At 40.0% G+C, this 144,179-nt stretch overlaps 3 protein-coding genes across 4 annotated transcripts; all 3 read left to right on the top strand.

Annotated features, from left to right (window-relative positions):
* Positions 1–79,481: 79,481 nt before the first annotated feature.
* Positions 79,482–143,301, top strand: LOC128869678 (uncharacterized). 2 transcript variants are annotated; one of them, XM_054112280.1, is made up of 3 exons: positions 79,482–79,602; positions 79,673–79,979; positions 132,583–143,301. In XM_054112280.1, the coding sequence occupies exon 3, from the start codon at positions 134,882–134,884 to the stop codon at positions 136,082–136,084; it is 1,203 nt and encodes a 400-aa protein (XP_053968255.1). In that variant the 5' UTR covers positions 79,482–79,602; positions 79,673–79,979; positions 132,583–134,881; the 3' UTR covers positions 136,085–143,301. The 2 variants fall into 2 exon arrangements, with proteins under 2 accessions (XP_053968255.1, XP_053968256.1); XM_054112281.1 differs by having other exon boundaries at positions 79,482–79,979.
* LOC128869747 (uncharacterized protein K02A2.6-like) lies at positions 104,170–106,155 on the top strand. Its single transcript, XM_054112350.1, has one exon. The coding sequence runs from the start codon at positions 104,170–104,172 to the stop codon at positions 106,153–106,155; it is 1,986 nt and encodes a 661-aa protein (XP_053968325.1).
* On the top strand, positions 116,739–118,724 carry LOC128869746 (uncharacterized protein K02A2.6-like). The gene has a single exon (XM_054112349.1). It carries the CDS (start codon positions 116,739–116,741, stop codon positions 118,722–118,724), a length of 1,986 nt encoding a protein of 661 aa, XP_053968324.1.
* Positions 143,302–144,179: the final 878 nt, after the last annotated feature.

Raw genomic sequence — 144,179 nt, 5'->3', positions numbered from 1 at the left:
AGTGTGTCTTTGATTCCAGCGCTTTTATTGCTGCTTGACTGTCCGAGTAAATGAAGACTTCATTTGTGGATAATACTCTCGTTTTTATTTCTTTAAGCCCCTCTTTTATGGCAGTGACTTCCGCCTGAAACACACTGCAATGATCAGGTAAGCGGAATGATTGGCATACTCCGAGTTTGTCGGAGTAGACCCCTCCCCCTACTTTGTTATCCAGTTTTGAGCCATCTGTGTAGATGTTTACTTCATTTATCTTAACAATGAGCCCGTTATCCCATTCCTCTTTGGAAGGAAATACTGTGACGAAGGATTTATACAAATTGATGTCCTTGGTCCTACAGAAATCCGTTGTGTGGGGAATGCAGGGGAATTGTGCTAAAATTGAGGAGTGTCCTCTTTGGTTCGTTCTGAGTAGGCCGATTTCTCTTAGCCTGAGAGTTGCTTTGGCAGCTGTTTGCTTACCGTACTGCTCTATTGGTAAAATGTTAAGCATGATATTTAGTGCATCTGTGGGTGTGGTTCTGAGGGCCCCGCAGATGCAAAGACTGGCCATTCTTTGTACGTGTGCCATGGTTCTTTTAATGTACAATTTATCTAAAGCTGGCCACCATACTAATATGCCGTATGTTAGGATAGGTCTGACAATTGCCGTGTAAAGCCAGTATACGATAGATTGGGAGAGACCCCAACTTAGTCCTATCAGCTGTTTACAAGAGTATAGTGCTATTGTCGCCCTTTTTACTCTATCTTCGACATTTGCCTTCCATGTTAGCTTTCGGTCTAGTATTAGACCTAAGTAGCGGGCCTCATCACTAAATGACAGTGCCGTTCCTCCTAGAGTCGGAGGAGTTATATTCGGTATTTTGTGTTTCCTGGTAAATAGGATTAGTTCAGTTTTATTGGGGTTGACGCTTAGCCCATTTGCTTTTGACCAGTTTTCAACCATATTTAGTAAATCCTATGAGTGTATTGGGGAATTTCCCCCTTACTACCATTGCAACATCGTCCGCATATGTTACACTAAGGGTAACGTCAACCGATACTGCTCTGCACTCAATTTGGGGTACTATTGACAAATCTTTCTTTGTTAAAGAATATACTCTAGCAGCCTTCCTAGGCATTGAAAGTGCGTTTAATAATATTTCTCCAGAGAAAATATTTTCGGCTCTTTGTAAGTTTGGAGCTGATGTGTTAATCAGACTTTTATTAGTTACTCTACTAATATTTTCGAAATTAGGTGCTTCTTACGACGATCGTATAGTTTTCAGAGGAACTCCTAAAGGAGGTGTTCTGTCACGTCTTCTGTGAAACCTAGCCGTCAACGATCTGCTATAGATGCTCAATGGCCGGGGAGGTTTAATAATTGCCTACGCAGATGACATAGTTGTTACCACATGTGGCAAGTATCCCTCAACTCCAAGAGATCTTAATGAGCTCTTAATATGCTGTTTAGATGGGCCCTAAATAGCGGTTTGGGTGTGAACCCTCAGAAAACAGAATTAGTGCTGTTCTCGAGGAGATATAAAATTCCTTAGTTTGTGAAGCTATAATTAAATGGTCAGCGGAGCTCAGAAAGGGGGCTCCAAAGATGTTAAGCTGAAGGCTACCGAACGGATCACAGGTTGCGGATAGTGAACGGCCTTCAGATATGGGGGTTAGCTGCGAATAATCAATAAGCAGTCCCGGACAGCCAGCGGGTGCCCATTACGCCGAGAAGCATCGTCAAGGCGAGTGGAGTGCCGTTTTTGAATAAGGTTAGATTAGGTTAAATGGATGCCTTAGGATACTCACCAAATTCGAGAGCAGGGGCTTTGTTAGCCTTAAGAGTTCCCTCGAGTGTCCCCGATCTACCCGTGGCCAGAAGGATATCGCGACCTTGCATGTTTGCGCACTAGCCCAGCGCTCGCTGAGTTGACTTGAGGCCCATCTTTCCAGGAGCAGACCACAGGTTCTTAAGGGAAGCCCAACCCTCTCCTTTCGATACGAAACCGTCCCCAAAGCTCCCTTTCGAGCCAGACCATCCGCCCAGGAGTTTCTCTCTATGCCGCTGTGACAGGGAACCCAATTGAACCTGATGTCGAAGTATTCGGATGCAATCGAGAGAGAAGCCAGACATTCCCCGAACAATCTCGAACGCACAAACAACGAACCTAAGGCCCTAATTGCCGCTCGGCTATCGGAGTAAATATTTACTTCCTTAACGGTAACACCCGAAGTAACCAACCAATCCACTGCTTCCTTAATTACGGATAATTCCGCTTGGAAAACACTACAGTGGTCCGGAGGCCTGAATTTAAGTTTGATGGGAAGCTCCTTACAGAATACTCCCCCACCAACCCTTCCGTCGAACTTCGAGCTATCCGTGAACATTTTTGCCATACCTTGCCGCCAAATGTTGCACCCCGCCTACTCATTCCTTGAGGGAATATGAGTAGAAAAAGGTCCGCTCGGACCTAGCGTGGGTACGGAGCGCCCCACTGATTCCAATAAGGGCAGACCTTTGTACCCTCTCCAGCTTCTTAACTGATACCATCCTTTCTAGCGAGTTGCACCAGACAGGGACTCCGTATAGCAAGATTGATTTTATTAGCATGTTATAAAGCCAAAAAGTGACTGTATGCGAGAGGCCCCATCTTTTGCCGATAGCGCCCCTGCAACCATACAAGGCGACTGTTGCCTTCCTAATTATCTCCTCAATGTTTGGCTTCCACGTAAGACCTCTGACAAGGATGAGTCCAAGATACTTCATCTTGTCAGAGAGCACCAATGGAGCGCCCGCTATTGAGGGGAGAGACGCTCTAGATATTTTGTATTTCCTCGTAAATAAGACGAGGATTTATCGACAGGTCGCAATTTACGGTCCAATTCATAACTAGATTTAGATAACCCTGCATCAGTTCCATCAGAGTATCTAGAACCTCTGACAATAAGTTAAGTACGGTAATCCAGAGTAGTGGCGAGAGAACACCCCCTTGTGGAGCTCCTCTGTTCACTTCTCGGCGGAGAGAGGTGTCGCCCCATTCTGCCACGACCGTTCTACCGCTAAGCATTTTGTGGATAGCCTTATAAGTCCGGTTCCGACTCCTAGTTTACCCAGAGACCTGGTGATTGCCTCCGGGAGGACATTATTAAAAGCCAAAGTGAGGTCAAGCACTTCCTCCCTAACCGCCGTAATGAAAGTTGGGTCTATTACAAATAACCAAGTCTTCGCTTAAAATAAAATCAAAAAGTGACTCACCTCTTGAATTAATATCAGAGCTTCACCAAAAAGTGTGATGGGAATTTGCATTGGTTCCGATAATGACGTCAATCTTTCTACGCCTCCCCTCAGCTAAGCCCTCCCTTAGCAGCATCGGAGGTGGCTCCACCTCGCCATCGTGCGCCATATAGGCTGAGATCAGCCAGAGTCTCTCGGCAGTGCTTAAAGTGACAATGTCCTTGTTGAAACACAGAAATCCTTACTGGGATAACGCAACAGAGAAATTAACACTGGGACTATGCAACACATTAGCGGTGCAGACACCGAACCATAGCAGTGCACTGAGTTCATTATACTTAGCGGTAGGTCAGTTTCGTCGTTCGATTAGTTGTCATGCTAATCATGAGCCAATACAAAAGTGCGTGCATAAAAAATGTAATTTCGGCACGACAAACATCAAGCCACCACTCGTAGTAGCTGCAGCGAAAATCACACCACCATACATCACCGTTTTGTTTTTCGTCTTCGTCACCCACCATTCTTCGTCATCGCCTACCTACTGCTATTAGTGCTAAGACACAATTCATTCCTCGATTGACCGCTCAACGCACCTGATTGTTATAATTAATTGTAAAGATCAAATTTTATAAATTAAATTTAATAAAAATAAATTGTAATAAAGTTTCAATTATTCAGAGCTAGATAAACGCTTCTAGCTCCAACATAAAATTGGTCCTTCGAGCCGGATTTAATTTCATAAATTATAATCATCGTATATTTTTCGTTTCAAGTCACGGCAAAATGATAGAAAGCGATCATGACAATGTAGAGGTGCAAAGTCCTCTGCAACGCGAAGAAAATTCTAAAATAGTTCGCGTAAAAATGAAACAACGACAATCGTTAATCACTCTGGTAAATTTGTTTAAAACTAATACAAACCATCTGGACGAACTTTCGCTCAAAGATGTAGAGGCAAGGCTAGCCCTGTTAGAGCGTCACTACAACGCCGTGGATGAAATGCAGTCAGAAATAGGATTTTTAGACGAAACTCAATTTGAAGGTGACTTTCGCTCCATGGTGGATGATACTTACTGTGAAGTCAAGGCGGCATATGCAGAGAGGCTCGCCTTATTGCGGACGGGGGCCGAAGAACTGCCGTTAGGCAGTACAGTTGCCCAGCAGTCAGTGCCATCATCGCGGACGCACTTTAATTTGCCAAAATTCCAGCTGCTATCCTTCGACGGATCACATCGAGAATGGCTCGATTTTCGTAGTATGTTTTCCGTGATGGTGGACAAAAACCCAGCACTGTCAGATGTCGAAAAGTTCCAATACTTGCGCTCGAGTCTAAAAGGAGGTGCTGCGAGCCTGGTTCAATCGTTAGAAGTTACTAGCTTGAATTACAAAAGGGCAATGGAACTACTTCAAGCTCGCTACGAATACAAAAGATACATTTACCAGTCTCATTTGCACCATATTTTCGAGATTCAGCGCATCGCCACCCCGAGCATTAAAGCTCTTCGCGACTTCGTTGACGTCATTAATGCAAATATACGAGCATTACATCAATGGCAGCACCAGAACAAATTGGAAACAGCCTCTTGCTTCATCTAGTTGTGTCAAAGCTCGACCAAGAGACACAGCTGAAGTGGGAAGAGGAGATAGCAGCAAGGTGGGACAGGGAATCATCATCAACGGCAATCCAGCTACCAACATGGGATGACTTCTCAACTCATCGATATCATTGACGCCAACGCAGAGTCCACCAAGACGTCGTATCAGAAACATGCCAACTGATCACCATCGTCATCTTCAATGCCAAAGCATCCACCACAATCAAAACAGCGATCATTCATCGCCACCAAACAGCAAAACTGCTCCTTGTGCGATCAACCAGTTTTTCTCAACGCCTTCAAATGTTCGCCATTTATGAAACTATCACCTTTCCAGCGCTATGACGTCGTAAAAAAGAAGAATCTGTGCTTAAATTGCTTGTCCAAAAACCACACATCCAAGCAGTGCCCATCGACGCATAGATGTCAAGTATGTTGGGTGAGTCATCACACGCTGTTGCACACAAATTCTACAGGTGCGGCCAATGAGCCATCATCGACATCGTCATCGACACCACCATCAACTCACATGCGTTCAACGTCGGCCCCAACAGCACTTCAGGTATGTAACGGTAGCCAAGAAGTATTACTGGCTACAGCCATTGTTCAGCTTCGTAGTTCTTCGGGTGCGTTAGTACTCGCACGTGCACTTCTCGATTCCACCTCACAACTGCACTTCATTACCGAACGCATGGCTCAACTGCTTCGTTTGAAACGGGAAAAGGTTCCGTTAGAAATCAGTGGAATAGGTTTGTGCGGAGCTAGGTCTCAATTCTTATACAAGGTAGAGATGCGCTCTCAACATACAGCTTATTCGTCAACAATAGATGCGGTTATCATGAACACAATAACCCCGTCCCAACCACGCACACCGTTGAACACATCAGCATGGAATATCCCAAATAATATCACCTTGGCCGACAAAACATTCAACACACCATGCCCAGTGGATTTGCTGATAGGAGCAAGCATTTTTTACGATTTACTGTTGGTTGAACTGATCAGCCTAGGCGAGAATAAGCCAGTTCTTCAAAAAACTAAAGTTGGGTGGGTGGTAGCCGGAGCCGTTACAAACCACCCACTGTTATCGTCAGCTACGTTGGTTTCATCATACACTACATCTACCGCGACTGACTGCATGTTATCGAATTCACGGTCATCACTACTTGCAGCCAATGCAGCTAATATGTCGGCACCAATACACACTCGTGTTGGTGAAAGAAGTAAGTCTGCCTCGACTAGAACTCAGCGCTGCAGTGCTTCTGGCAGAGTTATTTGCGTTCGTGTGTAAGAAAATCCACCACAACCCTGGGAATATTCACTGCTGGACCGAATCAATGATTACGTTGGCCTGGATAAAGGGAGATCCATCAAGATGGACAACTTTTGTCAGCAATCGAGTAACCAAAATACAATTGCTCACTCAGCACTATCACTGGCACCACGTCCCCAGCGAATTAAATCCTGCTGACATACTCTCACGCGGAACAAAAGCTGACAAACTCATCGAAAACAGCCTTTGGTTTCATGGCCCGCATTTTCTTACCCAATACGCTCAACACTGGCCACTACTATCATGCAATGCCATCAACGATAATAACATACCAGTGCAGCGCCGACACAATACCGTTTTGCTAACTAATCCAACAACAGATATCATCAGCGAACATAAATTTGTCACGAGTTACAATAAACTTCTTCGAATAATGTGTTATGTGCGACGCTTTGCAGAATTCGTACTAACCAAAATAGCATCACCGCATCGAAAATAAACGATGCTCTTCTCATCATTTGTCGCATCGTCCAAAGTAACAAATTCTTCGATGAATTATCCAAGCTTCAAACAGACCGCCTCGTTCATCGGAAGTCGCCGTTATCGCAACTATCACCATTCCTATGCAATGGAATCATCAGAGTTGGAGGTCGCCTAAAAAATTCTTCACTCCCCTCCAATGAAACACTATCGAATGGAAGTTCATCCCTCCAAGATCACCACATTTCGGTGGCCTGTGGGAGAGTGCGGTGAAGCAAGCCAAGCATTATCTTCGTAGAGCCGTGGATGTCCACATTCTTACATTCGACGAGCTTCACACAATCTGTTGCCAAACTGAAGCAATGATTAATAGCAAACCCCTGATGCCCATGTCGAGCTCACCAGATGATCTTCGCCCTTTAACACCTGCACATCTCATTATCGGTCGATCACTATCGTCTATTCCTGAACAATCGCTAACATCAGTAAACACTGGAACACTAAAAAGGTACCAACTAATACAATGGATCCAGCAACAATTTTAGGCGCGATGGAGTAAGGACTATCTCCAAGAATTACAGTGCCGAAAAAGATGGAAGTCTCCAATGCCAAATATTCAAAAGGGCGACCTAGTATTGCTACAGGAAGACAACACTCCACCATTTAAATGGCCTATGGGCCGCATCTTAGATACCATCGAAGGCTCTGACGGCAAGGTCAGAGTAGTCATCAAAGAAACCGCAGAAAGCCCTCACAAGCGAGCCATAACACGGGTAGCTAAATTGCCAATATCTCAAGGCAATTAGGAAGGACTGTGAAGCATCGCTGCCCAGGGGGGGTGGATGTTGAAACACAGAAATCCTTACTGGGATAACGCAACAGAGATATTACCACTGGGACTATGCAACACATTAGCGGTGCAGACACAGAACCATAGCAGTGCACTGAGTTCATTATACTTAGCGGTAGATCAGTTTCGTCGTTCGATTAGATGTCATGCTAATCATGAGCCAATACAAAAGTGCGTGCATAAAAAATGTAATTTCGGCACGACAAACATCACGCCACCACTCGTAGTAGCTGCAGCGAAAATCACACCACCATACATTACCGTTTTGTTTTTCGTCTTCGTCACCCACCATTCTTCGTCATCGCCTACCTACTGCTTTTAGTGCTAAGACACAATTCATTCCTCGATTGACCGCTCAACGCACCTGATTGTTATAATTAATTGTAAAGATCAAATTTTATAAATTAAATTTAATAAAAATAAATTGTAATAAAGTTTCAAATATTCAGAGCTAGAAAAACGCTTCTAGCTCTTACAGTCCTTATTGCGGAAATTAGGCAAAATGAATGCTTTTAGTTCTTTTCTGATGAGTATACAGGATCTTGGTTTACCTGCACCACTGTGAACTATCAGCAAATAATTTTTCGTCCTAATTCCAGAGATACCGCTACTGCTCAGCCACGACTCCTGGATCAGGACTACGTCAACTCCACCTTGCTCACGGTGGATTAATAAGTCAGCAGATGCCTGCCTTAGAGTGCTGGAGATTTATCTGAAGAATCTTCATCTTCGATAATCTTCTCCAACATCCTGAGGTCAGCGTCCTCACAATCCGAAGGCAGAAGCCCCTCCTCCTCCGCCCTGTCGAACAGTTGCCCGATACTGAAGACAAGTCGCAAGTCGCGCCTTAAATAAAAAATAGTTTAAAAAAAACTAAAAAACACGCTTTTATTGCTAATCGAACATTATAGGTCTCTTTGTCATTAAAATTTATTTTCTACTTTTTAGTTCGATTAGCAATAAAAGCGTGCTTTTTAGTTTTTTTAAACTATTTTTTATTTTCTACTTTTTAGTTCGATTAGCAATAAAAGCGTGTTTTTTAGTGTTTTTAAACTATTTTTTACTATGAATTAAAATTATTGTTATCATTGCAGTCAGTGAATTAATGATTCGATATATTCGTGTTATATTTAATTCCTTTCTTATCGACCGTGAGTCTAAAGCTATGCAGTTATCGGCCGTGATAAAGAAGTAATCGGGATGAAGAACTTATTTCGTGGAGGGAGCCTGAGAAACGGCTACCCCACTCCTGAAACGGAGAGGTAACAACAAAATATACTGACATAATCAACATGTTACATACTTTTTTCCATATACATAGATCATTGATTGAAGGTCGAGCCTTGCTTTTCTGAATGAAAATTATTGTTCTCATTTAGTCAGTGATTTATAGTCCGATTTAATTGTGTTATATAATATTTAATTCCATCTTTAACGACTATATGTCCAAAGATGGGCCAGCATTGGCCTTGACACAGAATAGATACTCTCAGCACTGAAAAAGGAGACCGTGGATTATACTGACACAATCAAAACGAGATGTAAAGTTCCAGTTTGGTTATTTTAGTTCATTTTTGTTTTGAATTGTACTTTAATCGATAAAATTTTATAAATGAAATTATAATCATGATAAATTCCTTCTTAACTTGCCAAAATTTTGTTCCGTAAAATAATTTCAAAATTTATGTTTTGATTATTTTATGGTAATTAACAAAATTACATCTTATATGAAAATTATTTCATCTTATATGAACATTGAATAGAGTAAATTTGTTTGTATGAGACTTGTAGTATCTACGCATGTGTAGAGACTATACAAAGTGAGAATGCAACTACCCTGAAAACGTTTTAGCCTTCTATTCGTACTGCAGTGCCGCGTGCCCGAGCAAGTTCGAATTCGAAAGAGTAAGCCGTAGACTCCCGAAATCAGTTAGAGTAACTCGGAGAGTGCAGTGCGCATGCCTCTCCGCGCGTTGGCTATGTCTTTCTTACTCTTCTACAGAAGATCTAAAAACGAAAATATTAATCCTGGCAATCCTAATAAGGATAATGGAAAACTTTTATCAAAGTATTGCATTGTCATCGGTCCTTGGTAGGTGTGCAAAATTCCAAGTAGATCAGATTTTTAGAAGCCAGTGAAAATTCAGCTCAAAGATTCCGTTACATTCATTCATACATACATACAACCCGAGCTAATAAAAGCGTGTTAAAAAAACGAATTAGCGTCTTTATTTGTCAACGGTATACAATACAATCCTTTAATGAGTTCTTACAACTATGCCATCTTATGCCTACGTCATCGAAATTACACTTATTGGCAATAGTTGATTCACTTGTACAATAATTGGTGAATCAACGGAATATTTCTTATTACTAATATTACATTTCTACATTTGCATAAGTGTCGTTGCACTTCTTACATTGCAAGTTAATTGGCATATCACTTTTGAAATGAAGTGAGGCAATGACACTTATTTGGTTGGGTGTCGTGTTACGACGACCAGTCAACTTCAATATTTGAAGTGGAATGGCCGAGTGACATAACTCACCCTTCCCTTGATTGAAAACACTCCTGGGTTTTTGCATTTATATTAAGTTCAATGGCTTTATGCTCATTTGTAAAAATGAATACAAATTATAAATAAAACGAATGTGGTTACTACAATGAATGAAATGGTTAGAAAAATATTAATTTGATATGATTTTTTGTGGAAGGTCAGTTCTTCAATTTTTTGAGCATTTTGAATTTGGTTAATAATAAATTCTGTGTGATTGATATTGGATTCAAGGTAACGTACCACATATTTTTGTGTAAATGATTTTTTTAAATTTAGTAAGTTTCATTCTTAATATGAATTTCACATTCATTGAGTAAAATAAGCTGAATTCCAATTAAATTTAATGTTCTTTAATTAGATGTACTTTTTATTTCGATTCCTTTTGAGTTTACAACAATTAGTAAGCTTTAGAAAAAGTGCGGAAAGACAAACTTGAATCCTAAAGAAATTTCTGCAGTAACGTCGAAGAAATGAGGGAAACAGCGAGAATTTGTAAGGTCCTTCATCTAGACCGCTTAGTAAGGCTGGATTCCATTCGAAAACCTGATAGTTCATACACCATTTCCAAATCGGAAACGTTTAATGCTCTACTCGAAACCCATTTTCCGGGTAGTAGAACTCTCTCTGAAGTAGAGAGTGGCATGAACAATACCGGTAGCAACGATGGAACCTCTAGGTACAGCTGGTATATTGCTAGTCGGATAGTGACAAAGGAATCGATAAGGTTTTCCTTGTCTTCCTTTGAAAACTTTAAGTCTCCTGGACCTGGCGGAATATATCCAGCAATGCTTAAAACAGGAGGAGACAGGCTGATTGAGGCCTTGAAAAGGATCTTCACAGCCTGTTTTGCATTTGGTTATATACCAATAGCAACGCGTTAAAGTAGTATTTATTCCGAACCTAGGAAAAGAAGACTATTCCCCAGCAAAAAGTTTTAGACCAATCAGTTTGACATCGTTCATGTTGAAAAGTCTAGAAGAGTGGTGGAGAAACATATTCGAGTGTGGGTATTGCCTAGAAGTCCACTTAGTAGAAATCAACACGCTTACCAGAGTGAATTAGCCTTACACGATCTTGTTAGCAAGATTGAAGATTCGTGGACATTGAGGGGGCTTTTGATAATGCCACTTTCGGCTCAATATGTTCTTCTGCCGAACGACGCGGAGTTAATCCAACCATTGTAAAATGGATATATTCCATGCTCTCTGAGAGGCTGTTAACCGCTGGTGGGAGCAGTGACGAACTAATCACCGTCTGGGCCAAGCAAGGATGTCCCCAAGGGGGTGTTCTTTCTCCGCGGTTGTGGTGCTTCGTCGTAGACTCTCTACTAGCGGAGATGCAGGAACTCGGTTTTCATGTCCAAGCATGTCTGTGCGTTAACATGCGCAAAGGAGGCTTTGCACAAAAGTGCAGAGGATTCTTGACAAAATCGATGTCTGGTGCATGAGACAAGGTCTTTCCGTTAATCCGAACAAAACAACCATAGCCTTGTTTACGAGAAAACGGAGATATGATGGACTTAGTCTTCCAACACTAAAAGGTGTGACACTTGGTCTTTCCGATGAAGTTAAATATGTAGGAGTAATCTTGGATAAGAAGCTGACTTGGGAGACACGCGTTTCACTGAAGGTGAATAGCGCATTGAAGATTTTTCAGCAATGCCGTAGAGCCTTTGGTAAAACCTGGGGTCTGTTACCTGCTGTGGTCCTATGGATATACACAGCACTTATCAGACCAATCATCATTTACGCTTCTGTGGTCTGGTGGCGACGGAGCATGGTTAAGTGCACAATCCGGGAACTATACAGGCTACAAGGGATTGTATGTTTACGTATCACGGGTGCCATGAGTACAACCTCTGGTGATGCCCTAAGTGCTATGCTTGATCTGCTCACCCTGGATCTTAAGATACAACAGGAAGCAATAAACGCAATATGTAGACTCCATAAATATGGTTTCCATTGTTCCATTGTTTTTGGCACCTAAAGACGACCTGATACCCACAGTTTCATTTGGAAGGAAATTTGATGTCAACTGTTTTCCAAACAGAAGTTTTTGCCATCCTGAAAGTAGCCGAATGGATAATCGATCGGAGATGGAGCGGGAAACAGATTGGAGTTTTCAGTGACAGTCAGGCTGCACTGAAGGCCCTGGAAAACGCGAAGCAAACCTCAAAGATTGTTCAAGAATGTAAGAAGAAACTTAATTCTCTCGCAAGACAAAACAGGCTTGTACTTATATGGATACCGGGACACTCCGGTGTTCAAGGAAACGATATTGCTGACGAATTGACCAACCGTGGATCTCCGGTGCCCCCACACGGCCAGAGCCAATAATCGGAATCAGTTCCGCCGCAATCATAAATTGGATCAGTGATTATGTAGGCAAGAGCCTATGGTCCGGTCTAGAACGCTGCAGAACTGCAAAGTATTTTGTGAAAAGTCCGAACAGAAAACTGTCAAACTTTCTATTAAATCTTAGAAGGAAAGACGTACGGTTGATGGTCGGTATCATTACACACAACCCATGGGGTCAGCATATGACCACCATTGGAATCATTGAGGACCCAATGCGCCTGTCATGCTTGGAGGAATCGGATAGCACTGATCACTTTCTCTGTGAGTGTCCTGCCCTTGCTAGAGCACGGCTATGAGTTTTGTGTTCCGACGTCATGAGATTGAGTAATATTCGTTCTCTAAAACTGGAGGATATTTACAGATTTGTCAAAGAATCTGAAAAATTCTCACAGGACTAACTATTTCTATCTCTGTCACTATTCTTTCCTATCTCCTTCTCTGATACTTTTCTCCTTACCTCCTTGACTATCTACCCCCTTTTCAGAGCTTTAAATACAATGGGCTCTTTAGCCTGAGTGTTTTAGGAGCCACCAAATCTCCTGGTGCTCCCTTGCTCGACCTTTTCAAATTTCAATTTCAAATTTCCAGCTTTTTTCGATTTCCATAATTTCTTCTTTAGTATTTTTTGTTTTGTTACAATTTTTCTTTATTACACATGAATTTGAGGCTTTGAGGTTTTTCTGATATACATTTTTTGAAAATGTGTATCTTGTATTATTAATTTCTAGAAGATGTTCGCTTTAGAATTGCAATTTTTCTGAATTTTTGTTTGCACATGGCGTTATAAATATATATTTTGCTATAGTTATATTTGTCGGAATTTTCAGTGAAAATATTAACTATTTGCGGAGGCTGCTGCTCCTAGTTCAATATTCTCTAATTTAAATATGTCGATATTGAAAACGTTTATTTCTTCAGGGGTTAGACTGTTGCTGGACATTAAATTTAGCCTAGCTGATGCTAAGTTGTTTTGAATGTGTTCTATACTATTACTCAGTGTTTTAATTCTCTTTAAAATATCAAGATGTAAAAGTTGTAAAAGTATGTCTCGATTATCGTGCTGTACTGAATTTAATTTAAAAGAAATTTGTCTTCTATCTGATTCTATAGCTTTCTGAATATTTTGGAAAGTTTTGTTAAAGTTATCGTTAATTTTAATAATCTCATTTATAGTGTCTGTGACAATATTGTTGTTCGTATCAATAACTTTGAGATGCTCTTCTATGGTGACAGGTAATAGTGTCAATGGAAATAGTGTCAATCGACATTTTTTCGCTTTCTAAATGGAAATAGTGTCAATTGACACTATTGCGCTTTCGAAATGGAAATGACACAAAAATTTGGAAATAAAGTAATTAAAACTATTGCCAAACTGAAATGGAAATAGGGTCAAAAGTGCTAAAAACATGCCCATTCGCAGAAATATGTGCAGATTTGTTTTGTTGGACAATTATGACAACCGTTTGTCAATGATGATGTCGGAAACATTTAGTAAACTATAGTATTTTACTATCGATCAGTCGATTAGTGCATTTAATAAAGTGTGGTACTTAAGTCGTTAAGCATGCATTAATAATATAATAATAACTAGCAAACCCGGCCCGCTTTGCTGGGCATACTAAAATAGAATAGATATGGTTTGGAACACAAAAGATATGGTTTTCAAATTATTTATTTCTTTATTCTTTATTCAAGCGCTTTGGCATAAACAATATTTTTTATTTTTCTATTTGTTTTTGAGTAAATATATAATGTTGTTGGCTTCCCAACACGTGAACAGCCAACGTATAGTTGACCATTGGTGAATACTGGTTCTTCTAAATTCATCCCGCATATTTCTAAAGTTAGCCCTTGTGATTTATTGATAGTTATTGCAAATGCTAAACGAATGGGCAGTTGCAAACGCTTGAATTCAAATGGCAATTCAGGTGGAATCATTGGAATTGTTGGTATTAGAACGTCTTCATTCTTGAATCTGCCAATTAAAATAGTTGCTTGGATAACATTATCAATCGTTTGACTACTTCATTTTGTTCTTGACGTTCTTCTGATGCCGCGTTATTCCGGGCATTTCTCAATATGATTACGTCATGGTCTTGGCATTTGTACTGTAAGAAACATGATTGTAATTATGGTATTCTGAGATTTTAAAACATGTTTTTTTTTAAATTTTGTGGATTATATTTTCGATGCATATGTGTTTAAAAGCCCAAGTCCACATGGTCAGGAATATTTTATTTTGTTGTGATTTTCTTAAATCATCTGTTTTCTTCTGAAAATTGTTGAAAATTTGCATGATAAGACTATTAAGGGGTTATATACCTTGTGTTTTTCAAAAAAATCAAAATAAATTTTATTTCTTTATCGTAAAGTACAATCCCTTGAGAACATTTTCCAAAAATTTCATAGAGATCTGAGCAATAGACCGAAAGTTACAGCGTTTTAAATTGTGCGTCGTCACGTCCTGAGCGTACGGCCTCATGCGGCGCTTGAAACTTTAAACGCGATTATCTCAAAAACGTGTTTTTCCAAAAATGCTTTTGCGGTGGACGCGATTGCAAAAAAAGTATTCAACCGATTTTTATAATTTTTTTTTTAAATTGTTCGTAATTGATGTCGCCTCTTAGTGAACGATCAACTTTTTATGTATAAATTTTTATTTTGCAGATATGAATTTTTTAATGCCAATTTTAGGACTGTAGAAGTGGAGTTTTTTAAAAACATGTTCCTATTTTCACAAAAATCAAAATATTTAATATATTGATCGTTCACTAAGAAGATATAACCCTATACTAATGAAATCTTTTCGATTTTTTGATTTCAGTTGACTTGGTGGACTTGAATCGCGTCCAAAGAAACTTCCAAACAAAGGGTCTTGGGGGAAAACGCCATAACTCCGCCATTTTTAAATATTTTTACACAAACAAAGCCTTTTTTTTTCTTTAAACATTGTAATATCCAATAATAAAAACTTTTATACAATAAAATTATTGCTACATATCTTTAAAAAAAACCCAACTTTCACTAATTTCACCGGACCACAAGGTATATAACCCCTTAATTTTTTCATCAAAGTTACGCATTTTTCGTGCTCTTCTTTTGCATCCTTTAACAATTTCTTTTGTTTTTTCATTTTTTTTACCATTTTTTTCACTCATGGTGTATCGTAGCTTATCGCATATGAACCGAAAAAATAAATCCACAAAACATAGTTTCATTTGAACATTCGGATTTCACATTAAATTCTCAAATTTCGTAAGAAATTATTCACCTCTCCAAAATAATTCACAAAAAATGTTTACACTTTGCACTTACGTCTTCTCCTTATGGCGTCCAAATCAGAAAGAAATATTGACACATTGTAACTCACACTGTCAATTTGACAGTTCAGTTCCGCCCCAAGCGTTAAAAAAGTAAACGACATTATGGCTGGTTCAAAAGAACGCTGTACGCGTTGCCGGTGTTCCGAATTACAACCAAACTTTACGAAACCCATTTTCAATACTTACTTAACAATGTGTGTAAGTTTGGTTTAATTCGGTGCAAAGACACGGTGCATGTCCACGTTTTGGCATATATTTCGAGACCCTAATCATCAATAGGTATGAAAGTTACCCCGTATTAAAGCACTTATCAACAGCTTTCATTTGATACCCATATTGTACATACACAAACAAAGGTTACCCCGGGTCCACGTTTTGACCTATATCTCGAGACCCCAGTCACGGAGCGGCATGAAAAATACTTTGTACTAAAGCATTCACCAACAGCTTCCATTTGATATCCATATTGTACAAACAAATCCTAGGGTTACCCGGGTCCACGTTTTGACCTATATCTCGAGACCCTGGTATCCGATTCTTAAAATTTCGACACACTCCTTCTCCACATGTGTCTCTTCAATGTGGCAAAGTTTGGTTAAAATCGGTTGAGCCATTCTCCGTAAAGTTCATCACAACGCGAAAAACGGCAAAATTTTTATATATATAGATGCTTTTAAATTATTCATTTATTGAGGGTCTTAGAAAAGGTTCTAAATTATTATAAATTAATGAAATGTATTTATTTCGAAAAAAGAATGTGCTTGCGTCGTATATAAGGTATGAATGCTACGAGAAAGATTGCTGGAAATGGTTATTGTCAAGTGTTAAGTGCTAATGATCAACATAACCATGCCGCACCGGTCGATTTTATTAAAAAACTCAAAATTATGAGTTCAGTAAAAAGTCGATGTGAAAAAAATATTACAAAACGAGCTAGAATAAGGGAAATATTTGATGAGGAGTGTAGAAATGATCCAGATCTGGCAGGACATGTGTCGTTTGCGAAAATAAGCCGAACTCTGTTAAATAGAAGGAAGAATGGATTTCCGTCATATCCGAAAACCCCCGGCGAATTGAAAGAGTTGTTTTTAAACGAGGAAATTAAGAACGAATATGGAATTTCGAAGGTGGAAAAAAAAACCTTTCTATAGGGAAACAATTATAGAAAAGTATTTCTCTTACTCCGTATTTATGTCACCAACAATATTTGAAATTATTGGAAACGTCCAAGGAGAATGACACTATTTGGACATTAAAATCGGTGCCAAAATGCGGATATAATCAATTATTGATTATTTCTTATAGAAATCGGGATCACGCAAGTGGTTTGGTTAGTTTTTCACTTGTATAACGCCAATTATATGCTTTTTATTTTAATTTCAGGTATTCCCATTCGCGTACGTATTGTTAACAAACAAATCCCGTGAGGGATATGAGCATTGCTTTCAGTTCATCGATAAGAACCTTTTTGAGTTCTAAGCCACTTCTTTCCAAACGGATGTCGAACAAGCTTTACGAAAAGCCTTGAATAGTATATTTCCTAAAGCGAGTTTGTCTAGATGCTGGTTCCATTATATGCAGGTATTAAGGCGGAACGCTTTGAAAATACCCAATTTTGGGAAAACCAATTGGGAAAAAAGTTCACTTGATATGAAGAAATGGTATCGCAATTTCCATATCCTTCCCTTGATCAAGCCTATTCTTATTGAAGAAATGTTTATAATCCTAAAGGCCGAGATACAAGACCGTGACTATGCTTTAAAAATACGCCAACCTCTTACAACCTTTATTGAATATTTCAAAAAACAGTGGATGACAAAGGTATAACATTCGAATTCATATGTTCAATTGCTATAATAAAATGATCTTTGTATTTTATTAATTTTTCTCAGGTTACGCCGGCTGCTTTTACCGTTTACAACCATCGTCTAAGAACAACTAGTGCATTAGAGGGCTTTAATTCGAACTTGAATTCAAGGCTAACAAAAAATGGACGTTTTTACAAATTTCTGAACACAATCATCAATGAAGATTTTTCCATGTCTATTCTTTTGAGAAACGTCTCTAGGGGTGTAGTAGATGGGTTGTCATCCTCTAGAAAGCAACAACAGTTAAAAAGTAATACAATTGAATCGTTGGTTAGAATGCTAGATGAAAAAGAAATTACTCTGGTTGAGTTCTTCAATCAAATGGAAAATAGAAACAACAGATTCTTAAACGAATCTGACGAAAATCTAACTGCGGATGGAGTGCCATTTTAAATTGCATTCTTTGTACGGAAAACCCGCGCGATACGGTATTATTTCCTTGCAGCCATTTTAAACTTTGTTTTGACTGCTATTCAAAAACCAAGAAAAATGCCGTTGATGCAAAATGTCCCATTCTCTGCCCTTACTGCAGACAAGTTGTTGCAAACACTGCAAAAATCTTTCAATAACTGATATAGCAATGTAAGACATTTCATGTATGTATGTAAAATATGTATAAAAATTTGAATACATTTTTTTTTGTTCAATAAATTTGAACCTTTTATGTAATATATGTATGCAATATATGTGTAAAAAGTTGAATACATTTTTTATTCCAAATTTCCATAAATCTTAAAATTTAAAAGAATAACTATTTAAATTTATATTATAACATAAACTGAAAGCGAAATAATGTCAATTGACACTATTACCTGTCACCCTCTTCTATATTTTGTCTATCATGGTCGTCCATAGTCCTATCAGAAAATGTTAATGGAATGAGAAGGTGCATATGTTAAATGAGCTTTTTTCGAGCACTAATTTGTAGATTCATAGCAGATAATGTTAATGGAATGAGAAGGTGCAAATGTTACTGTTAACTTTTTTTTAGTAAAATTGAGATTTGAAAGATTTGTAGTAAGGGATTTTAGAACATCGACTTTATAGACACCACACAGAGTTTTGCCCACACAAAAATTGAAAACACCACACATCTTTCACCTCAACACACAAACCATTTCTCACCTCGACATTAACCCAATTAAATTTTTACTATTTTCGTATCTTTGAAATGTAAGCGAATACGTAAAATTTATTACATAATTGTTTTTTCAATTCGTTAAAAAAAAACTAGTTAAAAAAAACATTTATAAAAAAAGCTTTCGCCGGGAATTGATATCGAGTCTAACATGTGGCGAGGAAAAATAGGCGGTGCGTTTATTTCTTCGACTGCTTATTTTTTTACTTTTGAAATGATAAGCGGATACATAAAATGTATTACAAAGTTTTTTACGATTACATTAAAAAAAAAAAATTTAATAACGAAAAAAAAAAATTTTGCGCCGAGAATTGATGGCGAGTCACGTGGGGAGGATAAATACGCAGTGCGTTTATTTCTGCGCCTGCGTTGCGAACAAAAGATTTGTGATGTCTACGTAGATATGTATGCGCGCGACGCGAATAAGTTTTAATAAATTCTGAAAGTAATTCATGAAGCTTTTCATTACATACATACATAAATGAACGTATACTCTATATGTACATAAATTATGGTATATGACAATATACATAATATGTATGTACATGTCAATAGGAGGTATCTGCATTCATTATTTTATATTGTATGTAAATTTATAGTTTATGTATTCGACAGCATTTACATACATATGTATGTATGTACATTTGTATATGGAAAACAATAATGCACCAGCGTAAGAACATCATTTTCCTTTCATACATATGTATGTACATATGCATGTATGCCCAAATAACCTTGACTTATGTATGTACACATGTCACAGCACATCACATTCTTACAAGAAATCAAATGCACATACGCACTAGTGAACGAGTTTCTTTCTAACAAGTGCAAAAACAATTCTGCTCTATGTATGTATAAATATACCCACTTTATGTCCTATCATATATACATACATATGTATATACCTACTTGCCTTCTAAACTTCCTACAAAATAATTGTATTCATATGTCACTACATCCATGTATGTACATACGTTCATACATTCATGCATAGATATATGCGCGAGCACAGCGCTCCCTTCTTGCTTCCGTGTACTTTTGTCTTTCACCAGTCGATATTCCTAATATTGTACTTACAAAAACACAATACTTTGATTGACGCAAAAGCAACAGCAAGCGCAACGCGTTGGGTGCTTTGCCCCCACACATTCTAAAATGTTCTAGAACACAACAAAAACACATACCTTACATGCGCATGTCGCCCAAAGCTAAAATCTAAGCCAAGGTGGATTTAATAAGGTGACAGCATTCACCCAGCTGAATTTTTCGCCGTAGGTATGGCTTACGTCAAAATGATATGCTTTGTTTGTATGTATTGGTATGTTTACATTCGTATGTTTACATTTACTTGCTGATTTTGACATGATGCTTGCACCAAACGCAACAACAAATACATGTAGGGTTTTACTTATATGTGTTTGCTGTCACCTGTAATAAATTCGCCTTGATCTAAGCCTAGCGACTACAAAAACAAAATACATTCGTAGACAGTAGCAGCGGCCATGATTCTATCAGCGACGGCGCTGAAAAATTTAGAACAAAAACAAAAAATTCATTCATAAGTTCGAGCTCATATTTCAATTTCATTCATAAAACGAGCCGCCCATATGCCAATTTTCGCGACCATTCGAAAATAGTCAATATTGGAATATTTCGCGTGGAATTATTTGCCAATATTTGATAAATCTTGAATTTTTGTCATGTCGAGTGGCCGCGGCTCCGTATGTATGTATGCACCCTTATATGTATGTATGTCTTCTAACTGTTAGACAGTCGCGAGTTAATGCGACTTAGATTCCTTGAACAATTCCAGCGAATCACACATTTCGGCCCGCAAAGCCGCATATGTGTACCCTATGATCAAAAAGTACCGGGAAAGTTTAAATAAAACAACACAGAGTTAAATTTCAGGCAAATTTATATTATCTCCCTCAAAATATGACCCGTCTGAAGCAACACACATGTGCCAATGTTTAACCCTGTCCTCCAAACAGCCCCGGTAGGCCGGCATGGCCTTCAGCTCCTTCGTCGTATTCTCTTTGATCTCTTTGATCGGTGCGATGGCGCGTTATCATCACGCAAAATCCAAGAATTGTTTGCTCACATTTCCGGCCGTTTGCAACATACAGCATCTCTCAAAGGCTTCAAAACGGATAAATAATATTCTTTATTGACTGTCTGGCCCGATGGAAGGTACTCGTGGTGGACTATGCCTTGGCAATCGAAGAAAACAGTCAACATCACCTTTTCGGTTCTTTTTGCTCATAGGGTATACATATCCCATCTTTTCACTGACGGACAAGAAGGCGGTCGCGGTTGTTGTTTTTTATATGCATACATTTTGCGTTCGATGAAGGTTTGTATACATTTATATATATATATACATATGCGTGTATGCGCGTTTGGCTTTCTGGATGGATATTAAAATATTTTTTCATCAATATGTGTATGTAAGTAGTTCAGATTTGACTGAAGAGATTAAATATATGAATGCATATGGATGTTTTACATATAAAACAGTTGAAAAGCAGTATGAATAATTTTATATAGACAATACATTTTTAAATAACGGATATTAGAAAAACCTGAATACACTATTTTAAATCAATTGTAATTAAACCGAATACAAAAAATTAAATAAAACTATCGAACAAATAAAAGTGTGTACAGGACTTGAACCTGAGTGAAATCCGGAACGATGTAGCACGCCTATGACATGTCTTTCATACTTGCGCTAATCTATAACACTAGTTTACAATTTTTCACTTTCAAAAATGGTCCTCGACCAAAAGGCGTTTTTTAAACTAATTTCAGGTCGCTGAAACCAAAAATTAATTTTATTTTAAACCTTTAAAAAACCTGTTTTTTGGGCAATAGTGCAGATATTACCTGCAACCTCGAAAACAGTGAGCGCCATTTCTTTGAAGTGCATAGATTTCGAAAAGCACACATATAACCTACATGGCAATATATAATTCGTGTCAATGGAAGTCGTAGTTTTCGCAAAACAGCTGTTGAAAGTAAAAAAAAAGGCATTTTTGTCGTTTTTTACTAAATTATTAAAGTTTATTAACTTTTTTCTGGAATAAAAATTATTTTTATATCGGCATAAGATAAGTTTTCTGAAAGACAGTTTTCTTACCTACATTTGAAGCCTAAGTTTGTCTGAATCGACAAAAAATTGTAGAAGTTATAACATATTATGTGAATGAAGACAATTTCAGCGTCTGTCATACCTATATCCTTTTGATGTATACAATACGATTTCGAACAAAAGTAAATCATGCCAGCCTGCGTATTGAGTCACGCAAAATAACTGTTCTTAGGCTCACTATAATTAAAAACAATATTTGTTTCATACAAATAGATATATATATTTATATATATATATATGTCGCAGAATTGGCTTATTTGCCTATTGTAGCAATTCCAGTTTAATAAGAGGTATGACCTTGTAGGTATGACCATTGTACGTCTGTATATACATATTTTTCGGTGGCGCACATATTTCTGCAAGTATATATAAATTTGTGCACGACTACAGAGGAAAAGAGACGGACTCTGTTGTCGAGTAAGGTCTGGTCGTAAGGCGCGGAATACATAAGTGAAAGAAAGAGAGCAATAGAATAATGTCCGTCAGGCGGTCGGGCAGTTGAGATCTCCCCTTGCACTACAGCAGAACTTACTTTGTTTTTCTGTGTTTATACCTGTGTTATAAGAAAATACACTGAAATGTGCAAGCACGCACCAGATAAATTCTGTTTTATTTGTGGTTTATATATCTTCAAAGAAAGTGCTCGAAAAAAGCTGACCACGCATATATTAGCAGCTTACGAGCAATATTTTGGTTTACGAGCAAAAAATATGGAGAAAACGTGGACTCCAAACTCTGTCTGCTCTACATGTTCTGCACGTTTAAACCAATTTACCAAAGGCTCACGGTCATACTTATCTTGTGGTAAGCCATTTGAGTGGAGTAATCCTATTGATCATGTGAGTGATTGCTATTTTTGCCTGACTAAACTTCGAGGAGGAAAATATAGCAAAGCTACGTATCCCGAAGTGTCATCAGTGACAAAAACCGCACCACATTCTACCCAATATCCAAAACGTGAACCACCAACACCAAAAGCAAAGTCCCTCAGTTCTCAAGGAATAACAGCTTCGATTTCGAGTGTCGGCAGTTTTCCAAGCACATCGAGTCAGAAGGCAGAGCGAATTAATCAGAGAGCATTAAACGATTTATGTCGTGATCTCAACTTATCGAAAGAAAAATCAGAACTCCTAGCTTCACGTCTACAGGAACGCGGTTATTTGATATCAGGTACTAACGTAACGTGTTACCGAAACCGCAATAAAAATTTCGAACAGTATTTCTCAAAAACAGAAAATTTTTGCTACAGCAATAATGTTAATAAGTTGTTTGCAGCACTTGGAGAAACTCGTGATCCAAATGAGTGGCGTCTATTCATTGATGGTAGCAAGTATAGTGTTAAGGCTCTCTTACTGCACAAAGGCAACAAGAAACCATCGATCCCCGTTGCTCATTCTACGAATGTCAAAGAAACTTATGAGACAATGAAAGAGCTACTTCAATTAATTGACTACAGTTCGTATAACTGGAAAATATGCTGTGACTTGAAAGTTGTCGCTCTACTGACTGGTCTGCAGGGTGGCTATACCAAATACAGTTGTTTTTTGTGTCTTTGGGATAGCAGAGCGGATGACAAACATTTCACTCAACAAGTTTGGCCGAAGCGTATGGAGCATGTCGTGGGAAAAAACAACGTTACCAAAAAAGCACTTGTTGAGAAAAAAAAAGTTATTTTCCGCCCTTTGCATATAAAACTTGGGCTAATGAAGAATTTTGTGAAAGCTTTGACAAAAAAACCGGAAAACGCAGCCCTTAAATACTTGAAAACCAAGTTCCCAAGATTATCAACAGTGAAAATCAAAGCGGGTATATTCGTTGATCCACAGATAAAGAATTTGTTTACGGACACAGAATTTCTACAATGCCTTGACAGTTCCGAAGCTAAAGCTTGGAAAGCTTTCCAAAAAGTTGTTCATGGATTCTTGGGAAACAACAAGAGCAACAACGACCGTCAATTGATTCATACAATGATGAAATACTTAAAAACTGTTGGTTAGTATTGTAAAACGTACATACTCCAATATATATTGTATTTATCATATATGTATGTAAATTGATTGGAAAATTATTGGAAAATTTACAATTAACTTTGTTTTTGTTGACAGGTGCTCGCATGTCGTTAAAAATACAAATACTTCACAGTCATTTGGATTTTTTTTCTCCGAATTTGGGGGCTGAAAGTGATGAACAAGGCGAGCGATTTCATCAAGATATTGCTACGATTGAAAAGCGTTATGAGGGCTTTTGGGATCAAGGAATGATGAGCGACTACTGCTGGATGCAACTTCGCGAAGATTACGTGCAACATAAAAGAAGAAGTTCGAGAGTAAAAACGTATTTTCGACCTCAAACATAGCCAAGTCAAAAGCTGCAAAATCACACGTGTTGACTTTATGGGTCATAACTTCTACAATTTTTCGTCGATTCAGACAAACTTAGACTTCAAATGTAGGTGAGAAAATTGTCTTTCAGAAAACCTATTTTATGTCGATATAAAAAAATTGTTTGTTCCAGAAAAAAGTTAATAAACTTTGATAATTTAGCAAAAAACGTCAAAATGCCTTTTTTTTAGCTTTCAACAGCTGTTTTGCGAAAACTACGACTTCCATTGACACGAATTATATATTGCCATGTAGGTTATATGTGTGCTTTTCGAAATTTATGCACTTCAAAGAAATGGCGCTCACTGTTTTCGAGATTGCAGGTAATAACTGCACTATTGCCCAAAAAGCAGGTTTTTTGGGAATATCTCGGAAACCGTTCTTTGAAAAAAAAAAATAAAATTCATTTTCGGTTTCAGCGACCTCAAATTAGTTTAAAAAACGCCTTTTGGTCGAGGACCATTTTTGGTGTAAACTAGTGTAATTGTTAATTTGCTTTCCTAAATCGGTCATTTATTCGATTCGCTGTTTTATATGCATACATTTTGCGTCCGTTGAAAATTTGTATGCATATGTATGTATTCGTGTATGCGCGTTTGGCTTTCTGGACGGATATTAGAATGATATTTTCTCATCAATATCGCTTAGATTTGATTAAATAGCTTAATACGTATATGCATATTTATATGTACATATTTCCTTTTTGATTGATTTATATAAAAATCAGATCATCTCCAGTATGAACTATTTAATACCAATAAGAAATTTCTAAATATCAAATACAAAAAAACCTAAACCACTATTTTAAAGCAATTATAATTAAAACAAACTGAAAAATTTTACCAAACTTTCCTGGTTTGAATTGTAAAAAAGAAATCGTACAAGGAAAAACGTATGACTATTCACGACTTGAACCTGGATTAAATACGCGCCTCAAACACCATTCAAAGAATACCGCCGATTTTAGCAACTGCGCCATGAATTGATTGCTTACGCATCTTGCCCAATCGCAGATTCATTCGCTTTGCAGTGAGCATGAAGTAAGTCGAATCCCTTACTACTGTGGTGAAAAATCATATAAAATCCCTTACTAGTGTGGTAAGCACAGAAAAAATCTGAATTTCTCTACTAGCGTGGTAAATATCTGCAATCCCCCACTAGTGTGGTAAGTTGAATTTGAAAATCCCTTACCATGAATCTACAAATTAATACTCGGAAAAAGCGCATTTAACATTTGCACCTTCTATTTTTAGTTATAGCAACAGCATTCATAGGTTACGTTTTACCATGAGGACAAATATCATTCTGAGGAGCTACAGTTATTACAAATCTATTATCTGCAATTCCTTACCTAGGAATTGACTTAGTTCAATGAGTTTGAGGAGGATTCGCAGAAGATAACGCCACTCTTACCCGATTTTTTGCATTTCATTTTATTTTACCATTTATTGTACTAGCAACAACACTAATTCATTTATTATTTTTACATCAAACAGGATCTAATAATCCAATTGGATTAAACTCTAATATTGATAAAATTCCATTTCACCCATATTTTACATACAAGAACATTGTAGGATTTATCGTTATAGTTATAGCAGTTCTATTATTAACTTTAATTAACCCTTATTTATTAGGAGACCCCGATAATTTCATCCCTGCTAATCCTTTAGTAACACCAGTTCATATTCAACCTGAATGATACCTTCTATTTGCATATGCAATTTTACGTTCTATTCCTAACAAATTAGGAGGAGTTATTGCATTAGTTCTATTAATTGCAATCCTAGCAATTTTACTATTCTATCATTTAAGAAACTTTCGAGTAATCCAATTTTACCCTGTAAATAAAATTCTATTTTGAATTATAGTAGTTACTGTAATTCTATTAACATGAATCGGAGCACGGCCTGTAGAAGATCCTTATGTACTAATCGGACAATTTACAGTAGTTTACTTTTTATATTACATTATTAACCCACTAATTAATAAATGATGACATAATTTAATTAATTAGTTAATGAGCTTGAACAAGCATATGTTTTGAAAACATAATATAGGAACAAAAATTTCCTATTAACTTTACTCAAATCAATTAACAATATATAATATATCAATAATAACTTAACTCCAATAAAAAATAATTAATAATTTAAAGAAAAAGGTAAAAAACACGTGCAAGCTAATTACATTAATTCATCATAACGAAATCGAGGTAAAGTTCCACGAACTCAAATGAAAACAAATGAAATAAAAACCAATTTTAAATAAAATACTAAATTAAACAAATCACAACCAAAAAAAATTACACAAAATAATATACTTATAAATAAAATTCTAGCATATTCAGCTATAAAAATCAAAGCAAATCCACCACTTCTATATTCAATATTAAACCCAGAAACTAACTAAGATTCACCTTCAGCAAAATCAAAAGGCGTTCGATTAGTTTCAGCTAAACAAATACAAAATCAAACAAGTCTAACTGGAAATATACGAGATACTGACAGGAGCAGTATTTCTTTTTCAGTAAAGAGGTCAGAGATACAAAAAGTCACGGACTTATTGACCCGCACTCGTAATAACGACAAATCAAATATAACTTTGAAAATAAAAATAAAATCTAAAATATTATACCTTCCAATTAAAAAAACAAAGGATAATAAAACTAAAGTTATTCTAACTTCATAAGAAATAGTCTGAGCAACAGACTAATCCTCCTAATAAAGCATAATTAGAATTAGATGATCAGCCAGCAACTATAACAGCATAAACTCCTAATCTAGTACAACACAAAAAAAATAAAATACCTAAATTAAAAGAAAATAATTTCACAAATAACGGAATACATAGTCAAACAATTAAAGAAATAAATAAGGAAAAAATGGGAGAAAAATAATAAGAAATATAATTTGATAAAAGAGGATAAGTTTGTTCCTTAGTAAATAACTTAATTGCATCACAAAACGGCTGAGGAATTCCTATTAAGGAAGTCCTAATAATGTTGGACCCTTACGAATCTGAATATAACCTAATACAGGGTTATTCAATAGGTGCGCTTCAACTTTTTTCCGATAGGGAGGGCGAACGACGCAATATTTTTTATTTTTCGCTTGTCATTTGTAAACTTCATTAGTATACATTTCATCATGGAACGCTACACACTTGAGCAACGATTGTAAATCGTGCAAATTTTTTATGAAAATAATCGTTCTGTTGCTGCTACTTTAAGAGCATTACGGCCATTTTACGGTCCATTTAACAAGCCGTCCCGTTTTGGGGTTATGTGAAGTCATTGGTCTACAGTAACAAGCCGGCGACGATTTGTGAGCTCAGAGCCAATTTTGAACGCGAAATTGCTGGAATTTCGGCCGTTTTATGCAAAAGAGTGGTCGAAAATTGGGTTCAACGATTGGACTTCGTAAAACGTGCACGCGGTGGTCATGCAAAAGAAATCCAATTTCATACTTAAATGTATATGTTCAAACCCGATAATAAAAAAAAAATTAGTTAAAAAAGTCAAACCGTTTGTGTTTTATTCAAAAAAGTTCAAAAGTTGAAGCGCTCTTACTGAAAGACCCTATAGAATGTTTAAAGGTTTCACTATACGATTTTTTGTTATTTTACTTATGGACAATCTTCTTGTTCGTCTGTATTAATTAAAATCTCACTATTTAATGATTCTTCGTGTTCTATTTTATGTTTTTTCTGCATTTTTACATATGTTGCAAGACAGTGTTGAAGATCTATTTTAAATTCAGTAGATCGTTCTGCATTAGAAACCCAATTCGTAAAAGTGTTTCCAATTGTTTGCCCAGTTTAACTATTTTATTAAGGTTTTCTATACATAAAATTTCGTGCAAGATCTTCTATTCCAAACGATGTGCGAACAGGACGCAGACGTGGCGGTAATATGAGAACAATACAACAAGCCAGACGCTGGAACGTGGGTTCCGGATGCAACAAGGAAGGCAGCCATATGGGTCCTAGGAGATAAGACTATCCAAGAGGGGCAACTTGCAGTCAAAACCAGCTACACTAGTGCAAAAAATTCTGGTGTACATATGTATATATAGCTGTTATATACCGCCGAGCGTACCTCAAGCAGCATTTGAAAAGATTCTTGACGAACTGGTCAGAGAAGCCTTGACAACAACGCCAAACTTAATAGCTCGAGACTTCAATGCATGGGCCTTAGAATGGGGAAGTAAGTATACAAACCAACGAGGGAAAGCACTGCTCAAAGCTTTCTCCTTACTTGACGTTGTGTTATTAAATACTGGAAGAAAGAACACTTTCGAGAAGAATGGTCGTGGTTCCGTTATTGACATAGCTTTTATAAGCAGATCTCTAGCTTTAAGGACAAAATGGCAGATTTGCGACATTTATGCCCACAGCGACCACTTGGCCATAATGATCGAAATAATGAATCCGAAATAAAGTAAAGGAAAGAACAAGCCTGCTAAAAAAGCCCAAACAAAAGGGTGGAACATCGAAACCATGGAAGAGGAGATTTTTAAGCTTATGCTAAACGCTCATCCAACAAACATAAACGACGCGAATGAGCAAGCTCAATGACTGGTAACTCGCCTGACCAAAGCCTGTGATGCTGCAATGATCAGGAAAAATCACACTTACGTACGGAAACCGACATACTGGTGGAACAGCGATATAGCTGAACTCAGAGGCGCTTGTCACAAAGCTAGACGTCAATACCAAAGAAGCAGAGGAACAAGTGAAAGAGAAAGGCTGCGGGAAATTTTCAAAATAAAACGCAAGGGCCTCAAAAATGCGATTAAAAAAAGCAAGGCTTCCTGCTTCAACGAACTGTGTGCCAAGGCTGAGGAAAATCCGTGGAGAGGAACGTATAAGTTGGTGATATCTAAGATTAGTGGTTCCAAAGAAAAAACGCCGACTTGTCCTGTTATCTTAAAAAAGGTTGTGGAATCGTTTTCCCAAGACAAGAAGATGAGCAAGAATACCGACTACCAGCAGACGCATCATTTATTACAGATATACCTACTGTCACGGAAACAGAGGTAAAACAGCCTTGGGCCGTTTTGGAAACGCTAAAGCTCCAGGACTAGATGGAATAGCTAACTGAGCTCTTAAACTCGCACTGAAAGAAGGTGCAAAACTCTTCACGGAGACGTATCAGAAGTGTTTTCGAGATGGTGTCTTCCCAAAAATTTGGAAACAGCAACGACTTGTCCTTTTGTCGAAACCTAATAAGACGCCGGGTCAACCAAGCTTGTATCGACCCCTCTGTATGATTGATACGATGGGCGAAATTTTAGAACGGCTTATTACTGATCGTTTAGAGCAGCACCTTATTGAAAAAGAAGGCTTGTCCGACAACCAATATGGTTTCCGCAGGGGCCGCTCGACAGTTGATGCAATAAAAAAGCTTACATCAATAGCGGAAAATGCCATTGAAGGAACAAGATGAATGCATGGTACCAAGGAGTATTGCGCCGTCATAACATCGGTCGTAAAAAATGCTTTAATGCTGGTCCCACATTATGCAAGCTTTAGGGAACCTAGACACGCCACCATATCTATTGCGTTTGATAGAAAGCTACCTGTCAGATAGAATACTACTCTATGTCACAGACGAGGGAGTTAAGCAATATAGAGTAACTGGGGGAGTACCGCAAGGCTCTGTGCTGGGCCCTCTTTTGTGGAATGTGCTCTACGATGGAATCCTCCGCATCCAATTAATCGGATACGCGGATGATATTGCGTTGGCAATAGTGGCAAAAGAGCTTCATCAAATCAAGACTATATGTAGTGCGACAGTTCACAAACTAAAAAACTGGCTTACATCGTCAAACCTACAGCTTGCGGGCCGAAAAACTGAAGCAGTTTTGATCACAAGTAGAAAAAAAATTGAGAACATCACACTAAGCATAGACGGGCATAACACCAACACCCAACCATACCTGAAATACTTGGGAGTCATGACGCACGCTTAAACTTAAAAGTGCACATTGAAAAAGCTTGACTCTAATAGCGTTCAGTCGAAACAGAGATTTTGTACTCTTGCCGTATGTTTCGTATTTTAACGCTTGTCCACATACAGGTGCAGCATACATTATAATGGATTGGGTAACTTTTGCCAGTAGTAGCCTTCTGTTCTGGATTGGCCCGCCTATGTTAGCCATTATTCGAGATAGCGCCGTGCTTACCCGTGCTGCTTTCTCACAAGCTTTTTCAATGTGCACTTTTAAGTTTAAGCGTGTGTCATGACTCCCAAGTATTTCAGGTATGGTTGGGTGTTGGTGTTATGCCCGTCTATGCTTAGTGTGATGTTCTCAATTTTTTTTCTACTTGTGATCAAAACGGGTAATTTCTGGCATAATGCCCCCTGATATAATGGCTCTGGAAAGTAAGAGAATATATGACAAAACCCGAAACCTTGGCAGGTCGTTAATAGCTGAGGAGCGCAAAGAAATCAGATACGAGAGTATATCTAAATGGCAAAGACGCTGGGATATAACAACCAAAGGGAGATGGACACACCGACTCATTAGTGATGTGCAGGCATGGGTCGATAGAAAACACGGTAATGTCGACTTTTATATGACGCAGTTCCTGACAGGACATGGTTGTTTTAGAGAATACCTCCATAATTATGGCCATGATGATGGAGTTATATGCTCACTTTGGGCCAAGGCTTATGAAAATGCGGAGTTAGATGTAGTAACTTTTCCTGTAGTAGTAGATTTAGTAACTTACGGTTGTGCTGTAGGACCACTTTCTAGATAAATTTATTTGGATGCAGGTAAACTGACGGTACCAGACATAGAAACTTACCTTTCTATGGTATGGACAGAGACATGGTGGGTGGGGGAGTACTGTTATGACAGGTGTGGCTCTCTCATCAGATGACCTAAACAGTGGGTGGTAACAAGCAGATGCCACTTTCGACGTATTGCATCAGGACAATAACGGACGTTGAGCTTAGTGCTCAAACCGCCTCCCGACGAGTACTTAACGGTTGTACCGGGAGGATAGGTACTATGACGGTAGGAGGCTTAGTTCGGGTTAAAGTCCAACACTGACGGGGTTAGGCTTTCGATGGTTACTCCTCGTAAAAAAAACAAAACCCACCACGAACTAAGAGGGAAGCTCCACATGGGTATTGGCTGGCCAATCATCCGGAGAACGGCGGAGGCCAGTCAATCACCATGCGGAGATTACCGTACCGACGACGATCCCACTGTTAGTCTCTAACCTGGTATCCTATCATCTCCTCTCCTGTACCCCCCTAATCCAGGGTGTTACGCGTCACCGTGCCCAATGGATGGTTTGCAGCCACGGGTACCCGGCTGTATTTTAACGGCACCCTTCTGAAACTGGGTCACCTCAGGAGGTAGAATGACCTTGCCATGGTAGAGGGGACTACCATGGGCGACGCTTCCCCTTTCCCCCCTAAAAACTCCTAGTCCACCACGCTCGCCATGTCGAGCAGTGCGGACGATTATGAAAAATTAATATCAATAAAAAAAACCTAGCTTCGGACAACCAAGCCAACCCGAAATCAAGACCAAATCCCTCAGGAAGGTCAGGTCTTTCAATAAGGAAGACCATTAACGTAAGCGGAGTGAAGCCTGTGGAAAAGCCAGGGCCTAATACCCGCTCCGTCCCTTCAGGGACGGCCTCTACGGCAGCGAAACCTCTTACTGGCAACAATACCTACCCTGTCATAAGGCAAGTTGAGGATGACATACCATCTACGTCTGGTGCCAGCAGTGGACCCCCCCTCGCAACAAAATCCTTGGGAAGCAAGAGCTGCCCTATCAGAAGACAAGCAGACCTTGCTGTCCCTGTCACTCCAGGTGGCACGGGAACTCCGAAAGGAGAAACATCCCCGCCAATGTCGGCAGCATCGGACCACTTGGCTAAGCCAATGGCTTCTGATGTCTGCCCTTCTGGCACTATCACTGCCCCGGGTAGTACCCACCCCCGGAAGCATATAAGTGCGTCTGAAAGGTGCTGTCGGGCCAGGCGATCGGCCTTCAGAATCCTGGAGAGACTGAAGGACACTAGAGAAGAGGATCTGACATAGGAAAAGTCAGACTCCAAGGCGTGGGCTGAAGCCTTCATTACCGAACACCGGCAAGCGCAAGCGATCGAGGGAAGGGACATCGGCTGAAGCCAAACGAACTAAGGTGTCCGCCACTCAGACGATAAATGTCACGGCAAATAGGTGCTTCGCGGATATAGCGAAAGAAAGCTACATACGGGCGGTGAGTGATCGTAGTTCCCAGGATGGTGCCATCTGTCATGGAAACTGGGACCTGATAAACAGGAGTCTTTGGAAGGTGTACAGGGACATCCTGAAAGAAAATCCAGGACCCAATTGCTCGGATGCGGGATGGTTTCAATCCCGCGTCAAACTAATAAGGTGCGCTGACCAACGTTCCGTGGACCTATACACCCTAGCGATTAATCGCAAAGGGGACCCTTGAAGACATTCCTAAGCGGCCAAGATCTAGAGCCTGGATACCAGACTTCCAATCTAACCCAGAGGAAGTCCTGGACCTGATAAAGCTAGGCAACCTCGAACTACCTACCAGCAAGTGGAAGGTAGCAAAGATTGGCGAAGTGGACGGCAAGAGGAGACTGGCCGTGATAATCCTCAATGAGGAATCTTTGGACCCACTTGCCAACAGGAAATGGAAGATCAACTACGGCTTCCAAACGCTGACTTTCCATGTCTACAGAAAGGATGTAGCTAGCAAGAGCACCTCCGCAGAAAATATAACTTCATCAACGGAACTGAACGAGGTTGTCACAAACAACGAGGAGGTGGTTTCCAACTCCAGCATGGTAGGCGAACTCTTCGAAAGGGTTACCTTAGAGGACAAGGAGGGGGAATAGTCTGACCTCTCTGCTATGGAGGATGAGGAGTCTCTCCCCCCTGCATCCGATGAAGAGAACGGAGACCAAACCGTGGTTGGTTGCCCTTCAATAACGAACAAAAGCGATGGTGAGGATTGTACAAATCAATCTTCACCACAGTAAGGCGGCCTCAGCCGCACTCATCCTCCGCCTCGCAGAAAGAGAAGAGGATATCGTGCTCATCCAAGAACTATGGGTCGTAAAAGATCAGGTTCGCGGTTTGAGCAGCAGAGAATACAAATTGGTGTATGTCACTGAGAAAGGTAAACCCGGGTCGTGCATACTAGCAAAGAAATATATTAATGTATATTTACTAATACAATTTAGCGATGCGGATAACGTCATCACAGCGGTGGAGTCCTGCGGAAGGACGATATGGCTTGCCTCCTCGTATATGGCACACGACGCGGAGCAACCTCCTCCATCACAACTCATAAGAGACGCAGTTCATGAAGCATCGAGGTGTAGCGCCCCATTCATACTGGGAGCAGATGCTAATGCACATCATCATGTCTGGGGCAGTTCAGACACAAACGCACGTGGTGAGTACATCTTTGAATTCATTATGTGTAACAATCTTTATATTAGTAACATAGGTGATACCCCTACTTTTGTAACAACAACGAGAAGTGAAGTTCTAGACATCACGTATGTCAATGAACGAGGGTCTTAAATTTTAAAGGACTGGAGAGTGTCTACAGACAACTACTTCTCAGATCATAGGTACGTAATGTACACCATTTCATTGCCAACTAAAAAGTTCAGCCGGGTTACTAACCGCAGACGCACAAACTGGGAGATGTTTGAAACCACATTATCTAGCAATCTCCCAACAGCGACATACCATATTAACTCCGAGCCACAGCTCGATTCAGTGGTTGAGGAGCTGACTTCAGCATTTCAACAAGCTGCGAAAGCAGCATGTCCTCAGAGAACAAGAAGAGGGAAACCGAAACCTCCATGGTGGTCCACTGATATGGCAAACCTCAGAAGGGAATGCAGAACTATGTATAACGAAGCGAGGAGAACCAACTCGTGGGAAAGATACAAAGAATGCCAGCGTAGATTTAAGTATGCCATAAGGGCAGCAAAAACGGTATCTTGGAGAGACTTCTGTCAGAAGACAGAAAGTGTTTTGGAGACCAGTAGACTCCGGAAATTAGTATCAACAAGTCGCAGTAACCCTAGGTACCTCATAAAAGGGAATGGCAATTGGACAACCAGCAGTGAAGAAACACTAGAATTACTAATGCAGACGCACTTTCCAGGTTGTCTCTGCAACGAAGACAGTAGAACCCACCCTATAGTTCACTAAGAGAATCCCCCAATAGTTTTTATAACGGAGGATAACATAAAATTTGCCATTGGCAGCTTCAAACCTTACAAATCACCGGGACCTGATGGAATCATTCCCGCTGATTTGCAACACACAAAAGATATGATTGCACCTACACTCGCCTTAATTTTTAAGGCAGCGATACGTCTTAAATATATCCCCAAGAAATGGGCAGAAGTAAAAGTGGTATTCATTCCCAAAGGAGGGAAAACCACACATACGAGATCGAAGGATTTCACGCCAATTAGCCTATCTTCCTTTTTGTTAAAATCTTTAGAGCGGTTGCTAGATGTGCATATCAAAGGAAGGATTAGCAACAAACTATCACCTTCCCAACATGCATACAACAAAGGCAAATCAGTGGAAATAGCGCCCCATGAGCTAGTTCACATAGTCGAGAAATCACTTCACTACAAAGAATATACCCTCGCTGCCTTTCTAGACATCGAGGGTGCCTTCAATAGTATATAATATATCCGGAAGCAATTACCACTTCGCTAACAGAAATAGGAGTAAGCAATGCAATAGTCTCATTTATAGAACGAATGCTAACTGGGCGAACGATAAGGCCAAATTTGGGTGACACATTTACTAAAAAATTTCCGATCACTGCTACACCCCAAGGTAGGGTAATATCTCCACTTCTGTGGAACCTAACTGTCAATAATCTTCTACAAGAACTTGAAAAAATTGGAGGTAAAATAATATCATATGCCGATGATATTATAATAGCAATCTCGGGGAAACACCTTCCAACATTATGTGACCTCCAACAAAGATATCTCAACAGATTATCAGTTTGGGGTAAAAGTCGAGGACTAGAAGTAAATCCGGAAAAAACGGAAGTAGGAAGCACAAAACACCTGCTCTTCAACAAATATTCCTAGGAAAGGAACTACTTAGAGTAATAGAAAGGGCAAAATATCTAGGACTTATACTAGATAGGAAGCTAAATTGGGGGCTCACAGTCGCAGACAGATCTCGTAAAGCTATGACCGCAACTTATTCCTGCGGAAGGCTTATTGGGAAGAAATGGGGACTGGAGCCCAGAGTGATACATTGGCTCTACACAGCAGTGGTTAGGCCAATTCTCTACTATGGCATTGTAATATGATGGGATGCCCTTCAGAAGGGTGTGAACATCAAGAAACTTGACAAGGTGCAAAGACTAGCATCTGTTCTGACAACCGGCGCCATGCCAACCACACCATCGAAAGCATTATATGCGACATTAAACCTCCTTCCGGTAGATCTGCAGGCAATATATAACGCACGCAGTGTGGCAATAAGGCATTCTAAACAAGTGGTCAAACACGGATTGTGGTCACGGTAAAATCCTGGCTGGTACTTTGTGGCTTTCCGGACTGGTGGACTATGCACTCCCGCCTATACTTGCCATTATATCGTTTACGACCCTCCTTCCCTCAAGGGAAGAGTGGGAACGGGACGATGTGAGACAGGGCGAGTCCATTCATATATACACAGATGGCTCAAAGTTCGAGGGCAGGGTGGACGGAGGTGTATATTCTGAACATCTGGGGTTCTCCTTCAGTTTTCGGCTCCCCGACTACTGTAGTATCTTTCAAGCCGAACTGATGGCAATAATAAAAGCCGCAACATTGATACAGTGTGATGCGATATCCGGAAATGATATCTACATTTTCACTGATAGCCAAGTGGCGATAAAATCCTTCACAAAACAGTCGAGAACTCCAAGGTAGCCATAAAATGCCGCACATCTCTTAACGAGATGGCTGAGTCATTTCACCTAAAGGTAACATGGGTTCCTGGCCATCGCGACATTGAGGGTAACTGTAGAGCCGATGAACTAGCAAGACTCGGCACTAAACTGTCTGATGAGCACATAGATAATGACATAGGGATTCCCTTATAAACATGTAAGCTACTCATCCTCGCCCTGTCTCACATCGTCCCGTTCCCACTCTTCCCTTGAGGGAAGGAGGGTCGTAAACGATATAATGGCAAGTATAGGCGGGAGTGCATAGTCCACCAGTCCGGAAAGCCACAAAGTACCAGCCAGGATTTTACCGTGACCACAATCCGTGTTTGACCACTTGTTTAGAATGCCTTATTGCCACACTGCGTGCGTTATATATTGCCTGCAGATCTACCGGAAGGAGGTTTAATATCGCATATAATGCTTTCGATGGTGTGGTTGGCATGGCGCCGGTTGTCAGAACAGATGCTAGTCTTTGCACCTTGTCAAGTTTCTTGATGTTCACACCCTTCTGAAGGGCATCCCATCATATTACAATGCCATAGTAGAGAATTGGCCTAACCACTGCTGTGTAGAGCCAATGTATCACTCTGGGCTCCAGTCCCCATTTCTTCCCAATAAGCCTTCCGCAGGAATAAGTTGCGGTCATAGCTTTACGAGATCTGTCTGCGACTGTGAGCCCCCAATTTAGCTTCCTATCTAGTATAAGTCCTAGATATTTTGCCCTTTCTATTACTCTAAGTAGTTCCTTTCCTAGGAATATTTGTTGAAGAGCAGGTGTTTTGTGCTTCCTACTTCCGTTTTTTCCGGATTTACTTCTAGTCCTCGACTTTTACCCCAAACTGATAATCTGTTGAGATATCTTTGTTGGAGGTCACATAATGTTGGAAGGTGTTTCCCCGAGATTGCTATTATAATATCATCGGCATATGATATTATTTTACCTCCAATTTTTTCAAGTTCTTGTAGAAGATTATTGACAGTTAGGTTCCACAGAAGTGGAGATATTACCCTACCTTGGGGTGTAGCAGTGATCGGAAATTTTTTAGTAAATGTGTCACCCAAATTTGGCCTTATCGTTCGCCCAGTTAGCATTCGTTCTATAAATGAGACTATTGCATTGCTTACTCCTATTTCTGTTAGCGAAGTGGTAATTGCTTCCGGATATATTATATACTATTGAAGGCACCCTCGATGTCTAGAAAGGCAGCGAGGGTATATTCTTTGTAGTGAAGTGATTTCTCGACTATGTGAACTAGCTCATGGGGCGCTATTTCCACTGATTTGCCTTTGTTGTATGCATGTTGGGAAGGTGATAGTTTGTTGCTAATCCTTCCTTTGATATGCACATCTAGCAACCGCTCTAAAGATTTTAACAAAAAGGAAGATAGGCTAATTGGCGTGAAATCCTTCGATCTCGTATGTGTGGTTTTCCCTCCTTTGGGAATGAATACCACTTTTACTTCTGCCCATTTCTTGGGGATATATTTAAGACGTATCGCTGCCTTAAAAATTAAGGCGAGTGTAGGTGCAATCATATCTTTTGTGTGTTGCAAATCAGCGGGAATGATTCCATCAGGTCCCGGTGATTTGTAAGGTTTGAAGCTGCCAATGGCAAATTTTATGTTATCCTCCGTTATAAAAACTATTGGGGGATTCTCTTAGTGAACTATAGGGTGGGTTCTACTGTCTTCGTTGCAGAGACAACCTGGAAAGTGCGTCTGCATTAGTAATTCTAGTGTTTCTTCACTGCTGGTTGTCCAATTGCCATTCCCTTTTATGAGGTACCTAGGGTTACTGCGACTTGTTGATACTAATTTCCGGAGTCTACTGGTCTCCAAAACACTTTCTGTCTTCTGACAGAAGTCTCTCCAAGATACCGTTTTTGCTGCCCTTATGGCATACTTAAATCTACGCTGGCATTCTTTGTATCTTTCCCACGAGTTGGTACTCCTCGCTTCGTTATACATAGTTCTGCATTCCCTTCTGAGGTTTGCCATATCAGTGGACCACCATGGAGGTTTCGGTTTCCCTCTTCTTGTTCTCTGAGGACATGCTGCTTTCGCAGCTTGTTGAAATGCTGAAGTCAGCTCCTCAACCACTGAATCGAGCTGTGGCTCGGAGTTAATATGGTATGTCGCTGTTGGGAGATTGCTAGATAATGTGGTTTCAAACATCTCCCAGTTTGTGCGTCTGCGGTTAGTAACCCGGCTGAACTTTTTAGTTGGCAATGAAATGGTGTACATTACGTACCTATGATCTGAGAAGTAGTTGTCTGTAGACACTCTCCAGTCCTTTAAAATTTAAGACCCTCGTTCATTGACATACGTGATGTCTAGAACTTCACTTCTCGTTGTTGTTACAAAAGTAGGGGTATCACCTATGTTACTAATATAAAGATTGTTACACATAATGAATTCAAAGATGTACTCACCACGTGCGTTTGTGTCTGAACTGCCCCAGACATGATGATGTGCATTAGCATCTGCTCCCAGTATGAATGGGGCGCTACACCTCGATGCTTCATGAACTGCGTCTCTTATGAGTTGTGATGGAGGAGGTTGCTCCGCGTCGTGTGCCATATACGAGGAGGCAAGCCATATCGTCCTTCCGCAGGACTCCACCGCTGTGATGACGTTATCCGCATCGCTAAATTGTATTAGTAAATATTCATTAATATATTTCTTTGCTAGTATGCACGACCCGGGTTTACCTTTCTCAGTGACATACACCAATTTGTATTCTCTGCTGCTCAAACCGCGAACCTGATCTTTTACGACCCATAGTTCTTGGATGAGCACGATATCCTCTTCTCTTTCTGCGAGGCGGAGGATGAGTGCGGCTGAGGCCGCCTTACTGTGGTGAAGATTGATTTGTACAATCCTCACCATCGCTTTTGTTCGTTATTGAAGGGCAACCAACCACGGTTTGGTCTCCGTTCTCTTCATCGGATGCAGGGGGGAGAGACTCCTCATCCTCCATAGCAGAGAGGTCAGACTATTCCCCCTCCTTGTCCTCTAAGGTAACCCTTTCGAAGAGTTCGCCTACCATGCTGGAGTTGGAAACCACCTCCTCGTTGTTTGTGACAACCTCGTTCAGTTCCGTTGATGAAGTTATATTTTCTGCGGAGGTGCTCTTGCTAGCTACATCCTTTCTGTAGACATGGAAAGTCAGCGTTTGGAAGCCGTAGTTGATCTTCCATTTCCTGTTGGCAAGTGGGTCCAAAGATTCCTCATTGAGGATTATCACGGCCAGTCTCCTCTTGCCGTCCACTTCGCCAATCTTTGCTACCTTCCACTTGCTGGTAGGTAGTTCGAGGTTGCCTAGCTTTATCAGGTCCAGGACTTCCTCTGGGTTAGATTGGAAGTCTGGTATCCAGGCTCTAGATCTTGGCCGGTTAGGAATGTCTTCAAGGGTCCCCTTTGCGATTAATCGCTAGGGTGTATAGGTCCACGGAACGTTGGTCAGCGCACCTTATTAGTTTGACGCGGGATTGAAACCATCCCGCATCCGAGCAATTGGGTCCTGGATTTTCTTTCAGGATGTCCCTGTACACCTTCCAAAGACTCCTGTTTATCAGGTCCCAGTTTCCATGACAGATGGCACCATCCTGGGAACTACGATCACTCACCGCCCGTATGTAGCTTTCTTTCGCTATATCCGCGAAGCACCTATTTGCCGTGACATTTATCGTCTGAGTGGCGGACACCTTAGTTCGTTTGGCTTCAGCCGATGTCCCTTCCCTCGATCGCTTGCGCTTGCCGGTGTTCGGTAATGAAGGCTTCAGCCCACGCCTTGGAGTCTGACTTTTCCTATGTCAGATCCTCTTCTCTAGTGTCCTTCAGTCTCTCCAGGATTCTGAAGGCCGATCGCCTGGCCCGACAGCACCTTTCAGACGCACTTATATGCTTCCGGGGGTGGGTACTACCCGGGGCAGTGATAGTGCCAGAAGGGCAGACATCAGAAGCCATTGGCTTAGCCAAGTGGTCCGATGCTGCCGACATTGGCGGGGATGTTTCTCCTTTCGGAGTTCCCGTGCCACCTGGAGTGACAGGGACAGCAAGGTCTGCTTGTCTTCTGATAGGGCAGCTCTTGCTTCCCAAGGATTTTGTTGCGAGGGGGGGTCCACTGCTGGCACCAGACGTAGATGGTATGTCATCCTCAACTTGCCTTATGACAGGGTAGGTATTGTTGCCAGTAAGAGGTTTCGCTGCCGTAGAGGCCGTCCCTGAAGGGACGGAGCGGGTATTAGGCCCTGGCTTTTCCACAGGCTTCACTCCGCTTACGTTAATGGTCTTCCTTATTGAAAGACCTGACCTTCCTGAGGGATTTGGTCTTGATTTCGGGTTGGCTTGGTTGTCCGAAGCTAGGTTTTTTTTATTGATATTAATTTTTCATAATCGTCCGCACTGCTCGACATGGCGAGCGTGGTGGACTAGGAGTTTTTAGGGGGGAAAGGGGAAGCGTCGCCCATGGTAGTCCCCTCTACCATGGCAAGGTCATTCTACCTCCTGAGGTGACCCAGTTTCAGAAGGGTGCCGTTAAAATACAGCCGGGTACCCGTGGCTGCAAACCATCCATTGGGCACGGTGACGCGTAACACCCTGGATTAGGGGGGTACAGGAGAGGAGATGATAGGATACCAGGTTAGAGACTAACAGTGGGATCGTCGTCGGTACGGTAATCTCCGCATGGTGATTGACTGGCCTCCGCCGTTCTCCGGATGATTGGCCAGCCAATACCCATGTGGAGCTTCCCTCTTAGTTCGTGGTGGGTTTTGTTTTTTTTACGAGGAGTAACCATCGAAAGCCTAACCCCGTCAGTGTTGGACTTTAACCCGAACTAAGCCTCCTACCGTCATAGTACCTATCCTCCCGGTACAACCGTTAAGTACTCGTCGGGAGGCGGTTTGAGCACTAAGCTCAACGTCCGTTATTGTCCTGATGCAATACGTCGAAAGTGGCATCTGCTTGTTACCACCCACTGTTTAGGTCATCTGATGAGAGAGCCACACCTGTCATAACAGTACTCCCCCACCCACCATGTCTCTGTCCATACCATAGAAAGGTAAGTTTCTATGTCTGGTACCGTCAGTTTACCTGCATCCAAATAAATTTATCTAGAAAGTGGTCCTACAGCACAACCGTAAGTTACTAAATCTACTACTACAGGAAAAGTTACTACATCTAACTCCGCATTTTCATAAGCCTTGGCCCAAAGTGAGCATATAACTCCATCATCATGGCCATAATTATGGAGGTATTCTCTAAAACAACCATGTCCTGTCAGGAACTGCGTCATATAAAAGTCGACATTACCGTGTTTTCTATCGACCCATGCCTGCACATCACTAATGAGTCGGTGTGTCCATCTCCCTTTGGTTGTTATATCCCAGCGTCTTTGCCATTTAGATATACTCTCGTATCTGATTTCTTTGCGCTCCTCAGCTATTAACGACCTGCCAAGGTTTCGGGTTTTGTCATATATTCTCTTACTTTCCAGAGCCATTATATCAGGGGGCATTATGCCAGAAATTACCCGTTTTGATCACAAGTAGAAAAAAAATTGAGAACATCACACTAAGCATAGACGGGCATAACACCAACACCCAACCATACCTGAAATACTTGGGAGTCATGACACACGCTTAAACTTAAAAGTGCACATTGAAAAATTGTAGGATTTAGCGTTAAAATATGGGTGAAATGGAATTTTATCAATATTAGAGTTTAATCCAATTGGATTATTAGATCCTGTTTGATGTAAAAATAATAAATGAATTAGTGTTGTTGCTAGTACAATAAATGGTAAAATAAAATGAAATGCAAAAAATCGGGTAAGAGTGGCGTTATCTTCTGCGAATCCTCCTCAAACTCATTGAACTAAGTCAATTCCTAGGTAAGGAATTGCAGATAATAGATTTGTAATAACTGTAGCTCCTCAGAATGATATTTGTCCTCATGGTAAAACGTAACCTATGAATGCTGTTGCTATAACTAAAAATAGAAGGTGCAAATGTTAAATGCGCTTTTTCCGAGTATTAATTTGTAGATTCATGGTAAGGGATTTTCAAATTCAACTTACCACACTAGTGGGGGATTGCAGATATTTACCACGCTAGTAGAGAAATTCAGATTTTTTCTGTGCTTACCACACTAGTAAGGGATTTTATATGATTTTTCACCACAGTAGTAAGGGATTCGACTTACTTCATGCTCACTGCAAAGCGAATGAATCTGCGATTGGGCAAGATGCGTAAGCAATCAATTCATGGCGCAGTTGCTAAAATCGGCGGTATTCTTTGAATGGTGTTTGAGGCGCGTATTTAATCCAGGTTCAAGTCGTGAATAGTCATACGTTTTTCCTTGTACGATTTCTTTTTTACAATTCAAACCAGGAAAGTTTGGTTAAATTTTTCAGTTTGTTTTAATTATAATTGCTTTAAAATAGTGGTTTAGGTTTTTTTGTATTTGATATTTAGAAATTTCTTATTGGTATTAAATAGTTCATACTGGAGATGATCTGATTTTTATATAAATCAATCAAAAAGGAAATATGTACATATAAATATGCATATACGTATTAAGCTATTTAATCAAATCTAAGCGATATTGATGAGAAAATATCATTCTAATATCCGTCCAGAAAGCCAAACGCGCATACACGAATACATACATATGCATACAAATTTTCAACGGACGCAAAATGTATGCATATAAAACAGCGAATCGAATAAATGACCGATTTAGGAAAGCAAATTAACAATTACACTAGTTTACACCAAAAATGGTCCTCGACCAAAAGGCGTTTTTTAAACTAATTTGAGGTCGCTGAAACCGAAAATGAATTTTATTTTATTTTTTTCAAAGAACGGTTTCCGAGATATTCCCAAAAAACCTGCTTTTTGGGCAATAGTGCAGTTATTACCTGCAATCTCGAAAACAGTGAGCGCCATTTCTTTGAAGTGCATAAATTTCGAAAAGCACACATATAACCTACATGGCAATATATAATTCGTGTCAATGGAAGTCGTAGTTTTCGCAAAACAGTTGTTGAAAGCTAAAAAAAAGGCATTTTGACGTTTTTTACTAAATTATCAAAGTTTATTAACTTTTTTCTGGAACAAACAACATAAGATAGGTTTTCTGAAAGACAATTTTCTCACCTACATTTGAAGTCTAAGTTTGTCTGAATCGACGAAAAATTGTAGAAGTTATGACCCATAAAGTCAACACGTGTGATTTTGCAGCTTTTGACTTGGCTATGTTTGAGGTCGAAAATACGTTTTTACTCTCGAACTTCTTCTTTTATGTTGCACGTAATCTTCGCGAAGTTGCATCCAGCAGTAGTCGCTCATCATTCCTTGATCCCAAAAGCCCTCATAACGCTTTTCAATCGTAGCAATATCTTGATGAAATCGCTCGCCTTGTTCATCACTTTCAGCCCCCAAATTCGGAGAAAAAAAATCCAAATGACTGTGAAGTATTTGTATTTTTAACGACATGCGAGCACCTGTCAACAAAAACAAAGTTAATTGTAAATTTTCCAATAATTTTCCAATCAATTTACATACATATATGATAAATACAATATATATTGGAGTATGTACGTTTTACAATACTAACCAACAGTTTTTAAGTATTTCATCATTGTATGAATCAATTGACGGTCGTTGTTGCTCTTGTTGTTTCCCAAGAATCCATGAACAACTTTTTGGAAAGCTTTCCAAGCTTTAGCTTCGGAACTGTCAAGGCATTGTAGAAATTCTGTGTCCGTAAACAAATTCTTTATCTGTGGATCAACGAATATACCCGCTTTGATTTTCACTGTTGATAATCTTGGGAACTTGGTTTTCAAGTATTTAAGGGCTGCGTTTTCCGGTTTTTTTGTCAAAGCTTTCACAAAATTCTTCATTAGCCCAAGTTTTATATGCAAAGGGCGGAAAATAACTTTTTTTTTCTCAACAAGTGCTTTTTTGGTAACGTTGTTTTTTCCCACGACATGCTCCATACGCTTCGGCCAAACTTGTTGAGTGAAATGTTTGTCATCCGCTCTGCTATCCCAAAGACACAAAAAACAACTGTATTTGGTATAGCCACCCTGCAGACCAGTCAGTAGAGCGACAACTTTCAAGTCACAGCATATTTTCCAGTTATACGAACTGTAGTCAATTAATTGAAGTAGCTCTTTCATTGTCTCATAAGTTTCTTTGACATTCGTAGAATGAGCAACGGGGATCGATGGTTTCTTGTTGCCTTTGTGCAGTAAGAGAGCCTTAACACTATACTTGCTACCATCAATGAATAGACGCCACTCATTTGGATCACGAGTTTCTCCAAGTGCTGCAAACAACTTATTAACATTATTGCTGTAGCAAAAATTTTCTGTTTTTGAGAAATACTGTTCGAAATTTTTATTGCGGTTTCGGTAACACGTTACGTTAGTACCTGATATCAAATAACCGCGTTCCTGTAGACGTGAAGCTAGGAGTTCTGATTTTTCTTTCGATAAGTTGAGATCACGACATAAATCGTTTAATGCTCTCTGATTAATTCGCTCTGCCTTCTGACTCGATGTGCTTGGAAAACTGCCGACACTCGAAATCGAAGCTGTTATTCCTTGAGAACTGAGGGACTTTGCTTTTGGTGTTGGTGGTTCACGTTTTGGATATTGGGTAGAATGTGGTGCGGTTTTTGTCACTGATGACACTTCGGGATACGTAGCTTTGCTATATTTTCCTCCTCGAAGTTTAGTCAGGCAAAAATAGCAATCACTCACATGATCAATAGGATTACTCCACTCAAATGGCTTACCACAAGATAAGTATGACCGTGAGCCTTTGGTAAATTGGTTTAAACGTGCAGAACATGTAGAGCAGACAGAGTTTGGAGTCCACGTTTTCTCCATATTTTTTGCTCGTAAACCAAAATATTGCTCGTAAGCTGCTAATATATGCGTGGTCAGCTTTTTTCGAGCACTTTCTTTGAAGATATATAAACCACAAATAAAACAGAATTTATCTGGTGCGTGCTTGCACATTTCAGTGTATTTTCTTATAACACAGGTATAAACACAGAAAAACAAAGTAAGTTCTGCTGTAGTGCAAGGGGAGATCTCAACTGCCCGACCGCCTGACGGACATTATTCTATTGCTCTCTTTCTTTCACTTATGTATTCCGCGCCTTACGACCAGACCTTACTCGACAACAGAGTCCGTCTCTTTTCCTCTGTAGTCGTGCACAAATTTATATATACTTGCAGAAATATGTGCGCCACCGAAAAATATGTATATACAGACGTACAATGGTCATACCTACAAGGTCATACCTCTTATTAAACTGGAATTGCTACAATAGGCAAATAAGCCAATTCTGCGACATATATATATATATAAATATATATATCTATTTGTATGAAACAAATATTGTTTTTAATTATAGTGAGCCTAAGAACAGTTATTTTGCGTGACTCAATACGCAGGCTGGCATGATTTACTTTTGTTCGAAATCGTATTGTATACATCAAAAGGATATAGGTATGACAGACGCTGAAATTGTCTTCATTCACATAATATGTTATAACTTCTACAATTTTTTGTCGATTCAGACAAACTTAGGCTTCAAATGTAGGTAAGAAAACTGTCTTTCAGAAAACTTATCTTATGCCGATATAAAAATAATTTTTATTCCAGAAAAAAGTTAATAAACTTTAATAATTTAGTAAAAAACGACAAAAATGCCTTTTTTTTTACTTTCAACAGCTGTTTTGCGAAAACTACGACTTCCATTGACACGAATTATATATTGCCATGTAGGTTATATGTGTGCTTTTCGAAATCTATGCACTTCAAAGAAATGGCGCTCACTGTTTTCGAGATTGCAGGTAATATCTGCACTATTGCCCAAAAAACAGGTTTTTTAAAGGTTTAAAATAAAATTCATTTTTGGTTTCAGCGACCTCAAATTAGTTTAAAAAACGCCTTTTGGTCGAGGACCATTTTTGAAAGTGAAAAATTGTAAACTAGTGTTATAGATTAGCGCAAGTATGAAAGACATGTCATAGGCGTGCTACATCGTTCCGGATTTCACTCAGGTTCGAGTCCTGTACACACTTTTATTTGTTCGATAGTTTTATTTAATTTTTTGTATTCGGTTTAATTACAATTGATTTAAAATAGTGTATTCAGGTTTTTCTAATATCCGTTATTTAAAAATGTATTGTCTATATAAAATTATTCATACTGCTTTTCAACTGTTTTATATGTAAAACATCCATATGCATTCATATATTTAATCTCTTCAGTCAAATCTGAACTACTTACATACACATATTGATGAAAAAATATTTTAATATCCATCCAGAAAGCCAAACGCGCATACACGCATATGTATATATATATATAAATGTATACAAACCTTCATCGAACGCAAAATGTATGCATATAAAAAACAACAACCGCGACCGCCTTCTTGTCCATCAGTGAAAAGATGGGATATGTATACCCTATGAGCAAAAAGAACCGAAAAGGTGATGTTGACTGTTTTCTTCGATTGCCAAGGCATAGTCCACCACGAGTACCTTCCATCGGGCCAGACAGTCAATAAAGAATATTATTTATCCGTTTTGAAGCCTTTGAGAGATGCTGTATGTTGCAAACGGCCGGAAATGTGAGCAAACAATTCTTGGCTTTTGCGTGATGATAACGCGCCATCGCACCGATCAAAGAGATCAAAGAGAATACGACGAAGGAGCTGAAGGCCATGCCGGCCTACCGGGGCTGTTTGGAGGACAGAGTTAAACGTTGGCACATGTGTGTTGCTTCAGACGGGTCATATTTTGAGGGAGATAATATAAATTTGCCTGAAATTTAACTCTGTGTTGTTTTATTTAAACTTTCCCGGTACTTTTTGATCATAGGGTACACATATGCGGCTTTGCGGGCCGAAATGTGTGATTCGCTGGAATTGTTCAAGGAATCTAAGTCGCATTAACTCGCGACTGTCTAACAGTTAGAAGACATACATACATATAAGGGTGCATACATACATGCGGAGCCGCGGCCACTCGAAATGACAAAAATTCAAGATTTATCAAATATTGGCAAATAATTCCACGCGAAATATTCCAATATTGACTATTTTCGAATGGTCGCAAAAATTGGCATATGGGCGGCTCGTTTTATGAATGAAATTGAAATATGAGCTCGAACTTATGAATGAATTTTTTGTTTTTGTTCTAAATTTTTCAGCGCCGCTGCGACTGTCTACGAATGTATTTTGTTTTTGTAGTCGCTAGGCTTAGATTTTAGCTTTGGGCGACATGCGCATGTGAGGTATGTGTTTTTGTTGTGTTCTAGAACATTTTAGAATGTGTGGGGGCAAAGCACCCAACGCGTTGCGCTTGCTGTTGCTTTTGCGTCAATCAAAGTATTGTGTTTTTGTAAGTACAATATTAGGAATATCGACTGGTGAAAGACAAAAGTACACGGAAGCAAGAAGAGAGCGCTGTGCTCGCGCATATATCTATGCATGAATGTATGAACGTATGTAGGGGAGAATGGGGAGTTGTGAGACATAGGGAGTTGTGAGACATTGTTACCGTTCGGCATTATTCATTTGTTTACATTCGATTTTAAGTGTCAACAAGTGTTCTCGATGCGATCTCACTTTTCAGCTAGCATTGGTCATATTTACACGCATTCGACGCGTCTCTCCAGTTACTGTGTTTTGGAATTTCTCGGTAAGTTTTTTTCATCATTTGTTTTGCGATACATTCGATCAGTTGTTGAAGCAAATTGCAAATGTTAATATATACAAGTTATTAATTGTCCTATTAGCTTTGAATTTACACATTCACTTGGGCATGAACGTTCGATGTGTTTATGACTACGCGGCCATTTATAAAAAAAAAACGATTTGGGGAGTTGTAAGACAACAAATGTGGGGAGTTGTGAGACACCGTTTTTTTCGACGTTTTAACGCATCTTTCATAAGTACCTCGCAATATTCATGCATTGTTTGTACATATATCATGAAATTTTTGGTTAAATTTGAGTTTTTATTGTTTTTCCGCTTTTAAAGTTAAGCAGAAAAAACTCCATTCATTGCAATGTATGCGATCGAGCTGTGCACCTAAAGTGTGCCAATTTACGAACTGGTTATTACACATGTTCTCACTGCGAATCATCAGATTGATGGCATTGCATTTTTTATACACTTTTTTATAACAATTGTCTTTTCTTTTTTATTTTTCATCTTAATAAAGAACTAACAACTAAAATAAGTCATTTTTATTGATTTAAACCATGGTGTCTCACAACTCCCCACATTTTTGTATTTTGTATTATATTTTATATTATTATATACAATTTTAATTTTAAGGAAAATTGTAGTTTGGTTAAATAGGTCATACCAATAGCTTCCAGTATTCATTGACTAAAGATTCCATCGTTGACATATGCAGAATATTAAGATTTTGAGTAATACGGGTCCAAAAACAAAACCCGTCTCACAACTCCCCATTCTCCCTTACATACATGGATGTAGTAACATATGAATACAATTATTTTGTAGGAAGTTTAGAAGGCAAGTAGGTATATACATATGTATGTATATATGCTAGGACATAAAGTGGATATATATACATACATACATAGAGCAGAATTGTTTTTGCACTTGTTAGGAAGAAACTCGTTCACTAGTGCGTATGTATTTGTATTTGATTTCTTGTAAGAATGTGATGTGCTGTGACATGTGTACATACATAAGTCAAGGTTATTTGGGCATACATGCATATGTACATACATATGTATGAAAGGAAAATGATGTTCTTACGCTGGTGCATTATTGTTTTCCATATACAAATGTACATACATACATATGTATGTAAATGCTGTCGAATACATAAACTATAAATTTACATACAATATAAAATAATGAATGCAGATACCTCCTATTGACATGTACATACATATTATGTATATTGCCATATACCTTCATATATGTACATATAGAGTATACGTTCATTTATGTATGTATGTAATGAAAAACTTCATGAATTATTGTACTTTCAGAATTTATTAAAACTTATTCGCATCGCGCGCATACATATCTACGAAGACATCACAAATCTTTTGCTCACAACGCAGGCGCAGAAATAAACGCACTGCGTATTTATCCTCCCCACGTGACTCACCATCAATTCTCAGCGCAAAATTTTTTTTTTTTCGTTTTTAAAATTTTTTTTTTTTAAAGTAATCGTAACAAAATTTGTAATAAATTTTATGTATCCGCTTATCATTTCAAAAGTAACAAAATGGTAAAAAAATAAGCAGTCGAAGAAATAAACGCACCGCGTATTTTTCCTCGCCACATTTTAGACTCGATATCAATTCCCGGCGCAAACTTTTTTTTATACATTTTTTTTTTTATTAGTTTTTTTTTTAACGAATTGAAAAAACATTCGTATCCAAAAAGCCCTACTAAAAGATCACTCAAACGGCATTAGTACCCTGAAAAAGCCAGACGGAAGCTACACAAGGAATCCAGAGGAAACCAGTTAACTTCTGCTGGACACTCACTTCCCTGGATCACTTGTGCTAGACGAGATCTCTGCACCGGCAAAAACTACTACATCGGCGATATCAACATTCAGCCCATACAAATCTCCTGGTCCTGATGGGATATTCCCCTGTCTTTTACAGCAGGGTGCACACCATATTATCCCTAATTTGACCAGACTATACAAAGCAAGCTTACTGCTAGGATATTTGCCTACAAAATGGGCTGAGGTTAAGGTCGTATTTATTCCAAAGGTAGGGAAAAAACCCGAACAATTGCCTAAATCATACAGACCAATTAGTCTCAGCTCATTTTTCCTCAAAACAATGGAAAAGATAGTTGAGCAGTATATTAGGGAATACAATCTAGCTAAATTCCCACTGCTTCGACTTCAATTTGCCTATCAACAGGGAAAATCCACTGAGACTGCAATACACAGCCTGGTAACAGTTATTGAAAAGGCTATTGAGTCCAAACAGATAGCTCTATGTGCATTTATTGACATATCAGGAGCTTTTGATAACACCTCCTATGAGGCAATCTATAATGCCCTATATCTAAAGGAGGTACCTGAACCCATCACTAGATGGATAATATTCATGCTGAAATCTAGGACGATCAGCACCGAACTAGGAGGAACAATCAAATCTATTAAAGCCACAAGAGGTTGCCCTCAAGGTGGCGTACTTTCTCCTCTTTTGTGGACTGTAGTCATAGATGAACTTCTCCACAAACTGAATAACCTAGGATTTCAGACTCAGGGTTACGCTGATGACCTAGTAGTTTATGTATTAGGCAGGCATGAGGAAACCATTTCGGATCGCACGCAGCAAGCCCTTACAATAATAAACAAATGGTGCATGGAAAAAGGGCTCTCCATCAACCCATCCAAAACAACACTTGTACCGTTTACTAGGAGAAGGAACATAAATCTCAAATGTCCGACCCTTAATGGAACAACACTTGAACTCTCAACAGAAGCGAACTATCTTGACGTTAGTCTTGACAAAACGCTTACGTGGAATTCCCATATTGAGAGAGTTACTTCAAAAGCCACAAGGGCATTCTTTGCCTGTACAAGGCTTTTTGGTAAGACATGGGGACTAAGCCCTAGATTGACTTTCTGGACATTCACCACAGTTGTAAAACCCATAGTCACTTATGCATCCTTAGCATGGTGGCCCAAGGTCAAGCAAAGAAAGGCGGCAAACGAATTAAGCAAACTGCATCGCCTGGTATGTGTTGGTATTACAGGGGCTATGAAAACATGTCCCACGGATGCATTGGGTGTGCTCCTGAACATACCACCGCTTCCAATTCTAATTGAAAGGGAAGCTCGCTCGAGTGCCTTAAGACTAAAAGGTATATCTGAACTTAAAAGTGGGGATATGAAAGGACATTTAAAGATCTTAGAAGACTTCCTACATAGTCCCATTCTTCATAGGGATGATATACTATCACCCAAACCAATACTCTTCAGGAACTTCCAAGTCATAATCAATGAACGAACAGACTGGAGAACTTACTCTATCACTTTAAAACCTGGCTCCCAGCTATGGTTTACTGATGGGTCCAAATTGGAAAATGGTAGAACAGGGGCAGGAATCAATGGGCCCAAATTCAAAAAATCGATTCCGATGGGATCCTACCCAACAATATTCCAGGCAGAAATACATGCCATTGAAATATGTGTGAGAGAATGCCTTAGAAGGAAAATGAGAGGTACTCACATCTACATACTTTCAGATAGCCAAGCGGCTCTAAAAGCCCTTCTATCAACAACTATCACCTCTAAATTGGTAAATGATTGCCTAAACCTCCTAAACACGTTAGGAAACCTCAACACAGTAACACTATGTTGGATTCCGGGACATGAAGGACATGAGGGAAATGAAATGGCTGACGACCTTGCAAAACAAGGAGCAAATATGCAACTTACTGGTCCTGAGCCTTTCTGTGGAATGACAAAAGGCCACATTAATGAATTCCTTAGGAAATGGGAGGAAAGAAAACTTGCCGCACACTGGCTAAACTGTGCCGGTCAGCGTCAAGCCAAACTATTCCTAAGTCCCAACAAAGGAATATCTGACAAACTCCTCTCACTAAACAAAGTAGATCTGCGTCTTTTAACCGGATACCTTACAGGTCACTGCAGCCTGAGGTACCATCTAAATAATATTGGTCTATCCGAGACCAATGTCTGCCGCTTTTGCGAAATGGACATAGAAAGCTCAGAACATGTGCTTTGTGAATGTCCTGCGTTGGGCAGACAAAGACTTCACCACCTTGGTGGTATCGTAGTATCTCCATGCAATCTTTGGAACAACAAACCCAAAACTGTGCTAAAATTTCTAAAAAGCCTAAAACTCTAGGGTTACAAAATAGGCCTTTCACAATAGATCAGCTCTGGTCGCAGTGCGTAATGGCCTTCTAATAATAATAATAGTTTTAACACTTGCAGTTTTTGTTGCTCTAATCGTTGTTGGTGAATTAGATTTTCAGCGGCTCATTGTTGAACATTATTTGTTGTTGACATATTCGCTGTGCTATTTCTTGCTGTTCTTCTAGCAACTGTTTCTGCTTTTGTTTCAGTATAGCAATATTTTTCTATCAACTCTTCGGAAAGGTTTTGCCTTCAGCGCTGGCCCAAAAAAAACCGGAGTTAAAAAATATTTTTCAGTAAATTCTTCAGAATTTAACTTATTATTTTGTTTAACTTTAGTTCAATTTTTCGATAACAATCCTTAAGGATTTGTCTTCGGAATTGATTCCCTTTTGCGTCTTTATTTGTAAACGGTATACAAGTAATATTACATTTCTACATTTGAGTAATTGTCGTTGCACTTCTTACATTGCAAGCTAGTTGGCATATCACTTTTGAAATGAAGTGGTGCAATGACACTTATTTGGTTGGGTGTCGTGTTACGACGACCAGTCAACTTCAATTTTTGGAGTGGAATGGCCGAGTGACGTAACCCACGCGTCGTCAGCTCTGCCCCCATCCGACTGGACAGTTTCCACATCCATCTCCACGGGAGCTTCCTCTACTGTGGGTCTATCCCCTCCCAGTGATGATCCTTTTAGTTTCAGCGAGATGCCCGAGGGACTCTGCATTTCGCAGAATCAGCGCTTGCCGAATATGTCCTTCGGACTTCTCCACCTTGACTATCTTCCACTTGTGCATGGGAAGTTTGGGGTTGCTATAACGGAGGATTTCCTCCATATCCTCTGGAGCAGAAGGCTCAGAGGGGAGCCCGCTTAGCGACTTCGCTTAAAGATTTCGGTAGCCAACCCCAGTCCTCGGTTTCTTCGGCCGGAGAATCTCCTCCTCGTGAGAGTGTTACCGCTTCACTGCCGATTCTACTGACGGGGCTACCGCACCCTCCCTTTCCGCCCGGCCTTTCTCTGCCCACTGAGTACAATCCTGGCCCACTCAAGCGTCCGGAAATACTTCTCAGGTACCTGTGAAACATTTTGGCCGCCGTAGCGTTCCAGGATTTTAGTGGCTATGCGTTGGTCAGAGAAGGCTTTCCTACTCTGTCCTGGCTGCCGTTTAGGCCTAACAAAGGACCTCTGAAGGGAAGCCTCCAAAACCCCGGGAAAGCTTGGGGAAACCCCCTTGCTGGTACTGACCATCCCTTCCTGTCCTACCTCACTACGGGTCGCAAGCGATTCCGGAAGCGACCTACATAAAGGAGGTTCCCGCTCACATCCCATGGGATGGTGCTCGAAGTCGACTCCGACCTCCCCTCAGAGCCCCTCCCAGATAAAGCCTTGAGCGTCGACTCCGACACCCTTCCGCCCCTACTTGTTTTGCTCCTCGCGCTACCCCTCGGTTGGGTTTTGAGAAGGCGATTCCGCCCCTCTTTTTATAAGTGAGGAGACTTTGGGGTTCAGTTCCGAACCACCATAGCCGCCTGAAGTTTTAGAGTTTTTCTTTTGGTTTTTGTTGTTGTTTTTATTATTATTCATGATTTTTGAGTTTCACCTCAACGTACTCAGGTGGCAGAATGCCGCAACCACCAGCTCAGGAATCAAAGTTCAGGTCCAGATAATGTAAGCGTAGCCAAAAAGAATGCGGAACCGTCACCGTTCAATTTTAAGGCCATTAAAGCCGCAGATCATTTGGCGTTACCCAGCGGGCACCCCGCGGAGACGATTTGCCCTACACCCCCTTCGAATAAGCACCTCCCAAACCCTTTCTCTTTCCAGCAGCGCCAACATTAGTCCTCTAGTTGGTGCAGCCGGCAGCGAGCGTGTTCAAAGAAGCCTGCTTATCATACCGGCCTAGCGCCTCCCTGGCAATCCCAGTACTATGATCGGGTGAGTTAGCCTCATCAGCTTTCCACCTTAAAAAACCTACGAATAATGAAATTTCAATAAATAATAACCTCAGATTCAATGCAACCACAACTTTGCCGATATTAAGCACACGAAAAAGGACCCGATGAGGACAATGGAAGGTTCGCACACTTTGTGAAACATCTAGGTTAGCTCAGGTGGAAAAGCGAAATGAGGTAGAAAGCAAGCGGCGAACTCACTACCATGAACAACAACACTGTTCTATATAGCGGTAACACAAAAATACTTCTGCAGTAAAGTGCACCGTTACATAGCAGTGATTCAATTCTATGCTCCAACTGTAAGCGCCGAAGACGCAGTGAAAGTGAAAGATGCTTTCTACGACACTCAGTCAGCTACTCTGAGCCAGGTATACAAAAGCGCTATAGTTATCCCTAATCCAACTCAAATCTGAAGCAGATGTTGGGTACACACGGCTTCGGTACTCGTAAAAACAATGGTGACAGACTAACCGACCTCTGCCAATCCTTCTGACTGGTTATTCGGAGTTCCATATTTCTGCATAAAAACATCCACAAGTATACGAGGACATCTCCAAGCGGCAAGGCCAGAAACAAAATCGACCACAACTGCGAGAGAAGCAAATGGAGTAGCTCCCTGATAGATGTGCGGAACACGCGTGGAGCGGATAATATAGCAGCCATGAGCTAATCGTAGTAGACTTAAGAATTAAATTAACTGCATGGTGAAGAGTAGAATACAAACAACAGTACACCTAACTCGGCAATATTCAGCCTCACCCCCAGCATAAAAGAAATTAAAGCTGCAATTCATAAACTCAAACGAAGCAAAGCAGCAGATGATGACGGGATCCCGGCTAAACTTTTTCTCACCGATACAGACGTTTGCGGGTCGACTCTTTATCCGTACATCGCTGCAGCCTGGTAAATCGAAAACTTCCCGACGTCTTGGACGAAAGGCATTGTGATCAAGCTGCCAAAAAATTACGACATTCGGTAAAGTGGCAATTGGGGAGGTATCACGCTGCTCACCACTATTTATAAAATAATCGCAACTATTATTTTGGACAGACTTTAACCAGTCAAAATGTCATTACCTGATGCACAAGCAGGCTTCCGTCCCCCGTGCGTAGATCAAGCGAATACTTTCAGGATAATTACACAGGCCGACAGCATCTCAGACCCAGAAACCAGACTATAAATTTCCGAAGGTTTATGATGCGCTGAATCCAAATCTGGCCTCAGAATTTCTCTATCAGCTCTGGTTTTCGAGATATCCTAACCTAAAAGTGCAAAAAACACCGTTTTTGCCCATATTTGAGGTTATGTAGCCTTTCAGATGTTTTCTTTCACCAAATTTAAAGGATGGCATCTTTAAATACAAGCCTTCTTTTTTCAAATGGCGTTGAGTTTGCTCAAATATCATTTTTTTTTCGCAGAGATATCGCATTTTGAAATTTTCATGTTTCTAAATTTTCCTACACCTGATAATCGATTAAAATAACATAGACATGATATAGTCGATTACTAATTTTCTTGAATTGAGTCTTATTTTTCTTAAAATTTTGTCTCACACCATAAGTGTGCTGACTCACCAAACCCCTACACTATCTAACCCACGGGTACCGAGTCACATGTATATGTTGATGATGCCACAGTAGCAGTGGCAACGATCTAACTGAGTTGCTTTAGAGACCAAGTGCCACTTCTTGCTACCTTCCTATATACGTACCTAGTTAGTAGATTATCATTCTACCTGCACAACTAAACGCAGTATCACCAATCAAGAACGCAATGAAACAGGAGGTAGCTGACTATCGCCAGATGTGTATAAATGTGAAATAAATTTTGAGACTGAATAACATAATAACAACACGTTTCGTGTTGTTTAAGTATTAAAATAAAAATATACTAAAGGGTTTTCCAATAAGAGGTATTATTTTGATATTCAAAGAAAAATGCTATTTTTTAATATAAATGATCGGATGTTTATTTCATTATAAAGAGGAAGGTATGCCGTTGATAGTGGAAAATAACATCAGGCAAATGACCACCACGACCACGCTTACAAGGCAATATCCTTTTCATGAAATTTTTCATTACCGAATTGCAAAGTGGCTGCCCTATGTCCTGGATAGCCTCACGAATTCCATCTTTGAAGTCTTGAACCGACCCTGGGCTGTTGGCGTAAACCTCTGTTTCACGTGATCCCAAAGAGAAAAGTCACAAGGTGTTAAATCACAAGATCTCGGTGGCCATTTGTGATCACTTCTACGAGAAATAACACGTCCTGGAAACATTTCCCGTAAAATATCATTGGTTTCGTTGTTTGTGTGGCACGTAGCGCCGTCTTATTGAAAACAAAACGTTGCCAAGATCAATACCAATATCATCTCTCGATAGCGCAATCCTTTCACCAATAACACTTGTTATTGGAAAACCCTTAATTAAATCAACAAGAAAATTTATTATTATTCTATCTTTCCATAGATGTGTTGCCAACATTTGGCTTAGATATGTTTGCTCCATCTCCATTTGGTTCGTTGCGCTTGTATTAAAAACAATCGAATCTTGTGGTACCTTTGTGTTGGACGCATTTGTGATTGCTCCCGCATTTGGGGCTTCATTACCGGGACGACCAGGATTTATATTCGGCTGGGGAACGTCACTTCAGTATTATTCAAAACGTTTGAAATACAATTTCTATGCTGTTACAATAAAAACGCAAAGCTACGACGGCATTGTACTCCTGCGGATGGCTAATTGGAAAGAAATGGTACAACCAAAATGATGCATTGGTTAGGACAATTATATAACATTAAAAGAGTTGACGAAGTCCAAGATCCATCGGTTGTAAGTTCATCGGTTGTAAGAACAGATGCAAGTGTTCTTACAACCGATGCGATGCCAACCACACCATCGAAAACATTATATGTGACATTAAACTTCCTTCCGGTAGATCTGCAGGCAAGATATATTGCGCGCTTTGCGCAACTAACTAAGTAGTCAAACACGGATTACGGGCACGGTAAAATCCTGGCTGGCATTTTGGAGCTTTCCGGACAGCAGACTAAAGGTAACATAGGTTCCTGGCATAATCGACAATGACGATAACTGCAGAATCTTAGTTCATCGGCCCTAGACTATCATATTGACCCATAAGTACATAGGCAATGGCATAGGCATACCCTTACAAACCAGTGATGATAAATGTAGGGAAAATTCCCTACATGTAGGGATTCTTGTCGAAAAATGTGGGTGTAGGGAAAAGAAGGACAGATTTTTTTAAATTCTGTAAACGTAGGGAATTTTCAAGAAGGACAAAAAAAATTTTAAAATAGCGGGGTAAAATTAAAAAAGTGCATTTAAAATAAAAATCTGCGGTAAGATTTCATGCCAGACTTCTTTTCTTTATGGCAGCATACTTTTAAAAGCGTTTGCAATTATTTTAGTTTTAGCTTTTTTTATATTTAAAATGCATATACATATTTTACAGAAATGAGCTCCTCCTCTTCGACTGAGTCTTCGGAGGAACACCAGGAAAAACAATGCAAGTATCGGAAACAAAAGTTCAATAACAAGTGGCTTGACGACGAAATTTTAGTGGCTAGTTTGAAGCTGTGGCTAACGATCCATTCAAATGCAAATGCACTGCGTGCAACAAAGTTTTGAGCTATGGCAAGTCTGATTTACCGAAGCACGCCGAAACAAAAATGCACCAAAAAATATGAAGGCAATTAAAAAGACATCTAAAATAAAGCGAGTAAACCAAATGGTTCCAGAAATTTCGAAATAAGACTTAGCATGTTCTTCGCTGAGCATAATGTTGCGCTGCAAGTGGTGGACCATTTAATCTCACTCTTAAAAGAAATCGTGCCCGATTCTGAAATAATAAAAAACTCTGAGCTCGGAAGAAAGAAGTGTACCAGCATAATAAAAAATTAATTGGCAAAAAAGGAAAAGACAATTTAGTTAAAAAAATTAAAAGTAAACAAATTTTCCATAATGATCGATGAGAGACATCGGACTCAATAAGCATATCGCACCCTAAATACAAAAGGGTCACAACTCAAAATGTACTTCTGCTCAAATATGAACGAGACGTTATCAATAAAACCGTCCGCGGATGACATATGGCAAAAATAAATTTTTTGTTTTTTGGTAGGACTGTTATAAGCTTACGTGGCAAACTTCAGCGTGATATGTCACATAGCTTGTTTTCTGTGCTACTGTAAACAAGTCAAGCTCGAGTGTGGAAAATTTTGAGTTGTGCCCCTTTTGTATTTAGGGTGCGATATGTGTCTCATGGTGAGATTTTTCGACGAGGAAAGCGAGCGGCTTGTGGTTAAGCTGCTGGATCTAATTCCAATAAGAACTGATTGCACTGCAGAAGCTTTGTACGGAATTTTTAAAAAATCTTAAGCAAACAATTCAATTTTGACGTTGCAATTGCCTCATTATAGTGTAAACACAGGAAAAAAAAATGTAGGGAATTTCGTAGGGAAAATTTGTTGTAAGCGTAGGGAAAAGTAGGGAATTTTTTTGGACTGTGTAGGGATTTTTCAAAAAACCATTTACCATCACTGTTACAAACATGTAAGCTACTTTTCCTTGAAGAAATCATAACATCAGCGAACGAAAGATGGCGTAATGAGACCACCTGCAAAATTGCCCGACAATTTTGGCCTACTCTCCGAATAAACACATTCTTAATTTTAAGATTATTAGAATATTAAAAATTAAATATTAAATAAAATTATTTTGTAATGATAAAAACATTTTCGTTAAAACTTACATATCTTCGTTTTCCGCTATTTTTTTGTTTTGAGTGGTGAAGATTAATTTGAAGAACCCTTAACATCATGGTTAGTGGACTTCATCGCCACCACCGTTTTCTTAGCATCATCCGAGTCTGATGCCAGTAACTCTTCCTCATCAATGAGAGTAGTATCAAGTACTCTATCTAACAAGGAAGAGATTCTGCCGTCAGCAGATGCCTTTCGTAACGCTGTCCCAATAATGGGGCCCAGAGCCAGATTCCGCCGTGAGGCCTATCTCAGCTCCAACCGGGTCCTTTAAATTAGACGTCCTGTCCTTATTATAGACCCTCAATATTATAGACGAAAATCCATAGCTTACCACACCGTCAGATCGCGCCAATGCGTCCACCGTGTCCTTGCAGACTACGAAAGTAGCGCTTAGGTACTCACCCTTGCGATCGTCCAGCTTTGTGACCTTCCAAGACGATGTAGGAAGCTCCAGATTACATAACTGAAGCATTTCAAGGATCATTTGAGGTTACCGCTGGTAACCAGACCCTAGCTCTTGGTAATCTCGGAATGTCAATCCTTAAAAATACCTCAAGGCAAGGAGAGGGATTTAAAACAAATTAATACAATTAAAGACGTCATACCTCCAGAGTATTCGAACTCAGGCACCTACCTGGCAAATAATAATTTGTTCACATATAAGTGGATCTACTTTTTCGTGCTTAACTTCCAATCCGTAATTAAATAGCGAGATATCCTATACAAAATTTCTCTCCTAAAATCTGAAATTATAAAATAATCCTAGATAATAACCATATTTTCGATATATGACAATGTGTTTTCTGTGTGACAAATCATTATTTTTACGCGGGTGAAGGACACCATCAAAATAAAAACTAAATGAAATGGATGCCGGCAAAGAAAACAGGTTTGTCGACATAATTCTAATAAAACGTTTGTTAGGTATTATTAAAAAAAAAAAAAAAAAAAACAGAAAAAGAAAAAGAGCGTGTGTCCATAAACATGAGTCCTCTTATTACTTATTATAAAATGTAATATTGAATTTCGAATGCGTATTGCTGCCACCATATATTTTGACACCTCGGTAAAGTTTACGGATTTCCTCCAACTATTATTAGTAGCCAATTGCGCAATTAAAATAGCCATTCCTTCTCCGTGTCCTTTCTTGATATCGATAATAATAATTAAACAAACAAACAACACTGAAATATTCCACCAAAATAATGTCTACGAAGAAAAACCTTTCACAACAGTATTGACAGCTGATTGTCAATTTGGCAGGCAATCTGCGATATGTTAGAGGGTAGAATAATTTTGAGGTAGATTAATGCATATGTGAACTTACTATCCTCTGGGTAGCTTCCGAACACCCGTTCGGGAGTGAGCTAAAGTGAGAAGGCGAAACATTCCAGGATAGCTGGTTGTGCGTTGGGTTTGGGACCCGCCACTTAAAAATCACCCCAATGAAAAGTTTAAAAAAGCCTCGGATGAGACCTCCCTATACTGAGGACAACCCCTGCAAACGAACTAAGGACTATGATTTGAGGGCATGCACCTGGAATGTCCGGTCCCTTAATGGGGAAGGTGCCTTTGCCCGGCTGGTTGATGTTCTCGTGAGAGTAAAGGCTGACATCACTGCCATCCAAGAGATGCGATGGACGGGGCAAGGAAAGAAAACCATAGAACCTTGCGACGTCTACTACAGCTGCCATGTAAAGGAGCACAAATTCGGTGTCGGATTTGTTGTGGGAGAGAGACTTCGTCGCCAAGTACTGTCGTTCACTCCGGTGGACGAGCGTCTCGCAACAATCCGCATCAAAGCCCGTTTTTTTAACATATCGCTAATTTGCGCCCACGCCCCGACGGAAGAGAAGGACGATGCGACCAAAGATTCTTTCTATGAGCGCCTGGAACGTTCCTATGAGCGCTGCCCCCGCCACGACATAAAAATCGTGCTTGGCGACTTCAACGCCAAGGTGGGCAAGGAGGGAATTTTTGGTCCCACAGTCGGAAAATTCAGCCTGCACAACGAAATATCCGGTAACGGACAGAGGCTGATCGACTTCGCCGGGGCCCGAAACATGGTAGTCTGCAGCACCAGATTCCAGCATAAGAAGATTCACCAAGCCACCTGGCTGTCTCCTGATCGAAAAACACGAAACCAGATCGATCATGTTGTGATAGATGGAAGACACGCTTCTAGTGTATTAGATGTACGTACAATCCGAGGACCCAACATTGACTCGGATCACTACCTTGTTGCAGCCAAACTGCGCACACGCCTCTGTGCAGCAAAAAACGTGCATCTACCTACGCACAGAATGTTCGACATCGAAAAGCTGCAATCACAACAGACAGCCACAAGATTCGCCACTCGACTCTCACTCCTGCTCTCAGAGAGTACTGCCCAACAAACCGGCATGCGGGAGCAATGGAGCAACATTTCTCGGTCTCTACATACCGCCATCCTCTTTATTGCTTGGTACACATACACGTACATACTATTAAATGTAACCCACTAGGAATCGTGCACGACAACCCAGTAGGAAAAGTAGAAGAAGTTGCAATTAGCTAAACTGTTACCTAAAGAAGATAGATATGTTATTAGTAAAATATTATAATACATTCAACTAATAACCAAAGTTGCCACAAGCTTATTTTAACATGTTAGAACCGAGCCCAGTAAGGTTTTAACTTAATGGTATACTGGAAACCCACTTTTGAAATGTTCGCTTTGAGCTGGTGAGTTTGGTATTCTGTTACCTGAGTATGCAGGTGTGACAATCTGCAGAAATGGCTTTCAGGCTAATGCCAAGTTTGCCCCCGTCCCGTTAAAACCATGGCAGGACTCAGAAAACGCTCTCTATTCGTTGTCATTAAGTTGGCCGCGTAGGCTCAGTTGATTTAATCCTGACTAATACCGATCTGGCTCTGAACACAATTCTTCATAAGAGATTGTGTCAACCCCCGCATGGCCTCCCTGTTTACATAGATAACCATGGGATCAAATAGGTAACTACGCATACGAGTAAAGATAACGGCTCTGAGTGGGGACCCAAAAACTAAAATATGGAGCAATTAAACACAAAAAAAGCAAACGAAACCATTGATCTAAACAAGAAAGATCAAAACAACAAAGAAAAACAAAACAAGCTTGCCTCGGAGGACATAGATCCCTTCAAGAAAAGCTCACGCCTGGCTCATTCACCGGCAAGATCTCCTACGGACCGGACTTGCCGAGTCGAAGAGCCACAGAGCATTACGGGTGCTGGCTCACCCACTAACAGATCAGCACAGAAACAAGATCTGGAAACGAAAAACTCGTTTAGCAAGCTGGGGGAACAAGTAATAGCCCTCGTGAACATGCTAAACGAAAACGAAGGAAAGCGCCGTACCATCCATCAACCTATGAGGGACGTTATATTTAGCATAAAATCCCTCTACCAACGGGCTGCCGCAGAAAAATGTCGTTGCAACTCAAGGGGGATGCCCTGCCATGAGAATAGTACACAAACGTCACCCAGGCCAAGAAATGCAACAGGAACTAAACGCCAAAAGGCTAGCACTGAGGATTCTCCGAGAGGTAAAACGGAAAAAGCAGAAGCAGTGAGAAGAACGCAATCGGTGGTGAAAGTTCATGTACCAGCTTCTTCTCACCCAGTCCAGCAGAAGCCAACAAATGAGTGGACACTGGTAAAAAACAAAAACCCAAAAAAGGCCAAACAAGGTATTAGTAAAAGTACGGGAAGAGTAAGACCCGATGCCATAATAATTGAAAAAACGGGTAACTGTTCTTACGCTGATATTTTAAAGAAAGTGAAAAGCGACGAAAAATTCAAGAATTTCGCTGAATCAGTTTCGAAAATAAGGAGAACCCAAAAAGGCGATCTCTTAATCGAACTGACGAAATCGTGTAAAAAATCTACTGATTTCAAAACTATCGTGGGTGCCACCCTAGGTAGCGAAGCAACAGTGAAGGCGCTTACTCATCGCATCACAATAGAATGCAAGGATATCGATGAAGTGACCTCCAAGGAAGAGGTGCATAACGCGATCAAATCTTTGCCTGGTTTTGACGACGTGGAGTTGGCAGATATAACTGGACTCCGAGCAGCCTATGCGGGCACTCAAACGGCCACCATTAGCCTGCCAGCTCTGAAAGCCAAAAAGCTAATGGAGATTGGCAAAGTCAAAATTGGATGGGTCGTCTGTCGCTTACGAGAACGTGTCTCTTTACAAAGATGCTATAGATGCCTAGAATACGGCCACATGTCGCGCACCTGTGCTAGTTCTTTCGATAGATCTAAGCAGTGCAGGAAATGTGGTGCTGACGGTCACTTCGCTAAGGATTGTCAAAATAGCCCGAAATGTGTGCTCTGCGAGACTGACAGAAGGGAGAACATCAACCATATTACCGGGAGCTATAGGTGCCCTGCATTCAGGAGAGCTCTAACAAATAAAAGCAAATGAGAATTGTTCAGATAAATCTTAACCACTGTGAGGCCGCCCAAGACCTATTATCACAAAGAGTTAAAGAAATTAAAGCGGATATTGCCATTATAAGTGAGCCCTACAGGTGTGAAAACCACAGCACTTGGGCCTCTGACAGCAAAAACTGCGCGGCCATCTGGCTTTGTGGAGAGCTCGCTTTCCAAGAGAATAATAGCGCTGGCGAAGGGTTCGTGCGATCCAAAATAAATGGAATCAATTTCGTCAGTTGCTACGCAAGACCCAGTTTGACTACAGTGCAGTACGAACAGCTTCTTCAAAACATTGTTCTGGAAGCTAGTGGAAAATCGCCTTTAATAATAGCGGGCGATTTCAACGCCTGGGCAACCGAATGGGGTAGCCGGCGCACAAACAAAAGAGGAGAGATGCTTCTTGAAGCATTCGCTCCTCTCCACATTACTGTTCTAAATAGCGGGTCAACTTTCACCTACCGTAAGATGGGAATAGGGTCAGTCATAGATATTACCCTGGCAAATGATTCCCTTGCTCAAAAGATCAAATGGAGGGTGAGTGAGGGCTACACGCACAGTGACCATCAAGCTATCATAATGGACATCAATGAAAGGAGGCTTAAAATTGCACCCAAGCCGACAGGTCCAAAGTGGAAGGACGCGATGCTTGATAGCGAAGCCCTAACATATATGATTGAGCAACTACAAACCCCTGCTGGTTCTGCTGAGAATAGGACGAAACTCCTAGTAGAAGGACTAAGAGAAGCTTGCGACGCCTCCATGCCCAGGCGAGTAATGCACCAACACATATACCCATGCTACTGGTGGAACGAAAATATCAAATCACTAAGATCTCAATGCCTCCGCGCTAGACGCAAGATGCAGCGCAGTAGAGGGAGACCTGACTTTGTTGAAAATGTTCAAAACCTTAGATCAGCCAGGCAGGCGCTAAAAAAAGCCATTAAAACTAGCAAGCAAGAAAGTTTCAAGAAGCTTTGTGAGGAAGCTGATATCAACCCCTGGGGCACCGCGTACCGGGTGGTATTATCCAAAGCGAAAAGCGTACACACACCCCAAATTACCTGCCCAATTAGGCTGCGCAAAATTGTTACTACTCTTTTTCCTCAAAGATCCGAAAACATTTTGCCATCCTGCATACAACACGAAGCAAGCGACATCCCTCGTGTCACCGAGCAAGAACTCCAGGCGGCGTGTAATAAAATAAAGCCTAAGAAAGCTCCAGGCCCAGATGGCATACCAAATAGAGCCCTGAAATTAGCAATTTCCAAACGTCCGGACATATTTCAAGCAGTCTTCCAAACCTGCCTTAACGAAGGCACTTTCCCAAAGAGGTGGAAGAAGCAAACACTTGTGCTTTTACCCAAGGGCAACAAAAAGCCTGGCGAGCCCGAGTCTTACCGACCAATATGTCTACTAGACACAATGGGGAAAGTTCTGGAGAGAATTATTTGCGACAGGCTGTCGTCTTTCGCTGAAGACAAAGGTATTCTATCCACTTACCAGTTTGGCTTCAGAAAATCCCGCTCAACAGTGGATGCTATCAAATGCGTGGTAGATTTAGCAACAGAAGCCATTGAAGGCAAGAGATGGCGCGGCGGGAAAAAAGAATATTGCGCTGTGGTAACTCTGGACGTTAGAAATGCTTTTAACACAGCTAGTTGGCAGCGTATACTAGAAACCCTCGCAAAAATAGGGTCGCCTAGTTATATAATCAAAATAATTGAGAGCTATTTCAGGGACCGTAAACTGAGGTATAGAAGTGACAAAGGCGTTGAGGAGTATATCGTATCAGCAGGGGTTCCTCAAGGATCAGTTCTGGGCCCACTGCTATGGAACCTAATGTACGACGGGGTTCTAAGACTGAATATGCCCCCCAGAACTAAAGTCATTGGATTCGCGGATGACATCGCGGTGGTAATGGTAGCAAAACATATCCACGAAATTGAGAGGATCGCAAGCGAATCAGTAAGCAGGATCAAGACTTGGCTAAGGTCTATGAAGCTGGAATTAGCTGAGCATAAGACCGATGTAGTTCTAATAAGCAGCAGGAAGATAGTAGAAACTATAAGTGTAAATGTTGGGTCTGTAACCATTACTTCAAAACCTGCTATAAAATACCTAGGAGTGATGGTCGACAGCCGTTTAAACTTCAAAACACACCTGGAGTACGCTGTAAAGAAGGCATCGAGTGTGCAGGTCTGCCTGTCGCGAATCATGCCAAACAATGGCGGACCTAGCCACAGCAAAAGAATGCTATATAGCAGGGTAGTCAGCTCGGTTCTTTTGTATGCCGCACCGATCTGGGCTGATGCACTGAACTTAAATAGCTTCACAAAAAAACTGACAGCCGTCTTTCGGCTAAGCGCTTTGCGAACTATCTGCGGCTTCCGTACAATTTCGGATGATGCTTCCTTCGTTATAGCAGGGCTAGTCCCCGTGGACATCTTGGCGAAAGAAATGCAGAGAGTGTACATAAGGCTATCTGAACACGACAGTAGAGCAAGTCGTAAAACTATTGCAGAGGAAGAAAGACGTCGTTCGATCGCCCACTGGCAAGACCGGTGGAACAGATCACCGAAAGGTAGATGGACGCATGGGTTAATACCCATCCTTACGACGTGGTTAGAAAGGAAGCATGGGGAAACAAACTTCCACCTAACCCAATTTCTTTCAGGGCACGGAGTATTTCGAAAATACCTCCATAGATTCGGCCATGACAGTTCCCCAAACTGCCCAATCTGCACGGATAGGGAAGAAGACGCTGATCACGTCTTGTTCCAATGCCCACGCTATGCTCCCGAAACTTGTGGTATTTTAAACGGAGAAAATATTATAGATTTTATGCTAAAATCGAGCGATAACTGGAAGCGAATCTGCGCGCATGCAAAATATATCCACAATGATCTAAGACGCGCGGAGGTTCGTAGACGAAGTAACTAGCAGCCTATGAGCTAACCAGCCCCGTGAGGTAATTCCTTCCTGGACAGTTCCGCGGGGAGAGTGGTAGAGTGGAGAGGTGTTTAGTACGTAGGTGTAGCTGTGAGGCTACAAGTCGTGCATACTGCTATGCCGGTATAGCAGTACTCATGAGAGTTTCCTCTTCATGGGCGTCATCCCGAAAAAAAAAAAAAAAAAAAAAAAACATACCGCCGCCGAAGAAGAAATCGGATTCCGGCGAGCCCGAAAAAACAATTGGTACGACGAGGAATGTCATGTTGCCGCAGAAAGAAAGGATGCCGCCTATAGAGCCACGCTGCGATCGGGCGCAACGCGAGCCATGTGGGATCGCTACAGAGAGCTGAAAAAGGAAGAGAGACGTATTATCCGAAAGAAGAAACGAGAGCCCGAAATACGTGAGTGCGAAGTGCTTGAGATGCTGGCCAACAGGAACAACGCCCGAAAATTCTACCAGAAAGTTCGGCGGCTTACAGAAGGTTTTAAGACCGGGGCGTTTTCCTGTAAGAACAAAGACGGTGAACTGGTGACTGACGTATAGAGCAATCTTAAATTATGGAGGGAACACTTCTCGAACCTATTAAACAGTGACAGCTGCGCATGTCACCGAGAAAGTGAAGATCCCGATACCCCAATCGTTGACGACGGAATTTTCGTTCCGCTACCCGATCATGACGAGGTGAGAATAGCGATAACGCGGCTAAAGAACAATAAAGCCGCGGGCGTCGACGGACTGCCGGGTGAGCTATTCAAACATGGCGGCGAGGAGCTGGTAAGGTGCATGCATCAGCTTCTATGCAAAATATGGTCGGATGAAAGCATGCCTGCCGATTGGAATTTAAGTGTGCTCTGCCCAATCCATAAGAAGGGCGATCCTGCAATTTGTGCCAATTACCGCGGGATTAGTCTTCTAAATATCGCCTATAAGGTTCTAGCGAGCGTATTGTGTGAAAGGCTGAAGCCCACCGTCAACCAACTGATTGGACCTTATCAGTGTGGCTTCAGACCTGGAAAGTCTACCATCGACCAAATATTCTCAATACGCCAAATCTTGGAAAAGACCCATGAAAGGAGAATCGACGCACACCATCTTTTCGTCGACTTCAAAGCTGCATTCGACAGTACGGAAAGGAGTTACCTGTATGCCGCGATGTCTGAATTTGGTATCCCCGCAAAACTAATACGGCTATGTAAGATGACGTTGCTCAACACCAGCAGCGCCGTCAGAATTGGGAAGGACCTCTCCGAGCCGTTTGATACCAAACGAGGTTTCAGACAGAGTGACTCGCTGTCGTGTGACTTCTTTAACCTGATGTTGGAGAGCATCGTACGAGCCGCAGAACTTTATCGCTCAGGCACAATTTTTTATAAGAGCGTACAATTGCTGGCGTATGCCTTAACAACCGCGCTGTTAGTTCTGCCTTCTCCAAACTGTATAAAGAGGCAAAGCGAATGGGTCTGGTGGTGAACGAGGACAAAACGAAGTACCTCCTGTCTTCAAAAAACCGTCGGCGCACTCGCGTATCGGCACCCACGTCACTGTAGACAGTTATAATTTCGAGGTTGTAAAAGACTTCGTCTATTTAGGAACCAACATTAACACCGATAACAATGTCAGCCTTGAAATCCAACGTAGAATCTCTCTTGCCAACAAGTGCTACTTTGGACTAAGTAGGCAATTGAGTAGTAAAGTCCTCTCTCGACGAACAAAACTAACACTCTACAAGACTCTCATCATGCCCGTCCTAACGTATGGCGCAGAAGCTTGGACGATGACAACATCCGATGAAGCGACGTTTGGAGTGTTTGAGATTAAGATTATGCGTAAGATTTTTGGACCTTTGCACGTTGGCAACAACGAATATCGCAGACGATGGAACCATGAGCTGTATAAGCTTCACGACGACATAGACATAGCGCAGCGAATAAAGATCCAGCGGCTACGTTGGCTGGGTCATGTCGTCCGAATGGATACAAACGCTCCGGCTTTGAAAGTATTCGATGCGGTACCAGCTGGTGGTAGCAGAGGAAGAGAGCGGCCTCCTCTGCGTTGGAAAGGTCAGGTGGAGAAGGACTTGGCTTCACTTGGTGTGTCCAACTGGCGCCGGTTAGCACGAGAAAGAAACGACTGGCGCGCTTTGTTAAACTCGGCCAAAATCGCGTAAGCGGTTATAACGCCAATTAAGAAGAAGAGAAGAACTTACTTTAGCTTTAAGTTTTCGCTCAATTTCAAAAGTGATATGAATTTTAACCCTCCGTTGGACACCACGTTTCAAACCTTCGGTTCTACACCACGGGTCTAGCTATAACCCTATGCATTTACATGCATTTGTATGGGGAAAAAGGGTGATTTTTTAAGAGCTATAGGAATTTTTTTTAAAAACCCCCACGTCAAATTCCAAAAAATGCATGAAATTTTTATTTAAATCGATAGTACAGTCCACATAATTTAATGTTTGAAGATTATTTCATGCAAATGTTGACTACGACTTCGCTTCAAATGGTCTATCCGCTTAGTCCAATTTTGGCATTGTCTTTCCAATGTTTCGGCAGGTATCTCCATATAAATGCTTTAATGTTGTCTTCCAATGCGTTAATTGAGGCAGGTTTGTCTGAATAGCTGAATGAGCTTTAACATAGCCCCACAAAAAATAATCTAAAGGTGTTAAATCGCACGATCTGGGTGGCCAATTGACAGGTCCCAAACGTGAAATGAAATGTTCACCGAACTTGCCTCTCAACAAGTCCATTGCTACGCGTGCTGTGTGGCATGTGGCACTCTTGCATTTTGGGCAAAATAAGTTGAATATCATTTCACGGTAGCGCTCACCATTCACAGTTACGTTACGATTCGCAGCCTCTTTGAAGAAGTACGGTCCAATGATACCTCCAACCCATAAACCGCACCAAACTGTCCCCTTTTCCTGATACTTTGGTAGCTCTTGCAATTCTTCTGGCTGATCTTCACTCCAAAATCGACAATTCTGCTTATTTACGTACCCATTGATCCAAAAATGAGCTTCGTCGCTGAACACAATTTTTCGATAAAAAAGTGGATCTCCGGCTAACTTTCCAAGAGCCCATTCACCAAAAATTCTGCGTTGCGGTAGGTCGTTCGGCTTCAATTCTTTCACCTGCTGTATTTCGAAAGGCTTCACACCTAAATCCTTTCGCAAAATTTTCCACGTTGTTGAGTAACAGAGGCCCAATTGCTGCGAACGGCGACGAATCGATAATTGATGGTCATTATTGCTGGATCGAGTGACGTCTGCTAATGTAATATAAGGAAAACACCTATATACCTTTTGTTTAGTAAATATCACGATGTAGTGATATTATATATTTATTTCAAATTAGGTTGCCGAAATACGATGTGCTTTGTTACGCGTACAAATATAAAAAGGAAAGAACAATAGAAATTAATATTAGAGATGAGATACGGCGTAAAAATTGGTTTTGTGATAATCGATAAATTTAGTGATGTTACAACACTCCTCCTCACAACGATATTTTTAATCCCAGATCGTCTCTTAGTTCTTGGTGTCGAGGTCCGCTTAATCCCTTTGTCAAGATATCCGCGGGCATTCTAGACGTGTCTTGATATTTGACCACGATGCTTCCATTTTGTATGGTTTCTCTCAAAAAATGTATTCGCAAATCGATGTGCTTGGTTTTGCTGCTTATTATAGTATTTTGGCATAGCTTTAGTGCCGCTTGGTTATCGTTAAGAATGGTAATAACCTGTTGCTTACGTTCAGCTATGTTTTCAAGAAGAAGTTTAAGGTGCAGCGCCTCCTTTGTTGCATCCGAGAATGCCATGTATTCTGCTTCTGCTGTGGACATGGCTGTGGTCCTCTGCTTCCTGGATTCCCAACTAATAATGCCATTTGACATCATGAAACAGTATCCGGTGTAAGATTTTCGGTCTATGGTACAAGCTGCCCAGTCAGCATCTGCATATCCGATCAACTCTTTGTTTGCATTTTTATCAAAAGTTAAACCTATTTCCATTGTGCCTTTAAGGTATCTTAAAACTCGTTTCGCAGATTTAAAATGCTCAGTGCCATAACAGTTATTAAATTGTGAAAGATAACTTACGGCAAACATTATGTCTGGTCTGGTTGCTACAGCCAAAAACATCAGGGATCCAATCAGGTTTTGGTAAGGCAAGCTTTCATCGCATTTTGCTAGCTTTTCCAGCTTTAGGTGCGGTTCTATTGGTGTAACACAACTCTTGCATTCTTCCATTTTAAATTTCGCAAGTAGTTTTTCAATGTATTTTTCTTGTTTCAATGTTATCGTACTGTGTTTGGTTTATTTCAATACCAACAAAATCTTGTACAGGCCCAATATCTTTCATTTCAAAAGTGGCCATCAGTTTTTTCTTGATTTGTTCAAAGGCTTGCTCGCAGGAATACGCCAATAATATATCATCGACATAAAGCCCGAGTAGTATCTTGGCTCCTCCTTTCCGCAGTACGTAAATGCAGGGGTCTGCTATTGAAGGATTGAAACCAAGTTTCTTTAATTCGGAGTCCAACCTTTTATACCATTGTCGTCCGGATTGTTTTAACCCGTATAATGCCTTTTTCAAGACGCACACCTTTTCCTTTGAAGAATTGTTGATTTGTTTTAGCATTTCCTTTGCTTTGTAGTACACACTCAAGTCTTCATTTTCGCTCTCATCAACTAAAATATCTGCGATATATTTTTCTAGGTATTCGGGTTTCTTCATTATTATTCGCTCATCTAAGTCTCCATTTAGGTATGCCGTAGTAACGTCTAATTGATGTAGCGTTAGGTTCTCTTGAGCAGCAATTGATGTCAATAGCCTAATAGAGCTCAATTTTGCAACTGGAGCCCACGTTTCAACGCAGTCTACACCAGGTCTCTGTGAGAATCCCCGTGCGACAAGGCGGGCCTTTTTGGTATTCCCTTTTTCTTTGAGTATCATTTTGAAATCAACTACATTACTTTCTTTTTCTTTATCTTTTATTTCCCATGTACAATTTTTTATGTGAGCTCTGAGTTCCGATTTGACGGCATTATGCCATTCTTTTTCTTCGGTTTGACACATAAACATTGACTCATCAATGCCTCTTTCGCAAAAATTTGATAGGCACTCATCAGATGTTTCTTCCTCATCGGCTGCATAGTCATCTAACCAATTTGGACGTTTTCGATCTCGGCGAGGTCTCTGATTTTCTCTGCTGGTATTCGATTCTTTCGTGCTTTGAGCATTTTCCTCACTTTCGGATTCTTCAACGTTTTCTAGCTCGTTTATGGTTCTAGTATTACTCTCGACTTCAGATTGTGTACCTTGGCAGGATATGGTTTCAGGGATATGGGAATTTTCAGAAATTATCTCTTCACGGTCTGTTTCTTTTGATGTGAACTCAATACCCACCATAGGTCTACTTTTAGACAGGTCTTCTTTTTGCAGTTCAACCTCATCTGTATTTGATTGATTTCTTATTTCTGTGCCATAAAAGAGATTATCATAGCTATTCGTTTCATTTGTGTTTATCTGATAATACATTTTATCAATTACTTTGACATCTCTACTAATTATGATAGAATTTTTTTTCGGTAAGTATATGCGAAAACCTTTTGCGTTTTGTGCATAACCGACAAAAATACCTTCTGTAGCCTTTGGTGTAAACTTACCCTTTCTAAGTTTGCCTTGCTACCAAAAACGTGTAAGTGATTTCCAGATGGCGCACGTCCTATCCATTTTTCGTGTGGTGTACAGCCCTTAAGTGCCTTTGCGGGATTTCTGTTTAGTAGATAGTTAGCAGTATATACCGCTTCCGCCCATAACTTCTGGGGTATGTTTCCCTCTATCATCAGGCATCGGGCTTTATCCAGCAACGATCGATTTTTTCTTTCGCTTTGCCCATTTTGCTGGGGTGTGTAGGGTGCACTCAGTCTTCTTTTTATTCCGTTTGCTTTTAGGTAGTGATCAAATTCGCGATTGCAATATTCTGTGCCATTGTCAGATTGCAACCTTTTTATTTTTCTGTTGTGAAAGTTTTCAACTTCATTTTTGTATTCCTAAAATCTTTGGAAAACTTCGTTCTTATGAGCCATGAAATATATGTAGCAGTATTTTGTAAAGTCATCCAAAAATGTAACGAAATATACGGCTCCGCCTAAAGATTCGGTTTGTATGGGGCCACACACGTCACTATGGATTGTTTCTAATGGCTGGCTAGACTTAACACCTTCTATGGAGGTAAATGGTAATCGAGTCATCTTACCTTTTATGCAGACTTCGCACTTAGATAAGTTCTCATTTCCTAGATCCATGCCTTTTATGAGGTTTATTCTTGCCGCCAACTTTAGGTCGTTTTCATTTAGGTGTCCTAATTTTCGATGCCACATTTCAATTTTGTTTTCAGAGGTGTGGACAATTTTTGCTTTTTCGCTCGTTGTATAATAAAGACCATTTTCTTTTTCAGCGATTAATGTCATATTACCAGATTTATCTTTTATGAAAGCTTTTTCATTTGTGAAAATTACGCTTTTCCTTTTTCAGTGATTTTTGATACTGACAATAGGTTTGTTGATAGGTTGGGTACATACAGGTTGTTGAGTAAATTGTATTTCTCGTTGTTAATGTTGATTTGTACTTTGCCTTTTCCTTCAACATTTACTGTGTGACTATTTGATGCTAACTTTAGTGATCCATTTTCAGCGCACATTGTTTCGAAATAGCTTTTCTAAGTACACATGTGGGAGGTGCTTCCACTGTCTAAGCACCATGTATTGGGAGAGGTAATATTCGTACATGTGGGTGTGATGTTGAAGCTTTTTGCATTATTTTTGCCTATTTTCTTTTTACTCCAGCATGTATCTGTCGTATGACCTTTCTTTTTGCATGATTGACAGTAGATGTTCGCGTTTTTCTTTTTTGTGTAAAATGCTCCTTCGCCACTTTTTGTGCTATTTCTCGCGTCATTTTCTTCGATTATTTTAACCTTAAGTTCTTCGGGGCTAGGAAGTGTATCTCTGGATTCAATAGCTATTCTAAAATTTTCGAAACTAGGCGGAAGGCTATAGAGCATCATGATGCTTAGCAATTCCGTATTGATTTTTATATCCATGTCGGCCAGTTTGTCAACTATATCGAGGAAGTTATTAAGATGGTCTCTTGTATCATCTGCCGTAGATGCTTTTTGCAATATAAGTTGTTTTAGAAGAGTTGCCTTTCTTGCAGGGCCAGTGCTTTGATAGGTTGCTTTTAGTTTATCCCACACTTGCTTTGCTGTTGAACAGCCTTTTACTTGTTTAAGCTCGTGCGGTGACATCAAGAGGAGAATTTCGGCTTTTGCCATCATGTCCTTTTTAGTGAATTGAGCTTGTTGCTCAGCAGTCGCTGTGGATGCTAAAATCGTCGCACCGCTAACGTAATCCCATAATTCGGCTTTTATTAACACTGCTTGTGCCTGAAGACACCACGTGTCGTAATTGCTTTTTGTAAGTGCCTCAATACGATTGTGCGTGGAAGTAGCCATTTTAAGTGTTTAAGATGATTACTGAAAACCTTGCTCTTCTACCAATTGTTGGATCGAGTGACCTCTGCTAACGTAATATAAGGAAAACACCTACAGTGGCTCACAGCTTATTTCGTGTGCCCGTTTATCAAAATAAAAAAGTTTAATATTTTTGTATAAACTTTATTTAGAAAAAAAACGTTAACGTACATTCAAAGATAAATTATTTCTTGTTACAAACATACATAAATAAACTTAAATTATTTCTTCTTAAATAATATATTTACAGCAAAATCAAAATTATAAGAAAATCCACGTCACACCTTATTTCGTGTGCTTAACCAAACTAGAAAAAACATGATTTTTTTTTTTAATTTATTATGTTTTTACTAATCTAATATTTTGTAGGGTAGCCTTTTTGTTTTAATACAGCTTTTAACCGGGATTGCATGGAGCTAACAAGTTTTCCAGTGTATTCAGGAGATATTTTCTCCCACTCCACTTGCAATGCTGTTTTTAGATCTTGTTTGTTGCTTATGTTATGTTTTATAATTTTTTGATCCAGAATATTCCATAAATTCTCAATTACATTGAGATCAGGTGATTGTGCTGGCGTTTTTACCACATGAGGGCAATTCCATATAAGCCACCGTTGCACTAATTCCGACTTATGCTTCGGATCATTGTCCTGATAGAACCTGAACCTGTCCCGAATGCTTAATTTTTCAGCACTTTGTAGTAAATTATTTTTTAATAAATTCAAATAAATAAATAAATCCATAATTTCGTCGATAAAAACCAAGTTTCCGACACCAGCTGTTGACATGCAGCCCCAAACCATTACATGGCTCCCACCGTGTTTTACTGTACCACGCAGATTCTTCGGGTCCAGCTCCGCGTTGGGCTTACGCCAAACGAAAGACTTTCCATCGGAACCAAAGAGGTTGAATTTGCTTTCGTCGGCGAAAATAACGTCATTCCAAAATGTTTGGTCTTTATTAACATGGTTTTCGGCAAACTCCACCCTTAATCTTCTGTTATGCTCATTAACAAACGGTTTGTTTCGAGCTGTACGACCATGGAAATCAGCTTTGCGCAGAATTCTTCTTATTGTTTCAGGATTACATGACTTATCAAGTACTTTTTCAACCTCTTTTGTCAAAGCTGGCGCACTAATTCGTGGGTCTTTTTTAATTTTTCTTAATATCCACCTTTCATCAGCTTCTGTAAAAATTTTGTTTGGAGCTTGGCGGCCTTTGTCAACCACTCTTTTTTCACGAGAAAAGCGTTGAATAATGTACTGTACTGTGGAAGTACTTAAACTTACAATTTCAGCAATTTTTTTCTGCGACTTTCCATTTTTGTAATGCGTAATCACTAATTCGCGCCTTTCAATCGACGTACGACGACCCATCACGGTATTTTTAAATTAAGCTGGACAACCGACTACTTTCAATGTGTAAACTAAATAAGGATATAATCTAATATACTATGCAAAACAAATTTCTATAATTGCTAACCGGTTTACTGGCACCGATAACGGTAAAAGTGAACACACGAAATAAGCTGTGACGTCAATTTACCTAGTATTCTGTTTTTGTTGTAAATATTCTACTAAAGCAGAAAAAATTTGAATGCATTTATACATGTTTGTAATTAGAAATAATTTATCTTTGATTGTGCATTTAAATTTTTTTTAAAGTAAATCAAATAAAAATAATTTTACAATTCTTTAGTTTAACATACAGCCACACGAAATAAGCTGTGAGCCACTGTATATACCTTTTGTTTAGTAAATATCACGATGTAGTGATATTATATATTTATTTCAAATTAGGTTGCCGAAATACGATGCGCTTTGTTACGCGTACAAATACAATATAAAAAGGAAAGAACAACAGATATTAATATTAGAGATGAGATACGGCGTAAAAATTGGTTGTGTGATAATCGATAAATTTAGTGATGTTACAACAATCATTAACACTGGCCGATACAGCTGCGATATTTTCTTCAGTTCGCACTCTACGTAAGCGTGTTGGTGGTTTGATGTCCAATATTGTAAATTTGGTTCTAAATTTAGTCACAATAGCTCGAATACCCGCTTCAGTGGGTCGATTAAACTGACTATAAAATGGAAGAACCGCGCAATAAACTTTCTTAACAGAACACTCATTTTTATAATAAAATTCAATGATTTGCAAGCGTTGTTCATTTGTAAGACGATTCATTCTTAAATTACAGACCAAACTGAAGATGCTTGACGGTGAAACAAAACACGAAACGTGCGTGGGCTGTTTAAACAAACTATTTAAAAAGATAATACCTAAAAAATCACCCGCTATATGGCAAATGCGCGATCATTTATAAGCAGCGCAGGTATATATTTAAAATTTCTTACGTCTTTCATTGGTTTTGGCATGCATTGAGCTACCTACAGAAGAAAAAAGATTAGCTGAAAATATTTCGATTTGTTAAGAAAAACCTTCTTTGTTCGTTTTTGTTTTTTTTTTTTTTGCTCTTTATTTTAACTCATTTCGAAGAAGGTTGAAGAAACAAAATGCGATAGCAATAAAATTAATGATGAAATATGAAATGATCTTTATTATGGGTTCGGAAGAAGGCAAGCAAAATATGTATATGAAACTTTTGAGTGCTGTTGATATACTGGATTTATGCATGCAGTACGATTAAAAAGAGTTTTTCGCCCGCATGTAAACAAAGACGACAATCTCTTTCGCTGCGAGTGTATCGGCAAAGTTTGGTTGATTAACTGCGGTATTCAGAGGGATATTTATTTTTTTGTTGAAAGATGATTCCATAGCCAAGCGAGTAGTAAATTCAGAAATAATGTTTTGATTATTCATACGATTTTCGATGTTTGCAACGACCAATGTACTCGATAAAGTCGTTAAAAAATTGCGCCTAGCATCACTTTTTCTAAGCCCATCGACTTCCTTGCAAATACAAAACGCTGCCAATGCCATGACATCCAACATGTTGCAAAAGAAAGCGAAGGTCCGTCGACTAGTTGGCCGTTTTGATGTGAAATGTGTGACCATTTGATCCATACAATCGACGCCAGCTTAATGTGCATTATAATATAAAATAGCCGATGGTTTTTTGGCCTCGCCTTCACACACTTTAGTATAATGAACAGTGGAAAGTAAATTGACCGCTTTATTCTTCTTTGGCACATAGCTGCTGATTGAATCAAGGTTTTCATGAAAACCAAATAATGACGAAAGCACTGGTCGAGAATCGTTCTTTTTCATATCTGGTGGAAGACTACATTTGTTGGATCGAATGGTGCCACCTTATGCAAGTCCTATAGCAGCGAGTCGCTTAGCTTCATTCAATGTGACGAAAAAATTATAGGCTTTTATTGTACGGTCGCTGTTTACATATCGGTTGGATAATTGTAGCATCACATTTTCCCCTTGATCAACTTCACGCTCTTCTCCTTCTCTTCGGCAACAATAAAACTTTCCTTGCAACGGATATTTTGTTTAGGAGTGTGACTCCCACCAGATTTTTATGCCGTATTTCGCCGATTTTGATGGAATATTTTGCGTAATTTGGTTCGGCCTCGATATGGAAATAGTTGCTCACCGGTAGTAATATTTTCATGCGGCTCATAATTATCTTTGAGGTTTCCATTCAAGATATTCCATATATCACGAATAGGCGCAGCTTTATCGGTTCTTTGGCGAAATTCACGGGTTCTACTGTTTTCAAAACGAATATATCGTGTCAAAAATTCTGAATCGATGATAAAACATAGCTGAACGAAAAATGCGCAATGAATCCGAACGCCACAAAACTACCGCTTTCTGCATATTATTGTGTGTTACACCCATGGACAAAAGAATACCAATAAATGCAAGAGGTTCAGTGCTAGTCTAATCAATCCAAACTCTTTGTTTTGAATCAGGATGTGGTTCATTATATTTTTAAATGGCCTCTCTATCCATTTGTTTCAGAAATGATAATGAATGAAATATTGGGTGTAAAAAATTTCTTGAATACCTCAATAGCAACGGAGTTTTGGTGCTTTGGCACAGAGCGAAATCGCATAGTATTATGTTGACGAGTAGCCGCACATGGCTCATCTTTCTTCCATTCTATTCCATCTCTGCCGTAGGAAGAATGCTCATTAGCACTTTTTTCTGGCGTAGCCGTCGGCACATGCAATAAATCGTACACGATTTTTTTGTCACTGTCAAATATTTCATTTTTTTCGATTATTTCTTCCTACTCAATATCATATGCATCCTCTTCAGGCAAATAATCAACATCACGATCATCATCACTACCACATGGATCCTCTTCCTCATCGTCTTCTTCATCTTTATTTTCACGACGAATATCACTCAACAAAGCCGAAGAAATTCGGTTATAAAAATCAATACTCAAGCTTCTCCTACGTAATTTTGTGTTATGAACAAATTCCACTTCATCACCCATTATGATCAAAACAAACGAAAAAAAATATCGCGTAATTGACGCTTTATTTATCGCGTAAACAACTTTTTTTATCACTAACGTGTTATACGTTCAACGTTTACTGGGCAACTGATGAACAGAATGAGAAAAGGAAACGACGAATAATACAAATGGTCGTAAAAGATAGTCTAACTATTGACTTACCAAAAGAAAAAACAAGCAAGTAAAATAGTCAAATTATATCATATCACATATGTTTCCATACGTTTTGTATAGTCGTCCAGCCACACCCGAGGTGTACAACCAAAGGTGCTACTTTTTACATCATGTTTTTCGTCTAATTCAAGGATCCTGTAAAAATAGTTGAATTCATACATCGATGGAAAATTAAATTTTAGGAATCTACCTAGAAGCACAAGTCGTAAGCAATAAAATAAATATGTTAAATTCACGTACAAAGTCAAAGAGGTCTAGCCAGAACCGGGTATACAACGGAGGGTTAAATTGGTGTTCCTAAAATGTTCCTGGCATGTTGCGCGGTGCTTTCACAGCGTGAGCTGAGTACTACTACTACATACAAAATTTTACGCATCTTTCACGGCAATGGAATTCGTATCGATTTTTTCAGCCATTTCACGTGAAACGCGAACTTAGTACTAAGCAAAAAAATTCATATTCCAACCCCCTGTTTATTAATTTTATTCTCTGTGTTAACTTGTTACATTTCGCAGTTTGATTGATCTCATACATAACTGATAGTGTGGCCGCTACAAGCCCTCAGAAGAACCTGATAAGTTTTTCCTGGTCGAAATTGATCAACCATATGGACCCCACATTACTCTTCGAGTTGCACATAGACCCGATTTACACGAGGAGACATCTGGAAGGGAGACACTGGAAATTCTCTTTTGATGCTTCATTCGCGTTCACACGGGCAAAAATGTTTCCGCGACATTTTGACATTTAATACTTTAGCATCGTCTGGTTCGGATGTATTCTAGCACGCGCTTACATGTAAAGCAGAGAGCGTTCGACAACAGTTTCTTAAAAATATGAATGAAAAATGCAAACTGGTTAAATAATAAATAATTTGTTGTTGTACTTGCTTCGTGTCACACATACTTGTTGTCGGCTTTTGAATGATGAAAATCAAAAATTTTAGATATTAGCGACAAGCACCCGACACGCACACATATAAGCCTGCTGGACAAGCATGCTGGAGCGTCACCAGAGGCCATTTCTGATTTGATTGTGCTTTTATTCAAACATGAGGACGATCTTTTTCTAGAGGATATTTGGTGTTTTTCTGAAGTGACGAGTTCAGAAATTTTTGTTTCGGCAAATTAATATAATTTAAATCTTTGATATATAATCTTTAGTAAGCGACTTCTAAGAACTTTGTTAAATGGTGTGTAATACTATAACGTGTTTTTTTTACTGGATTAAAGAACAGGGCTCGCTTTTCTTTATTGCCGATTTTGTTTGGTTTATCACGTCGGAGTGGATGGGTCGAAGTTAATACTTTTTACATACATTCTAAAAGTACTTCTATTTTTTTGATATCAACTAAAAAAACTTGTATGGAAGTATAATATACAGTGGTCGCACAATTATTCGTACACTCGCAGTTTATAAACAGATACACCTGATACTTTGCACGATTAAACAAAAGAAAACACTTTTAATATATACGTAAAAAATAACATTTAAGGAACAAAAACTTCCAAATTCATTTGTGGAATTAAATAACTTAAGGTAAAAACAAAATAAGGTTTAATTTTATACAAAAATATTCGTACGTAGTCATAAAAAATATTTTATTAAAAAGAAATAGGTAAAACAAGTATTCAATACTTTGCTGGGAAAAACTTTAGTATAATGAACATATATCGCTTTGAAACAAATGGTTAAAAGGGGGTGATAGAGGGGTGTATCACCATCTGAAAACTGAAAACTGCACCCTCCGCAGGCTTATAGTTTTTAAGTAATTTAATGTTAAAGTTCTGTAATTTAGCGAAAAGTTGGTGTTGCCACACACCTGAAATAAAGACTAAGTTCGTATGCAGAGATGTGCAGTGGAGGGTTGATTGTAAAATTGCAGTATTTTTGCTCTAATTTAAAATTGAGAAATATTTTCGAAAATAAAAACAGACATTTCATTCAAACTTAAAAACAATGATACTAAGCGTATCACAAAAAATAATAAAGTAATTAAAAGCCAAAACGGGTCCTCATGTCTTTTATAAACAGATTTTCTCTACAAAAATTCGATTATCACGTCTGCAAAACAAATTGGGTGGCCGCAGTTGTCTTTATTACAAAACTCGTTTCCTTTCAAAAAAATAACGGCTGGAATTTAGAACAATGCCTATTTTGGAATTTCTGGCGGCAAAACTTTCCTTTACTACCACGATATATTTGAATGGGGGGCGGAGAGGGAGAGGGCGTGGCACCACCCACCACGCCCATTAGAAAGAGCAAGGTTACACCATTATAACTGTGAAAGTCCCAACCTCCTAGTGTCCCTATAGAACTCCCAGGAGATGTTTAAAAATTAGGTTTTTTCCGACCGCATTTGCAGTTTGTACTGAAATACAGTTGAAGAGAAGAGTATACAGCAGTCGTCAACCCAGCAAGCATTTAACTTAGGTTTTATATTTCATAGCACTTATGAAAACGTTGTTTTATCGTAAAAGTTATGAGTGCCGATGGCGAAAATTTAGGTCAAAAAATGTTCGATTTTGCATTATTTCACTATTTATAAAATGTTTTTTTTTGTAAGAATATTTGTTTTTGTAATATACATGTATATTTGAAATCAAAAAAGCGCCGCAGGCCAAAATTTGGACAAAAAATCGCGCGATTTTTATTCCAAATTTTCAGTATTTGTAAAAATATTTGTTTTTGTAATATATACAATATGTATATTTGAAATAAAAAAAAAGCGCCGCAGGCGAAAATTTGGACTAAAAATCGCGCGATTTTTATTCCAAATTTTCAGTATTTGTAAAAATATTTGTTTTTGTAATATATATGTATATTTGAAATGAAAAAAGCGCCGCAGGCGAAAATTTGGACTAAAAATCGCGCGATTTTTATTCCAAATTTTCAGTATTTGTAAAAATATTTGTTTTTGTAATATATATGTATATTTGAAATGAAAAAAGCGCCGCAGGCGAAAATTTGGACTAAAAATCGCGCGATTTTTATTCCAAATTTTCAGTATTTGTAAAAATATTTGTTTTTGTAATATATATTGTATGTATATTTGAAATCAAAAAAAGCGCCGCAGGCGAAAATTTGGACTAAAAATCGCGCGATTTTTATTCCAAATTTTCAGTATTTGTAAAAATATTTTTTTTTGTAATATATATGTATATTTGAAATAAAAAAAGCGCCCCTATAAATAATAAAAATAATAGTGAAAGAATTGTTCCCTTTTGCTTGACTGGGTTTTTCTTATTTCGCTTTGTTCTTCTCTCTCTCATCGTTCGTTTGACAGTTCGCTCCTCAAATTTATTCTGCACGGTATTACAAACGGTTAGAAGAACATTTGTAATAATAGAATTTTAATAGAATTTGGACTATTATTTAGTAAAAATAGCTTTAAATCGAATCTTAATGTAATAAAGAATCTTTATAAGTGATTTTGTTACTTTTCTGTGTTTGTATTTAAGTGAAATAAGCCTCTGTAATGGGGCATTTTTTCAAGCTTATGAAAAAAAGATTCATTTTTAACGTTAAATATTGCTATTAATTCTTAATTTTAATTTATAAAAAGAATATAAATCAAAAGGCTGATATAGTGACTACATTTGCGTGTTATAATTTTTAAACTTGGTGGAGATGTTAGTGAGGTGTTAAGGAACACTCTTTATAACTTTAAATTAATCGGGAAATAATAATTTTTTAATTATTTACATTCAAAATGCCCTTGGGAACATCAGTATAATTTGCCACATTACACTCTATATTTTTTAACATTTCACTATAAATCACCAAATATAGACTCACACGCGTGTTTTTACCGATTTTTATGCTAATATTCTAATTATATCTATTAAAATTAAATGCAAATACATTTGCCTATGCAATCACATTCCAATTTTAGAAGAAGATTGGAATGCCAACAGTATGGTGTTGCCGGATGCCTGCAAATGAAAACAAAAAATAAGTACTTGAGTTTAGTGTTAATGATGGGAATGGGGGTTATTGTGCCTGCTTACTACATACACGCATATGACGTTTTAATTTTGGGTTCAATGGTTTTAACACGGAAAGGAGTTTTACGCAAAAATACTGTGCATTGCGTAGCCGGAGTTGGACTGATGAGGGTTATTTTTTTGAAGCGCGGCCGAAGGCCGCCCACGCGAAAAGGAGTTATACGCAAAAATACTGTGGATTGCGTAGCCGGAGTTGGACTGATGAGGGTTATTTTTTTGAAGTGCGGCCGAAGGCCGCCCACGCGAAAAGGAGTTCTACGCAAAAATACTGTGGATTGCGTAGCCGGAGTTGGACTGATGAGGGTTATTTTTTTGAAGTGCGGCCGAAGGCCGCCCACGCGAAAAGAAGTTCTACGCAAAAATACTGTGGATTGCGTAGCCGGAGTTGGACTGATGAGGGTTATTTTTTTGAAGTGCGGCCGAAGGCCGCCCACGCGAAAAGGAGTTCTACGCAAAAATACTGTGGATTGCGTAGCCGGAGTTGGACTGATGAGGGTTATTTTTTTGAAATGCGGCCGAAGGCCGCCCACGCGAAAAGGAGTTCTACGCAAAAATACTGTGGATTGCGTAGCCGGAGTTGGACTGATGAGGGTTATTTTTTTGAAATGCGGCCGAAGGCCGCCCACGCGAAAAGGAGTTCTACGCAAAAATTCTGTGGATTGCGTAGTCGGAGTTGGACTGATGAGGGTTATTTTTTTGAAGCGCGGCCGAAGGCCGCCCACGCGAAAAGGAGTTCTACGCAAAAATACTGTGGATTGCGTAGCCGGAGTTGGACTGATGAGGGTTATTTTTTTGAAATGCGGCCGAAGGCCGCCCACGCGAAAAGGAGTTCTACGCAAAAATACTGTGGATTGCGTAGCCGGAGTTGGACTGATGAGGGTTATTTTTTTGAAGCGCGGCCGAAGGCCGCCCACGCGAAAAGGAGTTCTACGCAAAAATACTGTGGATTGCGTAGCCGGAGTTGGACTGATGAGGGTTATTTTTTTGAAGCGCGGCCGAAGGCCGCCCACGCGAAAAGAAGTTCTACGCAAAAATACTGTGGATTGCGTAGCCGGAGTTGGACTGATGAGGGTTATTTTTTTGAAGCGCGACCGAAAGCCCCCCACGCGAAAAGAAGTTCTACGCAAAAATACTGTGGATTGCGTAGCCGGAGTTGGACTGATGAGGGTTATTTTTTTGAAGCGCGGCCGAAGGCCGCCTACGCGATAAAGAGTTCCACGCAAAAATACTGTGTTAATTAATTTAATTTAATTTTAATTACTTTATTATTTTTTGTGATACGCTTAATATCATTGTTTTTAAGTTTAAATGAGTTGTATGTTTTTATTTTCAAATTTATTTCTCAACTTTAAATTACAGCAAAAAATACTGCAGTTTTACAATGAACCTTCCACTGAACATCCCTGCGTGCGAACTTCGTTTTCATTTCAGGTGTATGGCAACACCACCTTTTCGCTAAATTATAGAACTTTAACATTAAATTACTTAAAAACTATAAGCCTCCGGCAGGTTCTGTTTTCAGTTTTAAGATGGGGATACACCCCTCTATCACCCCCTTTTTACCGTTTTTTTCAAAGCGATAGGCATTATACTAAATTCTAGCCAAAATAACCCTCATCAGTCCAACTCCGGCTACGCAATCCACAGTATTTTTGCGTAGAACTCCTCTTCGCATGGGCGGCCTTCGGCCGCACTTCAAAAAAATAACCCTCATCAGTCCAACTCCGGCTACGCAATACACAGTATTTTTGCGTAGAACTTCTTTCCGTGTTAAAACCATTGAACCCAAAATTAAAACGTCGTATTCGTGTATGTAGCAAGGAGGCACAATAACCCCCATCCCCATCATTAACACTAAACTCAGAATCAGAATCATGTTTTATTTTAAGTATATGAATATACAGGAAATAAGAACAGCACGAGCTCAAGACCATCAGCTGGTTTTACAATAAACTAGGATTAATTACAATATTTGGTAGTCTTATATTTAAAATAAGGAATATATGTGTAATACAAGTAAATAAAATATTTCTAAGTATAGGTATATTAAATTAAATGAGCTATGTTACACAGTTCAAGAAAGTTAGATATAGTATTTACATTTGACAATGTTGTATTAACTAGAAGTTGTGAAGGGAGAGCTGTGCCAAAAATCCTTCGCCTGGTATTGGTAAACTGGGTGCATTCGTCTAGGATATGCTTTACTGATGTTCTAGATGACCCACAAAAACAGCAGGATGCATCTCCAGAGTTTAACAAGTAACTGTGAGTTATCTGCGTGTGACCTAAACGAAGTCGTGAGAACAACAAAATGTCTGTATGTTTAGATTCCGGTGGATAGGTAGGCATTGCCCTGAAGGGATTAATTGTCGCGTAATGATGAAAGTACTCATTCCATTTCAATAGAGCCTTGTTATGTAAGTACTGCTTTATTAGACGTTTTAAGTCGGCTTTTTCCAGAGCGTCAAAATGCAGAGCCGGTTCCTTATGAACACTTTTCGCGACATAATCAGCGAACTCATTGCCTTTAATTCCGCAGTGACCTGGTATCCACATCAATTTAATTTTGTTTGTTTGCTTGACAAGTAAATCTCGAACATGAGTTACTACAGCACTGTTATTGTTAAAATTTCTTACGGCATCGATGGCAGATTGACTGTCGGTACAAATGCAAAATTTACCTTTCTTTTTGGAGGCTATTAGAGCGGCTTGATATATAGCAAAGATCTCACTACTAAATGTCGAGCAGTGATTGTGCAGCAAACCTTTTCTCAGAACTTGTAGATCCTCAGATATAACCGCGAAAGAGGTTGAGAAGTTAGTTTTAGAGCCATCGGTAAATATGAATTTGAAAGATTTTTGATTTAATTCTCGTTTGTGCAGAAGGAATATTTGTCGGTAGATAAGACCACAAGTGTTTTCCTTTCGATAATCTTGAAAGCAATTAACAAATGACGAGTTCGAAAGAAGCCACGGTGGGCACTTACTGCGGATTTGACGAGTAGGTCTAAAATGGATACTCATTTTTCTGGCCCAGACAACCACATGATATAACGCCGACAGCCTCTTTGGAAAACATTTTCTATTTTCTGCATTGATTGTGATTTTATAGAGGTGATCATTATTGCAGGATAACACTTTGTATATAAGGCCAGCAGTCATATATTCCACCCGCTCACTTAAACTAGGAAGTCCGGATTCAGAAAGATATTACAAATAGGAGTAGTGGGGAAGGCACGTAGGCTTCTACGCACAGCAGCATGATATGGAGCACACAGAAGGTTTAAGGGGTTATACGCAGTTATGAAGCAAATAAAAGACGGGTTGTCAAGGATTTATCCTGAAGAAACTTCAGAATATTTTAATTTGAAAATTTTTGGCGGTTATAAAAGCATCCTTCAAGAACGTAACAAAATTTTTTATTTATGAAAATGTTGATTATAGAGCGCGCTGCAGGCGATTTCTGGAACCTCCTTTAAAAAAAGACGATTTACGGTGTACATCGTAACTCAGGATTGGATTATCTGAAATCCAAAAACCAAACAAATTTTGTTAATATATTAGATTATCTAGTAATTAATCGTTCGGCTAATCAAAATAGTGAATTTTCACAAAATGGCAGCTTTTAAAAGAAATGATTTCGATTTTTACGTTAAAATTTGGCCGTAAATTGATTATAAAATGGAAAATAAGTATCAGATTTACAAAAGGAACGATTAATTACTAGAAAATGTATCTTTAAAGATTGAGTTAAAACGGTTGACCGATCAAACAAGCCGTTATCGAGATATCGTGTACACCGACTTGAAAAATGCCGTTTTGAAAAAAACACGTTTAAAGTTTCAATACCTACCTTAAAACGTGCCGAGGCATCTCTACATATTTAGGTATAACTCCGAAAGTATTGCTTAGATCTACTTCAAATTTCGTGCGTATACTTTTGAATATATGTACATTACAAAAATGCAATAAAAAAATCGACTTTTTTGAAAGTCATAACTGCGTATAACCCCTTAAGTTGCTTTTGGCACAGCTTCCATAAATTGGTAAAGCCTAGTCAATTACAGATAAAAGTAGTGATCTAACAATGTAACAAAGTGTAGAAGTATGTACAAAGGATTTTTTTGATGAAAAGTATTTTACAATGCTAAGACGATTAATTAATTTATTTCTAATGTAATTGCAATGAAATTTAAAAGTGTATTTACAGTCAAAGAAAATTCCTAATATTTTTAAATGGCTAACGTTACTTATAGGTATATTATGGTGACTTAGTTTTACACCCGAACAGCACTTCTTCCGACAAATACAGTGCTGGACTTAAGTATAGGCACAATCCGCTTTATAAAAAGAACTGCTGTTTTATTTGTATTCAGAAAAACGATATATTTATTTTGTAGGTATATTATAGGTGTAGAGTTTATACATTAAAAAATAGCTATGAAAACTAAATACATTTTCTTTGCAAATATAGTTTAAAAATAAAAAAAATTAAATTAATTCGATATTTTACTGGACAAAAGTATAGGCACAACTACTTAAACGATAACCAAAATGCGTTGAAATTTTAATTTAATATTTTGTTGGTAACCCTTTCTGTTTTATGACGGCCTTAAGTCTATTTGGCATTGAGTGGACAAGTTTTTTTGTTATATTTTCGCCAATATTAAGCCACTCTTCCATTAAAGCTGCTTTTAGCTCAACCTTATTTGAAATTGTGCGTTTTCGAATTCTTCTCTCCAATTCCTCCCACAAATGTTCTATCGGATTTAAGTCTGGTGACTGCGGAGGGTGTGGTAAGACGTGTGAAACGTTATAAGCGAGCCACATCTTGACGTCATGGGCTGTATGCTCCGGGTCGTTGTCATGTTGAAATGTGAACGACCCGGGTAAGTTCAGTTTTTCAGCGCTTTTCTTCACATTTTCCTTTAAGATGTTTAAGTAAACTGTCTTGTCCATAATCTCATTAATGAAAACAAGCTCTCCCACACCCGCAGAAGACATACAGCCCCATACCAACATCCCCCCACCACCATACTTAACCGTTGGCAAAAGATTTCGAGATTCCATTGCAGTGTTACGTTTTCGCCATACCCTTGTGTGTCCATCAGGCCGGAAAATGTTGAACTTGCTTTCATCAGAAAACAATACCTGATCCCAGAAATCGCTTGGCTTGTTTTCAAACTCTTTGGCATACTCCAATCGCTTCTTCTGATTGATGACAGATGTCAAGGGCTTTCGTCTAGCCACACGAGAGTTATAACCAGCCTCATGCAACACTCTTTGTACAGTTTTAAAGTGCACATCTTTGCCAATTTCTGCCTTTACCTCTGCAGCAACCTGTGAAGATGTTATTTTTGGATCACGTTTCACTTTTCGTATGACCTGAGCACGTTCTCTCTCTGTTAATTTGCGCGGACGACCGCAGCGACTTGCATTTTCAAAGTTTGTTTCACCTTTGAAGCGATTTACAATGGTCCGTATGGTAAAACGACTACGATCCATAAATTCACCGATCTCTGCAAAAGATTTTCCTTGGCTATGCAAGTGTAAAATGATTTTACGCTCCGATACTGTTGTTTCAGTTTTTTTTGGGCTCATTATAAAGAGTTTACAAACAAAATAATTATTTACAAAAATATTATCAACTTTTCGCTTGTTTGAATCAATAAAAAATAATAACGGTACACATAGGAATGTGCTGAATATAAAAGTGTTGCCAGATAATTGAAACAGATACTGAAACAGACGCGCACAAAAAATTATGCAAGTAGTTGTGCCTATACTTTTGTCCAGTAAAATATCGGATTAATTTTAATTTTTTTATTTTTGAACTTTATTTCCAAAGAAAATGTATTTAGTTTTCATATCTATTTTTTAATGTATAAACTCTACACCTATAATATACCTACAAAATAAATATATCGTTTTTCTGAATACAAATAAAACTGCAGTTCTTTTTATAAAGCGGATTGTGCTATACTTAAGTCCAGCACTGTATGTAGGATATTGGATTTTTCGCATGATATAATCGCTCCAGATTCGAGCGACCATACAGCAATGTCCTCAAGGATTTTGTTAAAGATGGTTCTAACCGACACTAAATTATCGAGTTTAGTAAGTATTAAAACATCATCCGCGTAAATACAATGTCCAATATTGTGCTTATCTATGATTTTACCTATTTCGTCAAACGCGATAACAAATAAAACTACCGAAAGAGGCGAACCTTGAGGAATCCCGTTTTCTAAGTTGTATCTGTCGGAAAAAGAGCCGTTTATCTTAACCATAAATCTTCGGTTTGTTAGGAAGCTTCTTACAAAGTTGTTTGTTTTAGGACCAACCACCCATTTCCTTAGTTGCCTTAGAACAATGTTTATCCCGATGCGATCGAAGGCTTTTTCGAAGTCAAGGGAAAGTGCTGTAATATGTTTCTTATTATGGCCTCTGGTGACGCTCCGGCATGCTTGTCCAGCAGGCTTATATGTGTGCGTGTCGGGTGCTTGGCGCTAATATCTAAAATTTTTGATTTTCATCATTCAAAAGCCGACAACAAGTATGTGTGACACGAAGCAAGTACGAGTGTCACCCGACACGCACACATATAAGCCTGCTGGAGCGTCACCAGAGGCCATTAGACAGGGCACATGAAGAGAAATGGTCGAAAGATAAAAGTGCATCGACAGTGCTATGTCCTTTTTTAAAGGCAACCTGACTGGGATTTATAAATTTATGTTTGGACGCGAACCACATTAGTCGGTTAGCAACTATTTTCTCTAAAATCTTGCTGGCGCATGGCCATAAGGAAATCGGGCGAAAGTTGGACGGCTTATCTGCTGATTTGTTATGCTTAGGAATAGGTGATATACAAGCAAATTTCCAACTTTGAGGTATGATACCAGAAGTGAAAATCGAGTTGTATAGTTTTAAAAACTTAGTCTTAATATAATCAGGTAGATTTTTAAGCATGGAGTAACTAATGCGGTGATAACCAGGAGTGGAGCCTCTGGCCTGGTTAACAAAATGATCAAACTCTTGGATGGGTATGGGATTGTCAATCTCTCTTGCAGAGCGAGTGAGATTTTGTGGTGCACAATATATTTCATTTAAAATTCTGGAATTTTGTACAACAAAGTCGTGAGAAAAATTTGTGTTATCTGAGTACTCAGACCAATGTTTGGCGAAAGAATTTCCAATTTCTTTGGGGCAAGAAATGAGCTTGTTATTTATTACAAGTTGTGGGACAGTAAAATTGCTATAAGACCCCGGCAGCTTTTTGATACTTTTCCATATTTGTTTTGGAGAGGACGACGGATTGATATTGCTAGAGATGCTAATAAAGCATTCTTTTTTTGCCCTTTTTGCAAAAAATTTAAACTTCGCATTTGCTGCCTTATATAACATAAGGTTTTAGTTGGAGCGTATGCGTTTAAAATTATACCATGCATTTTGCTTTATTGTACGTAACTCGGCAAGATCCTTGCTCCACAAGGGACACATTTTTTTTGAAAGTAGGGACGGGATTGAGGAATGGATGACGTAGCTGCGCTGAGGATAATCTTTTTAATAGAACTAGCTTCCTTATTGATATTACTACTAAAAGGGTGGATTTGACTTTGTTCGTGGCACTGAAACCTGTATTTTGCCCAATCTGCTTTATCGGTTTTAAATCTTGGTATGTGGCCGGTCTTACTTCTCCTTTCACAATTTAAGTGGAAAACAATTGGATAGTGGTCACTACCAGAGAGACTATCTAGAATTTTCCAAGAAAGGAGTGAGTAAATGCTAGTGGAGGATATCGTAACATCAACATGCGTGAATGAATTATGTGTGGAAAAGTGTGTCGGGGATTTATCGTTTAAGACAATTAAATCTTGAGTGAAAATTAGATCTGCAATTGCTTAACCCCTCTTGTTTTGTATGGGAGAGCCCCAAAGTGGACTCCAGGCATTAACATCTCCACAAAGAATAAGTGGATGAGGTAGTGAAGTCAAAATTGATTTAAACTCGCCAATATCGAAATCTTTACCAGGTGGAAAATAAACAGATATCACCGTTAAGGTTATATTGGTCTTAATTTCAAAAGCAATAATGTTAAAATTTGTTTGAATAGCGATTCTTTTTTAATAAGGATACCAGTCCCGTGTTTAATCGTGTTACTTGTGTTATGGAAATAGGCAGTGTAAGGCGAAGGAGGAGAGGGATTAATGGAAACTGCAAGGTGGGTTTCTTGTAAAGCTACAAGATCGGGTTTAAAATCTGAGAGAAGTAGAAGAAGCTCATGGTAATTGTTAAAAAAGCCGTTTATATTCCATTGCAAGAAAGTTAACATAGTGATTGGTAAGAAATGAAATTATAGAGAGAATTATTTGTAACTGGAAATTTACTATTTTGAGCATCATTCATCAGAAGAATTTGCCATATTAGATAACTGAGAAAGAGAAAGAACTCTACTCATAGATGGAAGTGGTGAGAATGTACAATTAATGAAGCTTTTGTCAGTTATAGATTTGGCATTCTTAAGAGAACAACTAGAACTACAATGATCTATATCCGACTGGGCGGCGGTGTCATTACTGCTTTTTGAATTTGCAAGAGAAGCATTCTCTTCTTTATGTTGTTGATTAGCTAAGTTGTTGCTTGTATAGAGAGATGTTTGATTATTATTATTATTATTTCTTTATTAGTTATATATAACTTTTTACATTTATAATTCATTTTACATTATTATTTTACATGATATAAAATTCCAAATTCATTTAATTTATATTTAATTTTATAAAATCCACTACAAGTTTTCTAAAGTGAAGCAAATTATTTTCATTTTTTATTACATCTGGTAAAGTGTTGAATAATTTTAAGCCATTATACATTATTGAATTCTGAGTGCTTCTCTTATTAAATCTTCCTAATCTGAAGTCATTTGCTCTTCTCAAATTATAGGGTTGAATATCTCTGACATAGACGAGCTCTTCTTGTAGGTACTCAGGAAACATACTGTGCTTTACATTGAACACAAAAACTAGGACTCTTAACGCCAAACTTTGCTTTACATTCAACCACATTAACATTTGTAACATAGAAGACGTTGATGTGTATATATTGCACTTGATTATTACACGCATTGCTTTATTTTGCAAAACTTGAAGTCTTTTTTTAATATCATTATTGCACACAGTAATCAAAATGTGACAATATGATTGTGTTAAAAATCATTACTGCATTATCAAAACTCAGTCATTTTCTAATTCTGCTCAAAAATCCCACCTTTTTACTAATTTTATTGCATATATAGCCAGCATGTTCATTGAAATTTAATTGTTTGTCGATTATGACTCCTAAGTATTTTATTGTGCTAACTTCACCTAAGCTTTCACAACCAATTTGTAATCACATATTTTCATTCGAGTTGAGAATCATGAATTTAGTTTTATCGGTATTTAGCTTTAATTTATTCATGCACAGCCATATTTCTAGATTTTTCAAGTCCTCTTGTACCATGTTATGGATATCACTTAGATTTTTATCAGCTATGTATAGCAAGGTGTCATCAGCAAACAAAGCAATATTACACCACTTGAACACCGTATTTATTTCATTGATATATAGCAAAAAGAGATCCACTCCTAACGTTGAACCTTGAGGCACTCCAATATCTACATGTTCCTCTTGAGAAGTAAATTCCATAATTTTTGTTTGCTGCGATCTTCCACAAAGATAGGATTCAAACCATTTCTTTTCAACACCTCTGACTCCATAGCCTTCCAATTTCTGAATAAGGATACCGCGATTAATTGTCTCAAAAGCTCTTTTAAAATCAAGGAATATCGCAAGTACTTTGTCTCCAACATCAACCCTCTTTTTCCATTCGTGAATTATCCAAATTAAGGCCGTCTCACAAGAATGACCCTTTCTAAAACCAGATTGCTGCCGAATTATAATATTATTGTCTTGTACGAATTTTGTGAGCTGATTACTAACCACCTTTTCAATTACTTTTTCTAAAGTTGGCAACATATTTATTGGTCTATATTCTACAGCTGTTTTTGGATTTGACACTTTTGGAACTGGAATCACTATTGATTTTTTTAAAGTTTTCGGGAATGAACCTTCGGTCATCGACTTATTTACTACATGCAGAATTTCATTTCCAAGATTATCGATATTTTCCAATAATATTTTTGCACTGAGGCCAAACAAGTCTTTTTTTCTGTTCATTCTTTTGAGGATATCTTTTAAATTTCTAAACATTAGCAGTTCGAAACGAAAATTGTTTTCAGCAGGACAAATGTTTGACAAATATGGTACATTTACAATAGATCTATTTAACTCCATTACACTATCGACGAAAAACTTATTTAAATAGTTCACACTCTGATCTTTTTCTATTACATCATTTATAACCAGACTATGTATGTCAATGCGATTGTCCCCTAAAACTAGACTTTTTATTGCACGCCACAGTCCCTTTTGATCACCACCATTCGAGGCTATTTTATATTGCACATATTTATTTTTCGTACTATTAATTTGGTGCTTATACTTATTTCTAATTGATTTATAGTTATTCCAGTCTTCAATATTATTTGTTATCACAGCTTTGTTAAAAGAATTAACTTTTTTTAATTTCAAATTTTTCAATTCCAGGTTATACCATGGAGCATAGTTTGTAAAATTTCTTAGTGTTTTGCTTTCAGTCATAGCATCAAATATTTTCTTTATTTTTCTTTCAAAAAATTTTGTATAAGTATCAATACTAGTGCCGTAATCAATATAATCACTTATATTCCATAAACGTTCAAAAATATCTTTTTTATACTGACAGTATTTAATAATCTTTGTTTCATTTTGCCTTTCTTTGTAATTGTTGACTAGAATACTAATAGTTTCGTGATCAGATATCTTATTATCTTTATCTATTTTCACTTTGACAAAATCACAATTTGTAATCACATAATCTATTAGCGTCTGGGTAGTATCTGTGATTCTTGTTGGCTCACACACTACTTGTTCAAAGAACCTATCGTTTAATAAGTTGTTAATTTTGGTTCTATTTGATGATTCCTTTAAATAGTCAATATTCATATCACCAGCAAATATAACATTGTCCGTTGAGTCAATCATGGTGTCCATCCAATTTTCAAGTTTATTAATAAATAGACAAACAGAGCAACTTGGTGACCTATATACTACTACAAACACCACTGAAGCATTATTAAACCACACTTTTACAGCAACCAACCACATAACATAATCTACATAAAAAGCATCTATTTCATCAAATTGTATTGCACTTTTAATATAAATTATTGCACCTCCAGTATGTCTTGAATTAGATTGACATTGCACAATATTATAGTCTTTTAAATAGAATTCAGAGCTTTCAATACTCTTTGTTATATGTGTATCCGATAGTAGGAGCATATGAACATCATTGTTAGTTACTAATTCTTCGATTTCCACAAAATTATTTAGTAGTCCTTGTATATTCAAGTATTTGCACCGGATGAAGGGGGCTGGTTGCTAATATAATTTCTCTTTTTCAATATTGATCTTTCTTTTAAAGAGTTCACAACTATGGTCAAAAGCGTTATGATTTTCACTTAAATTTAAGCCGTATTTTTGGTTGGCCGAGGAACAGTTGATGCATTTCGGTATATCATTCAATTTCGAACACCCGCTGGATTTATGCTCCTCACCACAATGCGAGCATGCTTGAGTACGCTTACATTCCGTAGACTTATGGTTGAAGCCCAAGCAATTGTAGCATCTTCTTACAAAGAATGATTCTAGTACTCTATATTTTCCCCAATCAACTCTTAATGTTCCCCATTCCAATATTTTTTTATATGCGTTTACTTGCACTTCAAAAATTGCATTGTATTTCACTATCTTATTTTTATCTTTAGTTTCGTATATCACCTTAAAAGAAATTTCCTCATTTTCTAAAAAGCTATTCTTATCTTTTATTTTTTGCATTAAGCTTTCGCCACTGATCGTTGGAGACTTTTGGATTTGGAGAGTTATTTAATTTAGTATTCTGTGATTTAATGTAGTTGTTGTCTTTGTTTGTTATTGTTTTAGAAGTAGAGGTACTTTGTGCAATATGAGCACGAGAGGTTTCTGCTGATGAAAATGCAGTACTTTGAGAGTTTGTTTGTTTGTTATTCGATGATTGTAAGTGGTTTATTTCTTTGTTTAATGTTGTTTTTGGAGTAGAGGTATTTTGGATCGTAGTGACATTTGGAGTTTCTGTTACTGAAAGGACAGCGGCGTAGGATGGTAAAGAATTAAGTGGGGGTAAAGTAATTTGTGTACGATAAATATTTCTAGCCTCCATCATGGAGCATTTATTTTTTGTTTTTATAGTTATGATGTCTTTAGCTTGTTTAAATTTTTTGCATTCATTTGAGGATGAAGGATGTTGTTCCGAACAGTTTGCACACATAATACGAGTGCAATCGTCTGGTTGATGGGGGGGTAGTGCGCACCCAACACATATTGGTTGATTCTTGCACCATTTCGTGGTGTGACCAAGCAGTTGACACAGTTTGCACCGCATGGGATTAGGAATGTACTCCCTAACTTTTACAGAATGCCATGACACTGGGAGTTAGTTTTCCATTGAACATTTTATTGAATTTATAAATAGAAGTTACACCTTGGCTGCTGAGTTCGTTCACAATATCTTCATCAGATACTTTATTAAGATAAGGGGCATAGATTGTCCCCTTGGTGATGTTGAGTGAAGAATGAAATGAAAATGTGACACGACACACCCCTTGTAATTGCGTGGTAGACAAAAATTTTTGTGCTGTTTTCTTGTCCTTTACCAGTAGCAGAAGGTTACCATCTCTGAGTTCGGAGATCGATATTACCTCTTTACTGATAAGTTGAATTGCCTTATGAACGGCAAAACATGAATAGTCCTACATTTTTTTATTTTCATCACTGCAGGATAATACCAGAAACTTAGGATCTGCCACAGTAACACTTGGTAATTCAGGGAAAAGGCTAAGTGATGAACCATTACTTAATTTCTTTTTCTTGCGTGGGGGAAAGTTTAAGATTCCTCGCAGTGAAAAGGTGAGAAAGGTCGGTGAGGTAGTTGTTCACTTTTGAACACAGGCCATCGATGTCATTGCCCGACGCAATTATCGTACAGTCGTCGGCGTATGAGACCAGGGAAACTCCCGCTGGTGGTTGGGGGAGCTTCGAGATGTAGAAGTTGAACAGCAACAGAGAAAGGACACAACCCTGCGGTACACCTTACTTTATCTTCCTCTGCTTTGATGTTTGATCTCGAAAAGTCACTGAGGAGTGACGACCGCTCAGATTGTTTGCGGACCATTTATTCAGCCCTGGCGGGAGTGTCGACTGATAAATATCATCTAGTAGCGTGGAATGGCTGACTGTGTCGAAATCCATCTTCAGGTCCATCGCTACTAGGACGGTCCTCTCGCAGGGGCGATTTTGGTTAAGCCCACGGTTTATTTGGGCGTTTATGGCGGTGAGTGCAGTGGTGGTGCTATGCACTCGTCGGAATCCGTGCTGATGTAGGGCTGGGGCCCGGTGTTTCGTGAAGAGTGGGAGTAGGAGGGCTTCAAGTGTCTTCACTACTGGGGAAAGGAGAGTTATCGGACGATAAGATTCCCCTTGGTTGGCGACGCTAGGATCTGTCAGCCAGAGGATGCAGTATAAAAAGCCGGCTAAAATAGCTCGTGCATCTCTTCGGGTCCGACGAATTACAACCGTTGAAGGTGAAGGCCAGCTTGTCGTTGTGCTTCGTCCGGTTCGACAGGGACCTAACGGTGGATCAGACCTTACTCACCCCAAAGGCGAGGTTACAGGTCTTCAAGTGCTCGGTCGCGCCACGGGGCGGTTGCGGGTGCAGAGCTCTGCAGTAGTCAGTTGTCCACTCACGGGTGGTGCGCAGGCCGGAATTTCTCCGAAAATGGCACCAGCCATTGCAAGAATTGCACTTGACTGATGCCAGATTCCGAGGTATTATGGCCTGACACACGGAACAGACTGTGCGGGGAACCAATAGCTGCTGGTTTGTCCCGGCACTGATTATGGTGCAGGAGGGAAGCGGATGGGTCAAGTCGGGGGAGTTATGTTGCCGAGGTATAGGCTCCTTACCGTAGAGGTATTGGTTGTGGTGGCGGTTGGTAGTGCCGGCCTTTCAGGGGAGTAGTAGCCGTGGAGGCATCAGATGCCTGCTGGCGGGAGCAACACGTGGCCACAAACCGTGTGGACCATTCCCTATGTGTCTGAAGGCCTGGGCAGATCTTAAGATCCGTTGCACTTGTTGCACCTAACCGAGGTGGAGTTTGGATGGAGCCGTTTATGGCAAACGCAGCAATAGGATACCTGTGATTCGGGGTTGGTTTCAATACCAGCCCTAAGGAGAAGTATTTGGAGCACACGTGCTGCGTAGGATTGCTCCTGTGACAATTGATTGGGGGCGGAGTACGGTTCACTAGACACTGCTAGTATACTGGGGCGGCAGCCCTTGGTCGGGAAAGATCCGAGTCATTCTGGTAACGGAGAACCAGTTGTCATGGGAATGTTTTTGTTGGTGGTAGTTTCTATGTCCCAACTATATATTCCATCATCCTTGGTAATTACCTACATTACAGCCCTGCTGCACAAATTTATCAAACATTTTCGATGTTGTTGCCAATCGTCGGATTTCGATCCTCTTTCATTAGCATTTATCAACAACTTACAATGGATACTTATGTGGTTCAAACACATCCTAGGGTTATCCAGGTCCACGTTTTGGTCTATATCTCGAGACCTTAGTTACGGAGGGGCATTAAAAATACTCTATACTATAGCAATCATCAACAGCTCCCATTTGCTACCCATATTGTACGAACACATCCTTAAGTTATCGGGGTCCACATTTTGGCCGATATCTCGAGTTATAAGATTACCAAGGAAATGTAACTCCTTTTTATATATATAGATAACAATTCATTGGATTTGACAATAGTATATTATTTCCGGATGCCTTCAAATGAAAATAAAAATGGAAAGGAGTTCTACGCAAAACTACTGTGGATACCGTAGCCGGAGTTGGACTGATGTGTTTTGAAGCGCGGCCAAAGGCCGCCCACGTGGATAAATGTTCTATGCAAAAGTTCTACAAATTTACAAAAACCTTTAATATCATCTTTTTTTAAGGTTCTGTTTTTATTCCAAATTTCCTTCTGCGGCGTTTTGTTTTTTTTGTTGTTGTATGTTTATATTTTCAAAAAAGCTTCTCAATTCCAAGCTAAAGCAAAAAATACTGCAGATTTACAATTAGCCTTCCTTTGGTGTTATTTGAAGTGTCTGGCAACCCCAACTTTTCACTAAATTATACAGCTTTAACAATAAATTACTTAAAACTATACGCCTCCGGAGGGTGCGGTTTTCAGTTTTAAGAGATACAACTTTTTTTTTTCAAAGCGAGTTACATGATACTTAAGTAATGATGTAATTTCCTGGGCCTACCTTTATATGAGCTAGACACAGACGACCGGCGCTTTACTCTGCACTGACAGGGTTAAGTATACTGCTACAACAACAACAACAAAGGTAGGCCCAGGAAACTTGCTGTTTCGACAGGTTGGGTCCAGAGGGAGAGGGGGGTTTTTTGTTTTGGTATGCGGACGCTGGAGGTGTTATCTTCTAAAGATACGTATGAACCGACTCATACCAATGCCCGATTCACATTCGATATTCCAAGGCTCTTTTGAACTGAGTTCGTAGTGCCTACAGACTAAACCACCCCATCGCCTCGCTGATCTGCTTTTTTCCCCTCGGTATTATCAGTTAAGATATTCCTTCGAGGGGGCAGGATATGTTTATTCACTCAATTGTCTGCGTTCGTTGTCATCATGTCTCAGCCTTCGCATAATTGTTGAGGCTACGTTACAACCATAATTCCACGTTTCTTCAGATTCTAGCATATATTGTACTAGGCTAGTAGCTGTCATGCTCTCGCCGATATTTGAGCGCCACGTGCTTCGTTCCCCCTCAAATCTAGAGCACTCCAACAGGGCATGCTCAGGCGTTTCGTGTTTTCTTGACAGTATAGGCAAAATAGAGAGTCTGTGTGCTTGTATTTGTACAAATACTGCCTGAAACAGCCATGCCCAGTTAAGGGGTTATACGCAGTTATGAAGCAAATAAAAGACGGGTTGTCAAGGATTTATCCTGAAGAAACTTCAGAATATTTTAATTTGAAAATTTTTGGCGGTTATAAAAGCATCCTTCAAGAACGTAACAAAATTTTTTATTTATGAAAATGTTGATTATAGAGCGCGCTGCAGGCGATTTCTGGAACCTCCTTTAAAAAAAAGACGATTTACGGTGTACATCGTAACTCTGGATTGGATTATCTGAAATCAAAAAACCAAACAAATTTTGTTAATATATTAGATTATCTAGTAATTAATCGTTCGGCTAATCAAAATAGTGAATTTTCGCAAAATGACAGCTTTTAAAAGAAATGATTTCGATTTTTACGTTAAAATTTGGCCGTAAATTGATTATAAAATGGAAAATAAGTATCAGATTTACAAAAGGAATGATTAATTACTAGAAAATGTATCTCTAAAGATTGAGTTAAAACGGTTGACCGATCAAACAAGCCGTTATCGAGATATCGTGTACACCGACTTGAAAAATGCCGTTTTGAAAAAAATACGTTTAAAGTTTCAATACCTACCTTAAAACGTGCCGAGGCATCTCTACATATTTAGGTATAACTCCGAAAGTATTGCTTAGATCTACTTCAAATTTCGTGCGTATACTTTTGAATATATGTACATTACAAAAATGCAATAAAAAAAATCGATTTTTTTGAAAGTCATAACTGCGTATAACCCCTTAAAAACATAAAGGTAACGCTTCCATATGTTCTCCGGATCCATTTCTGTGTGTCGGAAATCATATTGAAAGTGGTTCTTCCCTTCCCACTTTCGTTCCATTTGGTCTGCCAGTTTCGCAGAGCGGTATCATCGATCCTCTGTAGGGCGTCCCTCAGTGAGGCTTTGTCACCAGATACCCGCGCGTTTTTTGCATGCTGGTATTTTTGTTTCATGCATTTTGCCTTTATATCGAGGGGGACTCTGCCTGCTATTACCCCTGCTGCTTCGTCAGATATGGCCCTATAGCTTCTAATGATTCTGACATTGCATAATCTGTACACCCGTTTAGCCGGTCTCAAATAGCTGGGATATTTCACTACGTTGCCCCACACTTCCACAGCGTAAAACAGGATCGAGCTGCAGACGCTTGCAAACAATGCTCTCATTTGTTGCCTTGGTCCACCCACATTGGGCATCAGTCGCGATAAAGCCGCGCAGGATTTTGCAGCTTAGGAGCTTGCGTATTCCAGATGCTTTTTAAAATTCAGCTTTCTGTCGATCATTACCCCGAAATATTTTATGGTATCTGTTGATGTTATATTGTGACCACCAACTTTTATATTAATGTTTTCAACTTTTCGCCTAGAACTTATGAGAACCAGTTCGGTATTATGGTCTGCTAGTCTTAGCCCAGACTATTGTAACCATTACTTGATTTTATTAATAGTGTCATCTACCCTTCCTGAGACCTCTTTTAGTGTGTTCCCTGTGCAACGTGTAGCACTCCATCATACATGATATTCCACAGAGCCGGGCCTAGTACAGAGCCTTGAGGAACTCTTCCAGTTACCTTATAGCTTTTTGGGCCTACGTATGTATCATACCATAGTGTTGTGTTATCAAAGTATGAAGCAATTAGCTTTATCAGATACTTCTGCACATTCATACTCCGAAGTGCCAACAGTATTTGGTCCCATTTATCCGTATTGAACGCATTTTTAACGTCCAGAGTCACGACTGCGCAATATTTTTTGGTTCCTCCTAGCCATATTCTACCAGAGATAGCAGTTTTTGCTATTTCGCATACTTCTACTATTGCATCTACTGCACTGCGATGCTTTCTGAAACCGTATTGACGAGCTGACAGACCTGTATGTCATTCTGAGTACTCCTCTAGTCGATTACATATTATTGCTTCTAGCACTTTGCCAGCGGTGTCCAGCATACAGAGCGGCTTGTATGATGAAGGATCTTCTGGAGGTTTTCCAGGCATCGGCAATAGAACTAGTCGCTGTTGTTTCCATTTTACAGGAAAAACTCTGCTTTTAATGCATGTTGTGTACATGTTTCGAAAAACTTTTGGTCTCACTTGCAGTGCTTTTTTCAGCACGGCGTTAGGGATTCCATCAATGCCCGGAGCTTTTTGCAGTTTAATTCTTTTCCAGGCCAGTTCTAGTTCGTCGAGGTCTACTTCGTCGCATCTCTTTGTGTTCGACGAAGTGCAACCATTGAAGGTGATATCCACCTTGTCGTTGTGCTTCGTCAAGTTCGACTGGGATCTTACGGTGGACCAGAGCTTACTCACACCAGAGGTGAAGTTGCAGGTCTTCAAATGTTCTTCCTATTTAGCCCGCTTATGTTCGATTACCAGATACCGGATATCCAAATTGAGATCCTTTATGCGAGAATCCCCGGGATGGCCCTGGCGTAGTGGGTTCCGCTCGTTTGCTAGAACAGTTGATTTAGCTGGGAATTTGGGACGTATGAAGGGACCCTTTAAGCAGGTATGAAGAGAGCCGCAGCAGCTGTGACCACTTTGCGGAATACGCGTTCGCCTGTGCGCACATCGGTGGGAATGTGGATGGCGACGAAAGTGGCGGCGGTGAATTCCGCGAAGCCGACCCAATTAGCTTTTTTTGAAGTTAATGTATTACCGATAGTCCGCGGAAACAAAGTCGGCAGATTTCTCGATCGAGATGATAATGGGAAAGCGGTCTCGATGCAAGCTATGCTGTCGCCGGTTTATGCTATTTATCAGACCAGCGCAGAGTGGTCCCGCTGCGTAGGAAGAGCGGTCATAGGAACTTTTGGCGTGATAAATGACTTTTTAGTACGTTTTTAAGTTGATAAATGTTTTTATTTGTTAAAAAAACATTAAGACATATAAAAAGTAATATATATATAATAAGAATATATATAAGATATAATAATAATAATATATAATAAAGTAATATATAATTAATATAAAAAGTCAATGGAAAATTAGGTACACACATTTTTTACATAAAATTTTTTTGTTCCGTTTAAGGTTTTGCATAAATCTTAAATTATAAACAGTAATAGAAAAAAACATTAAATTCCGAAAGGATGAGTTAACTTATTCTTATTGTTGAGGAATGCGAAATAGGGATATGGCAACCCTGATGTAAAATGTCAAAAAGGAATATATTGGAGAAGACAGCCTGGCGCGTTGCGGAGGTCGATCGTAATAAGTCGAATTAATAAACCACTTTTTTTTGAATTGTATTTGTAACTAATTTGAATTGTATTTGTAACTATTTTGAAGTAATAAACGTTTAGAGAGTATAATAGGCGGATTATACCACGCATCACAACAGGTGGCGACGAGGAAATTGGTCTCATAACCTACAAAACTGCAAAGTAGGAACATAAGCAAAAATGGCAGAACAAGAGGAACTTATGAAACTGTTGCAGATGCAAAGCAAATTACTGGAGCAATTGACTCAAAGATCAAAGCAGCCAGTAGAAAATTCAAAGGAACAGTTGATGGAGTCATTGGCAAAAAGCATAGCAGAATTTTGCTATGATGCCACAAACGCACTCACATTCGACACGTGGTATGCACGTCACGAAGACGTTTTCTTGGTCGATGGCAAAGATTTGGACGAAGCATCACGTGTTCGCCTCTTAATGAGGAAGCTAAATCCAATTGCGTATAACAAGAAGAAACAATCTCCAAGCTGGGAGAAATGTTCGGTGCAAATGAATCGCTCTTCAGTATAAGATACAAATGTTTGCAAATTAGTAAGAATCAACAGGAAGACCTGGTATCGTATGCAGCCAGGGTCAATGCTCAATGTGAAAAATTTAGACTGTCGGAACTTTCGGCAGATCAATTCAAATGCCTCATCTATGTATTTTGTTTGCAAGCGCACACAGAAGCCGACATTCGTATAAAAATATTGGCAAAGCTAGAAGAAGATTCACAGCAAACATTAAACTCTCTGGTGAGCCATGCGAAAAAATTCATCAATCTTAAGAAAGATACAGCAATGGTGGAAGAGACAAAAGCCGTAATAACCAACGCAATACATGCAAATACACGCCAAAGCAAGAACGATGCAACTAATAATAGCAAAACAAATAAAGCGAAGATTCCAAAAACACCCTGTTGGAATTGCGGAGACATGCACTATGCAAAATATTGTACATATCACAATCAAAAGTGTAACAAGTGCAACAAATACGGTCATAAGGAGGGGTACTGTAATTCATACAGCGCCAGTAAAAGCAAAAGCACAAAACCTCAGCGACACAAGCAACAACAAACGAGCAACAAAGGTCACAACAGTTGCTTACAAGTAAATTCAATAACGCTTGTTAATCGACGCAAATACACAACAGTAAGCATAAAGCCGATAGAAACCGCAACATCATCGTTTCCGTCGTGTGATGTCAGAATGCAGGTGGACACCGCCTCGGACGTCTCGCTAATCGGAAAGTCCACATGGATACAAATGGGTCAACCGGGAATACGGTTGGAGAACAAATACGTTACCAGCGCATCAAAAGATAAGATTCAACTACTAGCCGAATTTTCTTGTGAAGCTAGGCTAAACGAGGAAGTACAATACTGTAATTTATTCGTAACAAATATTGATTCTTTGAACATCTTAGGAGTTGACTGGTGTGACATTTTCCATATTTGGGAAAAGCCTCTCAATCTCATTTGTAACAACATCATATCGGTTCAAGATCAACAATCTACTATTTTGAAGCATATACAGCAAGACTATGCGGACATATTCAAGCCAGATCTGGAAAGTTGTAGCACAGTTACATCAGCATTGCATCTAAAGCCGGATGTTAAACCAATTTTTCGCGCAAAAAGGCCAGTAGCATATTCCATGCTACCGTACATTGAAAAAGAACTAAATAGATTACATCAATTAGGGGTTATCACCCCTGTAGAATTTTCTGAATGGGCAGCGCCTATCGTAGCAGTGAAGAAACCGTCTGGCAAGGTTCGGATCTGTGGCGATTATTCATCAGGGCTAAACGCATGGTTAGAGCCGCATCAATATCCGCTGCACACGCCAGAAGAAATTTACGCAAAGGTCGCGGGAAGTCATTGCTTTACCGTAATAGACCTATCAGACGCGTATCTACAGATACCCGTCACAGCAGAGTCAGCCAAGCTGCTCACCATTAACACGCATATGGGTCTGTTTACGTTCAATCGACTCGCACCAGGTATCAAAAGCGCTCCAGGAGCGTTCCAACCAACAAATCATGGACACCATATTGGCAGGCATAGATGACACCGTCGCTTACATAGATGACATCATTATAGGCGGTGCAACCTTTGAGAAACATGTCGAAAACCTTCATAAAGTGGCGCAACAGCTACAGAAGTATAAATTTCGGGTCCAGTTCGACAAATGCAAATTTTTTGCTGCACAGGTAAAATATTTGGGGAACATTTTAAGCAAAACAGGTATAAAACCTGACCCCACCAAAATAAGCCAGATTCTAGCACTACCAGAACCAAAAAATGTGTCAGAAGTCCGAGCATTTCTGGGCAGTGTAAACTATTATGGAAAATTCATCGCAGAAATGTCCAAAATCAGAGCACCTTTGGACAAATTGCTTCATAAAAATGAAAAGTTTAATTGGAACGCTGATTGCCAAAAAGCCTTCCAGCAATTCAAACGCATTTTAAATTCAGATTTAATGCTTACGCATTATAACCCCAATTTACCATTGAAAGTGGCAGCAGACGCCTCCAATAGAGGAATCGGTGCGTTTATTTGTCACGTTTTTCCGGACGGATCAGAGAAGGTTATACAACACGCCTCAAAAGTTTTAACGGATGCAGAGCAAAAGTACTCGCAAATTGAAAAGGAAGCTTTAGCATTAGTTTTTGCGCTAAAGAAGTTCCACAGATTTATTTTTGGACGTAAGTTCACATTGTGCACGGATCATAAGCCGCTAATCGCAATATTTGGTAAAAATAAGGGCATCCCAACGTACGCAGCAAATAGGCTTCAGCGATGGGCACTAATATTGATGATGTACGACTTCAATATCCAATACATTAAAACAACAGCATTTGGATGTGTAGACATGCTTTCGCGCCTTATAGCCAATCACACAAAGCAAGACGAAGACATGGTGATAGCTTGTACGCAAATGGAAGAAGAAATGAACACGATTATTGAAGACCAATGTGAAAAACTTCCGGTGAGTTTTGAAATGATAAGAAAAGCTACAAAGCAATGTTCAACGGCCCAAGCTGTCATAAACGCATTATCAAATGGATGGAAGCAAGAAATAATACCAGAATTACAGCCATTTTATGCACGGAAAGATGCACTCAGCGTGATTCAAGAGTGCCTAATGTTTCATGAACGCATAGGGATTCCGAAGAAATTACAACCACGAATTCTACGTCAACTACACAGAGGACATCCAGGTAGAGAACGCATGAAATTGTTAGCAAGGAGTTACGTGTATTGGCCTGGTGTGGACGAAGATATAGTCTCGTATTCACGAAATTGTCAACTTTGTGCATCAACAGCAAAAATGCCTGTAAAACATACACTACGATCATGGCCGTTAGCAACAAAACCAATGGAACGGTTACACATTGATATAGCAGGACCATGCAATGGGTTTTATTACTTCGTAATCGTAGATGCATTCTCAAAATGGCCTGAAATTTTTCAAATAGAGAATATCACAACGCAAACAATCATTAGCAAGCTAAATGAAACGCTTTCACGTTACGGAGATTGTGACACACTGGTCTCCGATAACGGCACACAGTTTACGAGCGGAGCGTTCGAACAATTCGTAACATCGCGGGGTATTCAACGCATAAGGACATCGCCTTATCATCCCCAGTCCAATGGACAAGCGGAACGGTTCGTAGATACACTGAAAAGAGCATTAAAAAAATTAAAAATGGAAGGAACGGATTCAGAAAACTTGCAAACATTTTTGCAAACGTATAGATCCACACCAAATCCGAATGTGGTAGAACGTAAATCTCCGGCAGAAGCCTTCCTTAACCGGAAAATCAAAACAACGTTAGACTTAACTAAGCCACAAACAACGGAAATCAAACAACGAAATTTAAAGCAAGAAAAGCAGTTTAATGTCAAACACGGAGCAAAATCTAAAGAATTTTCGAATGGAAGCCTTGTAAACGTTAAATGGCATCAAGGCAATGATACGTTTTGGGTTCCTGGCGTTATCATAGAACGGATTGGTTCTGTGAACTACAATGTCAGAATTGAAGTAAAGGGCAACTCAAAACTGATTAGATCACATGCAAATAAAATGGTACAACGGTATGGAAACCATACTGGCAATCGCGATGTGACTAAATATTTATGCGACGTTTTTGATCTCACAGAACTACCACGGTTCAATGAAGAAAATCAACCCGTACTACAGCCAGAAACTGTTGAAGTGGCTCCCCTAGTGGAAACCACCTCATCTGGTTCTAATGCACATGCAGAAACAAATAGAGGAACATCAACGAGTCGCAGGATTCGTAGACCACCAGCATATTTGAATGAGTATGATACTTCCTAACAAAGAGAGGTGTTGAGGAATGCGAAATAGGGATATGGCAACCCTGATGTAAAATGTCAAAAAGGAATATATTGGAGAAGACAGCCTGGCGCGTTGCGGAGGTCGATCGTAATAAGTCGAATTAATAAACCACTTTTTTTTGAATTGTATTTGTAACTAATTTGAATTGTATTTGTAACTATTTTGAAGTAATAAACGTTTAGAGAGTATAATAGGCGGATTATACCACGCATCACAACACTTATTTATGAAAATAATAAAATATTCACTTTCCAAAAAGTTAATGTACTTAGAAATACAAAACTTTTAACTCAGTAAATCTAACACTTCTCTTGACATCATAGATTTCTTTTTACATGGTAATTTTCGTAGACTAGATATAAATGGATCGGAATTGAGAAGAAGCCTGTGTAAAAGATCCGTGTTAGTTACAGTTCTTGAGTGCTTTCTGGTATTGTCACGTCTGAATTGTTTCACTAATTTATTAAATGATTCAGCTGCCTCCTCTGATAATTCTCCAATTGATAATAAACAATGATCGATTATCTCCGACCCATGAATGAGCACTTTATGAACTGATGCAGGTAAATTATACCATGAATATTTACTAACTAGAATTTTAGCAGTGTCTAGTGCGTATATTTTGAATTGATTCGAATTAATTTTAAAACCAGATGAAAGACATTGTAGGAGATAACTACATCTGTCTATAACGTGTTTGTCTATTCCTGTGATTTCGGGTGATATGGTTGAATGAAGGAAAAATTTTCGTGCTGTATTTCCATCATTAGAGGTGCCACTTCCTCCACTTCGCGGTTTGTCAACTATCAAGCCTAATTGTTCTCTAAACTCCCTCTGAACGAATTCCTTTCTGTTAGCTAAAAGTGCTTTTTCCTCAGATGAACGTGCTTGCCACCTTTTAAATTCGATTCTATAAGAAACATGAATAAAGTATTCAAAAAATCTAATCCAAGAATGCAGGGGTGATAAACCAAATTCAAATCTACTGGAGTTTACTTGTTTGTTTCTACACTTTTCTACGTCATTCATTTCTTAAGGTGTCGCACCACAAATCTAACATTTACTCGTAGATGAGTCACATAGGTACAGATTAGACCCTATATCAAGCGCAGTCGCAGGTCATCGCAGCTGGAAACTATTTTTCCTTAAAGGGGACATATGTAAGAATATTTTAATGTATGTTTCATTTGTGCGAATTCGTGCGAACTTAGTTAAAACTTTACAAACTTCTTAAAAAAAAAAAGGGAAATTTTAAAGTACGTATTTCGTACGATCTGAAAACCCATCAAATAATAATTAAAAAAGATAAGAAAACGTTCAACATGTTTTACATACCTTCAACTTGAATTTCCATTGTACAACAGGTCATAAACACAGTAATTCTTAGAAAAATAACACTTCCCGGAACTGCGTAAGTACGGAGCGGAGACCACACTAACTATCACTTTTCAAATTCTCTTACTTTGGAGGCACAATTATAAGTGAAGTGTTTGTGCAGTTGAAATTTCTTTTATACTCTAAGTTACTATGACTAATGAACTAACATTTAGCTAAATATTGTTGCATAATTTTAACATGGCTATTTTCATCCAATGTCCTATGGCGGAACCACTGTGCAGCGGTAGCAATTGTTATATCAGGATAGCTGCTATAATTGCCCACTCGTGGGGGCGTCGTCGTTTACAATACTGAATGTCGAATCGTCTATCTGCTCTGCCAAATGTTGTCTCCTAATATCGTTTGGCAGGCTTAAATGCCAAAAATCGTGATGCGCATCAAAGTCACCTATTACCAATCGGTTTTCACCTCAGATGATCGCACCAATTTCAGGGTGGTATCCAGCCGTGCAGCAGGTGATAGGGAGTGTATGTATTAAAAATTTCAAGCTCGTCATCGCCTGACCAGACAGCTATGACTTGATATTCTAAGGTGCTGTCCCTACGGTTGATTACTTCTTCGATCAGACGATACTGCACTGTGTGGTGAACTATGAACGTTAGACCCTCACCACTGTTTCGCTCGCGATCTTGCCAGTGCACGTTATAGCTATCCCTGGTTATTAAGGAGGAGCTAGCGTGCAGTTTTGTTCCTGGGACCGCAGCTATTGGGATTCCGTGTCGGCTCATAAAGTTGATTATCTCATCTATTTTTCTCGTGAGTCCGTTAAATTGGAAAAGCTTGAAGTTCCTCGTGAAGACTGTTGTACCGCGGGGTGTGAGAGATGCATGAGGTTGTCTGCGTTGTGTTCTGCTGTTGTTGTTGCGGCCTGATGGGGTAGACGACCGCGCAACAGGGAGCGGGCAACGTAGTCGCGTGTCCACTCACGGGTGGTGCGCAGGCCAGAGTATCTCCGAAAGTGGCACTAACCATTGAAAGAATTGCACTTGACTGATGTCAGGTTCCGGAGAACCCTGGTTTGACACACGGGACAGACTGTGCGGGGGACCAAGAACTGATAATTTGTCCCCGCACTAGAGTTGAACCAGGAGGGATGGGGATAGGCTATGTTTGGGGAGTTGTGTTACGCCGATAAGCTCCATTCCGTGGAGGTATGGGTTGTTGAGGCGTTGGACGCCTGGCGGCGGGAGCAACACGTGGCCACAAACCGTGTGGACCATTCCCTATGTGTCTGAAGGTCTGGGCAGATCTTAAGATCCGTTGCACTTGTTGCACCTAACCGAGGGGGAGTTTGGATGGAGCCGTTTATGGCAAACGCAGCAATAGAATACCTGTGATTCGGGGTTGGTTTCAATACCAGCCCTAAGGAGAAGTATTTCGAGCACACGTGCTGCGTAGGATTGCTCCTGTGACAATTGATTGGGGGCGGGGTACGGTTCACTAGACACTGCTAGTATACTGGGGCGGCAGCCCTTGGTCGGAAAAGATCCGAGTCATTCTGGTAACGGAGAACCAGTTGTCATGGGAATGTTTTTGTTGGTGGTAGTTTCTATGTCCCAACTATATATTCCATCATCCTTGGTAATTACCTACATTACAGCCCTGCTGCACAAATTTATCAAAAATTTTCGATGTTGTTGCCAATCGTCGGATTTCGATCCGAGTAATAAATTAAAATTAAAAGAATCCGTTCAAAAGTTGTTAAAAAAAGTGTCGGGCGTAGTATAATACGATATGGGGACTTTAAGGCGGGTCGGCTTTGGTATAATGTGACGTGGGTCACTTTAGGCAAAGCGTAATGACTTATTTAATGAAACTTGATGGAGATGTTAAGGAGTTGTTCAGTAACAACCTTTATAACTCACAGTTATTCCGGAAATAATAGTTTTGGAATTGTTTGCCTTCAAAGTGCTATACTTTGTCACATTACAATATATATTTTTCTAAACTTCTCTTAAATTCTCAAAATATATACACACACGCGTATTTTGATAAATTTTTACTTGTATTCGAAACATTTGGCGGCCGTCGTAGCCGAATGGGTGGTTGCGTGACTACCATTCGGAATTCACAGAGAGAACGGTGGTTCGAATCTCGGTGAAACACCAAAATTAAGAAAAACATTTTTCTAATAGCGGTCACCTCTCGGCAGACAATGACAAACCTTCGAGTGTATTTCTGCCATGAAAATGCTCCTCATAAAAATATCTGCCGTTCGGAGTCGGCTTGAAACTGTAGGTCCCTCCATTTGTGGAACAACATCAAGACGCACACCACAAATAGGAGGAGGAGCTCGGCCAAACACCCAAAAAGGGTGTACGCGCCATTTATATATATTGTATATATGTATATTCGAAACATTTCAATCGAAATTAAATGCAAATGCATTTACCCATATCATTACTCTCCAATTTTATACATGAATAACAATTCATTGGATTTGACAATAGTATATTATTTCCGGATGCCTTCAAATGAAAATAAAAATGGAAAGGAGTTCTACGCAAAACTACTGTGGATACCGTAGCCGGAGTTGGACTGATGTGTTTTGAAGCGCGGCCAAAGGCCGCCCACGTGGATAAATGTTCTATGCAAAAGTTCTACAAATTTACAAAAACCTTTAATATCATCTTTTTTTAAGGTTCTGTTTTTATTCCAAATTTCCTTCTGCGGCGTTTTTTTTTTTGTTGTTGTATGTTTATATTTTCAAAAATGCTTTTCAATTCCAAGCTAAAGCAAAAAATACTGCAGATTTACAATTAGCCTTCCTTTGGTGTTATTTGAAGTGTCTGGCAACCCCAACTTTTCACTAAATTATACAGCTTTAACAATAAATTACTTAAAACTATACGCCTCCGGAGGGTGCGGTTTTCAGTTTTAAGAGATACAACTTTTTTTTTCAAAGCGACATGATACTTAAGTAATGATGTAATTTCCTGGGCCTACCTTTATATGAGCTAGACACAGACGACCGGCGCTTTACTCTGCACTGACAGGGTTAAGTATACTGCTACAACAACAACAACAAAGGTAGGCCCAGGAAACTTGCTGTTTCGACAGGTTGGGTCCAGAGGGAGAGGGGGGTTTTTTGTTTTGGTATGCGGACGCTGGAGGTGTTATCTTCTAAAGATACGTATGAACCGACTCATACCAATGCCCGATTCACATTCGATATTCCAAGGCTCTTTTGAACTGAGTTCGTAGTGCCTACAGACTAAACCACCCCATCGCCTCGCTGATCTGCTTTTTTCCCCTCGGTATTATCAGTTAAGATATTCCTTCGAGGGGGCAGGATATGTTTATTCACTCAATTGTCTGCGTTCGTTGTCATCATGTCTCAGCCTTCGCATAATTGTTGAGGCTACGTTACAACCATAATTCCACGTTTCTTCAGATTCTAGCATATATTGTACTAGGCTAGTAGCTGTCATGCTCTCGCCGATATTTGAGCGCCACGTGCTTCGTTCCCCCTCAAATCTAGAGCACTCCAACAGGGCATGCTCAGGCGTTTCGTGTTTTCTTGACAGTATAGGCAAAATAGAGAGTCTGTGTGCTTGTATTTGTACAAATACTGCCTGAAACAGCCATGCCCAGTTAAGGGGTTATACGCAGTTATGAAGCAAATAAAAGACGGGTTGTCAAGGATTTATCCTGAAGAAACTTCAGAATATTTTAATTTGAAAATTTTTGGCGGTTATAAAAGCATCCTTCAAGAACGTAACAAAATTTTTTATTTATGAAAATGTTGATTATAGAGCGCGCTGCAGGCGATTTCTGGAACCTCCTTTAAAAAAAAGACGATTTACGGTGTACATCGTAACTCTGGATTGGATTATCTGAAATCAAAAAACCAAACAAATTTTGTTAATATATTAGATTATCTAGTAATTAATCGTTCGGCTAATCAAAATAGTGAATTTTCGCAAAATGACAGCTTTTAAAAGAAATGATTTCGATTTTTACGTTAAAATTTGGCCGTAAATTGATTATAAAATGGAAAATAAGTATCAGATTTACAAAAGGAATGATTAATTACTAGAAAATGTATCTCTAAAGATTGAGTTAAAACGGTTGACCGATCAAACAAGCCGTTATCGAGATATCGTGTACACCGACTTGAAAAATGCCGTTTTGAAAAAAATACGTTTAAAGTTTCAATACCTACCTTAAAACGTGCCGAGGCATCTCTACATATTTAGGTATAACTCCGAAAGTATTGCTTAGATCTACTTCAAATTTCGTGCGTATACTTTTGAATATATGTACATTACAAAAATGCAATAAAAAAAATCGATTTTTTTGAAAGTCATAACTGCGTATAACCCCTTAAAAACATAAAGGTAACGCTTCCATATGTTCTCCGGATCCATTTCTGTGTGTCGGAAATCATATTGAAAGTGGTTCTTCCCTTCCCACTTTCGTTCCATTTGGTCTGCCAGTTTCGCAGAGCGGTATCATCGATCCTCTGTAGGGCGTCCCTCAGTGAGGCTTTGTCACCAGATACCCGCGCGTTTTTTGCATGCTGGTATTTTTGTTTCATGCATTTTGCCTTTATATCGAGGGGGACTCTGCCTGCTATTACCCCTGCTGCTTCGTCAGATATGGCCCTATAGCTTCTAATGATTCTGACATTGCATAATCTGTACACCCGTTTAGCCGGTCTCAAATAGCTGGGATATTTCACTACGTTGCCCCACACTTCCACAGCGTAAAACAGGATCGAGCTGCAGACGCTTGCAAACAATGCTCTCATTTGTTGCCTTGGTCCACCCACATTGGGCATCAGTCGCGATAAAGCCGCGCAGGATTTTGCAGCTTAGGAGCTTGCGTATTCCAGATGCTTTTTAAAATTCAGCTTTCTGTCGATCATTACCCCGAAATATTTTATGGTATCTGTTGATGTTATATTGTGACCACCAACTTTTATATTAATGTTTTCAACTTTTCGCCTAGAACTTATGAGAACCAGTTCGGTATTATGGTCTGCTAGTCTTAGCCCAGACTATTGTAACCATTACTTGATTTTATTAATAGTGTCATCTACCCTTCCTGAGACCTCTTTTAGTGTGTTCCCTGTGCAACGTGTAGCACTCCATCATACATGATATTCCACAGAGCCGGGCCTAGTACAGAGCCTTGAGGAACTCTTCCAGTTACCTTATAGCTTTTTGGGCCTACGTATGTATCATACCATAGTGTTGTGTTATCAAAGTATGAAGCAATTAGCTTTATCAGATACTTCTGCACATTCATACTCCGAAGTGCCAACAGTATTTGGTCCCATTTATCCGTATTGAACGCATTTTTAACGTCCAGAGTCACGACTGCGCAATATTTTTTGGTTCCTCCTAGCCATATTCTACCAGAGATAGCAGTTTTTGCTATTTCGCATACTTCTACTATTGCATCTACTGCACTGCGATGCTTTCTGAAACCGTATTGACGAGCTGACAGACCTGTATGTCATTCTGAGTACTCCTCTAGTCGATTACATATTATTGCTTCTAGCACTTTGCCAGCGGTGTCCAGCATACAGAGCGGCTTGTATGATGAAGGATCTTCTGGAGGTTTTCCAGGCATCGGCAATAGAACTAGTCGCTGTTGTTTCCATTTTACAGGAAAAACTCTGCTTTTAATGCATGTTGTGTACATGTTTCGAAAAACTTTTGGTCTCACTTGCAGTGCTTTTTTCAGCACGGCGTTAGGGATTCCATCAATGCCCGGAGCTTTTTGCAGTTTAATTCTTTTCCAGGCCAGTTCTAGTTCGTCGAGGTCTACTTCGTCGCATCTCTTTGTGTTCGACGAAGTGCAACCATTGAAGGTGATATCCACCTTGTCGTTGTGCTTCGTCAAGTTCGACTGGGATCTTACGGTGGACCAGAGCTTACTCACACCAGAGGTGAAGTTGCAGGTCTTCAAATGTTCTTCCTATTTAGCCCGCTTATGTTCGATTACCAGATACCGGATATCCAAATTGAGATCCTTTATGCGAGAATCCCCGGGATGGCCCTGGCGTAGTGGGTTCCGCTCGTTTGCTAGAACAGTTGATTTAGCTGGGAATTTGGGACGTATGAAGGGACCCTTTAAGCAGGTATGAAGAGAGCCGCAGCAGCTGTGACCACTTTGCGGAATACGCGTTCGCCTGTGCGCACATCGGTGGGAATGTGGATGGCGACGAAAGTGGCGGCGGTGAATTCCGCGAAGCCGACCCAATTAGCTTTTTTTGAAGTTAATGTATTACCGATAGTCCGCGGAAACAAAGTCGGCAGATTTCTCGATCGAGATGATAATGGGAAAGCGGTCTCGATGCAAGCTATGCTGTCGCCGGTTTATGCTATTTATCAGACCAGCGCAGAGTGGTCCCGCTGCGTAGGAAGAGCGGTCATAGGAACTTTTGGCGTGATAAATGACTTTTTAGTACGTTTTTAAGTTGATAAATGTTTTTATTTGTTAAAAAAACATTAAGACATATAAAAAGTAATATATATATAATAAGAATATATATAAGATATAATAATAATAATATATAATAAAGTAATATATAATTAATATAAAAAGTCAATGGAAAATTAGGTACACACATTTTTTACATAAAATTTTTTTGTTCCGTTTAAGGTTTTGCATAAATCTTAAATTATAAACAGTAATAGAAAAAAACATTAAATTCCGAAAGGATGAGTTAACTTATTCTTATTGTTGAGGAATGCGAAATAGGGATATGGCAACCCTGATGTAAAATGTCAAAAAGGAATATATTGGAGAAGACAGCCTGGCGCGTTGCGGAGGTCGATCGTAATAAGTCGAATTAATAAACCACTTTTTTTTGAATTGTATTTGTAACTAATTTGAATTGTATTTGTAACTATTTTGAAGTAATAAACGTTTAGAGAGTATAATAGGCGGATTATACCACGCATCACAACAGGTGGCGACGAGGAAATTGGTCTCATAACCTACAAAACTGCAAAGTAGGAACATAAGCAAAAATGGCAGAACAAGAGGAACTTATGAAACTGTTGCAGATGCAAAGCAAATTACTGGAGCAATTGACTCAAAGATCAAAGCAGCCAGTAGAAAATTCAAAGGAACAGTTGATGGAGTCATTGGCAAAAAGCATAGCAGAATTTTGCTATGATGCCACAAACGCACTCACATTCGACACGTGGTATGCACGTCACGAAGACGTTTTCTTGGTCGATGGCAAAGATTTGGACGAAGCATCACGTGTTCGCCTCTTAATGAGGAAGCTAAATCCAATTGCGTATAACAAGAAGAAACAATCTCCAAGCTGGGAGAAATGTTCGGTGCAAATGAATCGCTCTTCAGTATAAGATACAAATGTTTGCAAATTAGTAAGAATCAACAGGAAGACCTGGTATCGTATGCAGCCAGGGTCAATGCTCAATGTGAAAAATTTAGACTGTCGGAACTTTCGGCAGATCAATTCAAATGCCTCATCTATGTATTTTGTTTGCAAGCGCACACAGAAGCCGACATTCGTATAAAAATATTGGCAAAGCTAGAAGAAGATTCACAGCAAACATTAAACTCTCTGGTGAGCCATGCGAAAAAATTCATCAATCTTAAGAAAGATACAGCAATGGTGGAAGAGACAAAAGCCGTAATAACCAACGCAATACATGCAAATACACGCCAAAGCAAGAACGATGCAACTAATAATAGCAAAACAAATAAAGCGAAGATTCCAAAAACACCCTGTTGGAATTGCGGAGACATGCACTATGCAAAATATTGTACATATCACAATCAAAAGTGTAACAAGTGCAACAAATACGGTCATAAGGAGGGGTACTGTAATTCATACAGCGCCAGTAAAAGCAAAAGCACAAAACCTCAGCGACACAAGCAACAACAAACGAGCAACAAAGGTCACAACAGTTGCTTACAAGTAAATTCAATAACGCTTGTTAATCGACGCAAATACACAACAGTAAGCATAAAGCCGATAGAAACCGCAACATCATCGTTTCCGTCGTGTGATGTCAGAATGCAGGTGGACACCGCCTCGGACGTCTCGCTAATCGGAAAGTCCACATGGATACAAATGGGTCAACCGGGAATACGGTTGGAGAACAAATACGTTACCAGCGCATCAAAAGATAAGATTCAACTACTAGCCGAATTTTCTTGTGAAGCTAGGCTAAACGAGGAAGTACAATACTGTAATTTATTCGTAACAAATATTGATTCTTTGAACATCTTAGGAGTTGACTGGTGTGACATTTTCCATATTTGGGAAAAGCCTCTCAATCTCATTTGTAACAACATCATATCGGTTCAAGATCAACAATCTACTATTTTGAAGCATATACAGCAAGACTATGCGGACATATTCAAGCCAGATCTGGAAAGTTGTAGCACAGTTACATCAGCATTGCATCTAAAGCCGGATGTTAAACCAATTTTTCGCGCAAAAAGGCCAGTAGCATATTCCATGCTACCGTACATTGAAAAAGAACTAAATAGATTACATCAATTAGGGGTTATCACCCCTGTAGAATTTTCTGAATGGGCAGCGCCTATCGTAGCAGTGAAGAAACCGTCTGGCAAGGTTCGGATCTGTGGCGATTATTCATCAGGGCTAAACGCATGGTTAGAGCCGCATCAATATCCGCTGCACACGCCAGAAGAAATTTACGCAAAGGTCGCGGGAAGTCATTGCTTTACCGTAATAGACCTATCAGACGCGTATCTACAGATACCCGTCACAGCAGAGTCAGCCAAGCTGCTCACCATTAACACGCATATGGGTCTGTTTACGTTCAATCGACTCGCACCAGGTATCAAAAGCGCTCCAGGAGCGTTCCAACCAACAAATCATGGACACCATATTGGCAGGCATAGATGACACCGTCGCTTACATAGATGACATCATTATAGGCGGTGCAACCTTTGAGAAACATGTCGAAAACCTTCATAAAGTGGCGCAACAGCTACAGAAGTATAAATTTCGGGTCCAGTTCGACAAATGCAAATTTTTTGCTGCACAGGTAAAATATTTGGGGAACATTTTAAGCAAAACAGGTATAAAACCTGACCCCACCAAAATAAGCCAGATTCTAGCACTACCAGAACCAAAAAATGTGTCAGAAGTCCGAGCATTTCTGGGCAGTGTAAACTATTATGGAAAATTCATCGCAGAAATGTCCAAAATCAGAGCACCTTTGGACAAATTGCTTCATAAAAATGAAAAGTTTAATTGGAACGCTGATTGCCAAAAAGCCTTCCAGCAATTCAAACGCATTTTAAATTCAGATTTAATGCTTACGCATTATAACCCCAATTTACCATTGAAAGTGGCAGCAGACGCCTCCAATAGAGGAATCGGTGCGTTTATTTGTCACGTTTTTCCGGACGGATCAGAGAAGGTTATACAACACGCCTCAAAAGTTTTAACGGATGCAGAGCAAAAGTACTCGCAAATTGAAAAGGAAGCTTTAGCATTAGTTTTTGCGCTAAAGAAGTTCCACAGATTTATTTTTGGACGTAAGTTCACATTGTGCACGGATCATAAGCCGCTAATCGCAATATTTGGTAAAAATAAGGGCATCCCAACGTACGCAGCAAATAGGCTTCAGCGATGGGCACTAATATTGATGATGTACGACTTCAATATCCAATACATTAAAACAACAGCATTTGGATGTGTAGACATGCTTTCGCGCCTTATAGCCAATCACACAAAGCAAGACGAAGACATGGTGATAGCTTGTACGCAAATGGAAGAAGAAATGAACACGATTATTGAAGACCAATGTGAAAAACTTCCGGTGAGTTTTGAAATGATAAGAAAAGCTACAAAGCAATGTTCAACGGCCCAAGCTGTCATAAACGCATTATCAAATGGATGGAAGCAAGAAATAATACCAGAATTACAGCCATTTTATGCACGGAAAGATGCACTCAGCGTGATTCAAGAGTGCCTAATGTTTCATGAACGCATAGGGATTCCGAAGAAATTACAACCACGAATTCTACGTCAACTACACAGAGGACATCCAGGTAGAGAACGCATGAAATTGTTAGCAAGGAGTTACGTGTATTGGCCTGGTGTGGACGAAGATATAGTCTCGTATTCACGAAATTGTCAACTTTGTGCATCAACAGCAAAAATGCCTGTAAAACATACACTACGATCATGGCCGTTAGCAACAAAACCAATGGAACGGTTACACATTGATATAGCAGGACCATGCAATGGGTTTTATTACTTCGTAATCGTAGATGCATTCTCAAAATGGCCTGAAATTTTTCAAATAGAGAATATCACAACGCAAACAATCATTAGCAAGCTAAATGAAACGCTTTCACGTTACGGAGATTGTGACACACTGGTCTCCGATAACGGCACACAGTTTACGAGCGGAGCGTTCGAACAATTCGTAACATCGCGGGGTATTCAACACATAAGGACATCGCCTTATCATCCCCAGTCCAATGGACAAGCGGAACGGTTCGTAGATACACTGAAAAGAGCATTAAAAAAATTAAAAATGGAAGGAACGGATTCAGAAAACTTGCAAACATTTTTGCAAACGTATAGATCCACACCAAATCCGAATGTGGTAGAACGTAAATCTCCGGCAGAAGCCTTCCTTAACCGGAAAATCAAAACAACGTTAGACTTAACTAAGCCACAAACAACGGAAATCAAACAACGAAATTTAAAGCAAGAAAAGCAGTTTAATGTCAAACACGGAGCAAAATCTAAAGAATTTTCGAATGGAAGCCTTGTAAACGTTAAATGGCATCAAGGCAATGATACGTTTTGGGTTCCTGGCGTTATCATAGAACGGATTGGTTCTGTGAACTACAATGTCAGAATTGAAGTAAAGGGCAACTCAAAACTGATTAGATCACATGCAAATAAAATGGTACAACGGTATGGAAACCATACTGGCAATCGCGATGTGACTAAATATTTATGCGACGTTTTTGATCTCACAGAACTACCACGGTTCAATGAAGAAAATCAACCCGTACTACAGCCAGAAACTGTTGAAGTGGCTCCCCTAGTGGAAACCACCTCATCTGGTTCTAATGCACATGCAGAAACAAATAGAGGAACATCAACGAGTCGCAGGATTCGTAGACCACCAGCATATTTGAATGAGTATGATACTTCCTAACAAAGAGAGGTGTTGAGGAATGCGAAATAGGGATATGGCAACCCTGATGTAAAATGTCAAAAAGGAATATATTGGAGAAGACAGCCTGGCGCGTTGCGGAGGTCGATCGTAATAAGTCGAATTAATAAACCACTTTTTTTTGAATTGTATTTGTAACTAATTTGAATTGTATTTGTAACTATTTTGAAGTAATAAACGTTTAGAGAGTATAATAGGCGGATTATACCACGCATCACAACACTTATTTATGAAAATAATAAAATATTCACTTTCCAAAAAGTTAATGTACTTAGAAATACAAAACTTTTAACTCAGTAAATCTAACACTTCTCTTGACATCATAGATTTCTTTTTACATGGTAATTTTCGTAGACTAGATATAAATGGATCGGAATTGAGAAGAAGCCTGTGTAAAAGATCCGTGTTAGTTACAGTTCTTGAGTGCTTTCTGGTATTGTCACGTCTGAATTGTTTCACTAATTTATTAAATGATTCAGCTGCCTCCTCTGATAATTCTCCAATTGATAATAAACAATGATCGATTATCTCCCATGAATGAGCACTTTATGAACTGATGCAGGTAAATTATACCATGAATATTTACTAACTAGAATTTTAGCAGTGTCTAGTGCGTATATTTTGAATTGATTCGAATTAATTTTAAAACCAGATGAAAGACATTGTAGGAGATAACTACATCTGTCTATAACGTGTTTGTCTATTCCTGTGATTTCGGGTGATATGGTTGAATGAAGGAAAAATTTTCGTGCTGTATTTCCATCATTAGAGGTGCCACTTCCTCCACTTCGCGGTTTGTCAACTATCAAGCCTAATTGTTCTCTAAACTCCCTCTGAACGAATTCCTTTCTGTTAGCTAAAAGTGCTTTTTCCTCAGATGAACGTGCTTGCCACCTTTTAAATTCGATTCTATAAGAAACATGAATAAAGTATTCAAAAAATCTAATCCAAGAATGCAGGGGTGATAAACCAAATTCAAATCTACTGGAGTTTACTTGTTTGTTTCTACACTTTTCTACGTCATTCATTTCTTAAGGTGTCGCACCACAAATCTAACATTTACTCGTAGATGAGTCACATAGGTACAGATTAGACCCTATATCAAGCGCAGTCGCAGGTCATCGCAGCTGGAAACTATTTTTCCTTAAAGGGGACATATGTAAGAATATTTTAATGTATGTTTCATTTGTGCGAATTCGTGCGAACTTAGTTAAAACTTTACAAACTTCTTAAAAAAAAAAAGGGAAATTTTAAAGTACGTATTTCGTACGATCTGAAAACCCATCAAATAATAATTAAAAAAGATAAGAAAACGTTCAACATGTTTTACATACCTTCAACTTGAATTTCCATTGTACAACAGGTCATAAACACAGTAATTCTTAGAAAAATAACACTTCCCGGAACTGCGTAAGTACGGAGCGGAGACCACACTAACTATCACTTTTCAAATTCTCTTACTTTGGAGGCACAATTATAAGTGAAGTGTTTGTGCAGTTGAAATTTCTTTTATACTCTAAGTTACTATGACTAATGAACTAACATTTAGCTAAATATTGTTGCATAATTTTAACATGGCTATTTTCATCCAATGTCCTATGGCGGAACCACTGTGCAGCGGTAGCAATTGTTATATCAGGATAGCTGCTATAATTGCCCACTCGTGGGGGCGTCGTCGTTTACAATAGTGAATGTCGAATCGTCTATCTGCTCTGCCAAATGTTGTCTCCTAATATCGTTTGGCAGGCTTAAATGCCAAAAATCGTGATGCGCATCAAAGTCACCTATTACCAATCGGTTTTCACCTCAGATGATCGCACCAATTTCAGGGTGGTATCCAGCCGTGCAGCAGGTGATAGGGAGTGTATGTATTAAAAATTTCAAGCTCGTCATCGCCTGACCAGACAGCTATGACTTGATATTCTAAGGTGCTGTCCCTACGGTTGATTACTTCTTCGATCAGACGATACTGCACTGTGTGGTGAACTATGAACGTTAGACCCTCACCACTGTTTCGCTCGCGATCTTGCCAGTGCACGTTATAGCTATCCCTGGTTATTAAGGAGGAGCTAGCGTGCAGTTTTGTTCCTGGGACCGCAGCTATTGGGATTCCGTGTCGGCTCATAAAGTTGATTATCTCATCTATTTTTCTCGTGAGTCCGTTAAATTGGAAAAGCTTGAAGTTCCTCGTGAAGACTGTTGTACCGCGGGGTGTGAGAGATGCATGAGGTTGTCTGCGTTGTGTTCTGCTGTTGTTGTTGCGGCCTGATGGGGTAGACGACCGCGCAACAGGGAGCGGGCAACGTAGTCGCGTGTCCACTCACGGGTGGTGCGCAGGCCAGAGTATCTCCGAAAGTGGCACTAACCATTGAAAGAATTGCACTTGACTGATGTCAGGTTCCGGAGAACCCTGGTTTGACACACGGGACAGACTGTGCGGGGGACCAAGAACTGATAATTTGTCCCCGCACTAGAGTTAAACCAGGAGGGATGGGGATAGGCTATGTTTGGGGAGTTGTGTTACGCCGATAAGCTCCATTCCGTGGAGGTATGGGTTGTTGAGGCGTTGGACGCCTGGCGGCGGGAGCAACACGTGGCCACAAACCGTGTGGACCATTCCCTATGTGTCTGAAGGTCTGGGCAGATCTTAAGATCCGTTGCACTTGTTGCACCTAACCGAGGGGGAGTTTGGATGGAGCCGTTTATGGCAAACGCAGCAATAGAATACCTGTGATTCGGGGTTGGTTTCAATACCAGCCCTAAGGAGAAGTATTTCGAGCACACGTGCTGCGTAGGATTGCTCCTGTGACAATTGATTGGGGGCGGGGTACGGTTCACTAGACACTGCTAGTATACTGGGGCGGCAGCCCTTGGTCGGAAAAGATCCGAGTCATTCTGGTAACGGAGAACCAGTTGTCATGGGAATGTTTTTGTTGGTGGTAGTTTCTATGTCCCAACTATATATTCCATCATCCTTGGTAATTACCTACATTACAGCCCTGCTGCACAAATTTATCAAAAATTTTCGATGTTGTTGCCAATCGTCGGATTTCGATCCGAGTAATAAATTAAAATTAAAAGAATCCGTTCAAAAGTTGTTAAAAAAAGTGTCGGGCGTAGTATAATACGATATGGGGACTTTAAGGCGGGTCGGCTTTGGTATAATGTGACGTGGGTCACTTTAGGCAAAGCGTAATGACTTATTTAATGAAACTTGATGGAGATGTTAAGGAGTTGTTCAGTAACAACCTTTATAACTCACAGTTATTCCGGAAATAATAGTTTTGGAATTGTTTGCCTTCAAAGTGCTATACTTTGTCACATTACAATATATATTTTTCTAAACTTCTCTTAAATTCTCAAAATATATACACACACGCGTATTTTGATAAATTTTTACTTGTATTCGAAACATTTGGCGGCCGTCGTAGCCGAATGGGTGGTTGCGTGACTACCATTCGGAATTCACAGAGAGAACGGTGGTTCGAATCTCGGTGAAACACCAAAATTAAGAAAAACATTTTTCTAATAGCGGTCACCTCTCGGCAGACAATGACAAACCTTCGAGTGTATTTCTGCCATGAAAATGCTCCTCATAAAAATATCTGCCGTTCGGAGTCGGCTTGAAACTGTAGGTCCCTCCATTTGTGGAACAACATCAAGACGCACACCACAAATAGGAGGAGGAGCTCGGCCAAACACCCAAAAAGGGTGTACGCGCCATTTATATATATTGTATATATGTATATTCGAAACATTTCAATCGAAATTAAATGCAAATGCATTTACCCATATCATTACTCTCCAATTTTATACATGAATAACAATTCATTGGATTTGACAATAGTATATTATTTCCGGATGCCTTCAAATGAAAATAAAAATGGAAAGGAGTTCTACGCAAAACTACTGTGGATACCGTAGCCGGAGTTGGACTGATGTGTTTTGAAGCGCGGCCAAAGGCCGCCCACGTGGATAAATGTTCTATGCAAAAGTTCTACAAATTTACAAAAACCTTTAATATCATCTTTTTTTAAGGTTCTGTTTTTATTCCAAATTTCCTTCTGCGGCGTTTTTTTTTTTGTTGTTGTATGTTTATATTTTCAAAAATGCTTTTCAATTCCAAGCTAAAGCAAAAAATACTGCAGATTTACAATTAGCCTTCCTTTGGTGTTATTTGAAGTGTCTGGCAACCCCAACTTTTCACTAAATTATACAGCTTTAACAATAAATTACTTAAAACTATACGCCTCCGGAGGGTGCGGTTTTCAGTTTTAAGAGATACAACTTTTTTTTTCAAAGCGACATGATACTTAAGTAATGATGTAATTTCCTGGGCCTACCTTTATATGAGCTAGACGCAGACGACCGGCGCTTTACTCTGCACTGACAGGGTTAAGTATACTGCTACAACAACAACAAAGGTAGGCCCAGGAAACTTGCTGTTTCGACAGGTTGGGTCCAGAGGGAGAGGGGTGTTTTTTGTTTTAGTATGCGGACCTTGGAGGTGTTATGTTCTAAAGATACGTATGAACCGACTCATACGTATGCCCGATTCACATTCGATATTCCAAGGCTCTTTTGAACTGAGTTTCGTAGTGCCTACAGACTGAACCACCCCATCGCCTCGCTGATCTGCTTTTTTCCCCTCGTTATTATCAGTTAAGATATTCCTTCGAGGGGGCAGGATATGTTTATTCACTCAATTGTCTGCGTTCGTTGTCATCATGTCTCAGCCTTCGCATAATTGTTGAGGCTACGTTACAACCATAATTCCACGTTTCTTCAGATTCTAGCATATATTGTACTAGGCTAGTAGCTGTCATGCTCTCGCCGATATTTGAGCGCCACGTGCTTCGTTCCCCCTCAAATCTAGAGCACTCCAACAGGGCATGGTCAGGCGTTTCGTGTTTTCTTGACAGTATAGGCAAAATAGAGAGTCTGTTTGTATTTGTACAAATACTGCCTGAAACAGCCATGCCCAGTTAAGGGGTTATACGCAGTTATGAAGCAAATAAAAGACGGGTTGTCAAGGATTTATCCTGAAGAAACTTCAGAATATTTTAATTTGAAAATTTTTGGCGGTTATAAAAGCATCCTTCAAGAACGTAACAAAATTTTTTATTTATGAAAATGTTGATTATAGAGCGCGCTGCAGGCGATTTCTGCAACCTCCTTTAAAAAAAGACGATTTACGGTGTACATCGTAACTCAGGATTGGATTATCTGAAATCAAAAAACCAAACAAATTTTGTTAATATATTAGATTATCTAGTAATTAATCGTTCGGCTAATCAAAATAGTGAATTTTCGCAAAATGACAGCTTTTAAAAGAAATGATTTCGATTTTTACGTTAAAATTTGGCCGTAAATTGATTATAAAATGGAAAATAAGTATCAGATTTACAAAAGGAATGATTAATTACTAGAAAATGTATCTCTAAAGATTGAGTTAAAACGGTTGACCGATCAAACAAGCCGTTATCGAGATATCGTGTACACCGACTTGAAAAATGCCGTTTTGAAAAAAATACGTTTAAAGTTTCAATACCTACCTTAAAACGTGCCGAGGCATCTCTACATATTTAGGTATAACTCCGAAAGTATTGCTTAGATCTACTTCAAATTTCGTGCGTATACTTTTGAATATATGTACATTACAAAAATGCAATAAAAAAAATCGATTTTTTTGAAAGTCATAACTGCGTATAACCCCTTAAAAACATAAAGGTAACGCTTCCATATGTTCTCCGGATCCATTTCTGTGTGTCGGAAATCATATTGAAAGTGGTTCTTCCCTTCCCACTTTCGTTCCATTTGGTCTGCCAGTTTCGCAGAGCGGTATCATCGATCCTCTGTAGGGCGTCCCTCAGTGAGGCTTTGTCACCAGATACCCGCGCGTTTTTTGCATGCTGGTATTTTTGTTTCATGCATTTTGCCTTTATATCGAGGGGGACTCTGCCTGCTATTACCCCTGCTGCTTCGTCAGATATGGCCCTATAGCTTCTAATGATTCTGACATTGCATAATCTGTACACCCGTTTAGCCGGTCTCAAATAGCTGGGATATTTCACTACGTTGCCCCACACTTCCACAGCGTAAAACAGGATCGAGCTGCAGACGCTTGCAAACAATGCTCTCATTTGTTGCCTTGGTCCACCCACATTGGGCATCAGTCGCGATAAAGCCGCGCAGGATTTTGCAGCTTAGGAGCTTGCGTATTCCAGATGCTTTTTAAAATTCAGCTTTCTGTCGATCATTACCCCGAAATATTTTATGGTATCTGTTGATGTTATATTGTGACCACCAACTTTTATATTAATGTTTTCAACTTTTCGCCTAGAACTTATGAGAACCAGTTCGGTATTATGGTCTGCTAGTCTTAGCCCAGACTATTGTAACCATTACTTGATTTTATTAATAGTGTCATCTACCCTTCCTGAGACCTCTTTTAGTGTGTTCCCTGTGCAACGTGTAGCACTCCATCATACATGATATTCCACAGAGCCGGGCCTAGTACAGAGCCTTGAGGAACTCTTCCAGTTACCTTATAGCTTTTTGGGCCTACGTATGTATCATACCATAGTGTTGTGTTATCAAAGTATGAAGCAATTAGCTTTATCAGATACTTCTGCACATTCATACTCCGAAGTGCCAACAGTATTTGGTCCCATTTATCCGTATTGAACGCATTTTTAACGTCCAGAGTCACGACTGCGCAATATTTTTTGGTTCCTCCTAGCCATATTCTACCAGAGATAGCAGTTTTTGCTATTTCGCATACTTCTACTATTGCATCTACTGCACTGCGATGCTTTCTGAAACCGTATTGACGAGCTGACAGACCTGTATGTCATTCTGAGTACTCCTCTAGTCGATTACATATTATTGCTTCTAGCACTTTGCCAGCGGTGTCCAGCATACAGAGCGGCTTGTATGATGAAGGATCTTCTGGAGGTTTTCCAGGCATCGGCAATAGAACTAGTCGCTGTTGTTTCCATTTTACAGGAAAAACTCTGCTTTTAATGCATGTTGTGTACATGTTTCGAAAAACTTTTGGTCTCACTTGCAGTGCTTTTTTCAGCACGGCGTTAGGGATTCCATCAATGCCCGGAGCTTTTTGCAGTTTAATTCTTTTCCAGGCCAGTTCTAGTTCGTCGAGGTCTACTTCGGGCACTTCGTCATCGTTATCAGTGAAATCCCTTCTGATAAAGAGTACACCTTGATCCGGAAAGAGGTTTGTTACTATGTGCATGAGCATTTTAGCTTGTGGTAGCAGCATGCTAGTACTTCCATTCTGGAATTTATTTGTAATTGGATTCGCATCTACCTCACTTAGAAGGCTATCAAATGCCTCCGCCTTGCTTTTTGCTATGGCCTTTTTCAGTGCTAGGCGTTTGACTTGATATTCTGCCCACAGCTGTTCCCCCTCTGGCCTATTTCTTTTGCGCTGATGCCTTCTCCGCAGTTTGTGGCATTCGCTTTTGAAATGCGCTATGTCGTCATTAATTGGGTGCTCTCCCGTTTCCGATAAGATACCCTTTGGTTGGCGGGTTTCCCAGGTTTCAGTAGTGGGACCACTCTCCCTGATTTCCACTTGTCAGGAATTACGAAAGTGGCCAAGGACATACAGAAGACCTTTGTGAGGTACTCTACTCCTAATGGACCCAGCGTTTTCAACATGAGCATGTTTAGTCCGTCAGGCCCAATGGCTTTGAATAATTTCTTTTTGATGGCGCCCTGGACCTCATCTCAAGAGAAAGTAAGTGGAGTAAGCGCACAGTTGTTCGTAAATTTGTGGAGCCGTCTGGTGGCACGACGCTTTGATCTGTCGGGCGGAGGATGCAGAATGAATTGCCGGCTAAAAAAGCTCGCGCATCTCTTTGTGTTCGACGAAGTGCAACCATTGAAGGTGATATCCACCTTGTCGTTGTGCTTCGTCAAGTTCGACTGGGATCTTACGGTGGACCAGAGCTTACTCACACCAGAGGTGAAGTTGCAGGTCTTCAAATGTTCTTCCTATTTAGCCCGCTTATGTTCGATTACCAGATACCGGATATCCAAATTGAGATCCTTTATGCGAGAATCCCCGGGATGGCCCTGGCGTAGTGGGTTCCGCTCGTTTGCTAGAACAGTTGATTTAGCTGGGAATTTGGGACGTATGAAGGGACCCTTTAAGCAGGTATGAAGAGAGTCGCAGCAGCTGTGACCACTTTGCGGAATACGCGTTCGCCTGTGCGCACATCGGTGGGAATGTGGATGGCGACGAAAGTGGCGGCGGTGAATTCCGCGAAGCCGGCCCAATTAGCTTTTTTTGAAGTTAATGTATTACCGATAGTCCGCGGAAACAAAGTCGGCAGATTTCTCGATCGAGATGATAATGGGAAAGTGGTCTCGATGCAAGCTATGCTGTCGCCGGTTTATGCTATTTATCAGACCAGCGGTAGCAAGTGTTATATCAGGATAGCTGCTATAATTGCCCACTCGTGGGGGCGTCGTCGTTTGCAATACTGAATGTCGAATCGTCTATCTGCTCTGCCAAATGTTGTCTCCTAATATCGTTTGGCAGGCTTACATGCCAAAAATCGTGATGCGCATCAAAGTCACCTATTACCAATCGGTTTTCACCTCAGATGATCGCACCAATTTCAGGGTGGTATCCAGCCGTGCAGCAGGTGATAGGGAGTGTATGTATTAAAAATTTCAAGCTCGTCATCGCCTGACCAGACAGCTATGACTTGATATTCTAAGGTGCTGTCCCTACGGTTGATTACTTCTTCGATCAGACGATACTGCACTGTGTGGTGAACTATGAACGTTAGACCCTCACCACTGTTTCGCTCGCGATCTTGCCAGTGCACGTTATAGCTATCCTGGTTATTAAGGAGGAGCTAGCGTGCAGTTTTGTTCCTGGGACCGCAGCTATTGGGATTCCGTGTCGGCTCATAAAGTTGATTATCTCATCTATTTTTCTCGTGAGTCCGTTAAATTGGAAAAGCTTGAAGTTCCTCGTGAAGACTGGTGTACCGCGGGGTGTGAGAGATGCATGAGGTTGTCTGCGTTGTGTTCTGCTGTTGTTGTTGCGGCCTGATGGGGTAGACGACCGCGCAACAGGGAGCGGGCAACGTAGTCGCGTGTCCACTCACGGGTGGTGCGCAGGCCAGAGTATCTCCGAAAGTGGCACTAACCATTGAAAGAATTGCACTTGTTCAGACCTTAAGACTCGCAGGGGGTGGTCCACAAGGTATGTGGCCACGTCAACGGCGCTACCGTTCTCAGTGCCGGCACTTCAAACTGCCGGCACCAACAATACCTCAACGGTAAGGAGCTATCAGGCGCAACACAACTTCCCCATTGACCCACAACCCTCCTGCTACTATCCCATTGCGGGGACAGACCAGCAGCTCTTGGTCACCTGCACCGTCTGCTCCGTGTGTCAGGCCAGGGTCCCTCGGCACCTGACACAGTCCAGTACAATTCTTGCAATGGCTGGTGCCACTTTCGGAGGTGCTCTGGCCTGCGCACCCCCCTTGAGTGGACGCGCGACTTCGTTGTCCCCTTCTGCAGAGCTCTGCACCCGCAACCGCCCCCTGTGGCGCGGCCGTCCGTCAGCGTCGGGCCACAACAACTTTTGCGGAACACACAGCAGCACCAACGCAGAGAACACCACGCGTTCTCCCCGCCCCACAAACTGACATAGAACCGTGCGCCACTTGCTTTCTCCAGCGATGAGGTTCAGGTGGCCATCAAACACATGAAACCACCGAAAGCCATTGGCCATGAGGGACTAAACATGCTGATGCTGAAAAAGCTGGGTCCATCGGGAGTAGGAAGAGGAAAATATAGCAAGGAGTACTGCAGGGTGGTGTCCTTTCACCCTTGCTTTTCAATTTCTATATCTCAAAACTCCCCCAGCCACCAGAGGGAGTCTCCCTGGTCTCCTACGCCGACGACTGCACGATAATGGCGTCGGGCAGTGACATTGATGGCCTATGCTCCAAGGTAAAGGACTACATCCCCTGCCTTTCTCGCTTCTTCACTGCGAGGAACTTACAACTTCCCCCTACTATATCCACGGCGACCTGGACAAAACAGGTCAAGCTGCAACTTAACGACACACCAATTCCGACTGTTAAGAACCCCAAAATATTGCGAGTTTTCTTTGACAGCTTGCTCTCCTTCTCAGCGCATACAACCGCTATTGCAACTAAAGTACAGAATCGCAACAAGGCCCTCAAGTCGCTTGCCGGCAGCACTTGGGGCAAAGATAAGGAAATGTTGCTGTCGACTTTCAAAGCAATAGGCCGACCGGTTCTAAGCTATGCTGCGCCTGTCTGGTCGCCAGGAACCAGTGATTCGCAGTCGACGAAGCTTCAGACCTGCCAAAACACTGCAATAAGTACCGCGCCAGGATGTCTCTGGATGTCCCCGATACAACACCTACACGACGAGGCCCACATGCTCCCTGTGAAGGAGCATAACCAACTGCTCAGCAAGCGTTTTCTGCTGGGGTGTTACCGCAGGCCTCACCCATGCAGACATCTAGGCACGCCAGGAGGCATTTCCTCAATTACGCAGACGAGATCCTAGACAAAACAGACAGACAGCTACTGGATCGAACAGTGTACATACAGACCATAAGCGACATTCATCTGGATACCATTACCACCTTCTTAAGCTCCCGACCCCCGAATCCCGTTATCGGAGTCCAACCACCACCAATCGCAGACGAAGAGCTCCAACTCAGAGAGTCCCGCGTAACCTTGGCACAATAAAGTTCTGGGTACTGCAGCAGGTTAAACTTCTACTTATCCAGAATCGACATGTACGGCGATCGTGTGATATAGAGAGTAAACATTGTTCCCTAGTTGAGCGATCTGAAGGGATAATTAATGTCAGACCAATGCAGTTAAAGCCCGATGAAGAGTGGGAACCAAGTGCGAGAAAAAGAGGTCAATTGAATAGTGCTGCCCTGCAAAAGATCATGGAAGTGAAATACACTGAAAAGAGATCATCTACAAATGGAATGGCGAAAGAAAGGTTTGTGGCTAAGGCATATTGGGTACAGTAGAATAGCCTTTAAATTGATGGAGTTCTCCATCCCGTATGGGAAAGAGGAGATGGAAAGCATTCCCGTAATTTGATCATAGTTCTTAAGTGTTAACGGAAATCAACAATGGGCCAAGTAGAGGTGCTCTGGGTATTACTAAAATGCTTGAAAATATTAAGCAACGGTTTTACTGGATATATTGCTGAGAATCAATCCGAATGGATTCCAAATGGCGCGCAGTGTATGGCAATGAGAGGTCCAAAGGAGAGAAGTCGTGGAAGTTTACGGCAATAAATATATGCTCGTTGTTATGCACTACTTCAGTAAGTGGCTATAAGTGTACGCCCTACCAAACCAAGAGGTCCATACCTGGTGGAACTTTTTCCCCCGGGACCGGAGTTTTCGGAGGGGCCCGGACGCGAGGGTAATTCCAAGAAATTTCCTGCTTGAAAAAATATAGTAAATAATACTTCTACCAGAGTTCCGTCACAGACTTTTGATGTGTCGGACCTTCTGATGTGTCGGAAGAAATCTCAATTGAGATGTGTCACGTGAAGAGTGTGTACAAGGCGAATTTTACTGGAAATTCGGAATGTTGCATGCCTCCGTTCGACTTGTTGAATGCCATCACAGCTAAAAACTTGGATACTCTGTTTCCGAACATCTGCATTGCTTTGCGAATATTCTGCACCCTGCCAGTATCGGTTGCCGGCGCCGAAAGATCGTTCAGCGCTTTAGCAAGGATCAAAGACTACCATCGTTCTTGTTCAACTCAGAGTCGAGTAACAGTATTGGCAACTTTGTATTTGGAATCTGAGTTAGCAAGGAAACTCGACTTCGATGATATTATAAGAGCTTTTGCCTCAGCTAAAGCAAGAAAAGCAAAATTCTTAGCATCGTGGAAGTCATTTTCAAATATTTGTAAGGCTCACAAAATGAATAAAAAATTTTAACTTTTTTCAGCTGCGTTTTTTATTTCAGATCTGCTGAAGAGTTTTCTAAAATTCATTTTAATCAATATTTCATGATTAATTCTATCAAAAATTTTATCAATGAGTTTTTCAATGTTTAATTGTTATATCACTATAACATAATACGCATTTTGATAAATAAAAAAAATTTGAAGGGGCCCGCATCTCATGTTTCCCCCGGGGCCCGAGTAATCTCTCCACGGCCCTGGTATTTCACATAGTCGTATTAGTTTTGCGGGGATACCAAATTTAGATATTGTGGCATATAGGCAACTTCTCTCGTGCAGTCGAATGCGGCATAAGAATCGACGAATAGATGGTTTGCGTCGATTCTCCTTGTATATGTATTTTCGAGGACTTGTCACATTGTGAATATCTGGCCAATTGTCGGTTTTCAGATTCTATGTTGGTGGTGGTTCTCAGCCTTTCACACAATGCGCTAGCTAGAACTTTGTACGCTCTATTTAGGAGACTGATTCCGCTTGCTTTCATCTGGTCATATTTGAAGCTGATGCATGTACCTTACCAGCTTCTCGCTGCCATGTTTGAATAGCTGGAATGAACCAATATCTTTACGTCAAATGCTTTCGGTATATTCTGCCATTCCTTCATTATTGCAGCTTTCCAATTCTTTGGATGTCTTTTAGCGACTCTTTTCTTCAAAAAGGCCCACATTTTTTGAATCAGGACTCTGGGCTGGTATATTTATAACTTTACCGGAATTGTCGAGAAGCCGCAACTGCACATTGTGCCCCTTATGCTTTGGATCGTTATCTTGGTAAAATAAAAAATTTGGTTATCTTGGTAAAATAAAAAATTTGCCGGCAAAGTTTTTTTTTAATATATTTAAATACTGTTCGGCGTCCATTGTGCCGTCAATAAACACCAAGTCTCCTATTCTTTCACTTGAAATGCACCCCCAAACCATTACTCAAAGTTTCCCAAATTTAGCCGTGGGAATTATGTTTCGATTTTGTAAAGCTGTCAAGGACTTGCGCCATACTCTAGTCGTCCTGTCGTTGTAATACAGCATTATCATTGCCTCGTCGCAAAATATAACGTCGTCTTGATAATCTTCTGGTTCGGAAATGTTCAGTGGTTCAAAGCAAAAGGCAGGCGTTCTTCTACATTTTGTGCAGGCAGCAATGGCGTGCTGATCTCGATGAATATTTGTGGTGCAGTATGGCTTGACGCACTCCTTCATGGGAGAAAAGAATACCACACTCCTCGTTAAGATCCTTTGCAAGTATTCTAAAGGAAATCGGCTCCAATCGGCAGCAATTTTCGGATCATCAAGCGTTCTGCACGTCCAGTAATTTTAGTTTTAGGCCCATCTGCACACTTTTGCTCTAATCTACTCTCTTTTTTCGCTCGATTTATAACGTTGTGAACTGTCTAACGTGTTACCGAAAACATTTCAGACAATTCTTGAACACTTTTACCCAAGTGGTAATATAATAATTGCGTAATATCAAAGGATAAACTTTTGCCAGGCATTTTAAAAACACAGTATTTAAACTTGAAGTCCAAGAAAAGCAAACAATTTTCACTGAATGATAAAACGAAAGCTTCAAATTGATCACTTAAAAGCAGAGGTAACGGTAAATCGAAGTTAATCGCGCAACACATTCTAAAGAAATTGTTAAAGCAACATGTTTATTGACAGTGTCAAAATAGTGTGTTATTTGTGTTTTGTTTTTGCTTTAGTTTTTGTTTTTCCAAAGAATTTCAAGTTTTATTTAAATGCTGTAAATAAATATGAATCAGTACAGAAAAGAAGTCAAAGATAAATAAAGAGTGCTATTTTTTGCTGTTGCAGTCGAAAAATTGAACTTATTGATGGGTACTTTCGAATGATAGTCACGTGCTAACACATTCATCCATGCATCTTTTCTGAGAGGGTTTTCCACAGAAATGGAAGATTCAGATACTGGGAATTTAAAAACACTGGGTGTCCCACCCAGTATCCCACTGTCGTCCATCCATCTGACAGCACAATTGAAGGTTTTCCTGTTTAGGTAACTATGTATGTAGAGATAACGCTATTTTATTTGGTTTAATAACACTTTATTCATTTAAAATGTAATACGGTATTTTTATCGATTTTAATGATTATAATGAAATAGCGGGAGTTAATATTGATATGTATCGGTGGACTATTACGTTTAAGTGTGTCCAGTCATCTTCTGTTCGGTTAATATTTGGTAAGTAAAGTTTGTAGTGTCCCATCGCAGCATTGTCGGCTAGTGTGGATTGCCATTTGCCTATTACCCGTATTCACATCCGGCTGTCTTGACCTTTCGTTCGACCCGAACAATAGCATCTATGGTTGCACGAATTCGGCTAAGTGACTCTAGATATAAGATCTTCATTCTCATCAACCTTATTGGATCGATTATAACGGTTCTCTTCTGGCATTGTAATAATATTGTTGCTCTTAAAAATATTTACTTACGGGTACACTCGTGTGTTTCTATGCTTTCAATGAAACTATTTAGCTCTGGTACTTCCGTTCTGGCAATTCCATTCTAACAAACTGCATTGTATGGACTCATAAGATTTAAAATACGATATATATTCAATAACAAATAACAAATAATATATTCACCTCCACGAGTCTTATTCGGGCAGTCGCCGCGTTAAGAACGAATATCATAATCGGTGTGTTAGTAACTAGAAGTTATAGTGATATTTTCGTGGTAGAGAAAAAACGTTGTTTCTTTTTTTCCATTCGAAATAAAAATTACACACGTATTCTGTACTGAACTAAATTCAAAATGAGTGGGGTTGACCACCCCAACAGAAACCGGTTCCGAGACCTCGATCCGGAGAACCCCCCAGGAAAACGACTAAAAAAAACTGAGACGAACTTTATGTACCTACCAGAACATAAACAATCCGACGACCACATTCCCCGTTATCTTGTGGCAGCGGCAACGAGCCCAATTGTGGAAGACGGCATACGTTCACTCTCCAAATACAATGTGTTCCAAACTGAGAGAGGATTAAAGCACATAAGCACTGAATACACTCCTGTATCAGAACTTAAATCTGGAGATCTACTCATCAAAACAAATAACCTAAAAGCGGCTGAAAAATTCATGAAAGCCACCCACATCGGAGTAATCCCCGTCAAAATTACATCGCACAAAACACTCAATACCATTCAAGGAAGAGAAGTGGTGGAAGGTTTGGCTAAACAAAAAGTCGTCGAGGTGAAGAAGATTATGAAGAAAGTCGAGGACATACTAGCTCCAACCGGCGCCGCAGTGATAACTTTCGATCTAATATGCAGACCTGACACACTCATGCTAGGTTGGGTAAGAGTTCGCGTGCAGGAACACATTCCAAATCCCATGAGATGCCAAATGTGTCAAAAGCTAGGGCACACCAAAAAATTGTGCATAGGCGTAGAACTATGCAAAGAATGCGCAGAACCACCACCACATGAAACTTGCCAGAAAAAATTCTGTGTGAACTGTAACAATGACAGACACGCTACCAGCGATCCCGCATGTCCAAGCTATCTCAAACACAAAGCAATAAATAAAATAAAAATTGAAAACCGGTGCACAGTAAGACAAGCATGGAAATTATTCAATACAAACCCATCTGCCTACGAAATAGAACCGTTTCAAAAACCAACAACAGCACAAATAGTCAAAAACAATATCACAACTACAAAAAATATAAAAAGTCTAAACAAAAACAACAACCAAACTGCGCCAACAACATCAAATACAACAATAAGCAACGAAGAACTATCAAGCGAAACTGTACAAAATCAAAAGAATGCATCTACTTCTATTACAACACCAATTACAACGAAACCAAATACACAAACTCAAAACATCACGCCATCATCATCTACTACTACAAAAGAAATTGAAAAAACACAAACAGAAAACAATGAAATTGAATTTTCGTCTTCAGAAAGTGTGTGACATTGAAATATCACCATGCTCTCAACTTTATAAGAGATTTCCAGATCTCAAAACCATCATCACTCCTAAAACATACAAACACACACTTCCAGTCTCAAACCAACAGCAATAAATTAAATAAATACAAAACACTCAACCAAAAACAAAACAAAAATAATCATAACCTTGACACAAATGGATATTGGTATTAACTTATCAATATTACAGTGGAACATACAAGGATACTCAAATAACAAATTTGCACTCGAATACCTCGTACACAAACGTAAGCCAGACGTTCTACTCTTACAAGAAACGCTCATTGTACAAAAAAATCTGAATTTTTTGAACTTACCAAACTACAACGCCTATCATCACAACAAAACATCTCCATATGCCAAATCCGGTATAGCGATTTTGGTAAAAAATACAGTCAATACGTCCAATCACAGGACTTCTACTAGTAATCTTCTACATCAGACAATTACAGTACACGGGGTAAAAGACTTGCACATTACAAATAAATACAAAGAAACTGATGTGAACTTAACTACACAACTTCTCGACGACATACCCGAAATAAACACAGGTCACCACCTCATAGGAGGTGACTTAAACGCCCAAAACACCTTATGGGGTTCGAAATACTGTTCAAGAAGTGGTGCACTGTGGGAACAATTCGCAGATCGACGAAATCTTACCATTATGAATGGCGGATCGCCAACACTTTTAAACACAAGGAACACTCTCATAACTAATACCGGACCAAAATACCTCAAAAAAGTTGAAAAGCGATTCCAGGAACGTAAAGCCAACTGGGATCTGTTCAAGGGGAAAAATGACATCCTACACCATCAATTTGAACAAACTAGAAACGTGAATAAGGAAGCGGCACAGATCAAAAAAATAATTCGGAAATCTTCCAACGAATCTATGCCACTTAACCAACCCCTCAAACAAAACGAAGCACCAATTTGGTTCAACTCCGAAATAAGCAAGCTAGTGATTCTAAAAAACAAAGCATGGCAGAAGTTTAAAGCGAAAAAAACTCCAGTAAGTAGTCTAAACTACAAAAAGATCTCAGCTCAAGTTAGAAGAGCATGCAAACAGGCTAAAAAGGAAACATGGACTTGTTTTGTTAACTCACTTAACCCTACCCTTGACACAAAAACAATTTGGACCAAGGTAAAAAAGATAAAATCATCCAAAACACTGGACTTCCCTCCCATTTTTGAAAATAATGACATACATTCACACCCAGAGGTAATAGCTGAGAAATTCGCTAATTTATGGAGTTCAATAGCATCAAACGATAATTTCAGTCCTCAATTAATCCACGAAAAAACACAAATAAACTTCAGCAATGTTTGCGACAACAATACCACTAATGGAAAATGAACGAAGTAACATTGATCGAATTAAATCTCACTCTCCAGCGTGTGAAAGGAAAGACACCCGGAAATGATAAAATCACTTACTCCATGATCAAAAACGCATCGACCATAATCAAAAACCGCTTATGCGAGCTTTACAGTGAAATCCTCAGAACTGGAACATATCCACACGACTGGAAGCATGCAACACTCACACCAATATCAAAAGCTGGAAAAACTCAGAACTCCACGGAAGGTTATCGTCCTATTTCCTTAATAACAGTCCTAGCAAAAATTTTGGACAAAATAATAACGCAAAGGCTCTGGAAAGTTTATGGACACAACATTCACGCATCGCAACACGCATACAAAGCCGGGCACGGAGTACATACCCTTTGTCACCTTCTTCTTTCTTCTTAATTGGCGCGATAACCGCTTATGCGATTTTGGCCGAGTTTAACAAAGCGCGCCAGTCGTTTCTTTCTCGTGCTAACCGGCGCCAATTGGACACACCAAGTGAAGCCAAGTCCTTCTCCACCTGATCTTTCCAACGCAGAGGAGGCCTTCCTCTTCCTCTACTACCACCAGCTGGTACCGCATCGAATACTTTCAAAGCCGGAGCGTTTGTATCCATTCGGACGACATGACCCAGCCAACGAAGCCGCTGGATCTTTATTCGCTGCGCTATGTCTATGTCGTCGTAAAGCTCATACAGCTCATCGTTCCATCGTCTGCGATATTCGCCGTTGCCAACGTGCAAAGGTCCAAAAATCTTACGCAGAATCTTTCTCTCGAACACTCCAAGCGTCGCTTCATCGGATGTTGTCATCGTCCAAGCTTCTGCGCCATACGTTAGGACGTTGAAGCAAATACGAAAACCTGCCTGGGAAATCAGAACCACAATGTCATAGTTTCTGAAGATATCGAGAAGGCATTTGACAGGGTCATATCAACACACGTAATAAAAGAATTAAATATATGGGGTGTACCCCAAATGCTTTTAAAGCTTATACTATCCTTCCTTTCACATAGAAGGATCACCGTCAAAGTCGACGGGTACTTCTCACGCCCCTTTACTCTCAACAATGGCATCCCACAAGGTTCACCTCTGTCAGTATTCCTCTTCAGCGCATACACAAACACACTTTCCAAGTTGGTTAATAACACACCCGGTGTAAACTTTATAGGGATATTAGACAACATATTTGCACTAGTCTCAGGAGCCGAAGCTGAAGTTCAACAAAACTTGAATAATCTGGACAGGAAGATACAAAACTGGGCAAACATGACAGGAGCACTGATTCCAGCTAACAAGATAGAAGCCCTGCACATATGCAGGAAAAGAAGCTGCCACGCAAATAATATTACAATTAGAAACACCACGATAACATTACAAAGCAATATGAGAATTTTAGGTGTCACTTTCTCTAGAAATGCTCTTTGGAATGACCACGTCAAAAATATAGTTAACAAACTTAGCAAGGTGCACAACGTGCTGAAGATAATATGCACAAAGAAAAAAGGCCCACATATGGATACGGCACTCGCAATATGTTGATCTTTAGCCGAAGGAGCAGTACAGCACTGCGTGACCCTATACGGATGGACATCCGAGGCAAATAAAAGCAAAATAAACACAGCCATGAACAATTGTTTCAGAACAGCGTCTGGGCTACTAATATCAACACCGCTAGATGCCACCAGAATAGAGGCATGTTTTAAAGATTTCGACTGGCTACTGAACTCCAGGTCTATAAATATGGCGGAAAAGGCTCTAACATCTCCCGCACACGCTCTGCATACAGAATTCTCGAACGTAATAAACAAAAATCAAAACAAAGAAAAAATAAACAGAAGTTGGTGTAGCATTAGATTGATAGCAACGAAAATGCGGAGAACAAACATACCAATACCGGCCAAACCCATAGAACAGATCACAGCACATTCAAAATTAATAATTGACATCTCCTTAAGTAGACAAAAAAAAACAACACCAACGCAATCATCTACCAACAAGAATTTCTAGAATACAAAAATAGGCACGCTCCAGATATAACCATATATACAGACGGTTCCCTGCTCGACGAAACAGCAACATACGCAGTAGTCGAACAAAACTCTAAGGATGAATACAATGTCGTTCACGAATCACTATTACCACCTAATACTGGAATTCACATCGCGGAACTAGGCAGCCATACGATTTGCAGCACACCATGTAGCACCAAAACATAATTGTGCACTAATATGCACCGACAGCCTCAGCGTAGCTGTATTTCTTCTTAATGAAAACAGCGAGCAGTTCACATATCTTACAAATGGTCTGCCAGGCCAAGCAAATATTACAGGGTTATGGATACCAGGTCACTCAGGGATAAAAGGAAACGAGCTAGCCGATGATGCCGCCAAAAATGCCAGGAAGTTGCCGTTAATATCAGAAGTTCCATGTTTAAGAACGATTATCATAAATTATTATAAAAAATACGTCCAAGAGAATGAAAATCAAAAATGGTCTCTATCAGAATCCTTTTTGAACAAACACAACACCGGCATCGACCGACCCAAATACAACCCAAACTTATCCATAACAGATTGCATAATCATGGCCCGCATGAGAGTTGGTGTAACAAAGTTCTCATCCCAACATTACTTTCAACAGTCAAGGCCATTAGAATGCGCATGGTGCTCAACCATCCTCAGCGTTGAACATATACTCAAACAGTGTCCAGTATCAGGAGACCAAAACATCAATCTAACAAAAGCCCTAAACTGTAGCCAGGAAAGTGCTATGAAAATCCTTAAAGATGCTCTTAGTGTACATAACTTACTTCATGAAGTGTAAATCAGTTTTCCTTGGGGCAATATGGCCTTAGTTGCCCAGCCCCAACATATACCTTATAAATTTATTTATAAAGTATAGAATAAATAAATAAATATTCACCTCCATTAGCTACAATGGCTTCACATCTTCGAATCATACTTTATGTTAATTTCTGATGTGAAGGTAATCGGCTCCAAATCAGCCGAATTTGCCTTGATAACTGTTTGATCGTCCATATTTGTTTTCCTTTGAGTTTTTGATTAACTATTGCCCAAACCTTTTTCAATAGAATTGGCATCAAACGACTGTGAAGGGCAATCCAACATTTCAATCCCATTTTACTGTTTCTACTCTACACACCTTTGGCTCCAATGCATGGGATCGTTGTCTTCGTGTAAAATCTCAGCTTGGCTAGTTCTTTTAAACATCTTCGCAGCTGACTATAAAACTGCTTTTGGGTAAAATTCATTCGTCAAAAGTGTGTGCAAATTGGCGGTAAGCACAAATAAATGGCCAAATTCGTTTTCGGAGAAGCAGCCCAATACATGAACCGTTAGAGTTTTCTATTATTAGCAGCACACAAGGACCGACGCATGCAACTATTCGCCCAAAAAGGAAGATCTGTGGATGTTACGTTTGGCCAATTTTACTCTGAATTTGCTTTAGCCCATGCAAGTCTTTTTACAATGAGTGGCAATGAGAGCAGCGGTTTTTTCAATAAGCTCCAGAGTTTTAGGTGTTCTGCATATAAATGTTTCTTGGATACTTTAACACTACTTTTCCTTAAAACCGCTTCAGCTTCATGCACCGATATTCACTGATCTTCTGATCTTGCTTTGAAGGGGTATCGGGGAAGTCGTTTTTAATATAGGTATACTGTTTCACGTTGGCTATGAGCGTCTACGACATCTTCAAGTATTAACATAGAACCACTGCAGTATTTTTAAGGGAACTCTAAATTTTTATATTGCCACTCACGCATGGCTTTACTGCTGCACTGGTTCGAACCACGCGAGGGCGACCATTTTTTTTTCGGTGTGTCGCTTCAGAAGTTTGGGAAAAACGATTGACCGTAAAATCGGTAAGCAAACATTCTCGAAATATTAAGTTTTTTCAGCAATTCGGAAATTTCACTTGTACTTTTACCACACTTTTGTAATGCATTGCAATGCGATTTTCCTTAGCTCCCCACTCCATTGTTAACAAGCGAAATTCGCCACGGAACTGAGTATAATTTATGAATAGACATATAAACAAAAGCAAAAATAACGGAACTTTTTCAGCGAGTTTGTTTTCGCCATATACATTGTACAATTTGTCACAGAATTTATGGCCAAACTACGTACACTCCCAATAAATTGAGTTTCTCTATTCATTCAAGTACTAGTGAGATTGGATTAGATTCGATTTGTGGGGGTTGGACAAGTCCAAGCACTCAGTCAGTAGACCACTTTACTGCACCCGGGTAGAAATCAGTAGAAAGAATAGAGATAGGAAAGATAGAAGGTGGATGGTAAAAACGGATAGATTAGTTTGAGGTCACTCTTCCACAAATCTCTTGGATTCATTGATGAATTTTAAGAGATCCGGAAGAGGAAGAGTATGAACTTTGTCCATACTCAGTGTATCGCAACTCAATATCCTAAGTCTGATTCTGGCAAATGCAGGACAGCTACAGAAAAAATGCTCTACAGTGTCGTCATTTTCCAGACAGGATAGACATATCGGGCTGTCTACGACCCCCATGGTGGCCATATGCTGACCACAGACGTTGTGCCCTGTGGTTGCACTCACCAGTCTCTCAGGTCCTTCCTCTTGAGTTTTAGGAGGAAGGTCGCTGTTTTCCTGTTTGGTTCTTTCACAAAGCATCGATCGATCGAATCGATGCGGAATTGACACCTAGAAAGGGATCGGGGCCTAGTGGTATACTTGCAGGGCCTTCATTTGCCAATTTATCAGCTAACTCGTTCGCTGCAATACCACAATGTCCAGGCACCCAAATAAGACTAACTTTGTTGTGTTCTGCAACACTGTTCAGTTTTGTCTTACATTCACCGACTAACCACGCTGGGTTAGCACGGGCCTTCACTTCAGCTTGACTGTCACTATAAATTCCAATACTGTTGCCCCGCCACTTTTTCTCAATTAGCCAGTACGCCACATTCAAGATGGCATAGACTTCCGTAAGGAATACCGTGGCCATCTGTCCTGTAGCATAGGAGTACTTTGCGTCTTCGTCTAAGTACCATCCAGATCCGCTTCCATTGCTGGTTTTGGATCCGTCGGTGTAGAAAGTGTACTGGTATCCCGTTAATAGGTTCTCTGGACTTAGCCATTGATCTCTATCTGGAATCAAAACATCATACTTCCTACCAAAGCTAACGACAGGCACACGATTGTCCACCGGCATCGAGAACAGTGTGCACCGCTCCGACAATTGGTGGTAAAACTGACAGTGGCCAGTGCTTACTTCATTTCCCCAGACTCCGTTTAACTTGAGCCTGTCGCCGCCTTCATTGCTTCCTTTAGAATTTGAAGATCTAGGAGTTGCAAGTTCAGAATGGCATTAAGGGCATCCCAGATGTTGTGCTCATGGCAGCTGTGATACCCAAGCACACACTTCTCTGTAGCCTGCTTAGGGATTTTACTCTGGAATAAACCATTGTGGCTTTCCACCATACTACAGAGGCGTATGTAATAATGGATCTTATCAGGGTGATGTACAGCCAGCGTACTATCGCCAGTCTTAGACCCCATGTCTTGCCAAAGGTTCTCTTATACTGCCAGAAGACTTTTAGTGTTCGAGACACCTTCTGCTCGACGTGCTTCTTCGAGGTAAGTTTACTATCTAGGATTACTCCTGGATATTTAACCTCAGAAGACAGTTGCAGTGTTACCCCTTTCAATGTGGGGAGGATGCAGTATAAACAGCCGGCTAAAATAGCTCGCGCATCCCTTCGGGTCCGGCGAAGTGCAACCGTTGAAGGTGATAGCCACCTTGTCGTTGTGCTTCGTCGGGTTCGACAGGAACCTAACGGTGGACCAGAGCTTACTCACCCCAGAGGTGAGGTTACAGGTCTTCAGGTGCTCAACCCATTTGGTCCGTTTATGTTGATTTACCAGTGTCCGGATCTCCAAATTGAGATCCCTTATGCGGGGGTCCCCGGGATCGGCCTTGCGTAGGTGGTCACGCTCGTTTGCCAATCTGGCTGCTTCGACTGGGAAATGAAAACGAATGTCCTTATAAATTCCAGCTGGAATGAAGCGAGCCGCAGCAGCTGTGAGCACCTTGCGGAATGCGCGTTCGCCTACGCGCATATCAGTGGGGATGGGAAGAGCACCGAAGGTGTCCTCGGTGAATTCCGTGAAGCCGGCCCAATTAGCTTTTTTAAAGTTAAAGTAGGACCGGTGATTCGCGGAAACAAAGTCGGCAGGTCTCTCAATCGAGACGATAATGGGCAAGTGGTCTGATGCAAGCGATAGCATAGGTCGCCACGTTATGCTATTTATCAGACCCGCGCTAGCTATTGTTAGGTCAGGCGAGCTGCTGCAATTGCCCACTACCCTGGTGGGGGGTCGTCGTTCACTGTGCTGAATGTCGAATCGTCTATCTGCTCTGCCAGTTGCTGTCCCCTACGATCATTTGGCAGGCTTGAATGCCAAAGATCGTGATGCGCATTGAAGTCACCTACAACCAATCGGTTTTCACCTCTGATGAGCGCACCTATATCAGGGTGATATCCTGCCGGGTAGCAGGTGACAGGGGGTATATATACGTTAAATATTTCGAGCTCGGAATCGCCTGACCGGACAGCTATGCCTTGACATTCTAAGTTGCTGTCCCTGCGGTCGATTCCTTCATCGATAAGACGATACTGTACAGTGTGGTGGACTATAAACGCTAGGCCACTACCGTTGTCTCGCTCGCGATCGTGTCTGTGCACGTTATAGCCATCCCTGGTGATCAGAGATGACCTAGCGTGCAGTTTTGTTTCTTGTACCGCAGCTATTTTAATACTGTGCCGGCTCATAAAGTCAACTATTTCGTCGACCTTACTCGTAAGTCCGTTACAGTTAAATTGGAGAAGCTTGAAGCTTCTCGGTGAGGTCTGTGTGATTCGGGGGGTGAGGGACGCGTGGGCTTGTCTACGTTGGACCTGCTGCGCAATCCACTGTGGTTGTTGCGGCCTGATGGTGGTGGGCGGCCGCGCCTCCGGGGGAGGTAGTGGGTGCAGAGCTCTGCAGCAGGGGGCAACGTAGGTAGTTGTCCACTCACGGGTGGTGTGCAGGCCGGAACATCTCCGAAAATGGCACCAGCCATTGCAAGAAGTACATTGGACTGATCCCAGATTGCGAAGTATTACGGTCTGACACACGGAACAGACTGTGCGGGGTAACAGGAGCTGCTGGTTTGTCCCCGCACTGGGGTTGGAGCAGGAAGGAAGGGGAGGGGTTGAGGGGGATTTTGTGTTGCTCCGATAGGCTCCTCACCGCGGAGGTGTGGGTTGTGGTGGCGGTTGGTAGTGCCGGCCTATCAGGGGGAGTAGTAGCCGTGGAGGCATCAGACGCCTGCTGGTGGGAGCAACACGTGGCCACATACCGTGTGGATCGCTCCCTGTGTGACTTAAGGCCTGAACAGGTCTTAAGGTGGCTCCACCCGTTGCACTTGTTACACCTAACCGAGGTGGAGTTCGGGTGAAGCCGTTTGTGGCAGACGCAGCTATAGAATACTTCTGGCCCAGGGTTGGATTCGATTCGAGGAGAAGCGTTTGGAGCAGGATTGCTGCGAGAATTTGCTCCTGTGACGTAAGGGGTGGGGTGATAGACGGTTCACTAGACAGGGCTAGTATACTGGGGCGGCAGCCCTTAGTTGGCAAAAACCCGAGTCATTCCGGTAACGTAGAACCGGCTGCCGCCCCAGTAAACTAGCCATGTCTAGTGTACCGTATCCCACCCCCAGTCTTTCGTCACAGGAGCAGTTCCTTGCCGCACGTTTGCTCCAAATACTTCTCTTCAGGGTTGGCGTCTGCTACAAACTGCTCCACCCAAACTCCACCTCGCTTAGGTGCAATAAGTGCAACGGGTGGTACCATCTTAAGGGGTTATACGCAGTTATGACTTTCAAACAAATCGATTTTTTTTATTGCATTTTTGTAATGTACATATATTCAAAAGTATACGCACGAAATTTGAAGTAGATCTAAGCAATACTTTCGGAGTTATACCTAAATATGTAGAGATGCCTCGGCACGTTTTAAGGTAGGTATTGAAACTTTAAACGTGTTTTTTTCAAAACGGC

The sequence above is a fragment of the Anastrepha ludens genome, chromosome X (genome assembly GCF_028408465.1).
Source record: "Anastrepha ludens isolate Willacy chromosome X, idAnaLude1.1, whole genome shotgun sequence".
NCBI lineage: Eukaryota > Metazoa > Arthropoda > Insecta > Diptera > Tephritidae > Anastrepha > Anastrepha ludens.
Note: the sequence above shows the minus strand (reverse complement) of the source record. Positions and strands in the feature narration are given on the sequence as shown.

What these genes read in the sequence shown, in the direction of transcription:
- LOC128869747 (XM_054112350.1), top strand. Translation starts at nt 104,170, where the DNA reads ATGTCCAAAATCAGAGCACCTTTGGACAAATTGCTTCATAAAAATGAA.
- LOC128869746 (XM_054112349.1), top strand. Translation starts at nt 116,739, where the DNA reads ATGTCCAAAATCAGAGCACCTTTGGACAAATTGCTTCATAAAAATGAA.
- LOC128869678 (XM_054112280.1), top strand. Translation starts at nt 134,882, where the DNA reads ATGGATATTGGTATTAACTTATCAATATTACAGTGGAACATACAAGGA.